Source organism: Tenebrio molitor, chromosome 9 (assembly GCF_963966145.1).
Source record: "Tenebrio molitor chromosome 9, icTenMoli1.1, whole genome shotgun sequence".
NCBI lineage: Eukaryota > Metazoa > Arthropoda > Insecta > Coleoptera > Tenebrionidae > Tenebrio > Tenebrio molitor.
The window spans coordinates 18,740,612-18,852,739 of record NC_091054.1 but is presented as its reverse complement, the minus strand read 5'-3'; the positions used below and the strand labels follow the sequence as shown (position 1 = coordinate 18,852,739).

Sequence of the window (112,128 nt, the reverse complement as noted above, 5' to 3'; positions counted from 1 at the left end):
GGCAGCGCTGTTGCTGTCAAAGAAATATATTTAAGTTTTCTAACATCTAATTGAGAAATTTGACAATTGCCAAATACCGCAACAAGGAAAGAAGCGTTGCCCAACTGAACCATGATGGTCATTGATGGCTAATTCGTGTTTTTTTTATGCAGGGTGTATTTGAAATACCTACGTGTGTTAAAATCAACTAGTGAAAGAACTCGCCAATTTATGAAACTTTTCTCTATAACATTTTGCAAAATTCGCAAAAGTATTCTAAAAATGTTTGCCCTCCAATTTTTACTAAACGAGTTGTTTTGTGTGATTAACTAGGCTCAATTTTTTGTAACCATGAATGAAAATTTTAATTTTAATTATTTAATTTTTTCTATAACAATGTAACTTTTTGACAAGGCTCCGTTTCTATAACAACAGAACATTTTCGTCCTTACCCACAGGCGGCTATACACTTTAATGACTAATTTGTTCCAAATTTTAAATCAATTTGTAATGCTTTTTCGTAAAAATGTTATAGAGAAAAGTTTAATGAATTAACGAGTTCTTTCTCTGGTTAAAATTAACACACACGTATTTCAGATACACCCTGTCTATTGCACCGTACAATTGGCTTTCAATATGAGTTTAAAAAGTTCCAAATATTTTTCTTTCTTCACGACTATTAAAGAATGAATGTATCTTGTTGGATATTCAAGGAAAGTATGATATCAATTCCACACCCAGTGATAGAAAATATCGAGCGATCAAATTCATTTGTAATTTGTTTCTTAAACAAAAAGCACAGCTTAAAACACAGGCTAGATCTGGGCATATCAATCGAAAAGACCTACGGATTCAAATCCATGAATGACTCGATTACAAATTAATTTGATCGCTCTTTACTAAAACCCACGGCTGTCGGCCAATCCATCCCTCGTATTTACATTCTATCGCGTTTGTAAATAATAGGTCACGCTTCGCGTAGCAACCAATAAACGAGGTACAATTTTAATTGTCAAATATTAAAAGTCAAATTAAATTCAATTTTCAAAGATTGTTTTTTCTTGGTATACTCGTGGAGAAAGTATTGTCTTCAACACGCGTATAATGGCTAATCGGACGCTTCCACCACTCGCCTACGACTCATGTTGGAATTTTCTTCCTCTTGAATAATAGCCATTAGAGATGAGCGATATTTCACTACCGGTGATTTTATCACCGTGACTCGGAAATCACGAGTAACCACCGTGATCAAATATTCGAAGTAACCGTGATTAGTGATTTCACTACATATTTTCTTAAATTCTTAAATCGCTGGTTATTATGCAGTTACTTGCTTGTCGTTACCCGACACACAACAAAATAGAAATTGTAACTTTAGCATTTTCCTATTTTTCCTTACAGAATTATGTAACCTGAAATGTTATTACCATCTGGCACTATTACAAAACAAAAGCTATCTTACTGAAAGGTAGCAATTTCTGCCAAGCTAAATCTGGAGTGATAACGTACCTGTTCTGTTCATGATAAGCCGGAGTGTAATAATACATTAATATTTATCTTTTAAATTATAGTTTATAAACTGCTTAAAATAACTGCAACTAAAGTAACTGCATCAAATGTGTGTATTGAGTGATTTAGCGATAACGATTTCCTGTAAAAATTAGTCGTGATCAGTGATCACGGTAACTGTTTGAAATCACGGTGACTGAGAAATCACGGTCACCAGGAACGACGTTCTTGAAAAATCACCGGATCGCTCATCTCTAATAGCCATCATTATACGCTCGTTGAAGAATCTATCTACTATTCTATCTTACTACCTTCTGAATGTCAGAGCTGATATTTTCGCATTTACCTAACAATTTTTAAAATTTATTTTATATCGGGCGATTTTTGCCTACTTATGACCTAGTTTTTAGGGCGTAATTCAGTATAGGTATTATAGCCCAGGGCTGTAAAAGTTTTTGCCGCCCTTGTTTATGCCGTTACTACAGTAATAACAATAACTGGCTTATTCCACCTTCCTCATTTTTGTGTCGTTATTTTAAAATTGAATCTACCTAAATTATTATAAAATTCAAAACTTCGACCGGACATAAAAATGTTTATGTTTCACTGAATCATTATTTGTTTTTTATACCTTGACAACGAGATATATTAAGTAGACTATAATGCCCTAGGGCGTATAAATCATAATGCCCGCTTATTACGCCCGCTCAAACAAGTCGTCATAGATATGAGCCACCGCAAACTAGGAAATTTTGCAAAATCAAGCTCACAATTTATAATTTTTTTAAATGTTCACAAATTCAAATGCAGTGAAACATAAAACGTTGTATGCACCACGGGCATGACTCGATGTTTATGCTCTCGGGCACCTTAAAAACTCTCGGGCCGGGCGGCCCTCGACCTTTTAAACTGGTTGCCCTCGAACATAAACATCTTCATAATGTCCTTGATACATAAATAACTATTACATATTTTATTTGCCTTTTTATTTTGTGAGAAATATACCTACATTTTCTTATTATTTTTACTTGAATAGATATTTTTTATTATAGTTTACTGTATTGTAAATTTGTAAAGGGATTATTTTTTGTTAGTAAAAGATTATTTTATTTATATTATGTATGTACAGTCTATGGACAAATAAAACATTTACAAATTTGCATCGTTTAGGTAATTACGGCTTTATCACAAATAAGTTGTAGTGACCCAGTTTAAAATTTAAATTTAAATTTCCGGTACCGCCACAACAGCGCGCCAAATGTGAAGGTACTAGCGGCTAGACTAGGAACTGCGAGCGGAAATATAGCGGGGGGTTGAAGCTCTCTCGCGCGGATGGTTGAAGGGGGGTAGTTCACTTTTGTTTAGTTTTTCGAAACGAACACACCTTGCGAAGAGCGATCCAAGTTTCTCAAATTTGTAAGTTAAATCCGAACCAATTACACTACCGTCCCGAGTAGATATTTTGTGTCCACGTGAAGAATCCGGCAGTTTCTTTTTTTATCCACACGGGTAATTGTTTATCTCACGTTCGTTGTCCGTTGTTTTTTTGTTTTTGGGACCAGGACCACGTGGTAAGGGTATGTTGTAGATTTCATTTTGTTGCATGCTGTTTCTTTAGAAGCGCCCATTTGTTAATTTTAAGTGTTATCTTTCTCCCGGGAGGTTCTTTTTTAGCGATCTGGTAATTTCGAAAATACGGAGCCGTCGTCCGAACCGCGTGCGCCCATTTTGTTTTTGTTCTTCACTAACATTTTCTAACGGCACTCGACCCGCCATTTTCTTTTGTTTAACATTACCAGCGATTATTGTATTCGCGATTTATGTTGTTTACTGCCATTTGTGCCATTTAAAGTGGTTCTATTTTATCGTTATTTAACTTCACGTTTTGTTCTTTTTATTTCCTCATTGTTGAATGTTGCGCTTTGTTGTGTTGAATTTTCGCATCGTTTAATGTTACGCGTTGTTCGATAGAATTAAACGCTGGTTATTCCTTCGTGCTGTTGCTAGATTTCGGAAAAGTTAAAGTAAAATGTTGTAAGTGCGCTCTGTGGAAGCTAGGTGACAATCAGGAAGTCGTGGGGTTGTTTAGTAAATTTCTGTGGAAGCTACGGTTATTTAGAGCCGTTAGCGAGGACGGACCTTAGTCTTTGCGGGAGCGGCGTCGGGATGTTTTCGTGAAGCTTCCGTCGACGGTTATAGGGACTTTGGGGTTTTGTCCGGAAACGGTTGGTTGGGGACGGCGGACCTAGGTCTTTGCGGCTGCGGTCTAGGAATGCTACTCGTACGACCCCGAAACGCTCTGTCACTCTTGCTGGGTCGGTGAAATAGTCCGACGTTCATTAATACCCCGAATATCTATAAACGTCGCTTGATTTCAAGATGATTCAGATGATTCTTCTGAGTCCCCTCGCGGCCGAAAGTTTGTTACCTCCAGCTCTAAGCTCCCGTTGGCGTACCTTGACCGCGTAGTTCCGAGTTAAACATTGTTTTTGTCATTAATCGAATTGTAAAATATGAGTAATACCTGGGATACGGTTTTTGAAGAGGGTTTTTTATCCGTCCCTGTTTGTAATAACTGCCTTATAATTTGTTTACTTGTTTTGCAAGCTTTAAACTGTCATTTTGTCTGTCATGTGCCCGTTTTTCTGTTATTTTAAATATTGTTGCATTCATCTTGTCGTTTATCTTTGTGATGTACTCAACTAGTTAATTTCTTGTACTTCGTTAACCTTAATTTCTGTCTTTTGTATTCGTTTCAATTTCTTTTTCATCAAAGTTATTACAGGCATTTTTAATAAAAGGTATTTTGCGTCCCTCACATGTGTGTTTTATTTGCGGCACTCTTCCAACTGGAACCCTCACCGTTTGCATTCCGAACCTTTTCCGCCAAAAGAAAATCACAACGTAGGGTTCCTCCGATTCGATGACGATCACGACCACATTATTTTGTTACCGTTTTGCGCAGGTTCAAATATTTGGCGGAAGAAGTAATGTATTCAAATCATTACAAAGTTAACTTTGGTATGACATATTATATAGACACTGACAAATTTATTGATAATTCAATGGTCTGATTTAGGTACATAGATTAAATTTTAAGTGTCCCAGTTATATTTGTCCACCGACCGTACGTACCTTGTGTTTCAGGGTTTATTAATTTTTATATAAATTTTGTTTTTTCCAGAATTAAAAAGAGCTAGAAGATGAATTACATATTTTTACTGTTAGATACACTATTTATATATACCGGGTGAGATGAGTTTTATCGTCAGTGCGAAAACACCACTTCTAATCAATTTAAAATTCTCAAAAAATTCAGGAATGATTGTGTATAACTCTAGAACAGTCTGTAAAAATTTCAAAATTTTTAATAAAACAGGTAAAGATTTTGTTTTAATTCAATAACTGCTACATTAATTTACATAATTTTTCACTGAGAGTCCTTTCAAACATTCAGGAAAAATTTGGTGTCATTGAAATCATGAAAAAATCACCGGTTTTTGAAATAAATGGAATTTGATATTAAAGCCTAAAATTTAACTATGATTTATTATTAAATTGGGCGGTCAGTTCCAGAAAAGAAGTTGCCGTAGGTTATTTATGATACCCTTTAGGGACTTAAGAATTACTAGAAAAGTGGTCAACAGATGTTCCCAACAATGAGATATTCATTTATGACACTGCAGTTGTAAATCTTGGTCATTTTTCGCTCTTAATGTTAAAATCAAAATAATTCAAAAACGAATAATTTTCTTTTGATGCGAATTTCGTAAATGTGTTCTTTGAATTAATTGTGAATTATGAGCGTGTACGAAAAAAAAAATTTTTTTGCTCAAAATCGATTTTTTAAATTTTATGGCTCTGAATTTAGTGATAAGTGAAAATTGATTACACACATTTGAAGTCTTATATCAAGGGAATGTAACCCTAAAGTTTCTTAATTTTTACTAATTTTTTAATAGGGTTAATCATGCTGACGATAAAACTCATCTCACCCGGTACTTATGTATATTTATATCTGATCCAAAAGTCGGTATCTATTGTAAAATTACATTATAAAAAAATAGATATGAATTTTTGAATAAAAACACATCGCTCTTTAACCAAAACAACTCTACACGTGGGTTTAAATACTGTCACAGCTGACAGCCAACGGCGGCATTCTACACCTGTCCGCTACGACTTTTTCAAATAGGTCTGCCGAAAGCACTCTTTAACCCGTATAATTGTCCGTTTACTCTAAGGTTATATTGGGGCCGTAAAAGTAGTTACCTCCAAATAAGCTGCCCCTTTGTGTGGGTTTCAGAAGCCACGCGCCCCTGCAATAAATCAAATTTTAAAAGCTGTTGGGTGGATGTACAAGGTCCGGTTTAAGGGAGAATGTTTAGTTTTATTATTTTCTGAACCGAAGTATATGGTACCCTGGTTAATTCACTGGTCTCCTTAATAGGATTAGAACACTCCCTTGTGACTAGACCCTCATAGCCTATTTTTCAACATAATTTCTAAAAACGAAAATTTATAAATTGGAATTCATATTTCCAGAAATTTGCCTCAGTCCCACTCTGAACGAAACAACCAGCCGGGTTTACCTGCTGTTTACAATCACAAAATGTTTTCTATTGTAGACAAATCAACTTTTACACAATGGGATAATTCGACGGCCCCAATATAACCTTAGAGTAAACGGACAATTATAACTAAGCACTGAAATAGGTACGTATACCAGGTTAAAAACTGGGTTAAAATTTAACCGCGGTTGGTAAACCCAAAAGTTAACCCTGTATTGAAATACTGGGCCTAACTGTTGTAGCCTCCTTCAATTCTTATATCTACTACTCTTCCAGAAGAAAATTTCGAGTAGCAGTCCGTTGAGATATTTTTTTCACCACTCCGCTAGTCGAGATCCTAGAATAATAAAAACTATAAAAGAAGTAAAAGTCTAAAATAAAATATGTCTAATTAAATAAATAATAACCCATAGGTACAGAAAATTTAAGTTATTGTACCACTTGGTACTTTTGATAATTTTTGTATACCCAGTGATAGGAAAAAATGAAAAAAGATTTATCAGATTTTGTTTGTGTTTATTCCGTTTTTGATATAGGTTTTTTTCTAGAATAGTTATCGTGTATTATGTGTAGGTATGGACTATGGGCTATGTAGGGTAAACAAATCCATTTGTTTATCTTTAATCGGCACATAATTGAATATGTTTGTTTTTAGCAAAGGGTGCTTACAGATATGTATTTGCTTCGAGAATAGGAATCGTTAGTTATTCTATTTTTAATGTAAAACATTGCAAAGAAAGAAAAAAAGAAAGATTCTTTGCTTCTAAATTTTAGGTTAGCTGTCAACATCCTCTAATTAATTTACACTTTAAAAAAGCACAACAATTGACGGTTTCCAAGGCCTTCCCAACCCGGGATTTCATTTGAACGCGCGACATATTTTTTATCTGTTTATTTATCTCGCAGGTATACCTACCTGGTAATGTTAAATTGCTTTGTTTTTGAATCACTCCTCATTATAAATAAAGTCAAAGTTTTATTGTTATTATTTTTTTTACGTTAACTAACGTGTAGGAAGTGGGAGTGACACATAAAAGCGACAACTAAGAATGTAACATTTGTAACGCCCACAGATGCTAAACTTACCATCACTGGTGTAGTGTTCAGGGTCAAAATGTTCGTCTTGAAATCCGATTGGCGAGTGGTCAAAAGTATCTGACGTAGATTCATTAGTATGAGAGAAATAGCGCCTTAAAAAATATGTTAAAGAAGTAGTCGCAGAAAAACCGTCATATCTCAAAATCTATAAACGTTAGACATATCGGGCGTTAAAATGAAATCCTGGGCTGGGAAGGCGCTGTAACCCGTCAGTTGTATTGCTTTTTTAAAGTGTAAATTGACAGTTGTAATTATAGCATGTTGACAGCTAAAAACAGAATAATTAACGATTCCTATTCTGGAAGCAAATATCTAAGAACACCCTTTGCAGAAAACAAACATGTTAATCATGTGCCGATTAAACATAAAAAAATGTCATTCATGTCAAACGGCGGGAAATTCAAACTTTACACTGTTCCAAATGGTTTACTTTTTTCAATGCCTACTCAGCCCAAGTTTTCATTTGAACGCATGATATATTTACCATTCAGGACTTTATTACAGACATGATCTCTACATTTCTCTCATCGTTTTCGTCTAAAACTGACGGTTTAACTGCGACGCGCGTTTAAAGTGGAAAAAAGGAAAACAGGGTCACCTCATTTGAATGAATGAAAAACTTTTTTTTTTAGTTGTTGCCATGCCACACGGGCACCTTGTCAAATCGATTTTTTTTTTCATTGTTTTCAAGATCTAAACAGCAAAAATATTAAGCACAACTTAGCTACGTTTATGATAATCTTTTTTAGTTTTAGTTAGAAGATAAAGATTAAAATATTCCTCTTCTACAAATGTATTGCAGTAACACGAAAAATAAAATCCCTTCTATAGATTTTGTTCTCTTTATAAATCTTTTCAGTACTAACTACTATGTGCTTTATTTGCCCTACGGGCTTTCGAATTCCTGATTACAATATAATTACATTTACAATTACAATATCAACATAAAAACAATTCCAAAAAATACAATTAACCTAACTTTTTTTTTCTTTTCCCCACCCCTCTCCTTCGCTATCCTTTCTCTCCTCTTCCATACCTCTTTCATCCATCCTATCTCTCTTCCGTCTTCGCTCAGTATTTCTCGCCGCTCCTTTCCCTCCCTCTCTCTCATTTCGTCACAGATGATAGTCAACTTTGTTTTTTCAAATAGCTTGGTAAACTCCGTCCAGCGAGAGATTGGGAGAGTTTAAATTGTAGGCTTGTAACCCAACACTACAAAATCCACTAGAATACAATACAAAAAAATTTAATAAAATAAATTATTGTGGTGGTACCTTTGAAATAATTTCGCGGGCATTGTAATCCTACGCCAATTTATGCTGTCACGGCAAATTGTCAAATTTCAGCTGTTGTCGTTGCCGCTGTCATTTTGAATAGTCAACACCGTGTGTGGTTTATTTGCTCTTTCGTCTTCAAGTGAGATATTTTGTTGTGTTTAAAACTTCTTAATTATCTGGGATAAGTTAGTTTGTTGGTTTGTATTGACTAAGTTCTGTATTGTTAACCTCCGAGTAATGTGTGTTTTGTTGCTTAACTATTTTTTTTATGGTGTTTAAACTTTCTAAGTTTTTAAAATTAGTTAGTTTGTTGTTTTAGTTTGTTTCTGTTCTATAAGTTCCCTATTGTTTACCTTCGAGTGCCTTTTTTAAGTGACATTTCTATTTATAAACATGAATCCCTTTAGTGATATCACGAACAATATCTAGACTGATGCAAAGGTATGAAGATAATATTTTTAATTTAATTATATTGCTTTAAAACTGCAACCCGAAGCTATTTGACTGTAGCTGGCAACCCAGCAGCCCCGAAGATGATGCAAGTGCTTATTAATTTTTCATAAATGAAAAACTTACAACTGAAAGTCCACTGGAGGTTGCTTTTCATACATTTATAACACAAAATAGTATTATACCTATCATAATTTTATTGACATCATCATTGATTAGGTCAGATTAGTCAAGGGTTAAAAGTATTTTTCTTAAAGGTCACTGCAAGATGCTTAGGAGTTAGCAAAAACACAGTGTCAAAGTGTAACGGTGGTCCAACTAAAACATCATCAAGAAAGTTGACGAGGCAGCGTCCCAGAAGAGTTACAGCAGACTTGCATTGCAATATTAAGCAAGAAGTTCATCTTTTACTCAATGATATGGTGCAGAGCAGTAAGACAAGGGTTGTGTACTGTAAAGCTATTTTTTTTTCAATGAAATATTTCTTTTTTAAATTTTCAGCCTTATACCGCCACAAGCTTTTCTGATGTTTATTCAATAAGTAAAGTTAATATTCTAAAATATATTTTAATAAGACAAATTGAATTCGGACTGGCGCATAATAGTCTCAGGATTTAATTCAAATTAACCTTGACGATCTCGTTGTCCATTTTTGTTTTATGTTTATATTACCTACGTATTATGTCTTAAGGATACTCGAGCAGCACTGTCCATAATTTTGTGTAAGTCAGAAATTTAATTTGAAATTAACCAGTTACTGCAGGTGAAAACAAGTACGTATTTGATTTTATTTATTTGAAAAATTAAATACAGGCGTCCTTCAACCCAAGGAATTGTTTTATTTTAACTACTAGCCCCCTGAGAAGTTCCCCATATTTTGCTTCACGAACTGATCTTCCGCTATTTTGAACACAACAATTTCGTAGACATTTCACGACCAGCAAAATTAAGTCGTTTGATTTCGCATTGATATAAAATTGATATGTATATAAACGATCTTGTTGGTTGAGGTTTTACTTTTAAATATTCTTGACGCAAGTAGTTATCAAGAGTAGGTAGGTACACGTCTTCGTGTAAAATACTGCAACTGTAATATTTTCATTCATTTTATCTCTTATGCGTTAAGGTAATTCATTAATTAGAGCATAATTTCAGGGCACAAAATGTTACTGCTTGAATGATATATTTCAAATGTTACGCGCGCTAGGTACTACTTTCTCTGCGTAGAATTTAGTGATTTTTATGTCAACCAATCTCTCACTGGACAAACTTTATATATTTTTATTCCCATTTTGAAAGAGATTATTTTTCTGAAACTAATGATATGCCACATGTTAGAATGCAGTTTTTGTTTTATTTAAATCAAGCCATAAATAACGGAGATGGCTTGCGGCGTTTTTAGGACGCACTCGTATATTGATTACGTACGGTCAGCAAATAATGATAATGCAACACTAAACAGGCAAATACATAATTTAAAATCAATAATATAAAATTTAAATGTTTTTAAGTCACCACTCTTGTTGCAAGTTGCTTAAAACGCTTCCTGCGAATTAATTCTTTTTAATAAACTTTTTCTGTTTATTTGTACCTACTGAAAACTTTAACTTATTATGAATAATGAAATTACCAAGAAGAAGAAAAATCATGTTTAATAGGAATAATTCAAAAAATATCTTCTTAGTGTACTCTTCATAAATCGTTAAAGTTATCTCATTCTGCGGAAAATATTCTAGTTAAAAGTTTAAGTTGGCAATATAATTCCGTCTAAAGAACTCGACTCAATTTTAGATTTCAATTTTTAATAAACTTCCCAACAACATTTTCGACAGCAGGAGCGCTGTCAATACTTTTTAAATTAAATCTACCTACTGGAGATAAATCAATTTACCAGTTCTGTCCTGTGATGGAATATCGAATCTAGAATTCAAATAATCAATAGTTTACGATTCATTTTCGGCCATATTGATTCAGATAAACTTGAGGAATCAACGATGCCACAAATGTTAAACTAAAAGAATTCAAATAATTTACCTTTCGTTGCGATTCAAACTTTAACAATAATCTTACACAGTTAAAAGTTTCCCTCTAAGATTCCAATGACTAGCTCAACTAAAAGTCGCCAATTTAGTTCTTGGCAAAGTCGTTGCAGAATGAACTGGCAATGAAAGTCAAAACTTAAGTCAGATAAAGTGCAATTTGAAAAATATCACATTTTATCAATAAAATCGTTAGTTACAAATTACGAAATATAAAGATAATTGGAACAAAATAATTTTTACTTTCTCTTTTATCCCCTAAATTGCAGTACCTATACCATCAATGTTAATAAAATTAGAAATGAAGCCGTAATGAAATGAATAACGCTCCAGTTACTTCTGTTGGAGTTAAAGCTGTTTTGCAAAATAATTAAAGGAAATGGAACAATCATTATTGCAGCTTGAAGAACTAATGCGATGTCGTGAGATAAAATATTTAGATCCAAACAAAAAACGATAAATCGAAACGAGGAGTAAAACGTATCTATTGTAATAAAAAATTAAGGATTGTTTAATACGGTGCGATCAATTAAAAAATAAATCGAGTCGGCATGTTACCTATGGCAACGCATGCTATAGCATAGGCTCCAAAGCAAACTCGATTTATTTTTTAAATTATCGCTCGGTAGTATATTATGCACCGAGGGAGTGAAGTGGATGATTTTTACCCGAGGTGCAATTTGTAGCCCGAGGGCGTAGCCCGAGGGTTCTACAAAGCACTGAGGGTAAAAATCATTCACTCCCGAGGTTCATATACGAGTACTATTTTTTGCACGACTCGCCGATTTTAATAGAAAAAATCCGAAAATTTGTAAATTATCAAGCTAAATTGAAGTGTCTTGTTGACAGTTAAAAATAATTTTTAACCTTTCGGCTTTTTTCAATTAAAATTTTTGAATCGTGCAAATAATAGTATCTGCACCTCGGGAATGCATGATTGTTACCGTCGTTGCTTTGTAGAACCCTCGGGCTTCGCCTTCGGGCTACAAACTGCACCTCGAGTGAAAAAAAAATTAATTCGAAATAAATATGTACCATAAAAGGTTGAATAGGCTATGGTTTTTTGCCCAAGGGGAAAAAAGATGACTAAAAGCTTGAGTTGGCTGCGGTTTTTTGTCCAAGGGGAAAAAAGAACCACTTTACTCCATACAATCAGGGAGTAAAGTTGCTCATTATATACAGGTCGTGCAAAAAATCGTAATAATGACTATTTATTCTATTTTAGTCAATAATCGTCTTTATACGCCCCCAAATGAGGGCATAAATTGGCTTTTATGGCACAGATTTGTCAAAAATCTGCCAAGCAACGGTTGATTTAATTATTCAAACAATGGTATCAAACATTATCTTATTAAAGAAAATCATACATTATATACACAGTAACCCTAACAACATGAAAATAGCTAACTAAATTTGCATGGACACAACTTTTAGTTGATTTCCTTTAAGGATTACAAAATATTTCTTTTAATCTTTTAGACATTATAAAATAGAATAAAACGTTGTATGTACCACGGGCATAATTGTCGATTATGGCCCTCGGGAATTTAAAAGCCCTCGTTCCTCGGGCTTTAAACATTCCTTCGTGCCATAATCTCCTGATTATGCCCTTAATACATAAATAACTATTAATTCATCTATCACTTAATGTTCATCAACCAATGAAACAAACTTAATTGTAGTGATTTCCATGGTTACAAAAGAATTGCAGCGGATATTGTACTAGTAATAATATCATCTTGTTTATTTTATACATTTTCTCCATTATCAGATAATAATTATAAAATGCACAATTATGTGTAGTTCCAACGTATAAAATTCAAGAGGTATGATTTATTATAAAGTAACGTTTAAGACCACAAATTGTCTACGTCCATGCATTGAACGCTTATTTGCATAGAATTCCGACATGACCGATAATTTGCAACGCCTGCTGTGATTTGTTTGCTTTTTGATCACTTTCTACCGAGTGACTATAAATGATTGAAGGATAATAGTGGATTGGCAACACTGATGCAGTTGGTAGTGCAAGTCTTCTCGTGCATCATCTGTCAATCATTTCTATTTAGGTTAGGTTAAGTCACAAAGTACAGTTGCGGAATTAAAATTTCGGCCACTATTTTTCTGTCACTTCAACAAAATCTCTGTAAAGCACTTTCTACTGTCATCATGACTAACATTAAATCATCGCTTTGATATGTTGCCTACCCGTCATTATGCCACAAATGATAATTTTTGAATGCCAAAAAGCAAGGCGGTCTCTATTTTAACAGGCCAGGCCACTGGCTGTGTTGCCAAATTTCTTAGTGGGCCATTCCATAGCATCCTGAGTTTCAAAAATATGGGCACTTCCATAGAAAGTCGGTTAATTCAAAAACCATTTTGACAAGACAATTAATTGTGCAATTAATTTCAGTAGGTAATTGAAAAAATAAACATGCCACACAAATGTTGCGTACACAATTGCAAGTCAAATTATGCTTCAAGCAAGTCTTCCTGCGTTAGCGTTTTCAAATTCCCATCGAAGAAGATTAGAATGCAAGAATGGATGCGGATTTTGGAACTAAAAAACTGGCGTGTGAGGTCTTTGTTGCTCGTTCCATTAGGTCTAAAATCCATTTTAAATTATAAACCTGTATTGGTGGTAGGGTCCATACACCCGAGTGGGTAGCTTTTGCAGTTCTTGTTTATTTTTAACAATTCATACTGCACCTTTATTTGTCTTTAATGGTCTGTGTGTACGACTTTAGAAAAAAATCTTGTCCTGAGTTGTACAGTGTACAGGTGGCATGCGTTGGAATTCGCACTGGAGCTAATGCAATGACGGTGAACTAAAAGCATTTCTATCTTCATTTTGAATAGGATACTTGTTCAGAGTACAGGACTCTATGAAATTTTACTAACAATTGCTATCTTATAAAAGAGGATACACATAATTACCTTGACTTGGACACCTGATATACTTTGACTGAAGTAAAATTGCAATACGAGACTTAGAAAAATCTTTTAATAATTGACTGACAGCTGACAATGACAAAATAGTGAGTGACAGTGAGTGATCACAAAACTTCAAAACTAGTACTATTGCGGGCAAAAAAAGTGGGACATCAACGTCATTGTCTTGACTTTTTATGTGAAATAACCCTTACCTGATTCTAACCCTACTTTGAATTGATTGACGTTGTCATTAAGTATTGTAGGTTGTAGGGAATGATTGTAAGTAAGCACGTAGTGAATATTTATTTAATGCAAAGTTCCAATCAAAATCTACCTTTATCAAAAGAAGAGGGCATTTGGAAAAGGAAAATAGGAGTATAAAATAAATTTTTAAACTGTCAGCTGGAATAGTGTCAAAAAAAATGACAATAAAGCTTGCACTACATCGAATTTTTCAAAACTGACAGAAATTTGATGTCCCACTTTTTTTGCCCGCAATAGTACCTAACTTTTTTTAGAGGTTGGCGAAGCAACGTTGTCAGACGTTAGTGGGCCATTCCACAGACCACTTTCTGAAGTCAGTATCACGGCCTGTTAAAATAGAGACCGCTTTGCAAAAAGACAAAAACATGACAAGAGTAAAAAATAAGGTTATTAACGTAAAGGTTGTTTTAGAGTTTATATCATGACATTGACAATAGTGCCCGAAATTTTAATTCCGCAACTGTACATTGTCGATTTAGATTTTTTTGACGTTTGTTTCAATTTTAAAAATTACAACTAAATATTTCAAATGTGTTACCAACATAACAAAATAATTGTCAATCATTTATAGTCACTCGGTATAACCAGATAGCTGAGCTTGACATTATCTTGAACCTCAATAAAGAAGCACATTTAGGGTTAGAATCCGCTCTTTATAGCTACTGATAACTCGTATCTATACATATTAGATTTCATTTAATGGAAACTAAATATTTGCTTTATTTTATTTGTTCACATACAATGTTGAATCCAAAATTCAAATAATAAATTAATTAGAGTTTTGCGGCAATTTTGGTACAATATTGAATCTAGAATAATTTAAATAATAAATTAGTTTACGATTTTTTTAGCGTCTGTGATAACGATCTAAATAAAGATACAATGTATAAGCTTGAGGAACTAGTGATGCAACAAATTAAATTATTAAAATGAAACAATTCAAAGAATTTATCTTTCGTTGCGATTTCAACTTTAACGATAATCTTGCAAAGTAACGTTTTTGCTTTAAACGCCATAAAATTCCAAGGATTCTCTCAACTAAAAGTCGGCGATTTCATTTTGGTAAAGTTGTTGCTGAATGACCAATGAAAAGACCAATGGAATTTAAAACCTAGATCAACTGAAATGCATTTGGAAAATATCATATTTTATCGACAAAATTGTTCAGAATCAAATTTCAAGTTTCATTTTCTCTTTTATTCTCTAAATTGCAGATTACCGTAAATAAATGTTAATAAAACTATATGAACATTATTTGTGTCAACGACAGTGACGCTTCAGTTACTTCTGTGGAAATTAAAAATATTTTTCAAAACAAATATCACCTGCGGATAATTCTGTGAAAGTTTTTAATACACCAATAAAAAGCTGTTTGTACAGAGTATTCCGATATTTGAATATAGGTATGTGCTTATTCACAATGGACATAAGCTTGACATAAGGCATAAGAAATTCATGATACATGCAGTGGATATACGATTCATTTTTACGTAACTTATGAGAAGTGACCTCAGTGAACATTATTGTTGTGTACAAAAAGGCATGAAGAATCATATTCGAGTTATATGGATACATAAATTATTTTCCAATTGCCCAAATTTACAAATTATTCTTATGTATCTCTTATGTATTTCTTATGTCTTATGTCCATTGTGAATAAGCACTTAGATTCATTTTTCATTATGTCCCTGCTACATTTGTATAGATGAAATGATGCTGTAGAATTTCATGTTTTTCACTTATTCCTAAAGCTTCAAATAATACCAACAATAAAAGAAAACAGAACAAACATTATTGCAGCCGGTATCACTAATCGGATTGCTCTGACAATACAATTTTCTATCGGAAACAAAATATTCTGCAATAAATCGAAACGAGAAATCAAATCTGTTTGAATGAACTGTCAGGTATTGTAATGACGCAAACAAAATGTTTTGTTATTTATAAAACTTGTGAAAATAATAATGGCAGTCTCGTCAACCTGGGCAATTACTCTTGCACAATTGCTTGAAACAATCCTGAATTACGGGTTATGGTGTGCCAAAGGAACGACAATGTTATTGCTTAATTCCACTTTTATTGAGGGTTTAGTAACCCACAAGTATAGTATAAAATTATATGGCAAATCGATAGAAAAAGAAAGAATCATATTTCATATAAAACGGATTCAATAAAATTACATATTACACCGTAAACATATTTTTCTTTATACCATACTGTTATTAGGATTTATCAGTACTCAATGCTTGATTGATATGACACCTATAACAGACTAGGCCGTTATTCAAAATTATCAGACCGAGGCCGTTATTTTTGCTGCCGTTGCTACGGTTACGGCACAAATGACAACTAAATTTAATTTTTGAAATAAAGAGAAATGTCAGTCTTACAAATAAATCGGTTGATTATAAAATCTCGGCTCCGCCTCGATTTTACAATATCTCAACCTCATCTGTTATATAACCCATATCGGCCTAATACCGTTATATACTATTTCATGCCGCCGGCCGTTATCGACGGTTTTGCATGATTCAAAATCCGCCGGGAACGTAAAATTCCCGGCCTAGTACTTACAAAAGTGACCTTGCTAGAGAATGGGCAGGCAGCATTGAACGGACTCCGTTTTGGCGCAGTGACGCGAGGGTCGCGGGTTCGATTCCACTTGTGAAACAAATTTTTTACTTTTTAAAAATGATTTAAATTTGTCGGCATGAAAAATTTTTTGGATTACACGTCCAGAAAATGTTTTGCGAGTGCTCGTGTTGCTTCGCCTCGGCTAAACCGCCTCGGCTACGCAATATCACTCACACTCGCAAAATATCATTTTCTGGACTTGTGATCCAAATAACTATTTCAGGCTGAAAACAGTTTCAGACAGGTTTGCACCATTTTTTGAAATAATTTTTATTAAGTACAGTACAACTTCTCTAGTCCGGACAGATATCGGCCACCGGCCGTCCGGATTGAAGGGTTTTCCGGATTAGCGAAGTGTTTTTTTTAATCTAATTTATAACGAAAAAACTAATACTTTTATTAGGAAAGATAAAATTATACAGAAAACAGGATGATGAGAGTAAATTTTATGTTCTCTTAAAAAAATCATCAATTTTTTTCTGAGTAGCTGCTTGCAAATATTTCTTCTGGGCGTTTTCTTCGACCTTTTTCATCAACAGTATATCTTGTAAGGGTAGTAGATTTTCTCCGGACCATTTTATATATATGTATACCCAAAATGCTTTAATCGCGTCACAGTGTTTTATCCTAAAAACTTCCCCATTTTGACTCTCTTCATCATCATGTTCGTCCTCTTCTTCTTTTTGATTTTTTTCTACAGCTACACGAAGTGTCTTATTTTGTCTTTATTTTTCTTTATATCAGCCATAGTAGATGTAGAAACACTAAACTTTTCACTCACTCGTCTAATGCTTAACCTTTTTTCAAGAGCCTTTAATAACTTACACTTATCAGTTTTGTAATTGTTTTATGGTATGTATCGTTTTGTTGGAGCCATGATATAAGATGTATGTATCAATGCAGGCAAGAAAATACTTAGTGCATTCGGAAATCAACACTCGTTTAGATTTCCAGAAGGCATTCTGAGAGAATTCTTGGAGAATTAAATATAAAACGGTATCAAGCTTTCCACAGAGTCTCCAAATTACAAAATAAAACAAATAGCAAACACCTAAAAAACGATTGCTCCATATTTTGTCCGAACTGTAGAGGTAAAAAATCAGAAGTGTCCGAAACGTGGGAGCGTCCGAACTATTGGAGTGTCCGATCTAGAGTGTGTCCGAATTATCGAAGTTGTACTGTACATCTGATTCTGGAATCTTACAAAAAATTTATTACATGATGTTTTTAAAACATTATCATTTAAAAAAATGCTCAATAAGAAACGATACATACATTTACATTTTATTTTACTTTCTACTTCAAATTTCAATAATTATTTTTTCGTTGAGGATTCTTCTTAACTCCTAATCAGTTTTTTGAAAAGCAGAAGATGGAAAGTAAGAAAAATAATAAAAACATTATTGGTTAGCATACAGGATAATTCCGAGGAATTAAAAATGCAACCCACAATACATTTGCAAAGCAAACCTGGATATTTTTTACAAATGTATTGTGGGTTGCATTTTCAATTCCGAAGAACACATACAATCATCCCACTAGACGGAGGATCTGTGATTGACTCAGATATGAACAAATTCCTTTAAAAAATGGAAACAAAGAAAATGTTATCGCTATGATGTTGATTGAAGTTTTACAGCAACAACGAGGAAGAAATCGATAAAGAACAAAAAATGTTGCTGTTGTGACATTGATATCAACGATTATTATCAGTTTTTGCGTCATTTAAAATTAATACTTGTGCAACATGTTAATTACCCACTCGTGTCAGCAGCAAGGTAATAAATGCAATTCTTTAAATTAAAAAAACCTACTCAATTTTTTTCTCTCCATTCTCGAAATCGTAAATGAACATCACTTTTTTAAGAAAATCGCTTGAACAAGTCGTTTTTATTTCACAAAATGCCATCCTATGACGTGTAATTTGTTTAAATAACGTCATTGGTTTTTGCGCAATAATGTCATCACCAATTATTCAAATAATAACCACTATTTTTTTCTTCTTTTTCTGATAGACCTTCCTACTACGTAAATGATGAATGAAAAAAAATTGGCACCTTACATAACATCTTTTTTGAGAAAATGACAAATTCTACTTCAAGAATTTAATAAATAAAGACAGGCATGTGTAACATCACTGAATAAAGAAAAAAAATACTCTTTTCACAAATACATATTACATTTGATCCCCCGTGCCATTAAAAAAAAATCAAGTAAGCCGAATATCTCGAAAACAATTGAAGGCGTTAAATTTAAAAAAAAGACAGACGATAGATTTAGAACTGTGTGCCGAATTTCAGCGAGTTCCGATAAACCGTTTTCAAGAGGCTTGCTTTCACCTTTCTAGTTTCCTTAACTTTCAAAACTTTCGGTCAATACATAATTTTCACAATGTCATTGAGGCGCCATTGCATCCAATTATTAACATGAACTATTTATAAATCAACTGGGTTATGTGGAACTAACAAAGGACTACTTCCAACAAGATTCAGCCACTGCTCATACAATAACAACACGCGAAAAAATGTCACGTTTTATAGTCACTTGGTTTAACTTCCACTCATCAATTGCTCGGCGTTGTTTTCATTTTTGCTTTCTTTTACTCATTTTAAGAATATTTTGTTATCAATTAGTAGTGTAGTAGAAATATACTACAGTAATCCAAATTGTTTGTGGTTGCTTTTAAATATGAAACAAATTTGTTCAGTTGAACAAATATGGATGAAAAGTTGTTCAATCAATAGGCCGTTTAAAAGTTGACGGTGAAGCTTCGCTTCCGATGCAAGTGACATCTCATTTAAAATCAACCACTTTATCTTGTTAATCCGCTGACCTAGAACTAATTTCATAAATTGCTCTTTCAATCGCAGTTGTTACAAACAAAAGATTTGTATAATTTGCGCCACTCTAAAGATATTGTCAAAGTCAAATCTTATCTGGTCAGAACCCAGTAAAAATATTGTGAAAAAAATTTTTGTAACGTCACCAATAATTACTAATTTCAATTTTCTTTGAAGTTCCCGTATCAGTAATTTAGCACAACTACCAGGAAGTTAAAACACTTGATTTTTTTTTACTTCCAAAGTTCCTTTCCAATCAAGGAAGCCAGAAAAATTTTCCAATTTTATAATTTTAACGAATTTTCTATACAAGTGAAAGATTGATGTTGCGAATATGACGTGGCCAGAAACATCCCACGCTTATTTTGTTATTCTGTTCGATATTGTTGACAGTGGCTAACAATATGCTGGAGATTACCCTCAAATGCGAAGCAAAGATTTATTTGCCTTTTCACGTGCAAACAAAATTCATTGAAAAGCCTGATACTATCTACAAAAGTGTATAAGTTGTCTGAAATTATTATCAAGAATTGATAAAGCTTTATAAAAGATATCGAATTTTTTTTTAACACAAATAGGAAGAATCTTAATATTTCCAAAAATAATGTCCTATTTGCGGAAGATGAATCTTATAGAAACATAAAAACAACAGAAATATCTGTTGCTTTGAATGAAAACCAACAAAATTTAGAAAAACAGGATTAATTGGCAAAATGTATTATTATAAAGATGATTATGAAGCATCGGAGAAAATATAATTCAATACATCTTTCGTTAATAACTATACAGGCTGTCTCAGCTAAGATTTTCGAGCCTAATAACTCAGTTATTTTCCAGTGGATTTTTGTGAAATTTAAAATGCAGATATTTTAGACGGTGAAGAATAAAATCCCATGTCACCCAAGTCTTAAAAACGTAATTTTTACATGCCTTTTTAAAATGATCGTCAATAAAAAATGCTGTAGGGAAAAACTCGTCCTTGAAAGACGTCTGGTTTGCAAGAAAAAAACCAAAAAACTGTGTTAAACGTGGTTGCAAATGCAAAAACGTAGACGCGTATGAAACAAACGCGCAATTTTGTAGAATTTTGGTCATCCGTTTTCGCAGAAGCGCAGGTGACATATTTGACGTTTATCTTGCTAACCTTACAAACACTTACAAAGTTAAAGACAACATTTGGACGTAATTTATTATACAGGATGCTTTAATTCTTCCATAAATGACTAAAACACGATCGGGATCGGGATATTTTCGCAAGGTTATTTAGTTCACGTACGCTTCCTGTGTCTTCAAATAAATTGACGACTCTCTTAACCTTACATTTTGTAAAGCCTACATTTGGATAGTGTTCCACGAGAAAACGAACTGTGTCATTGAAGTTCTTACAATACTCTCCACAGGCAATTTTTTTTTCCTTTTTCAACAATATTGAAATTTCTGCCACTGTAGTCTATTTTTAGAGTAAAGTTCATTCACGTTGGATTTTCCTCGTCAAAGTCAAATTATTTAATTTTTTGGCAGTGTGACTTTTACTTCAATAATATAATATGTTAGCTGTGTATGTCGCCAATACGGGCTGATAAATCTGTAACTTTATTTCACACGTCAAACTAACATTCAAAATTAAAAACGTCAAATCGCTCTAACACGATAATGTGAAAATTACTTGAAAAGGAGGTGCAGGTTTGCAACATGACAACAATTTGACAGGGAAAATCCAACGTGAATGAACTTTATTTTCAATAAATTTTCCCAATTTGACGTTTCTAATAAAGCGCGCCCAATTTTGACAGACTTTAAAGGGTGTACAAAATGTTGCTTGGCAATTAATCATCAATTGTTTCAAAAGGTAACTGCTCAAATACCTTCAAATTTTACATTAAATTTTAAACGACAAAATCTAATCTTTTCGTTGAATCAGACAAGTGGTTTACTTAATTGTTTGTGTAGACCCCTATTTTTAATGTTTAACAATCTAATAATAATCGCGCATAATTTTCGATAAAGGAAACATGTGTTAAAATTACATTTTTTAACTTGAGGTAATTTTATTATCACTAATTGAACTTTCACGGTGTAAAATATATGCATTTTAAATTTCATAAAAATCCGTTTGCAAATAACCGAGATATTAGGCTTGAAAGTCTTAGCTAAGACACCCTGTATAAATCGAGTTTTAACCCAAAATCCCACGCTTTTTTAAATGGACGTCATTTCGCATTTTCAAGGACATAAAATGCATTCACGTTGTTTTGACATAATGGGAGGCCACGGAAATTTTGCATATAATTTGACAGTAAAGCTGTCTGTTGAAGTACAGTAAAAACGTTTTAGATGTGGATTGTCAAACTCGAGGCCGCTGAAAACTTATTATTGAACTTGAAGAAATCTGTCATAACGTTCCGGCAATAGGTGATGTTTTTCTAAGTTTGAGGTTATAAATAGCATCAATGATTAGTGCATTGTTGTCAGTTTGCTAGATTGTAATAGAAGAATAACTGAGACATCGCAACATGTTATGCTAATTTTGAAAGGTCCACATGTCAAGCACTTTAGTTAAGAAAATCAAACAGTGTGTCCAACGTTAAAAAATAAATCATGGCCTTCCATTATGCCAAAACAACGTGAACGGTGTTTATGAATAATATCTGGTTGCATATCCACCCAATTATATGGGGTGTTCATTAAAATTTCCCCCCAAAAAACTCTGATAAAACTAAAACTAGTTTTTGAACATCACCATCTATTATTATTCATTTTATCATCTACCACCAACCCCCACCCGATCAATGAACACCAAAGCAACATTTACCCACCCCCAACACATTCACGTTCGTGCATTCACGTTTCACCATCCAATAAAACAACCCTTGCTGCTTTAATAATTTAATTTGCTGCATTGTACAGTCTCGTCGGCGCAATCATGGATCTCGACCTGTTGGAAACGTTTTTCAAACTTGGAAATTTTCTTTGTGTGACGCCACCCACCTCTAACTGTAAAAAAACGAGTGAAAGTTCGAGGCGCAAGATGTGGGCATCGATTCTGATTGTGCTGTACACCACAGGAAATATTTATTCTATCATGTGTAAAAACTGGTATCGACATTACAGTTTCGTTATCATGATCATACATCTCTTCTCTAATGGAACCCTCTACATCTTCAATCTCTACGTAATTGTTTGTTTCACGTTTTGGAAGAGAGACAAATGGAACAAGTTGATTTTGAGTTTGCAGAGCACAGCTGAAATAATTCAAATGGACAATGACGAGACATCAAAAAGGCGATATTACAGGAATCTTCTCTTTTGTCATTTGGTCTACATTGCCTTCACCTCCTACATTATCTACTTCTGGTACCAACAGCTTTCTCTTGATTATTTCAAGCAACATACAGTGCGACAAGTCGAAAACTACATCCAATTTTTCTACAGTTGCTTCCTGTGTACTATTCTACAGATGCTCCTTAACAGATACCGCTTCATACATCTGCAGCTAAAAAAATTCTTGGGTCAAGACCTTTTAAAAAGAGTGGGCTTGGCGATGCTCTTTCAGAAGAAAAGCGTCGACATATTTAACAGTCTGCTAGGGTGGCCAATCGCGTTGATGATTGTCCACACTGTATTCCAATCACTGTCCCACCTCAGCTTCCTACTATATAACATGAAAGGAATTGAAACACTCGTAACCATTTTACTAATGTTACTTTTAACTCTGGTTGGTACTACTGCTTTGCCATTTCATCTAAAAATATTTTTTTCTTGCAGGTCCCCAATATCATTCTGATTTTGATGTGTGGTAAGGTTCTGGAAGAAAGAAGAAAAATTGTGTCACTTACTTACCAGTTGAGGTGGAGTTTTGAGAGGAAGAAACAACAGTTGGAAGACTTTGTCGAGTTAATAAGAAAAAACGCACCAAAATTCACAGCAGCAAATTTTTTTCTTATTGACAACTCCACAGTACTTAGCATTTTGGAAACAATTATTTCATTCGTCATAGTGATGGCGCAGTTTCACAACTGAAATGAAAAAATCATAAGGATCTTATCTCTCTAAATAAAAAATGTTGCGTTTGGTGCAATGATTTGTTTTAAAAAAGTGCTTAAATAATAGTTTCATATTTTATTCTTAAATGTGTGAATTCACTATTGCACGTCAAAATAAATAAATATAAAAATAGGTCTATAATCCAATAACTGCTATCTACAAGACACCACAGTCTTTCGTTTTTAGACTGCAAATTACTTACCTTTGACATTTTCACCACTTTATTGAATTCTTTGTCTTCCAGGACAACCCGAGATTTGTAAAAGCTCCGAGAGCAGGAGAATAAAAGAATCATGAGTTGTCCTTCATCAGTTAGCAATTAAAATCCTGAGGCGAAGATCTCATTGTAAAGCTGATCCAGAAATATATCACCTCGTCTCAGACAATTTATTTTTTTCCAATGATTGAAACTTTCTGAGAGTGTATTCAAACTGGCTGGAAAAATCCCATCTGACTGAGATAAAAACGATCTCCTAGTCGCAAGACACGTGTGGCAAAAAATGCAGACGACAACATAGAAAAAATTCAATTCCTCCAATATCCTTGTAATTTAATAGACTGGACGAATAATTTTCATTCGGTCGTGATGCTGGCAGATTTTTTTATTGTCAAGGCAAAGTTAATAAACTCGGAGTGTCACAACAAATTTAATAAAATTTAACACATCAATATTTGATATCGGAGGGACAAGTTTTTAACGGGCGACCTATCCAGTTTCAGGTAATTAACGCCAATGGGAATTAATTTCGCTGAAATTAATTTCTCTAGTTCGGGGAGAGGGTTATTATTAAATTGGTCGTCTCTTTCATATCGAGTTTCAATGTATTTTTAGTTACAATTTGTGTTAACACTGACATATCAAAGAAAAAATAAACAAAAGTAAAGATCAGGAGTTTCTTTTTATTTGAGAATTCATGTTCTTTAATTCAAAAATATAATTACTTAATATAAAAATAGAGAATGTTACATTGCACTTAAACTTTATTTACATTTAATTCAACTCATCAAACAACCCAAATTTCTAGACAGTTCCTCGCAGTAGTTCTTCCTCCAGGATTAAAATTAAAGCGCTTTTCTTCCTTCGCTTTACTACAAAAAACAGTGTTTGGATTTAATCTGGCTCGTCAAACAGCGCGGCTCATTGCTTGTTTCATTGCACATTCACCATTTTTGCAAGTCATAATTTTTTTTAATTACCATCAGAATTGCTGTTTTCGATTCTGTTGATTTATTCCTTTGTATCTTCCCTGTCGCCTTAAATAATCATTTTTTTATATTTCTCTTTTATATAACTCTAAATAGTCGTTTAAAAATTAATCCTTTCAGCCTACAATTTAATATATGTATTATCTTCAGAAGCTTCTGATACTCTTAAACTTCATAAAAATCTTCGTTGCTTAGAGTTCAACCACATCTTCAAGGTCTACTTCTAATTCTACTGCTGCGCCATCTAAATGATACTTACAATAGCTTCAGTTTTAAAGAACTTTAGGGGCTTTTCAAATTATAAACAACTGTGGATATAACATTTTCCAAGCGCCTTGAAGTTTTTACCTCGTTTTGTTTTGATTCTATCTATTGTCCAGAATTTTTTATAACTTCTTTTCTTGACAGCAGAGTAGAGATAATTTGGTTGAAAGTTCGTGGGTTCTTGAATAATAAACGAACATACATTTTAATTTAAATCTATCTTCGGTAGCTGTGATAACAAATAAAAATATGTCTTTAGCAATTATACCAATGTAGTCATTTCTAGTGAAAAAATATCGTGGATTTTCCACCACTTTTGTAATACATATTTATCGTTTTTGCAGCTAATTCAAGAGATAAGATCATGCAGTTTTTGCATTCGGTTCGTTACAACTAAGTTTATTGTTAATACCGTTTTCAAATTTGATTTCGTGCAAAAATGACCCAGATAGTCTTATTTATACAGGGTGTTTTAGAAATTGAGGCGTTCCTTTTAACATGTGATAGTATACATTGTTCTAAAGAGTTTTAGCCAAAATTACCTTAGTAAAATGTGTACGGCAATGAAGATACAATAAGCTAATTTTTTGAAACTGTTTAAACCGGTCCTGCTCAAATTTGCGCTGATTTATTAGAAATTAGAATTAACAAAAAAAATTAAATGAGCATGGATGTTAATCAAAAATACTGTCAGAGTTGTCATCCAATTAGTCGAAATGGCTTATCATTACGAAAATAATGAGCTCACAGATATATGCGCAATGTTATCAGAATACAGCCGCGGCATCCACCAGACAGTACGCAAAGCGATTTCCGGAAAGACACCATCCTGGGCCACGTCAGTTATTAAATCTAGTACAGCGGGAAATAGACAGGACCGGACTCAAAATTTTAGAAAACAATAAAAATATACAATCAATATTATCTCCGTTAATACAAACATTTTACTAAGAAGATTTAGGCTAAAATTCTTAAAAATAATGTATAGTACCTCGTGTTACAAGGAACACATCAACTTCGAAAACACCTGTATAAAGCAAATATCCCGGCGCATCCACCATTTTTGCAAAATATTACATTTGTAATTGTTTTAACTAATTCAAGAAAGAGTTATGCGGGTTTTTTTTTTGTATTCGACTCTTCACAGTTAGCTCTATAAAACACAATTTTTAGATTTGATTTAGCACCAGCAAAAAACGAGATTTCGTTGTTTTGATGTAAAAACACTTTGCCAGTTTCATCGCTTTTGAAAAATTCATATTTGCAGATCATTAAACTAATGCTAATGAGTGAAGCAGTTTTTGGCATTCTATTCGTAACAATTAAATTTACAACACACAGTTTTTAGACTTGATCTAATTCAGAACTAATGTTTAATTTTATTCGACTTGTCACGGTCAAGGGTATAAAACACACAATTAATTCTGTAAAACGTAGTTTTCAGATTTGATCTAGCCCAATAAATAACATATTGTTATAGTCTATTGAAAAAAAATCCTGGCACCTCCACCATTTTTGCAGAATTAATACTAACTAACTTGTAACTAGTTAGTTTCCTCAACTGATGCTAAAGCTAGACCCGCACAGTTTTTTGCATTCCATTCGTCACGACCAACTCTATAAAACGCAGTTTTTATGTTTGATCTAGATCTAAAAATGACAGAGTTGGCGTTATTTATGTAGAGCAAATATCCTAACGCCTCTAATTCTAATCTTAGAGATAGAGTTGGAAATTTTTTGAACTCGATTCAATACAATTTGATCTATGAAACCCACTTGACAGATTCGATTTAGCGCAAGCAACAACTAAGATTTCGTCATTTAAATGCAAAAATGTTCGGGAATTGTACCAGTTTTGTGAAATATTCAGTTGTAATACCACGAGTAGTTAATGTTATGCCGATTATTTTTGTGGTGGTGTTACGAATGTCAACGGCGCTGGGATATGAATTTGACGAATGCGTTAGCACGAGCCGAATTCGAAAGCCCCGTTGACATGAGTAACACCACCGCAAAAATTATCTGCATAACATTGACTACGAGTCGTATTTGGGGAACTATTTAGGCCCAGTATTTCAGTGCAGGGTTAACTTTTGGGTTTGCAAAACGCGGTTAAATTTTAACCCAATTATTAACCTTGTATGCGTATTTCAGTGCTTAGTTATGGGTTAAAGTATTTAACCAACTTAAAGTTGGCAGTGCTTTCGGCAGACATATTCGAAAAGCTCGTAGCCAGTCGTAGCGGACAGGTGTAGAATGCTGCCGTTTGCTGTCAGCTGTGACAGTATTTAACCCACGTGTAGAGTTGTTTTGGTTAAAGAGTGAGGTGTTTTTATTCAAAAATACATACCTATTTTTTTATAATGGAATTTTACAACAGATACCGACTTTTGGATCAGATATGTATATTAAAAAACAAGAAAATAATTATAAATATTAATGTAACAATAAAAAAAAAATAATCTTTTAGCTCTTTTTAATTCGGGGAAAATCAGAATTTATATAAAAATTTATGAAACACAAGGTACGGGTATACTATTAAATAAAATAATCTTTTATTAACAAAAAATAATTCCTTTACAATACTGTAAACTATAATAAAAAAATATCTATTCAAGTAAAAATAAATAATACCTATTGTAAGATCAAATTAAATTGAATTTCACAATTAACATTTTAATGTAAATACAATGCTTATATCAAACTCTAATTTTTGGATCTTCGACGACTGTCCATTTTCAAACTTTCATTTGGCGCCCCTTCAAAATGCGAAATAGCCGTTATAAGTGCTAATTTAATATTAAACTTGTCAAAACAGAAAAATAAATAATTCTGCACCGCACTTTTGGCACGAGTAATGCGCATGTCTAACCGAGAAAAAGCAGGTTAACCCACCCCTATCCCCTGGGTTAACTTTCCAGTTAAATTTAACCTTGATTAGAACCAACCCGACACCGAAATACCCCTAACCAGGTAATTTAATAGTTAACCATTTTTATTTGGTTTAACCCACGACTGAAATACCGGGCCTTAATGAATCAAATTACTAGTACAATAGTCGCTGATATTTGTACTAGTCCAAAAAAATCCTGGCACCTCCACCATTTTTTCAGAATTGTTATTTGCAGTTTCTTCAACTGATGCTAAAGACAGACTCTCAAAGTTCTTTGCATTCTATTTGTCACAAATAACTTCATAAAACGTAGTCTTTAGATTTGATCTAACTTTAAAAATGACGAGGATGTCGTTATTTACATAAGGTAAATATCCTGGCGCCTCCACCATTTTCAAAACATTTTATTTGGCATTTTCTCCATTCATCCCGGAAATAAAGTTACACAGTTTTCTTGCGTTCGATTCGTCAGAGCTAAATCTATAAAACAGTGGTTTTAAATTTGGTCTGGCATAAATAACAAAAAAGATTGTAATGTTATTGTAGCACAAAAATATCCTGGGACTTATAACGGGTCGTTTTTTTTTAATTTGGCGTCGAAGTAGGCGTTGAACTGTCGATTGTGAACGCACTATACAGGTTACGGATCACGGATCAGCTGTTTAAATCTTACGCTTTTACAGGAATGGTGCACTCTCAATCGACTCTCCACTTAGGCTATATTCTTCCAAAATGTGGATGTTTATAGTTTTTTTCGGCCTCCGTCTAGAAACACTGATGTTTCATTCGTCTAAATCGTCTGGAAACTAGCATTTCCCTGCCTAATGCCGGCTCGGCTGGCGCCTCTGCTCCACAAACCGTGCTTGCACTTGTAAAATAGCATTTTCTGGCCTTGTGATACAAATAGGTACGAGTAACTATTTTCAACTTCTGCTAGAGATACAGGGTTATTCTAAATGATTGTAGTTATTGTAGTTGAAGTAGGCCATGCCCATGTTATTACATTTTTGCCGCTTTCATGTGAACTGTAGGTTTCGTCATTTTTTAGGTGAAAAGTGCGGTGATGAGATTTTTATTAATTTTTGTTAAATTAATGATTGAACCCAGAAATATTGAGTTGTTTTGGACCCAGTTTAACTCCCGTGTGTGAATGGTGTGTATTCACTTATTCACATCATTTTTATGTTTTTTTTTTTATGTGGAGCGGCAACCATAAATTTTACATTCAGTTTTCACGCCTACTTCGACTACAATCATTTAGAATAACCCTGTATAATGCGGTATTGCATTCGCTTCTTCACATTTATATCTATCAAACGCAGTTTTTAAAGATCCGGTTTACAAATTAATAATAAATAATATCGTTATTTTCAGACAAAATAAAAAAAAAAATTGAAACGTTGCGATTTCCTTGGCTCTTCCTCAATGTAACTTTTTCCCTTATTTGGTGTATTGTTGGTTGCCGCCTTCCCTCAGGTGATATTTTTGGGGAAAAATACGAAACGAAAATAATGAGAAAAGAACTAGATATTTATTGATCCTACGATTCCTACGTTGTGTTTAATTCACAGCTTAATTTAATTAGGTTTTACGAGAGCGTGGAACAAATGAGTACGCATTGCATTCAAATCTTTGTTAAATGTCTGCACACATTTCCGTCGCGTAGCGTAGTGTAGCGTGGTATCGCGTGGCGTGGAGCAAGTGGGTTCCCGGCATAATTCCGGGAAGTACAGTGGCGAAATTACTGGTAGGCTTAGCATGCCATTAAACGGTGGTGGCGAATTTACCTGTATCTTAATCTCCTAATAATGCTTGGTGGCGAAATTACCAACACCGAGGGCACAGATGGTTATGGGAAAAGAAAGATTGCAATAAATTACTACTCGTTCGACAATTTGGAAAGTCCAGTTAAAATCAGGGGATAATTGAATTAATGAATTTGATGTTAACAGGTTTCAAATTGAGAGAACCACCAAATTAATGTTCACTAGGTTAATTATCTTTTTTTTAGCATTCTCAAATTTTTGTCAAATGTGAAATTAAAGGGCGAGAATTGCAAATTAGAAATAAAGCGTTTATCGTAGATTAATTCCCGCATAATGTACATCAAACGTGCATCCTCCTAATCTGTCTTCTGTCAAAAGCGGATAAAATTTCATATTACTCCTGTCAGATTTTCAAATTGTTTTTAATAACTGTAAGTATTATAAATATATTAAAGTTTGTATTCTGGAATTAATCTTGCCAAAAATAACGCGACCTAATTTGGTCTTGTTATTTTACCTTTGAAAATAACTAAAATCGTTTGCACTTGTAGTTAGAAAAGTAACAAAGCAAAGTAGAAAAGGAGTAGGTAGAAAATACCGAAAAAAAAGTAAAAAAAGGTAGGTAGCGGCAACGCCCGGTATAAGTATTTTTACCCCTAATAGAAAAATTGACTAAAATCATGAATCACACCATCAAGGAAACAGATCTTAAAGCACCCCATCCGGTAATTTATGGTGGGTGTTAAATAACCCGTCAAATATTTGGTGGACCCAACGGGCAAAAATTACCGATTTCTTACCTGTAAGTGGATTGTAAACTGTTTCTTTGCTGGTGTGATTTATGATTTTAGTCAATATTTCTATGAGGGGTAAAAATACTATACTGGGTGCCGCCAAATTCGCGGAAGAATTTAGCAGTACGTTGTTAACTAGTCATTAAAATATCACGTAAAAATGTTTAAAAAAACAGAGAGTGTCGTAAAGACGCACGATAGAAGTGAAACTTTTGTATTACAGGGAAACATTGTAATTATTCATCAATCACTTTTAAATAGCATATTCACAACAAAATTGTATATTTTAATGAAGAAAATAAATTATAAACAACGATAACACTAAACAATATCGAAATCCGTAACTCATTGTTCATTTTTAAGCCTCCAAATTAAAAGAGAGGACATTATCGATAAATGCCGTGAGTGTGACAAAGACAGTATACACAATTTTAAGAGATGTTGGTATCGTGTCATACAGATTAACTTACATTTAAGTGAGATGCTGAGCTGGAAATATTGGCGCAACCGTTGTGCGAGACACTGCACGCACTCGACCCGACAGTGTTTACCCCCACCACTTTTCGTCACACAAAAAGATTGGCGATCAGAATTTCAAAACCCTCCCATAAAAAGTTTCACTTCAAAAATCAATCTTCTTCTTTGTAGAAGATATGGACCTATTTGTTACACTAAATGTGGCAACATTTATAGTATATTAAAATTAAAGTATAAGTGGATATTAAGGTCTTTAAAACACGCGCGATTTTTCGAGCACGACGGCGCAGCCACGAATACTTTACGCAATTTTTTTTTATTGGTACACTTTGAAATCAAATCAAATATTACAAAAAATGGAAATAAGAACGTGAATACATTAGTGATGTGACATGAATATACCTTTTGTTGTCATGGAAAATGAAAAAACCAAAATTAATTTCCAATCTGTCACTTAATCTCAACTATATTATTCACATTCATTTAAAAGATTAAGGTTGTTCAGGTTATTGAATATTTGATTAAAGCTTTTGAAACGTTTGTTAGTAGTATTTTATTTGACGTTACAAGGTACTCCTGTCAGATCAATCATTAATAAGTTAATACATATTTAGACTTCACGTTTCTCCGGTCCTCTCAGGTTGTTGATTATGCCATGGAAATTTTAAGAAACGTGCGTTTTTGAAAGTTCGATTTAAACACGCTCAGCCGTGTTTTAAATGAGCAAAATAGGTTACCAATAAAATCCTGTGATCCTAATAGTCTGGAAATATTTAATTTTTGTTGTATCCGTGGAAATAAGAAAGAAAAATCAAAGTCATGTTGTCATACGTTATTTGAAGTAAAACCGACCTAAAGTCACTTCTTGGAAATGCTGGAAATAATGAAGTAAATAATTGCAAACTCGATCACAATCATTCAGAATTATTATGCGACTGGCTAGTTAAAGACAGATAGTAAATTTTTTTTTAATATTTGAAATAAACGAGATCGGTCATTGTTCACTATAACTACTTCTGGAATGTTCCCGTTTTTTCTGGCTAGACAGCCTCAGGGCGTCCTCCTACATCGTTTCCCACCACTCAAACCTTGTGCAAATGAAAATTTTCCTTACCCTTTAGTTATACTAAGACTTGGCGCGACCTTGACGCGACCTTGAAACACAACAAGAGAGAAAAAAAGGCATTTGCACAAGGTTTGAATGGTGGGACACGATCTAGGAGGACGCCCTGAGGCTGTCTAGCTAGAAAAAACGCGAAAATTCCAGAAGTAGTTAAAGTGAACAATTACCACGAGATCAAAGCTGTGCCTTTTGAGCCCCCATACCTTCAAATCTATTAGGTATAAAAATGTTTAATTATTTTTCTCATTATTTTCTAACATGAGTTGTCATCGCCTAAATCTGGTTTTATTATTTGGTACTATTACGATCATAAAATTTTGGACATCAAACTTCTGTCACATTAAAAAAATTACTCTAAATCATGCTTTATTGAAACTGTCACATGAAAGATGAAATTGTTGTCAATTTGACACCGGTTTAAAATACGGAGTGATCAAGAATGACTGAGTCGGTTGGTAACAATGAAATTTGGCAAATTTAAAATTTACCAACGAAGGTTAATTTTTGTAATAGTATAAACATAACCTGCATTACCAAGAATGTTTTTAATGTCATCTCAAGTGAAAAAATCCGGTCAGTGCGTGGTCAGTGCCAATTACTAGATAAAAATCACCAGTATTTTCAATTGTTTCATTGCCAACAGACTCAGTCATTGTTGATCACGCTGTATAATCTTTTTAATATGCGAGTACATTTGGGTATTTGTTTTATATTTTTTATTAATTAAAACCTCGTTCTATTCCATTTCTATGATTTTTACAACTTTTTGAATATTTTCTCGGTAAATCTGACATTCACATTTTCAAAATTGACACAATCAAAATTGAGGTTATTAATACATAAGGGTCGTTTTAGAATGTATGACAGCACAATGACATTAGTGTCCAAAATTTTTTGATCGCAATAGTACTACACCACTGCAAAAACCGACGTTTTTTAAAACCGTTCACCGCACACACTTCAGATTTGCTCGAATTGACAAGCCTATCGAACAAGTTCGACGGACATAATCAGGGTAAACCTGATAATTTTCCTCATTTTTGTTCGCGAGCAAAACCGACGGTTTTCCAGTCACACACTTCAGATTTGCATCGTTTTTGTTCGAACAAAACCGTCGAACAAACACGCAGTCTGTGGGGCCCTTCTCCCAAATAAATTTGCCGTTTTGGCATAAAACTTTTATAGCAGTGACAGGTCTTCAGCGCTTCCAAACCGGTTCTTCAAACCGCAGAGTCTTATGTGAAGTGTTCCACGTTGTTTATCTACGATCGAAATTTCTTCGGGAATATAAGAAACCTTACCATTCTAGAATTGTAAACAAACAGCCATCATCATCGTGGAGAAAAGTGAAATTGTAAGTTGGCTAAAAAAATGAATGTGCCTCACGACCCCACCCCACTTTTTTAAGAACAGATCTTCTTGAATTAAGCAAAAATTACAAAACAGCAAAGGAGTATATTATTGACCCCCATATCATTGTCAATTTAACCCAATTGAGGTGATTTGGGGTATATCAAAAACTATTATAATAGGAATATAGGCAGGGCTCCCGCAAGTACGTGTTCAAAGAGTGCGGTGCACGCGGGCGGCATCTCCAAGGGGCGGCAAATAGCCTTTTGGCGACGCTGTGCGTGTTTCACATTTTAAAACTTGCATGCACATAAAACTAAAATTTTAATAATTTATTGCGCATAAGATAGTTACATATTTACGAAATGAGTGCGAGAATAGTTATTTATGCAACAAGTGAGTAAAGTAATACTTTTTTACGAGAAGGAAAATTTGCCGCACGAACGCAGCGAGTGCGCAAATCCGCCGAGTAAAAAAGATACTTTACTAACGAGTTGCATACTACGGTTTTACTCGCGTTTTAAATTGGCCCACTCATGCCAAAAAAATCCCAATTTACATACGAACTCGTTAAAAAAACTACTACTTATGAATGAAAAATTTTATAATTGCGTTAAAAAATGACACGTTACACATTTTTTAACCTAAATGCAAAAATGAACCGCTATGGCACTTTTTTTAACGCTTCTTGGCAGATTCAAAAATCACATATTTTATGAACGCAAACGAATGAAAAAACTTGCACTTTTTTTGGCGGACGTTATTATATTATAAGTGATAGAAATGCATCATTATACGCGAGTGAGAATTTTCACCGACGAGTGCGCTTGCGCACGAGTGGGACACTTCTCACGAGTTTCATAATGGCATTTCGATCACATGTGATATACGACGTTTTATCTTACAGGTGCAACTATCCAAAAAATGAAGTTTCATTCAATTAAAATATTCACCTATAAAAATATAATAGTATGCTTGTATATACCATTCACGATGTTTTGGCATAAGGGGAGGCTATGATTTCATTTTTTAACGTTGGATACATGTTTGATTTCTGTCATCTCTGCTGTCACTAAAGTGCCTGACATGCAGACCTATCAAAATGAACGTAACATGTTGCCGAATTTACCGTAATCATAATTAAGCGACTTTAAGACGTATTGATGGTGTTTGTATTAGACTGCAGAACATATTTTCAGTAAGTTACAATGAAGTCAAGTTTTTTTTGTGTATAAATTGAATCGTAGGTGAGTACAAGAAAAAAATGTAACACGGATAGTGAAGGAAGAAACAACGACCCAATTGAAATGGCACAGGGGTTTTGTAAGACCTATTATAACTTCGCGACAGAGTTGTGAATTTATGGCTTGAGTCTATTTTGAAATGTACTCCTGAAATTTGCCAATATTTTTGTAGATATTGTGAAGAACTTATTTCGGAAGATTGGGCAAAATTAATGTGAAATCTTTCATTTGAAAACGTTTTTCCTTTAATAATTTCATTAGGAGAATCTGACTCGGAATTTGATTGGGATTTTAAAGCAGGTAATGATGATTCAGAATTTTCTAATGAAATTATGGAAGTTGAATAGTTTTGTTCTTTTTTGTCATAGACGATGGGTGTGTAAATATTTTGCAGAAAGATTCGAATAAAGTAAGGCTTAATAAGTAGGTACAAGATTTTATACCATCTAGTTCTAGGAATGTTTTGGTTAAAATGAAAAATTCATTGAGAAGTTACTAACTGGTTCGTTAAGACACTGTATAGGTGGGTTATCTAAGTGGTGCATAAATTAACAGGAGCCACTTCGTCTTTCGGTCCCGGTCCCTACTATTCTGTAGTTTGTTCAAGTCAGTTTCCTGTTTTGTTAAATTGGATTAAAAATGTGTGAGTATTGTTATATTGCAAACTAGTAAAACTGACAACAATGCACTAGACAATGACGCAGTTTATAACCTCAAACTTAGAAAAACATAACCTAATTCAACAGACATCTTTACTGCCAACTTAAATGCACTTTTTCCATGGCCTCCCCTTATGCCAAAACATCGTGAATGGCATATATGTATATGTATCAGTTTTCGCAGTTACCAATGATTGTCATAGTTATGAAATAAACAATGTCGTTGTTTTTTTCACAATTTGTAAAACGTTATTATAAAAATGGATGTTTTACCGGAAAATATCCAATTAGACGTGGAAGTTGCCGTTTCCAGTTTGCTTCCGGTAAAGTCGAAACATATATACGAAAAAGAGTATAATCTGTTGTTGAAAAGGTAAGTTATGTAGTACCTATCTACCTTATGTATTAATACATGTGGTATTTTATAAATACATAGGCACGAAAATAAAAGTCGTCATCTCTTTGGGCGCAGTATTCAATGCTGAAAGCTGCGCTAAATGTGCATGAGAATGTGGACATAGGGAAGTACAACAAATTAACCGCCTTTTTGAAACAACAACATGTTGGTTACGAAGCAAAAAAATCATTGATTTTCTCAAGGGATGAAATCGACAAGTTCCTTCTTAACGCGCCCGATGACACGTTTTTATTAATCAAAGTACGTATACATTTGACGTATGTCAACGAGGTATTAAATTTTAGCATAATTTGTTTAGCTTGTGGCTGTTGTCGCAATTGCTGGTGGCTGTAGATGCGATGAATTAGTAAAAATGTGTATCACTGACATAGAAGACAAAGGCGATCTCCTCCTGATCCATATTCCTTTCACAAAGACCCATAAGAAAAGGTCTTTCACAATGTTGTCTACTGGATTTGGAATTAATCCTATTAATTTATATCCCAAATATATTAATTTGCGCCCAAAGAAATTGAGTACAATGAGACTAATTCTTTGTTATCGAAGTGGAAAATGTACGGTGCAACCCGTTGGCATTAACAGTTTCGGAAAGATGCTAGAATTGATAGCAACATTTTTGAAGTTAGAGAACTCCAAAATGAATACCGGACACGCATTTCGTAGATCGGCTGCTACTTTGTTGTCTGACTGTGGTGCCGATGTGAGAACTCTGAAGCGTTTCGGTGGCTGGAAGAGTGACACTGTCGTTGAGGGATATGTGGAGGATTCTCTACAAAATAAAATTGGTATTGCGAAAAAAATTCTTGGAAATGAGAGTAGCAGTTCTACAAGTATAGTAAACCATGAAATCACGATTGTGGAACAGAACAAGGAAGCAGGATTCAATGCTGATAAATAGTATATTGTTATATAAGTGAGGAAAGGGATGCATTGCTAAACGAGAATGACAATTGGATCACGAGCGATAGCGAGTTGATCTAATCATTCAAGTTTAGCAATGGACCTTTCCTCACGTATATAACATACTATTTTTTCCAACGTCAAGAGCTTTCGGTTTATCTTGCATAGGATTATCAATTTATTATTTTATACAAATCAACATACAAGTAAAATTTGAAAATCACGTTTCCATGCTCACAGTAAACAATAAAATTTAATTAATGAATGTCAAGTCGTGTTTTTACCAAAACTTGAAAATCAATCAGAATTTACTAAACAAATAGTGATGGAAGTAGAAGATAGTGTTGTAAATTTACCAAATACAGAAATTAAAGAAGCAGCGAACTAGGTATCTTTGGAGTTATTACCTATAAAATCTCGAGCACGCTACGGAAAGGAATACAATGCGTTACTGAGATGGAGACAAGTAGCAAGAAGCGCTAGTTTGGCTTCAACGTCAAGCTCTGTAACGACACGTTATTTAGAAAAAAAAAACAGGAACATTTGGAGTTTTAATTCGTGTAAAAAATTGTACATTTAATTTCTATAATACTGATAAAAAAAGTTAAGTATCTTTGTAAGTGCTAATTGTTAATAAAGAATTCTTACAAATGTATATTTGAACGTTATTTTAAAGAAAGTATGTACATACCTAAATGGGGATCAAATTTTTGTTTTACTTTCCCCACTAGTGAGGGAAGTGATTTACTTTCCTCACATGTGATGCAAACGCCTACTTTCATCTCTAAATTGAGTGATGGAAATGTCATTTTCAGACTTGACGTTGGAAAAAAAATCTACTTCAACAACACGAACTGTACTATTAATGTTACCATTAATAAGATTTAGAGATTTTGTAATTGTTTAAAGTGTTCAACTAGTTTGTAAAAAATTTGAATAAATAATATTCTGTAACAAAATAGTATTTTCAATACAAAATTACAAATTTTAATTAAAACTGACAGCTGTCAAATTTACTCACTTGTGAGTACTTTATCTCACTTGTGAATAATATTTGATTTCTATCACCGAAAACCAATGGTCTAAGGTAGCTCAAAAACTCAACCTGTAAGATAAAAATACTTTCAAACCGACTTATTTGCGGGACACGGTAGCAAGATGATTCTCGGTGATTTTTTTTTGTGTACCTTTGGAAAAAAAGATTGTCGTTGAAAATATCGGGGCAGCCCAAACCGATAATAAATTTATTCCAAGTGACAAAAGGGGTAAAAAGGCACGATAAAAGAAAATTTAAAACATAAAAATAGCAGAACATATTTTTTTTTTACATATTTTACATCATTTAAGAGACTCGCAATTTTGTAGATAAACTTATATTTTCATTGTGATTTTAACTATAATTTCAGGCATGGCTTAAAAATTTCCTATTATGAAGCATCCCCCCCCCCCCTGACCTCTTTCGCCAAAGGGCGCCAAATTATGAACTCGCACGCGGGCGTCTTTTGACCTCGGGGGGGCCCTGAATATAGGTGTTAATGATTATTCTGATGAAGCTGTGAAAGCCATATGGGACGAAGCATTGCACCAGAAACTTGGGAAAAATCATTCCGTCATGTAGAGGATGCAATCAAAAAGTGGTGGTGGGAGCGCAAAATACTTTTTGACGATGTTGCACCACTAGTAATTCATTTAGAGGCAGATGATTCTTTATGAGATGATTTCAGTGATCTGTTGAGTGACGAATAATGTAAAAATAATTCTTTTATTCTACAGGTAGGGAGGTAGGGATTTGCAATTTTTTTAGGTTATGTAAATTTGGTTACCTATTATCTTGTTAAATTTGTCATCACAACCACAGTTGTTTTTTTAAGTCTTTTGTGTACATATTTTTATTCCATACCTTTTTTTTTAACGAATTTGTGCAGAGTAAAGCACCATCATAGAAGATTGCTCATGTATGCGTATGATGACGTTGCCTCTAGATCTTGACACAAGAAAAAACACAAGCCAAGAGTATAGGTACTTTAGAAAGTATAAATAGGGAAAGAACAAAAATGGAGCCACTTTACAACGAGTCGTATGCTTAATTTATTAACGTTAATAAAATTTTAAGTAACATTATAATTTTTACTCGAGTAATAACCGTTAACATCCAACATGTCGAGCAACTGCGTCAAGTGTGGCTGGTAGCCGCTCCTCGCTATTTTCCGCCCTATCTTAAATAAATACAAAACAAACTCCTCGAAGTTGAGGAAGATACTCTCCAACTTGGTAAAATTGGGATGAACGTAAGTCCCATTTTCACACTTCCAACTCCTCGACCTCAAGTGGTCGTAGAACTTCAAAATGACCACGAATATTTTCTGAATGACTTTCCTCAACGGTGTCGACTTCTGATTGAGAAGGCACCTGAAAAATACAATCAGAAACGTGTCCAAAAAAACACCTTCTTCCACTCACAAAAATAGAATGTGTTTAATGTAGGTCGTGTGGGTCTGGTAGAGAGCGTCCAGATTGGTCACCGTCGACAGATTCCTCTCGAATATCTCCCAGCTCGACTGCAACACTTCACCAACGATGTAGTTCTGGAGCGTTTGGATGAAGTGCAACATGACGTGCCGACACTGGTGGAGTCTCCTGTAGTGAGGTGACATCATCAAGTAGATTTCCTTCTTTCCGGACAGTTTGGCCAAAATCTTCAATTCCTGTTACAAAACCAATCGTAACACTTCTCGCACCTCCCAAAACTCTACTCACCAAAAATATTTTTTTCAACACCCACGAGATCCGATTCAGCTTGAGAAGATACTTGAAGACTTCGTCATACTTGGCTATGGTGTCCACCGGCAGCAGAATATTCAAAGGCCATTTCACTTTGTAAGTGAGCGACAAACAATCCAGAACATCTGGATCGCCCAGATGGAACCTCTTGGGCAAACTGTTGATTTTGAACGACAGCGAACTGGAGTTCTCTTGGAATCGACTCGACATCTGCAACGCCCCAAACACCAGATTCTGCAGGGTGCGACAGTTGATCAGTTCGATCGGGAAGTGGACGTCGTAGAGCTTCTCGAAGAGGTTTTCCGTGATGTTGCGCCCGAACTCTCCGTCCTGAAGGAAAAAGTAATCCCTCAAGCTGTTCAGGTGTCGGAAGCAGTGCAAGTCGTCGACGAAGTAGCTCAGTAGCTCGTTGTCGACCAGTTTTGTCTGAGTGGCGAGAGGAATTGAGACGCTCTCGTGCAGGAACAGCTTCAAGCAGTTGGTGCTCAATCCGGACGCTTCTTCTCGTGTCACCCTCTTCGAGAAGACTTTCTTCTGGAGGTTGCTTTCGGAAAAATTGCGCTTGATTGGGATGTACGTCGACTCTGGGACTCCATCGAAGACGAACCCTTCGTCGGTGATTTGCGTCTCACCCGTCGTGGGAATACTCTCGAAGTCCCCTTTCTCCACGCTCAGGACCAGCCTGCTAGTCGTGGACTCGCTCATGGGCGTCGAATCGACACTCATCGGGATAGGCGGATCAATTTTTACAAAATCCAAAGACAGACTGGTCGACTTCTTCACTTTCTTCTCGCTTTCGTCGCTGTTGGCGAAATTTTTGTTGACGAAATTTACGTTGTCCAGCTTGGGCTGCCAATCGCTCGTCCCCAGAACCAGATTCCTGTTGATCTCGCACTGGGTCAGACTCTTCTTGATCCTCGGCTTGATCTCGATTCCGAATTCTGAACTCAACACTTTCAGTTTATTTCTTTGGGCGTCGGTCATTTTGTGATTGTCCAAAATCGTCGCTGGCTTCTTGATGATCGGGACCGTTATTATCATTCCCATTTCCTCCGAAAGGACCTTCTCCTTGATCTGTCGCGCCATCGCGAACGTTTCCAGTGTCGGATTCGACGCGGTTTCTTCGATTTTGTTGGCGTTGATTATGTCGAGGGACTTGGAAGAGTGAATCGGCTTCGGATCCGGTTCTGGTTCCGGATCGACGAATTTCTCTTCGGATTCTTCTTCTTTGACGTGGTCGTCCACGGAATAGAAAGAGTCTTCCGAAGAGTTCGATTCCAGAGGGTTAGATTGGTCCACGCAGCAGTTCTTCAGTTTGGCGATGTGGTTCTCGATGTTTCTTCGCCGCTGGTCCGATATTTCGTACAGTTTATTGTAATAGTCGATCAACTCGTTACTACAACACCTACATTAAAGCATCTATTCACCAAAAAATAAGACACTTACGCTTCTTTTTCGATCAGCTTATCTCGAGCATTTTCTACAGATAAATTAAATTGAATCAGTTTTATCTCGGTTTCTATTTCTGACGCTATTCGAGACTGTTTCAGCTGCAGAGCGGAATCGTATTGTTCTTTTAGAGCAGTTATTTCGTCCAACTTCTTTTCTTTTTCTTCTTCCAAAGCCTTTTTCCTTTCAACTGAAATGGACACGTTCGACATGTTGACACATTCATAATTTTCTTTAAAATTTAATTTATACAACAAAAATAAATATAACATACTATTCAATAAATTATTAATTATTACAGCAACAAAATGGTTCTAAATATCATCATTGGGGAATTCCCGGTGTAAAAAGAAAAAACAATTCTTTTCATTCTTTTAATGTGCGGTGCGTGGCAGAAATACATTTTAGAATTTATTTAATGTTAAAAAACACAAAAATTCGCTAAATAAATAACAAACAACAATATAGAATATAGCCTAAGGGAGTCCGTCTCGGCTCAGGAACGCGAGGGTCGCGGGTTCGATTCCGACCCAGGGCGAAAAAAAAAAAAAAGGCTATATTCTGTCTCGTGATTCGGAAGTCACGTTAAGCCATTGGTCCCGGTCTATTGAGTTGGTCATCATGCCCCTCATAGATTTGTAAACCAGTCCTAGACTGTGTAACAAATTTTTGGAGTAATTTATTTATGTAGATATCTAGTTGTCCGTGACAGCGATTGCCAGGTGTATGTTTGTGGTCATGACGACAGTTGCCAAGGAGTTGTTGACAGTTTTGTGATTTTGTAAAAATTGAATAAAAGATTTTCGAAAAACAATTTCTCTACTAACTAATATCGCTAAAGATAATAATTCAAGATACATTTCGTGTAATAAGTATGTAATTACGGAACTAGGACGTTAGCATTGTGAGAATAGAATATGACATTTTAAGAACCTAAAAATGGCGTCGTTGTAATCAGTTATTTTTACTTTCAGCACAGTCATACCGAGAGGAACAGAGAAAAAGAAAGAACGCTGAAAGAACCAGCAGTGAGACGAAAACCAGTTTGTGATTTGCGATACATAAACAACAAATCTTTTTTCAGTCTCAAATCGGCGTTGTACCACTGAGAGGCCCATATAGATTCGGAAATGGAAACGCCCTGTAAAATAAGTCAGTGTGGAAATTTCTTTTGCGGTCGTAACTTACAGCATCAATCAATTGCTGTCCTCCAAGGGAAGCAAGAAACAAAAGCATGATCCAACCGAGAACGTGTATCAAAGCACCGATCCTATTATCTCCCTGCAAGATGACATCAAGAGAAAAAGTACTTAATTGTTATTTTTATGTAGTTACGTCAACAAATTGTTTCTCCAAACACCCGCATATCGCGGCCGTGATGAAGACGTGTGCAAACATGCAGTTAGAAAAGCAGTCATCTAGTCTGGTAGACAAACTGACAAGAAATTGTATAAATCCTGTCGTTGTCGATGATGATTTAAACTTACTCTAGTATGTCTAGATGATATAAAATGCACGTTTTCAATTTGTTCCTAGACACCTGATAATTCTCGTCTTCGAAGCACTGTCCAATCATGATATTCAAATGATCGATTCTCAGTATTATGTGATGGATCATTTCCAAAGCGTTAAAAGAAATCATTAAAGCCAGCTTCATTAATATCTGCGTGGAAACGAAGATATAAAGAAAAACCAAATGAAAAACTGGGAAATAATCAATCTTGAAAGGAAACCAAGTAGGGGAGAGTAGGCCGCAATTTTCATTTAAACCTTCTTCTCGATTGATTCGTTCGCAATCGGACTTTTGGAGTAGTCTGATCGAATTATAAACGACTATCCCTGCAACGGCATAGGAAAAACAAAATTTTGACCAAAACGACAACTTGTTTTCGATTTGTTCAAAACCAGGAGGTTTGCCAAATGTTGCGAAACTGGACAAGTCGCGAAGAAGAAGAGCTATTTTCGGTTGATTTTTCACGTAAATAAAAGTCATGTAATAAATACCGCAGAAAGCGATAATGAAACCACAATCTTCACTCAAATGTGTGCCGAGATCACCTGCAAATTATGTCATTTACAAGACAGAACTACTTCCGTACGGTTACATTACTCCTCAGTGACATGACAAGGTGCATAAAAACTGAAGCAACCCACATACTTGTTATCACGATAAAGAGTAACACTCTGATGTAGTAGCGCTTTCCAGGATTTAATTCTTCGTCCTCGTCGGGCCATATCAAACTATACCGTAGAATTCTTAATGTTGTACGACATATTTTGATCTGGTTAAACTCCATATTTGACTAACTAGACAACGGTATTAACCGCTTTTATATTTACGAATGTGTCCTATTTTCATTTGTAATTGGTGCTACATATTTTATTTGCCAACATTCTAATAAAATATGTAATTATAAAAATTTCATTGTGTGTTCCAGGTTTTTACCGTATTGTACCTTCCGAACAGACTGAAACGCTAGAATATGAATATGAATGTGAAAAAATAAAACATTCTAGTAGGTGTGGCCGATAACGTTTTGTTAAAAAATTATTTTCTCCAATTCAATATTTATATTCGTGTAGGCATGTTATTACAAAATTAATTCAGCTTCCACCGGTCGCTCTAGTAACTGACACGTAACATTAAAAGAGAAAAGAAAGCTTTTTTATCTCAAGTTAAATATCAATTTTATTACTACAGGGTCAATATAAATGATTGTCCCATCGCAGTGGGCGTTGGTGACGTAGTGGAATGTGCAGCAAGCCTGATAACATGAGTGAGACTAGTATCGCCGATAGGTGGCGCTACCGGCGGTAGTGGAAATCTGTCTACTAGTTTGTCTTACGTTGCGAGGCTGGCGGCACATCCAAAATTTGTGTGAGTTTTCAACTGCGATGGGACAATCATTAATAATGACCCTGTACGTATTTTCAAAATACACTATTTTAATACACACTTCAATTTTTTTCTTTGGATTTTGCGAAATCATTAATTCCGAAAATACTTAATTACCAATTTTCCTTAAATAAAAAAAAAGTGTCTATAAAAGAACAAATATCAAGAGTCCTGTGGAATTGTGCGGCTCTATAATATGTTTGTGTCGAACTATGTCGAGCCGTTGAAGCCGTCAAATTAGATGTCAAATGCCAAATTATGAAATCTTAGCGTCAGTTGTGAGTTCGGCGTTTTAGTTGTTTTGCTTGTGATTTTCCTTCCAACAGTCTTCATCAAGACTAAAACGTTTTCCCGCATAAGTGTGAACTGTGAATACCAAAAACAAGTTACGAAGACGCGAAGGTAAGACATTTATTTTCGTACGCTTACAGTAAGTAATAAGCAATTTTTTCAGTAAACCGCAATGGTTTTATATGTCGTATCACCGAAATAATACCCTGCACAATGGAGGGTGAATTTATTCAGTAGATGCTTGCAAGGAAGAATTTTTCGCAAAATTTCCACATGACAACGTCGTGGAGACAAAATTTAATTGCACACAGAAGGATTGGGGATAGATATGTGGCATCTGGAAGGGTTGAAAAAAGTAAAAGTGTGGGAAGATAGCCAGTGAATGAAGAAATTGTTGAAGATTTACGACGACGCCAACGAATGGAACAAAGCCCAAAAAAATACCTCAGGAATTTATCACTTCAGGTTGATGTACTATCGCTGGCGAAAAAAAAAACTCGTACAGTCAAAATTTTAGAATTGTAAATTAAAGTTTACAACGCCAAACAATAATGTCAGTGTCAAAGTCAATGCGAAAAAATGGGTTTAACTGAAATGAAAAGGTACAGTTTTCTTGCCCAAACAAAAAATTAAACCTATGCATACAAAACCTTTATTAAAAAAGCGATGTTTACACAACTCAAATTTTTAATTTTTGGATCTGTCGTTCTGTCATCGATGTACAGTTGGGGACGTGGAATTTCAGGTATCATTTTCTGTCAAATTGCGATGTAAATCCCTCTTTATTGTCAACGTGACATTCAAAAGTCAAATTTTGAAATGTATTTTCTGTTCACGTCAATCGCATGTCAATCAAAATCGTCGCAAACGGTAAAATTGAGGTTAATAATGTAAAGCCTATTTTACATTTTTTGACAGTATTTTGACAGTAATGCCCATCCGTGTCTCTAACTGTACGAGTTTTTTTTTTTGGCCAGCGATAGTACCACCCTCCACTTGTCAGAAAATTTAGTATTTGAAAATGTTTTAGAACGACGACAGAACCGGCATGATCCTACGTACCCATTACTTTTGTGATTTTAATTGCTTATATTGTTATTAAATCATGCTTTGTTGAGAGAGGTATTTTTCTGTCAGAACTTGACGTTAAAAGCTATCTTCTGTGTTTTATGTGTATTATGATAATGGGATCGAGGTAGCTTTATAAACCGTATTTTGGGTTGCATTTTTACCTGGTCAGGCTCGTCATCTTTTACGTGAATAATCCTGTATACCACTTTTCACGTTATGTATCTCGGGAAACGAACACGAAATAGCTATTTACAATCGAGTGTGGGAAGTTACATTTTGCAGCGCGAAGTTTAATTTGAAACACGACGAGCAGCGGAATGTTTCATAAACTGAGCGTTGCAAGTTGCAAAATGTTTCACACACAAGGTATGTACATACAATGCATTTTGGCCGACGTTTTTTAATTTAAAATGTTAAAAACAATTACTACTTTTCGAATTTTAATGGAACGCACCCAAGAATTGTCAAATGTAAGGTAGAACCGACAGATGGCGCTGCTATTTTCATTTCTTTTAGATTTTATTTTCTAAAACTAATTAAATTCAAAATGTATACATATTGTTCTCCTGAAACTCGTCTTCATTAATTTAAAATTGTGTATTTCTTCTACGTTTCTAAAGTTTAAAAACAAGGATTATTTACTTTGCCGCATAGTACAATTGATTGCAAAAAAAACGGGAAACGAAATTTTTCCTAATGTAAATTTGGTTTTGTCCATTTGTCAATTAATTGTCTACTTGACAATACCTGTCAAATAATTCTTAAAAACGTCATTGAATTTTGATCACAATTCTAACCTATATCCCGTAACAAGGTTTCACACTACGAAAAAATTGTAAAAATGTGTCAATTTTATTCTGACAGTTCCCGGTTTTTTTGCAACCAACTGTATGTGGGAAAATTCACCATCGCACAGTCGCTGTAAAAACAAAGTTTCATGTGCGTATTTGCAGTTTCCATCACAGAAGGCCAAAAAGAGTATTTTTGGCATCCTCAACTCTAAATGACATGTTTACACATTTTGAACAGCTAGGGTATCTTAATTTTTAGACACTAACCAAACTATCTGTCATTTTACCGCACGAAGTGTGTAAACTAACATGAAAATTGTGGTGTAAATCGTAAGCATGTCAGTTATCGGTATAATAGATACTTTCTGCCATTTCATTAATCAAATGTCAGTCTTTGACAGGTTGTACAAAATTATTGATTACAACAAATTTCAAAATTTAGAAAACGAGTAATGAATGGGTCGTCGGCCAAAAAGATTAATACATTACTAATGACTAATGAGGCAGGCATTTTACATCGCTCGGTTTTTGTTAAAACACTCCTGCTGCGCGGTCGTGTTTCAATCTAAAAACCTCGCGCTGTGATGTAAATACGAGGGTGGATTAGCCGACAGCCGTGGGTTTTATTATTTTCTATCAATGGGTCACTGGGTGTCATTCTTTCGTTGAATAACCAACAAGAATGCATTCATTTTTTAATAGTCGTGGAGAAAATATTTCCCAATGAATAACTGTCAAAAAAATACAATTCCAAAATTGAAGTTTACGAGTAGTGAAATGTCAACAATAATAACAATTCTACTCGTCAAAAGTCAAATTTTCACTTTAATAAAAAATTCTACTACCAGTTTCAATTAAAATGCATTCACGTTGTTTTGGCATAATGCGAGGCAATGGACATTTTGCATTTAACTTGGTAGTAAAACTGTCTGTTAAATTAAGTTATGTTTTTCTAAGTTTGCGGTTATAAATAGCGTCAATGTCTAGTTCATTGTTGTCGGTTTTACTAGTTTGCAATAGAAGAATACTTGGGGGTCATTCACGAAACCCGGTACGGCTAGATAAGACATTGCAAATTCAAAACCATCACAACTGATATTGTTGAAGCATTGCATCTATTTGACGTTTCGTTAACCATTTGCAAGTTCAAATTATCTGAGTGTCGTGAATCTACCCCTTAGACATCGCGGGAAATTCAGCAACAAGTTATGTTAATTTAGATAGGTCCGCATGTCAGGCAGTTTAGTGTCGAAAATCAAACAGTGTGTCCAACGTTAAAAAATTAAATCATGGGCTTCCATTATGCCAAAACGCGAACGGTGTTTAAAAATAATATCACAGTATTTATGTAGGTAAGTACATACAAGTTTCTAAGAGATTCATATTTAAAATCTGCATGAGCATCATTTCTACAACATATCGAATTATTTACGCTTTTGTGCACATCCACCAATTAGCGTCGTCTGAAGTTTTCAAACTAGGCCAAGGAAAATCAGCTTTTCTCTCGGTTTAGACGTAAACAGACAAAAACCATTGTGTCAAAAAATAAATAAAAACACTAACTACTCACGTTCGAGTCTCTTCAACGTAGCAGCTCGTTTTTTCGCGATTAAATTCATGAAAATCGGATCTTGCTCCTTGCTCCTCCTTACTATTTGCTCGAGATTAATCCTGGGTCCACACTCGGACAAAATCTCCAGATAGTAACTCGTCGCGTTTTGTTCCAACAACGACAACTGCTCCGCCGTCAGGCAACAAGAAATGATCAGAGGTTTTTTCCCCATCAAGTACGAACACAACTTGCTCTGACGAACCAAAGAACAAGTAAATAAAAAAATTAGAGTGACAACTTCATCTCGGGGACTAACCGACTGCACGCATAACCTGAGCAGATTCATCGTCTTCCCACAATTCAAAATGTCCATCCGCAAGTCAGCTAAGAAATCTGGAACGATATCCTTGCGCAGAGTGTAGCTCCTCGTCCAGTACGTCCTTCCCCTGGTAGATATGTACTTGAAATTCGGCTGGATAAAGAACTCTTCGTAGGGATCGTTGACGGTACCTTCCAGGAGCCACTGCTGCAAAAATCTGCTGAAATAAACTTGACAGCAAGGAAAGAGGATGGCGTAGAGCACTAGCAAAATATTTCTGTCGGTGAGATTCAGCACGGTTTGGTAGAGGTAGTTCAAAAGTTGGACACCGTGAGGCATCCTTTCCGACTGCGAGTATGGACCCAGTTTGCAGATTTCGGTCAGCGTGGTCAAATGGTTGCGTAGCTGATTGGTACGTTCGTGGAGCTTCAGTAGACCTACGTCGTCTGGAAGGCTTATGATGGCTGTTCGGTAAAACTCCAAGTAGCGTTGTATGCTCTGACACAGCTCCTAAAATGAGTGTTGTAGTCAAATGGAGACAAATTGTGGAGTGAAATTACCGCGAAAATGTAACCTTCTTGTTTGTACTCTCCCGAATAGGGACTGGGGGTTGAAATTTCGTGTAGAGCTTTGTAACACGCCCCACAGAAAATGAATTCGTCGCAGTAGGTTTTCAAAAGGTGTGGCGTCAATCCCTTGACTGTCATGTTAGGTAATAGAAAAAAGTCTCCGCTTTCGTTATAACTGAACGAGTACGAGGCCATGCCCACTAAAAATCATCATAACATAGAAGAAGTCCTACCACGTTAAAAAATAAAACAAAATAAAACTATAGTCGGTGCGGCGACCCAATGGAATAATAAACTGACGTGATTTTGGGGGGATGGTTTCCTGTTGTTTAAAGGGCTCGTTTTAAAAAGTATGGTGCAGCTCAATGCACGCAGCCGAAATTTTCATCCATTCTTAAAGTACTGCTCGTCAAATCTTAGATGGCCGCTAAGGATGCGCAGAAGAGGGAGTGCGATGCAAGATGTGGAACCAAGATGCCACAAGGTGAAGCGGTAAAGTGGGGTATAATTCTGAAAAGTACACTCAGATACAGAAATCGACTTGTTCTAACTCCGCGTTGTCGACAAGATTTTAATAATAATAATAATAATAATAATAATAATAATAATAATAATAATAATAATTTTTATTCGTACACCACCCAATAGGTATCGCACACGTCAAACATATACAAGAACAAAATATGTACAACAAAATAGCAAAACACAGTACACGATGCTTCAACAACATAACCCACAATAAAAGTAGGTCAAACCAATCCAATTATATCTATTTTAATTTAATGTATCAATCGTGTCCCTCAGAAAATCCTCGAAATTGTAGTAGGCTTTCTTTAGAAGAAATTTTTTAATGTTTATTTTAAAATTGTCTACACTAGCATTCCTGACCACCTCTGGCAATTTGTTGTAAAACTTAATACCATAGAACAAGACTCCAGTTTGAGACTTATTAAGTCTAAGTTCTTTTAAACATAGATTTGATTTTTTTCGGGTTCCATAAGTATGAATCTCACGATGAGAAGTGTATTCATCCAGGTGAGTTTTAACATAAATTAAACAGACCAATATATAAAGTGATGGTAAGGTAAGTATGTTTAATGATGTAAAATAAACTTTGCAGTCGTCAGTATAGCCTAAACCTGCTAAGATGCGTATCGCTTTTCTCTGCAAGCCAAATAGCCGATGGCGAATAGTAGTGTGTCCCCATACTAAGAGGCCATATACTAGGTGTGATTCGCAAATTCCGAAATAGATACTTCTCAGATATTCAGGAGAAAGTTGATTTTTGAGATTTCTTAGGAGAAAGATATTTTTACTTACTTTTTCTGCAACTGAATCTCCATGTATACTCCAACAAAGCTTAGGGTCAATATGAAGACCCAGGAAGTTTGCTGAGGTTTGAAAATTTTCTGGCGTCTCAGTTTTTCGTAGAGAGAATAACATGTTTTGTGTTTTGTGCACATTAAGGCACAGTTTGTTAGCCTGAAACCATTCCAAGGCTTCATTTAAGGCTGACTCATGAATTATTGGTATCGACTCGTAGGTCGTTACTTTATTTTTAACAGTTGTATCGTCTGCGTATAACCCACTTGACGATTTCCGAGATAGTGGTAAGTCGTTTATAAATATAATGAAAAGTAATGGACCCAGTATTGACCCTTGCGGAACCCCTTGATTAATTGGTAAGCAATTTGATGTTTTGTTTTTAAACTTTACGACTTGGCTTCGATCTGCTAAATATGACTTCAGCATTTTACAGCTATTTGGGTGTAGGTTATACGATGGGAGTTTCTTTGCTAAAATACTGTGAGAAACACAGTCGAATGCCTTGGAGAGGTCAAGGAAAGAAACAAGAGCCATATCACCGCTCTCAAAGCATGAAGTTACAAAGCTATAAAGATTTAACACAGCATCCACTGTTGACTTTTTTTTTCTAAAACCAAATTGATATTTTGATATTAAATTGTTTGATTCTAAGTACTCTGAGAGCTGCATAGACAGTACTTTTTCCAGAAGTTTCGAAAATATCGGTAAGAGCGCAATGGGTCTAAAGTTTGACGGGTTGTTTTTATCTCCTTTTTTATAGATAGGTATCACTTTCGCTCTTTTCAAGCACTCTGGAAAAGTACTATCACGAATACATAGATTAACTAGCTTAGTTAATGGGGAGATTATTACATTTTTGATGGTTTTAATTAGATTAACATTAAGATCGTAGATGTCGTTGCAATTACTATTTTTTAGACCGTCAATTAAATCCCTTACAATCACACATGACACCTCTCTAAATTGAAAATTAGTCGAATTTGGTGGATTCAGTTGCTCCCTGATAAAACTCATAGGATTTTTAGTGTTAGCATTAGAATTAGAATAGCAGGAGGTAGTCTGAGAAGCAATGCTCGTAAAAAAAGTATTAAAAGAATTAGATGTTATGTCACAGGTTTCATCACAAGTGTTTGAATATGTATTTCGATTTTGATTTACTATATTCCACATTGCTTTTGTTTTATTTTTGGCTGTTTCAATGCTTTTCTTATTGTAGTTCATTTTTTTGAGCTTGATTTTTTCTCTATATAATTTACGAAAACTATTTCTTGCTTCTCTTGAGTGATCAGATTTAGAGGCTTTATATACAACATCTAAAGACTGCAAAGTCTTCCTCATAGATTTTAATTCATGGTCAAACCATTTAATTTTGTTCACTTTATAGCAGTTGTTGGTTTTTACTACTACTTCGGGAAAATTTATACAAGCATGATGGCTTATTAGATCAATGAAAGAAGAAAATTTAGTATTTGCATCACAAGACTCATCTATGAAACTCCAGTTTATGTTACTTAATGAGTTATAAAATAAAAATTTACCAATGTTGGTAATAGGTTTAAAATTCTGGAGTCCAGTCGAGTGGTTAAGTTTAGATTTGGGTAGTTTTAATTGAAGCTTAATGGCCAGGTGGTCAGATAAATGCGTATCGAATTGATTTACTGAACAACACGATGAGTGAAGATTTGTGAAGATGTTATCAAGACATGTTTCGTTTCTAGTTGGGAAATTAACAATACAGTGCAAACCGTGAGTATACATAAAGTCACATAAACGCTTTTTATAAGGATCCTCCTGATTGAACTTTACGTTGAAATCACCAGATATTAAGACATAATTTTGCAAAGTATCAATATAAGCCAGTAAATTTGACAAGCAGTCTAGGAATATTGAGAAATCTCCCGAAGGAGGTCTATATATATTAATGAAAAAGGTATCTAGATATGTTATCTTGATTGCTGCTATCTCACAGTGGTTCTCCACTGACATCTGTTCAAGTAAAAGTAATGTTTCACAGTTCACATCAGTTTTCGACATAATTATAGAACCACCATGTTTTGAAGTTTTCCTAGAGAAAAACGACTTTGTACAGAAATTTCCGATTCTTAAGTCACTTGCTTCGTAGGAGCTTAACCAGTGTTCACTGATAGCGACTAGAGAGTAATAATTATTGTTGGACAATATCAGTTCCAGTTCGCTCAGTTTAGCTCTCATAGACTGAATGTTGAGAACTAAAACATAGAGATCAGTTAGTTCGCAACTAATAGTTTGTTGTTTAGGGCAACTAAGATTTGTGAGATGTGATGCACATCCTCCGTCATTTTTATTTACGATTACTTTATCAACGGGTCTAAAATTGTCCCGAATTGTTGCGTCGAAAAAACCTGAACTGTTTGATGACCACTCCCTCAGGCCAGTTGCTGGGAGTGTAAAATAGAGTGAGTAAATCCTTATCATACTGAGTGCTTACTTTAAACGAGGAATTGGAACCTTTAGACTGAAGCTTTTCAACTTCAAATGCTAGTTGAGGCCATTTTTTGTGCAGGTGGCTATTCACTTGGTCGATTGTGGTGTCAGATTTACATCTACTGATGTGAAGCCAAATTTTCCGTTCGGGAGCGCTAAAGCCAGGGTCCTCTGTAGTAGAGTCGACCGAATTTTGTGCGTTATCGGTTCCTTTTATCTGAAGGTCTGTTCGCTGTCGCTTCTTTACCTGTGGAGTCTTGGCCTTCTCAGTTTTTTTACTGTGTTTTTGCTGCCCGTTTTCCGATTTATTGGGATTTTCCTTCCAACTTTCGGCCTTTCCTGGTAGGTCGGATTGTTGTTTTATAATTTCTATTTGGCTATTTTTTGTATTAGCCTTATCCACATTTGTTATCACGGTTGATACCGACGAGTCCGATTTCTTCTTTTCTTCTTTGTCGCCGACATTTTCATTTTCAGACATGGTCACTTTTCCAGGACAACCACAAGTATTACACAAAAATTGACTTCTAGTTCCCTCGCTGGTCAATAGTTTCACAAGTTCCCTGTTGGAGTCAGTCAGATTTTTTACTTGAGTTTCAAGTTCACTTATTTTATGTGTTACTTCACGTGTTTTTTCACTCAATAGATTCTCGATAAAGTGTTCAAGATCTCTATTTACCGTGTTAGATCGCGTAATATTCACCATATTTACTATGTTTTTCAAATTTACAAACTTATTGTAGGAGCAGCCGCGTACACGTCTTGAACGTACACGGTTTGAAACGGTCTTTTCATCCTGTAGCTGTAATCTGTACTGACGTATTGCGAGTCTTCAACGCATTTGTGATCTGCAATTTTTATTACCTAAATAATAATAAATAGGTACCTTTCCCACTAAATTTCCGACGGCGTTGTATGTAATTTTTACATTTCCCCTTTTTAGAAAATGACACCCATAAAGTTGCTCTTATTGTTAATACACGTTGTACATTTTGATAATTACGTCTCCTTAAATTTCAAAATCATAAAGCACTGTAAATTTTATTGAAGTACCTGTCCTTGCTATTTTGTCGGTGGACGAGTCGATTGGACCGTCCGCTTAAATTACAATTACAAACAGATGTTCGTTATTCGCAGCGCTTCAGCCACTTTTACATAATGCCGTAAACAATTTCCCAGAATTCGAATACGGTAAGATGAGGCACAAAGAATTATTCATTATTTCAATAAACTGTTATGTATTGCGAAATCAAAGCCATTATTCCATATAATTCATAATGTCAAATATGACATGATTAATAATCGTTTAAATTTAAAACATGTTTCACTGTGCTTTTAAAAGCCATGGTTTGGAGTGTACCAGTGTTTCCACTGCTGCGACGCTCGAACAAGTGACGTCCCCACTCCTACCGTTACCATTGCGCATCCGAATCTCAGCGGCCATCTAATATTTGACGAGCAGTACATAGTAAGATTTAAATTTCCCGCACTAAACTCAAATTTGGCGAGGCAGTGTAAATCAGGCTTTTCATGATGTCGCTACAAACTATCACGTGAACACCTCGTGACTACTCCACTAGTTCGCCGCCCCAACTATAGAATTTAAAAAATTCTGACTGGTGTAGGGCACGTCTTAATGCTTAAAGTAATAAATATTACAAAAGAATGGAAATCATTTTAGGGGTTGAATAGCATTTCATTTTCTAGATCATAAAGAACAGGAGTGCTAAAGAAATTAAATCACTTGATAGCGATGAAAGTGTTTGTTGAGCTTAGGCAACACATATTACACACATCATTTTTGATGATTTGCGATTTTACCCTCAGCCGAAATTTTATGGTTCTTGTAAGTAAAAATTAATTCTATAATCTCAATCTGAGCTCTTTAAATTTCAATTCTTGTGACTTAACATAAATGTTAAATTTTTCATCAAACTTCAGAGTAGAATTACTCCAAGTGTCAAACTGACACTAAACTTACCTAATAAATACTTGACATCTTTCACAAACTCACTAACTGTCTTGACTTGGGGCTTAAGGGGAGCACTGATGTGCCCTTGCAAGCACGAACAGTAAACTGATGGTAAATTTTCAACCCATAACTGTGACTGCTCCCCCAACTCTGACAAAAAAGGTTTCTCTTTGTCAGGTTCTGGGTGACCAAAATCCTCCCAATTTTTCCTATCACTGAATACTTTTTTCGAGGCAACATCCCACATATCTGGTGAAGACCATGCATCATCAAATTCCAGCGAAACACTTGTTGAATAGTCACTCTTCGTTGCTGATGGCATTTTATATAAACTTTTGAGAGATTGGGGCAACTCCAGTTCCTAAAAAATCATTTTAAAAATCAGTCAATTGTTGGTATTACCCACTTACCATAGAATCATCATTTTCAACTGGCACATTCCTTAAACACATCAAAAACTGAATAATATCATCACCATAATGTTCATGCACTTGTTCACCATACTCCTTCAGTTCTAATCCATGTTCAACTAGGCCATACTTTGTGGCAAGTGTAAACTGCCATGCTAATAAATTACAAAAAGCGTCAGGTGCTTTCAAGTCTTTAAAATCTGTAAAAATGTGTTAAAAGGGGTTGACAATGAGACAATCAATTTACTTGTACTGGAATTATTTGTTCTCTTCTTTAACAATATTTCGTACGCTGTTGACCGCAATTTCCGAATTTTACTCTGATCGTTGGAAAATTTCTCACACAAATTTGTTATCAGATTGTAAACGCTATCGTCCAAATTTTCGTCCATTATTTTTAAATTTACTGAAACAGGCGAGCTGCGATGACAGCTGTCAATAAACAAAATTGATTTCGCTACCAACACATCGACGCGACTTGTTACTAAATCGAAAGATATTATTGCGTTTTGCTTGTTGAAATGTCGCGCTAAAATTGATATTGTACAATTTTTGCGTAAACAATTAGTTTATGATTATTTGCGTGTACGCAAAGCGCGTAACTAGTGGTAAAAAATAATTAATTTGATGAGCGAAAATATGTTGGCGGTACTGAACTACTGATTCTGTTGTTATTTCGCAGTTGACAACTTTGACGTTTAACTTTAAATAATACCGGATTTAACAATAATTTTCTATTCTTGTGTTGTGTTGTGGCATTACGCCGATGCAAAATTAGACGTTTTCAAAATCCCAATGGCTGTAACTGTATAGTTGAAGTGCTGTCAAGATCTCTGCTTATCTCGATTATGAAATCACGTTTCTGTTGAAGGATGGAATCCGATCGAATTTTAGTGGCTGCTGGTCTAACAGCAGCCGCAGTTGTTGGAGCTTTTGTGTTTTGGGGCCCGGCGACGACCTCGGGGAGCGGTCGCGGCCGCTTAGCTGGACTGGTCAATCTGGGAAAGACTTGCTTCCTCAATGCGGTGCTACACGCTTTAGCGGCTTGCCCCCAGTTCATTGCCTGGCTCGAGAAGGACAGATTTGTTAAAGAGACAAGCTTGCGGGGGACTCTCACCACCGTCCTGTCAGGTAACAGTCCAATCTTGTCGGATCAAACTGACGGAACATTTTTAGTCGTTAATGGCACTAATAAATCAGTCAAAGAAACTTACGCTCCCGCTGCAGTCATTAACGCTTTAAAGCGGCTCGGTTGGGTGATCCCGGCCGGAGAACAGGACGCTCACGAGTTACTTAACGTGCTTCTAACAACTTTAGATGAAGAGACTCACAAAATTAGCCGAAAAGTTGTGTTTCGCCATTTCTCAACTCGTAACTAACTGTTGTTTTGTAGGCGGGCTGCTTGTCTGACGCTTTGGGCATGAACGAATTAGAAGCCGCTGAACCGGAAGAGGACGTATCTGAATTTAATACTCTAGGAAGTGTGATGTCTTTGAACGAGTTGTGCCGACCGAGCAGTCTGAACTGGAGGGGGACCGCGATCAGGCGGAATCGATGGATCTCTAGGTCTTGTCGCGCTTTGCAGATGTCAGGACCACCGCAACAGCCGGTCTCGCATCCCTTCACGGGGACGTTGACGAGTCAGTTGAGGTGTACCGAATGCGGCCACAAAGTAATTGCACAATGTGCTGTTGAGAATTATTTATCATTGGAAGTTTTCAGTCGAGCGTTCGGTACGATAAGTTTGAGAGCTTGTCTCTAGCGTTGCCCAGTGGAGCAGGGGATTTAGGCTGGGGGCGGCACAAACTACACCAATTGTTGACGAATTTTGTCACGCCTGAAGTAGTACCTGATGTACAGTGCGAAGGCTGCAATAGTGGGCGGGACCCGGCTATGCCGTCGATTTTATCCAAACAAATTAAAATACTTAATTTTGGAAAGGTGAGTTTTGTTGTTTAAAAAGTGTTGGGCCTTACGTTGGACGATTCTTTTATCATTCCATTTCTGGTATACATAACCTCATAATAAAATGGCGGTGGTGACGTCACCAGAAGCCATGTTATATTTTATTGGGTGATTCAAAATGATTGTGGATAAATATGGCAACTATGTACGAAAATGTATGTGGCAACCATGTAGGTAGGATAGAGTTGACATTTCTTTGACAGTTCATAGTCGCCCAATTTTGAAAATTGTCAACTCAATGTGCAATGGTATAAAAAAAAATCAAATGCACGCCTATGAAATGTCATATAAATGTCAACTCTACCCCACCCACACAGTTCCCACATAAATTTTCGTACATAGTTGCCATATTTATCCACAATTATTTTGAATCACCCAATACATCTGTCGCCTGTGCCTCATTCAGACAATAGATAATTAATTATAAACTTAAAAAAAAACATTTTGAGAATTCATTTGTTTTATTTATGCAATAGTAGATTATGCACCGACGGTGTGAAGTGCATGATTTTTACCCGAGATGCAGTTTGTAGCTAGAGGGTTCAACAAACTGAGGGTAAAAATCATTCACTCCTGAGGTTCATATGCCATTTTTTGCATGACCCAACGATTTTAATTGAAAAAAGCCGAAAATTTGTAAATTATTTTTAACTGTCAGGTTAAGTTTAAGTGTTATGTTGACAGTTAAAAATAATTTTTAACCTTTCGGCTTTTTTCAATTACAATTTTTGGGTCGTGCAAAAAATAGCATCTGCACCTCGAAAGTGCATGATTGTTACCGTCGGTGCTTTGTAGGACCCTCGGGTTTTGGCTTCGGGCTACAAACTGCATCTCGAGTAAAAAAAAAATTAATATGAAATAAATATGTATCATAAAAGGTTGAATTAGTTATGCTTTTTTTCCCAAGGGAAAAAAAGTTGACTAAAAGCTTGAGTTGGCTATGTTTTTTTGTCCAAGGGGAAAAAAGAGCCACTTTACTCCATACAATCAGGGAGTAAAGTTGCTCATTATATAGAGGTCGTGCAAAATAGGAGTTTATTTAACGAGTTTGAGTGTAAATTGGGCCTTTTTTGGCATGAGTGGGCCCACGAGTTTTTTGTTCGACGAACCCCTTAAAGGCTCCAAATCGCTTAAAATCTTTAAAATTAGCTTGACGTTTCGTTTTGACAAGTTGTGACATTTATCAAAATCCGTTCACACAAGAGAAAATTCTCAAATTCTGACAGTGTCGAACAAAAAATAATTTTTATTATCATATTAATGAAAAAATCAATGATTTTTATGAATTATAATTATAAATAAAAATTTGCAACACGAAGCGTGCGTAAAATTGACATTTAAGTGAAGTCCAGCACACTATCAACAAATTTTAGTTTATGAAATAAGGATAAATTTAATTTTGATGCAACATATTTTCCTTTTTTTTCGGAAAATTTGTTATCAAAGGGTATAGTTTTTTAATGCCGTTACAATCAGAAAAAAAAACCTAACAGAATCAATAATAGTATATTATACACCAAGGTGGAGAAGTTAATGATTATAGCCAGAGCGCTAAGATTAGATCCCGAGGCGCGCCGAGTGATGAAGGCGCGAAGGCTATAAGGGACTTGTTTACACTCTACCGTGGTTTATACACTATTTTTTTTCACTACTAGAAACTCTTTCTGATAATAATTATTAACAACATTATTTTGTGTGCAACCGTACGCGAAATGAGCACTTCGCATACCGAGAACAGGCTGCGAAATTCAATTTCGCAGCCGTTGTCTTGACGACGCGACGGCCGTAAAAGTAAGCATGTGGGGTTCAATATAATCGGTGTTTATTTCTAGCAAACTAACTAAATATAAGTCACAAAAAGTAAACAGTGTATCTAGGAGAGAGGTTAGAGGAGCTGAGTCCCTCCGAAAGCAAAGTTCTTGTAAATGCTGGCTGGGTGTCGATCTTTTGTAGGCGTTAGTTGGCGTTCTCTCGATGGTGTGGTGTCGGAGGGAACGGTTGACTAATGGGGCCTGTGAGGAAGGACAGATGATGCAACTTATCATAATATAAATAAATAAATTCCAGTAAGTAAGCTAATACAACGTTTTCCGACACCGTTTTCACACTCTTCTTTTTACACCAGTTTCCAAACGTCTAAAATCACTGTAACGATTTTTCAGGTTTCAAATGCGACACTGCACAATTTATAATATTCTTTAAATCTGGATGAGTAGGTTCACGGAACTGAAACATCGTAATTTTCTTCCGACATTTCTACAAATTTTTTCAAAAAGAATTGTTTTATTTATGTCGTTTCTATAGCGATGTGGCGACATGTGAGCCGACTTTATTTTTATTGACAGCGAAAGAAATTTTACGTGTTCATTTTATAATTACAAATTTTCGGTTGCACACAAAATGTTGTGTACGGCATGGCTGCGAAATCCTTTGACGACCTTGAGATTGTCTTGCCTCGGCCTAAACGGTCTCGGCGACAATGTTTCTCTCGGTACGTCAAAGATCGATTTCGCATCCTTGATATAAAGTAACTATTGTGGGATGCGACGGATCCGAGTTGTCATTTCTAAACATTTGCTATGAAAATCGTCTACGTTTAATAATGAAAAATTTTAACCAGTAGGAGAGAAATTCTACTTCTGGGTTCGGTTCAGGAGTAAATAATGACGCCTTCTCAGACTAGTAGTGGAAAAAAAAGGTATAGGCTACCATTTGAAAAATAAAAGTTCCCCATTGCCCATAAATGGGTAGGTGGTATAAAAATTATATGCTCACTCAGGTTTGTAGTGTTTTTAGAGCCATTTCGTTTCCTGTATAATTTTTTTCATTTGGATCATCAATAGCAAAGTTATAGCGTGAACCGTTTTTTTAAGACAGCCTGTATAACTCGTGACAATTTTTTAATGACGTTTCTTGTTTTGTCTCTTGGAAAAGAATAAAAAGTTAATGTCTAATACTGCTTCAGTTTGTTTCTGGTCGTTAATTATACTCAAGGACCAGGTTGGTAGAACTGACTAATTTGTATAGTAGGTTGCCTCATTGAAAATTGGGGGGCGGGGGGAAAAAGTAACTCGTGACGGAAAATCAACCCAGAAATTTTGAATGTTCGAATAGAACCCAAGGTTTATAAGCTCCGTGGGATTTATTAGGTGGTTTTTTGGGTTTTATTCTAGTGAGGGAACACCTAATGCGTGATCGTCAGACTCTGTCGTAAAAGTTTAGTGCATAATGACGTAACGAGTAACTTTAGCGGGGGAAAAAATTCAAACTAAAGTTCATTCACGTTGGATTTTCCCTGTCAAATTGTTGTCATGTTGCAAACCTGCACCTCTTTTGCTAGTAATTTCCACATTATGGTGTTAGAGCGATTTGACGTCTTTAATTTTGAATCTTAGTTTGACATGTGAATAAAGTCACAGATTTTTTCATAAAATTCTATTCCTATCCTATGCCCGGTTAATTTTACCATGGCGGAAAGAAAAAAGAAGGTTTATTAACAGCTAATTTGAAAATTGCGTTAATTAAATGTGGCCAAGAACTGAAAAATACCTATCTCGACCTCTACAGTCTACGCATGACATGGTTACTTTATTAGCCCGTATTGGCGACATACACAACTAAAATATTATTGAAGTAAATATCACACTACCAAAAAATTAAATAATTTGATCTTGATGAGGAAAATCCAACGTGAATGAACTTTATGTAGTCAAATGGCAACGAGGCAACCTACTAAACAAAATAGTTAATTCTACCAACCTTGCTCAGTGGTATTCAGTTTTCAAAAGCGATGATCTTTGTTTAATGCTCAAGAAGGAACTTGACCGTTGTGTTTTTAAGTACCCAGCATGACCAAATGGAGTGGTCGCATTGGACGAAATGCTGAGGAACTACAGAACCTCAACGGACCACAAGAATTGGTTCGTTATTCCCGAAATTCGTAAACAAATGACCGATATTGAGATTTTTTAAAACGAATTAAATGCCGTTGTATAAAATAAAAAATGTTGTATACACTTTGACCGCGAAATCTTTTAACATCCTCGAGATTGTCCTGTCTCGGCTGCAAGCGGCCCCAGCGACAATTTTTCTCTCGGTAGGTTAAAGAATGATTTCCCAGCCTTGATATACAAGTAACTATTATTATTTGTTTTAAAAACGTTCATTACTATCGGGCCTTCAAATAAATATATATTTAGATTAGGCGTAGGCGACATTCTAATTCTGTTACATTGTAAAGTAATTTTTGTAGGTGACCAATTATTCTCCAGAGTTACACAGGTTACATTGTAAGGTTTTTCCCAATTTCATATTGTCATATTCCGAGGATGGGGAAAAGGGAGAATGCACTACAAAAATTAAAAATATTTTCTAACCTAATTTTATTTCGTTAAAATGTCAGACGTTTCTTGTGTCATTTTCTACGCTGGAAAAATGTTGCAAACAATTGAATTTCCATAGGTTGCTCTAAATATAAATTTATTTGAAGGCCCGTTATTATAGTCGATCTTCATATTTCGAGGTTCACTATAAGTCGAAGTTTCTGCGTTATCCATAAAAAGTACCTTCCCTAACTAATTTCCTTATGCTTATTGTTAGATATATCACTGTCATTGGAACAGTCGTTACAACAAAATTTTAATAATCACTGTCGAATTTTGTCGACAATCGGTTTACCTCATCTGCTTGTTTCTTAATGCATGTTAAAAGACTTCCAAGTATGACGGAGAGATAAAAATAGAAAACAATAACTTCATAAAAGAAAATTACTGGATTTTTTTTTGCTGTTATGGACGATTGCACATGTATTTTCAAATATTTCGGCTGAGATATGAATGGAAAGTATTTGTCAGAAGTCGAGAGTGTTTTCGGAAGTTACTTGAGTCGGAAGGCCAATTAAGACTAGATTATAACTTGATTGGCACAACTTAATTAGTCCAAAGTGTTTCGAGGTAATGCGTCTCTAATGTTAAGTGTCTAAATTACCAAAAGTTTGCCAACTAGGAATGTGGAACCTCTCAAGATAATTTAATACCCCCTCATGCGAACACACGTGTTTTTGTACTACAGCGGACACGTAAAATCTTTCAACAAGTAGATTCAAATTTGGTTTTTTTTTCAGCTCCCCGTATGCCTCTGCATACATATATCCCGCAACACTTGGCAACCGGGAGGTATATCAAAGCGTCAAGACTACGTCCAGTTCCCGATGAGGTTGTCTTTAGCAGCTTACACCTTCATCCAGGCCCACTATCAGAGGAAATTGACGAACTCAGTGTACACCAGCACCAGCGAGGGAGGGAGTCCGCTGTCGAGCAGCATGCCCATGAGTTGGGGTGTGGGGAATTTGTCAGAGATGGCCAACGAGTTCCGGAATGTATACCAGTTGGCGGCGGTGGTTGTGCATACAGGGGATGCCCATTCGGGCCACTTCATCACTTACAGGAGAGGACACCACAACACAAAGTAAAGATAATTTTTAATGTGGTCAAGAAATGACTAGAGACCATTTCATCTAAGAAGTACATGATGACTCATCGAAATCTGACCGTACGACGCTAGTCAGCTGATGATCAGTGCCGTAGAAACATTCGATTAGCTGAGGAGTCACTATAGTTCAATTAATTTATATGATATAATCAATAATTGAACAATGAATACCATAGAACGATACACAGCGAAAGGAATAACAAAAACAAACCACTTTTTGAACGCTAACGGGGTTAAGTTAGAAATAACAACGAGCGCATGGATTCCACGTGGTTGATAGGTCTGTACGCCGCTGGACTCAAACCTCCCCTAAAAATTTGAACATGGACTCGTCTGACGACAACGCGTTCGTGCGCATTATGTACTTCTTAGATGAAATGGTCTCTACTGCAGTCTTTAAGTCTCTGCGGTGTTCTTGTACATCTTGTCGGCACGAAAAATGTAATTTTGGTATTTGCAGGTGGTACTACACTTCGGACGTGGAAATTCGCGAAGTGATGGTGGACGAAGTGCTTCAGAGTACCGCTTACATGCTTTTTTACGAGAAGACTTCCAACATGAGTGCATTTTAGTCGACTTATTGTGATTTCTGCATTTATTAAGCTTACTCTAGGTTTATTATGTTCCTACTATTGACAAGATTAATACATTGTTGTGCCATTTTATAATTTTATTTTGTTAATAAACTCGAATCGCGAGGTCCACCCCCTATCACTTGACGCGCCTTGAGAAATGTCAAATTTAACCAAACGTGCACAAAATTCACCTGTCATTTCTAGTATCTAATCGAACGTCCAATAAGTGTGTTGAGTTTGACTCATTGTTACTTATGAAGATTGTAAAGTTTATTTAAATTGTACTTTGTATCAATAAAGTTACATTGACAGTTTGACATATATAGCTTTAGACAGCTCCGACCAGCGGACTTAGCTGGTGCAGCTTCATCTGGACCACAAGGTCGAACAAATAGTCGTAACACTCGGTCATAGTCTTCGCTTGTTGCCAAGTGTCTCCCCAGACGTACACCTAGAAGAACGACCCTGTGTAATTATCTTCGGTTAAATAGATGGCGCTAGAGTCGCGTAAATGCCAACTAGCCAGAATCACGTGCTTAAGTGCCCACTAGCGCCACCTACTCTGCGTACAACTCACCCCGTGTCTGCGAACCAGAACTGCACAAGTTTCAGGATAGTCTTCAAGAGTTTGTGCAAGTCTGTCTTTCAAGTCCTCCTCGAATGGGGTATTTTCGATGATGGGGACCACCAGAGTGTCGTCGTACCTGAGATAACCCCCAGACTTCTGTTTTCTGATACCTTTGATCATCTCCAGGTGTGAACACTTGAAGACCCTGCCTGGAAAGAGTAAAGTGGCCATGACTGCAGCTTTGGAATGTGTGTGAATGACTGCCCCCGCGTTTCTCGCCGTGTAGGCGCACATGAACAGCGGGGTGCACTGGCTTTTCTTCAATTTCTTCTCTTCTGGTGGCAATTCGAGATCCTCCCCTTTGATGTTTTGGACGAAAAGGTCCTCCGGTTCGAGGCGCTCTTTCTGGACGCCGGAAGGGGCGATATAGATTTCATCGCCGAGCTTGATGCTAATGCCGCCCCCTGGAATGTGCGTCTGTTGTCGGATCGATTGATTGGACTGGGGGGATGAATACCTGTCCCGGTGACCCACCCTAAGTGGTAGAATTGGCGGCACAATTCCGGAATTAAATTCCTTGGATGTTCTTTCGGGAACGACGACATCTTACTCGAGTACGACTCGGCGTGTTTGTTATTCTGTCGTCTAATCTGAATGTCTTTAAGGTCAAAGTGGCGGTATAACCTCAAAGGACAGGGCCTGATTAGATAATTTGTGGGAGCGCGTGGGGACGTTATTGTTGTTGTATGATGAGAAATGCGAGTTTGACCTGGACAAATGGCAGGAAATATGGAAAGGTCGCGCACGATCGTGGCAATAAGGCCGTAATCCTTTTATACAATGGGAAATGTGTACGGCTGGGTTTGACCGGGAGTTATTGTGTGCCTTTATGGAGGAAATGGAAAAATAAGGAGGTATTGTAACTGGAGGGATAATCTTTATAAATGCGTTTACTGACTGGTCGGGCCGTCAGACGAAGAATGATTCGTCTGTTGCATGTGTGATCTACTCTTGAATTCTTTAATTAAATCATCACAACTAAGGAATCAGAAGGATAACAAACTCAAACTGGTTTTAAGTTAACACATGTTTAGGACTTCCACGAATAATCCAATAATATCATAAATAAATAAATCAAGATAGATAATAAATTAGTTGCACTTCATTATCATTTTTTTCCTAAAAATGCAACTACACTTCGCAGCAAAATTAAGGGATAATGCTATTATTTTCAAATAAACTTAAATTTTCTCTGTGAATCCATGTAAGTGTAATTAAATACGTTTTTTATGCATACTGTTGTTATTTCAGACCAAATTTAACTTAAAAAGAATCAAATTTCATAAAAATTATTAATCTTTTAAAATTTCAACGAGTATCAATCTTGTGTTTTCGAAGAAAACGTGTCAAAAACTTAGAAACGTCATGAACAACAACAGAGAACATCGTCATTTATCTGAAATCGGGGTCGTTAAATTAGTGACTCTTCTCCAAGAAGGTCATTCCCAACAAGAAGTTACCCGAAGATTAGGTGTGAGCCAGTCTGTAGTAAGCAGAGCTTGGCGGAGGTATAGGGAAACTGGTATCTACCACAGACGACAAGGACAGGGTAGAAAAAGGAAAACAACGTATGCAGAAGACCGTTTATTGAGAATTAGTGCAAAAAGAAAGCGGTTTTGCACCGCAAGGGAATTAAAAAATGACCTTCAGCTCGCCACTGGTACCACAGTCAGTACAGACACCATTAGGAGAAGACTCAGTGAAGCTGAACTCAAACCGTACCGACCTGCTACTGGGCCAGTTTTAACCGCAGCTCACAGAAGAGCCCGCTTACAGTTTGCCCACAGACATGCCGATTGGCAAATTGACGATTGGAGACACGTTTTGTTCACGGATGAGTCCAGGTTCTGCCTTTCCACTAATGATCGTCGTAGAAGAGTTTGGAGGAGGCCAGGTGAACGATTTGTTCAATGTGCCATACAAGAAGTGGAACGGTTTGGTGGTGGATCAGTTATGGTTTGGGGTGGAATCACTTTTGAGGATCGTACCAACTTGGTGGTTGTAAACAGAGGTTCAATGACTGCAGTAAGATATAGGGATGACATAATAGTCCCTGTTGTTGAACCATTTGGAGCCATACATGGACCGGGATTTGTCTTTATGCATGATAATGCTCGGCCGCACATTGCGAATGTTGTGCGACAGGAACTTGTTGCGGCTAATATCAGTGTTTTGGAGTGGCCACCACGGAGTCCTGATCTTAATCCAATTGAGCATCTCTGGGACAACCTTGACAGAAAGTCCTCCTCGCACGTTGCACGAGCTATCCATTAGGCTGCAAGAAGTTTGGACAGCAATTCATCAAGAGGAGGTTGCTGCACTAATTCAAAGTATGCCTTCAAGAATTGCAGATTGTATAAGAGCAAGAGGTGGGCACACTCGTTATTAACACTGGAGTTACTCAATATTTATTACTTACTTTCTTTTTCTAATTGTTAAAATGTTGAAATAAGTATATGTAGTTGTAAGTTTAATAAACAGTTCCAAATTCCATAAAATGATGTTTAGTGACAATGCCAGTAAATATAATTCATTATTCTCATGAAATTTTCAAACGTGATTATATTTTCTTTAATATCCCTTAATTTTGCTGCGAAGTGTATTATCACGAGGTGTGGTAACACTAAGAGTGAAATCATTTGTAAAAATAAGTACAGAGATCAGTTTTTATCAATTTTTATTTTACAACGTTATGATATGAGACATTTAAATTCTTAAAATCGAATTCATTTACCAATTTGGATTACATTCTAAATCAATTGTGGGAAATAGTACCTACTTACCTATTTAATGTATTTTAGATAAAGATTCGTTGTTTTCCGCTCGATTTCTATCAATAAAATAAGATGTGTGATGTGAAATATGAATTAAGAATCTCCATACAATCTTCGAAGTGTTATGAAGCTGGTCGGAAAAGACACAAGAGTTCGACGGTATTTTGAAACAAGGAAAATACCTTCGACATTTTTTGAATCCTTGTTTGATTTTATTAAATCTTAATTTGTTACATTGTTGAGGTTATGTTTGGAACGTCAAAGCCAGTGTGTATGAATCAAATTCCAACATACGTTTATTTAAAAAGAATCTTTGCGTGTTATTCATGATCTAAGATCTACTACCTACATTTTGGTTGATGTGGCAGTCAACCAAAATGTATTGATCGTAATAAACGTTAATAAACACTACTTATCAGGTAATGACATGTTTGAAGAGAAATTATAAGTGGTATTAAGGTATTATTAGCATCATCACCCTCTTTAAAATTACCATCTGGCATACTTACATATTTTCCACGTAACTGTATGAAACGCTACAGGACTGCCTTTTACTAAAGTACCTATTTAGTTCAAAACGAAAACTCTTCTTCTTTGTAACAACGTACGCTTAAACCATTTTGAATAATGGTTCTGGAAATTGTAATTTGTTTAGAGGAAATAACAAAAACATTATTTTTAGATACCTAGAATATTGTTGCCAGTCCATTTGGGGGTAGTCTCTTAGCTTAAATAATGCCAACATCGAGACTCTTTAAAAATACATGTTACAACATACCAAAATGGTGTTATTATGATTATCTTCCTCAACTTTATCACGTGTCCAACAAAGAAATTAATGAAAATGGTTGTCGTTGCAGCGGCACTAATGATGACTTATTATGAGAGGTTTCAGATAGCTGCCATTTACGTGGTCATTGTATAACATTTTTTCATATTAAAGAAAATTCTGCTCTTGAAGTAAAATACTGTACCGACATAAACACAAAAATTCTCTTTCTTGATTTTTGCAAACAAAAATTCAATATAAAAAATTAAAATTAGCTCTTAAGCGTTTTTTAGGTGTATCTCACACGTGAGTGTCGAGTGACAACTCAGGAGAAATATCTGCCACCCCTTTAGGTATGAAAGGCAACTTGCAACAATTATCTTTCTTGAGACAACGTCATTAGCACAGAAGCTTAAAAAAATCGTGTCTCGAAGTCTTGACACCTTCCAAGAGTTTGCTACAATAACAATTATAAGTTGTTAAACTTGGGCAGAGTCTTAGCACTCACGAACTCCTACCATAATGACAGACAGGAATTTAGGCTCGACCTGATACAATCCAATAAGGAAACGCCAACATGGTGTGAATTATTGCCGTATAAAGTTATAGGTATAATCGCATCCTATACAATCAATCAATCTACAACTTCAAACATATTACGAAAAATGTACCAACTTTGCGACTACAAAATAACTAGAAACTTACGTAGGTACCCAGTAAAAAATATATTGAAGGATTTCCACAACAGTTATTAATAATTATTAATAATTCGGAGTTGTTACATTTTAATGAATCCTTTAAATGTATTATTCAATGTTTGACGCTAAGGCCTTGGCATTTACGTTGTACTTTCTTATATTTAAACCTGCTGTGGTGGTAAACAAAAATCTATTATTGTTCTTTCTTCAAGAATTAATTTTGACGTTGATCTTTCAGCATTTCCAGCAAAAAATTCATGAACGAAAGCACGTACTAATTAATGAACAGAAAATAATCTGCTTTCGAACAGGCTTGACGTAAGCTTGTGAGGGCGGCTCTTTGTGCTCTACCTCGAGGCTCAGTTCGGTAGAAAAACAATTTTATCAGATTTCAAATATGTTACTGTTTATAAATGACCAGTGGCTAATAAAAGCAACTGGTTAAAGACCCTAAGTAATGAAGCATGTTCAGAGAATAATTTAATTTTTTTCTAAAAATCTATTTTTCCACATTCATTATTATTGCAATTCTCAGCATAAATTTATAATCATTAGCAAACGGAGAAAGATCTTTTTTAAGGTGTTGAGGTCAAAAAAATCAAAAACTTTTTGCAAATCTGTGCAACCACGAAAGAAGATTTCAAGGAAATTGAAACAAAAGTTGGAGGTTGTCGCTTATAACGTCTTAGTAATTGTTCCAACTCAAACAAACTGAAAACGGGTGGGCTAAAAAAAATCATTTTTGGTTGGTTTGCTCAAGAGTTAAAAAGGTTTTCATGGAGTCTGAGATAGGATATATCTAGCAATAAGAAGTCTGTGGATTTTGGTTTTGAAGGATACAATATTATAAATTTCCTCAACCCAAAAAGTAGACAACGTCATCGATTTGAAATACGATGCATAATGCATCAGGAGAATATTACTGCACCTCCTAATACACAATATAAATCACGCACATATTGGTTGAAGTTTTTGCTAAGATTTAGTAACAAAATAATCTGTTGGACACATTTCGATTGTGCACTTTCAAAACCAATAACTTAGAAATTCTAAGACTGATGAATAATTTATCGAGTTGAAACAGTTATTTCCCCGACAAATTCAAATGAACCAATAATGCATCGAAAAAGACAGAGTGACATAGTAAAATAGACCAGAAGAGCACTTGTAGTGGCAAATCCTATTCATCACAAAGATGGGCACGCACTTTCTAGATGTCAGGTTGGAATTCACGACGGAATCGATAAGTCTTCACGCCGAAACGTGAACAATTAAGCAAAGTTGCGGCTTGAAGCCATCGGACGTTTGTTGCCATTTAAAAAGCAGGTGTTTGAGGGAAACGAGCTAAATGAGGTATAAGCAGCGCTCGGTGGTCTAGATAACGCTTCAAAGGACACGATATTGAAAAACTGTCACAAAGTTAAGAAATTCTCTGATATGCTCCGGTAATTGAAGCGAGGCTCTCATCAGCTCCGATTCCGCATTATACTGAGAGATTTTTTTTTCAAATAATTGCAGACGGGAAGTAATTTATTTCGGGAAGACGAGGCCTGGAAGGAAAATGTACAGAGCGCGGTTAAAAAATTTTGAGTGGAGTGAGGCGCAGAAATGAGTAATGCTGCAAACCAAATGGAATAAAGCGTGAGCGTGAAAACTTTTTGGGATGCAGGAAAATTATGACAAAGGAAGTATCGAGACTTGCGATATTTTTATTTATAACCTATGAAGTGCATTTTATGTTTGACACTTAAAAATTTACAATTTAAAAAAATCAAGAATGTGCTTTGCTAGTAACCCAGGAAACAAAACAGACAGTCGAAACTTGATAAATAAATAACGCCATTGCTGTACCGATTGTTGCGTAGAATTTTTTCGTAATATTGTGTTAAAAAGACCTGAGTGGAGTCCTCAAATTGTAATTCTTGTTTTTGAAGTCAATTATGAAACTCACAAAAAAGTCGAAGGTGCGACCATTCAAAATACTAGGAGCTTCAAGGTTTACGTGTGGAAGCAGTTTCGTGGAAAGGTGATTATACAGGGTGATTTACATAACTTTCCGACCCTAACGAAATTTAAATATAGCCAGTAATACGTTTTTCATTCATAACTTGATCCAAAAACATGAATTACATAGTTATTTTAAAGTTTTGTATGGTTTGGACATCCCTCACAAAAGTCTTAAGTAATTTTTGTAATTTGCCTCCATTTTGATTCTCTAATAGATATATTAACGAACGCGACGTCATCATCTGGGATGTCCTTATAGCCATTATTTCACGGAACATTTTACGAAAATTTTTAGGTTGGCATAGCTTGATCCGTCATGCGTGTCAGTTTAAATTACAAAATGTGCAAAGAATTATTTATCAGGATTTATCAGGCAACAAATTCGCGACCGTATTTTTGGCAATTTCACGTATTTCAGCGGGCGTACATGAAAGATTATCTTCCATATTCGTGTTTTGTGACAGAATTTGGATGAAACAAAAGGCGACTTTGAAGACTTGATCAAATTTTCACTTTTAAAATTAAGACATTACCAACCGCCACAAAAATCCCTAAATCGAGGAAAGTAAACATTTTTGTTTAAAACCGGCTTAAAAAGGGCAAATTACAAAAAATAGTATAAAAATCCCGTTTCATAAGACCTTGAAGCACTCATTCTTTAAAATAACTCGTGGCTACGCCACTCGTTTTTTAATCTTGAATTCGTACTTCAAGACTGCTCTTATGAAACTTGTCTTTTAATATACTATTAAAAAATTTAAAAATGGCAGTAATCGATAATATTTCTTTTTATTTAAGAAACTGACTCATCACATATCAATATCATATCGATCCTTTCGTCATTGGAGCACATTTTAATTAACAAAAATTATTTCAGAATTATACAAAAAGGAACTGTCAAGTGATTGTGAATAATGCCAGGAGTGTCCAGATTTCATAGTAAATAAAGGTATCAAGTTGTCAATGAATGACGTATTACTGGCTGCATTTAACTTTCGTTAGGGTCGGAAAGTTATGTGAATCAGTCTGTATATCATTTTATTAAAAAAATAGTAATGAACAGTTCTGAATCAAATAAATGTCATATTTTGTACTGGTACCAACACGGTATGAAAAATAACTATCTAGGGTTTTTTATTTTAAAAACTAAACCAAGCAAATGGTGGTTTTTGTTTTTGAAAGAATTGCAACCTGTGTTCAAAACATTTTTGATCCAGTGCCCTGGTGCTTGATTTTGTTTCCGTTAACGTATGGCGTAGCTTCATCAGCTGTCAAATATTTTGTGAAACAGGAAGTGTAGCACGAAAGAGTCGAAGTGGAGTAGGTATTTCAGAAACAGTTGAAACAGTTCGGGGAAATAATACCTAGTGATCAAAAAGAACACAAATCAAGAGTGCTGCCTCATCTTTTGTTTTCTCAAAAAGTTCTCAAATATTCGTACGAATATGTATACTTGCTATGCACAGTGGTTTTATTGGTTACCTACCTCTCGAAAAATCTATTAAAAATTAAGTAATTATCAATAATTAATGCTTTATCTTCTATTGAAAAACTCACTTTACCCCTTATTGTGGGATAATTGCTTACAATTAGAGGACGTCTGTAGACTTTGCCGAAATTGAAAAATTGTTTTCTAGGTTAATAACAGCACATCGGTTGAGGTTTAGTTGACATTTCAGCGAAAAATCTGTTTACCAGTGGCGTCGCGGTTTGGCAATAAAGCTGGTAAATTATCCATTCTTAATTCTTAGGAATGTAAAATGTTGCTCTCGTTTATTTTATATATTTTCTCCTTTATCAGATAATAATAATAAAATGCACAATTATAATTCCAACGTGTAAAATTCATAAGGTATGATTTATTACAAAGTAGCGTTTGATACCACAAATTGTCTACGCCCATGCATTGAACGCTTATTTGCATAGAATTCCGCTACGACATGACCGATAATTTGCAACGCCTGCTCTGATTTGTTTTCTTTTTGATCACATTGTATAAAATGAACTGAGAACTTCAATTTGTCATTTATCACTACAAACGAAGGAGTGATCAAAATGAAATTCTGCATTTGAAGGATTTAGCAACTACGAAATATTATGACTTCTATGAACTTACAAGTTTAAAATATTTTATTAACAACAAAGTCAAAATGCGGAGGCGAGACGCCGGTAATTATGTTGATAAGCACTGCACTATTACTTGATAGTAATATCCGTAATAGTGTATGTACTCCGGCAAAATTGCCGTGCCGCCGGGTGGAGGTGGGATACGAAATGTATTAATTTGTCCAAAGGTGGGCTTCAATGAAGAATTCGTAGTATTCTAGATAATTTATTTAATCCTTAAATCAGATCGTGTTGTTGTGAAATTGATTTTCCTTTAAGATTACCTACGTTGAACACGTCAAGATCAAAGTATATGAATCAAGCTCGAAGAGATGTAATAATGTTAGCAGCAGATTTTATGAGAAAACTTTTAAATCGCACGTTACTTTAACGATGAATCAATAATCTCTTTGTAATATATGATGAAAAATTGTTCTTTTGTATAGAGATTGCCGTTGAAAAACAGATTCAGATCTCTTGGGACCGTCGATATAAAAAATCTAACAAGTCCAATAAGAAAGTTTAAATTGGTGAATTTATTTTAATTTATATTATATGTATTTTTGGTTCGACCCTGTCAGAATTTGAGAATTTTCTCCTGTGTGAACGGATTTTGATAAATGCCACCACTTGTCAAAAGGAAACGTCAAGCTACTTTTAAAGATTTTAAGCGACTTGGAGCCTTTAAGGGTCTCGTCGAACAAAAAAACATTGTATTCAACTCGTTCGTGTGTCAATTGGGCTTTTTTGGCACGAGTGGGCCAGTTTAAAACGCGAGTGAAACCAGGACCCAATTTACACAAGAACTCGTCAAATAAACTACATACTATTATTGGATTTATTTCATTTACTATATTTATTTCAAAATTACTGATATGGCAATAACTTTTTTTGGATTTTTAAATAGTAGTTTATTTAACGAGTTCGTGTGTAAATTGGGCTCTTTATGGCATGAGTGGCCCACGAGTATACACAGTCGTTTTTTGGTTGCCTACCTCTAGAAAAATCTATTATTAATTAACTATTAATAAATAATTAATGTTTTATTTTCAATGAGAAAACTCATTTTACCACTTATTCTGGGATAATTTTTGCTCAAAATTACAGGAAACGTCCGTAAAATTTGCCGACGGTTAACATCAACACCCTTGCTTTAAAACTGACGTTTCTTTGATATTTCACCGAAAAATCTGTTTACCACTGACGTCGCTTTAGGAAATAAAACTAGTAAATTACTCATTCTTACGAATGTAAAATGTTGCTCTTGTTTATTTTATAAATGTTTTCCATTTTTCCATTATCTGATAATTATAATAAAATGCACAATTATAATTCCAACGTCTAAAATTCATTTACTATGAAGTAGGGTTTGAGACAACAAATTGTCTATGCCCATGCATTGAATGCTTATTTGCATAGGATTCCGCTACGACATGATCGATAATTTGCAACGCCTGCTCTGATTTGTTTTCTTTTTGATCAGTTTGTTTTTTTATTGAACTTTGTTGATTTTTCTTCTTTGTTATCAAAATCTAAATTTAGATAAGATTCAGTATTTGAAATCAGAGCTTCAATTCAGAATATCCACACAAAATTATTTTTCTTCTCCATATTTTAATTTTTTTTTTAATACGAAAAAATGTTCCACATTGATCAACCAGATGATTATTCTTTTCTTAATTTAAATGTTATCTAATTTTCTGTTAAAAAATTATACAGTAATGAACTATATTACTGTACTCAAAATCGTACAGTAATACTGTCACTTTACAGCATAGCAACCATTACCACTACTGTACGATTTTGAGTAATTTTCAACTTTATTACGAACAAATTTTAATATTCTTAAAATGCGAAAAAATTGTAGATTAGTAGTTTATTTGACGAGTTTGTGTGTAAATTGGGCCTTTTTGGCACATGTGGGCCATTTTAAAACGCGAGTGAAACGAGGCCCACGAGTGCCAAAAAAGGCCCAATTTACACACGAACGAGTTGAATACAACGTTTTTTGGTTCGACGATTCCCTTAAAAGCTCCAAATCGTTTAAAATCTTTAAAATTAGCTTGACGTTTCGTTTTGACAAGTTGTGACATTTATCAAAATCCGTTCACATAGGCAAAAATTCTCAAATTCTGACAGTGTCGAACCAAAAAAGTATATTATGCTCCTCGTCAGAAAAGTGATTTTACTGGACTCGTATGTCATTTAACTTGCCATACTCGTCTAGTAAACTTCCATTTTTCTGAACTCGTAACGTATCTACTATTGTTACAAAATGTCCAACAAAAAAATTTCGACAATCGCAAAAAATATTTCCATGAGAAGATCTTGTTTTAGAAATCTGGAGATGGAGCAAAATATTTATTTTATTATGTGCTTCTAAAAATAATTAAAATCAAGCAATACTACGAAGTAAATCCGGTGTTTTTTGACGCAATCCGCGAACTTCAAGATCCAGTCGTACCGAAAGTTTACCAATTACCTATAATTGTCAAAAAAATGTTTACTTTCTAGAGCTGTTAAGTACTTGACCATCACGCATTTTCTCCGCGAACCGAAAAATGTTCTCCGTTCCAGTTTTCTGGACCAGCCGCGAAGAAATTGGATTGCGATTGTGAATTTACATCGAGTCCAGAGGGCCCCGCCCCGAACGAAGAATCTAGGCATAAAATCGTGATAACTGTACCGTAAATTGCTCTGCTCCGTTTCCGATTAGTTTTTTGTCCACGTTTAGGTGAATTACGACACAATCGTCCGAATACGCAATTGTCCAGAATTCATTACCACGAGGAAGTCATCACCTCGAGTTTCACCCGTCGGCCGCACTAATCGATTGTTTTCAACAATTAGCGACCGATTAGGCGATTCGTTAGAACGTCTTCGAGGAAATCAAAACGCTACAAGCTTTGCACAAGATAAGAATTTTTGAGGAAACGGCGCAGCGCGCATGTCCCCGGAATAAAGTTGTTGGTATATAACAAAAAATTGCCGCGTTTCGGCCAGTACTCTGCGAATTTTTGCTAGACTCGGTCCACCATCATGTAACAATTTCGGAAAAAAATGTCAACAGTCGAGGGGAATGGCACCGGAGCGAGGAACACCACCGCACTGGACGAGTTCTATTTTTTCGAGGTGAGTCGAGTCTTTGATGTGGCTTAGCACTTACTTCGAGTAATGGACCAATTAGAGCCTCTTTGTTCGCGGCCAATTCGATTCGCGATGGGCGCTTTTCTTAATCGTCGGACATTACGCACTGGTCGCGCTGTACACGCGATCACAGCTGACGTCAGTCGGTCTCTTTGTGGTATTCGAGTGGATTATTTATTGGCCCGCGATCCTCTAAATATTATTCGATCGTAAAAATACATAATTTTCGCTAATTATCGGAGAGAGCGACAAGCGATTGTTTACTTTTGGCCGGGAACGTGGAAAACGACCTCGCGAACACGATACCCACAATAATATTTATTTAATTGTTTAATAAAAAAAATAAACTCAGTCTTTATGTTGCCGATCGGTGGAATTCGAGCGTTGGTCGGATCCCGAGAGATAAATTAATTTTTTACAAATTTAAAAAAATTCATTCTTTGCACTACTCTCGCATTTAATTGAATTCTTTTCCGGTAATTTTCGCTTAATGAGGGGATTTCACACGGTTCGGAAAAATCTTGTTCCGACAACTGTTAGTTCACGTAAAAAAGTCAATTTACAATTTCAAGACGGATTGGGAGGCTGAAAATGTGCTCGCCAGACATTATTCAATTAGTACAAATTACTGCAAATCAACGGGGACCACATCGTTAGATTTGTTGTAAGAAACGTTACCTTCACTTGCGACATCTCTAATCGATCTGTGGAGTCAGCGGGCAGCGATTATTCCAATTAGATTCTACGGAATGGTAGATTGGTTTATGGTCAAGTTGTAGAAAAAATTTAAGTAACAAGGTGGGATGCGAGTATTGTGCGTTCTTGTGCGATGCAGTTGCAGTCTCATAAATTATAAGGTTTAAATATAGAGGAGCAATGGACAGTGTACAACCTTAAACAAATAATCTATCGATAACTTATTGTTTCCTACGTCTGTGATCATTTGTTTCATTCTGATCATTGATCAATAAATGAATGATTTATGGTCAAGACATTTTCGTCAAGTTTTCTGGATCTTCTCAGAAACTGAAAAATTATTTTGACATCTTGAGTACAGAATTGGAGTTTTTAATGAAGAAACTGTCAAAAAAGTATTCTTTTGTACTACTTTTATTTATTGTTACAAGAGATTCTTCCCTCGGTTTCACCAGTAGTGGCTTTAAATTTTTCGTCAAATATGTAATCTATATCTTGTAGATATAGACATGGAGATAGCAACAAATATATTTTTAGTTGTCTTTCCCTGAATCTAAAACAAAAGAACTGACGTCATTAATGCGAATTGACTCATATATATTCACATGATGTTCAGTTGGAATCCAATATACACAAATTAGAAAAAATATTGACAACTTTAGAAAACGCGACACGGATAAAAATGTATTTATACGAGTGTGGCTCAATAAAGTTTCGTTTTTCTAACAACTGATGAAACAGTGGAACGATTAATAAACTACGTCTGTTATAAAGACGAAATATCAAAAATAGAGTGAAGACGCAGCAGAAAATGTTGCGGAAAAAGTTTTTTGAAATCTTGGTTGTATATTATGCTAAATTTTCAAAATATTGCATGTTGCCAAAATTAAATGAACGTCTTCATGAACTTCGTTTTTAATTTGTTAACAATTCAATTTGTGACATTTTTAAAAACGTTGTTTTTCAAAAAACTTACGTCACATTATTTTCAGTGGGACAGTAGGAATTTTTATGTTAGATGAATAAATAAAAATAATTAAAAATATGAAAATAATTTTTTATACAACTGACATTAAAAGTGACGTTTTTAGTGGAAGCTAATTTGATTAAAAATTACTCTTTATAACTTACCGTGTTAAAAGAATTTTGTAATTTGCCTCCATTTTGATTCTCTAATAGACATATTAACGAAGGCGACGTCATCATCTGGGATGTCCTTATAGCCATTATTTCACGGAACATTTTACGAAAATTTTTAGGTTGGCAAAGCTTGATCCGTCATCCGTGTCAGTTTAAATTACAAAATGTGCAAAGAATTATTTATCAGGATTTATCAGGCAACAAATTCGCGACCGTATTTTTGGCAATTTCACGTATTTCAGCGGGCGTACTATCGCGGCCAAAATACTTTGGTCGTCAATGTGACATAAATGACATTCAATTGTAAAGCAAACTTTAAGATGTTTAACCTTATTTTTTACTACTGTCAAAATTATTTTAATCTATCAGTGTCATACGGGTGGGGTAAATCCCAGCTGCGGAGGCAGGGTTCAAAAGCAAAAGGTCAACATGGTCGCGATTTAGACAACCTTCAGAAGCAAGTAAGACGATTCTATATTTATCAAAAACTGAAGGTGCCATATTTTTGACAAGAATAATTTGAAATTGTCATGTATATTGACATTAATACTTGATTTACATTTGAAGTGTCAAAAAGTGACGACCAAAGTATTTTGGCCGCGATAGTACATGAAAAATTATTTTCCATATTCGTGTTTTGTGACAGAATTTGGATAAAACAAAAGGCGACTTTGAGGACTTGATCAAATTTTCACTTTTAAAATTAAGACATTACCAACCGCCACAAAAATCCCTAAATCGAGGAAAGTAAACATTTTTGTTTAAAAACGACTTAAAAAGGGCAAATTACAAAAAATAGTATAAAAAAAACTCGTTTCATAAGACCTTGAAGCACTCATTCTTTAAAATAACTCGTGGCTACGCCACTCGTTTTTTAATCCTGTATTCGTGCTTCAAGACTGGTCTTATGAAACTTGTCTTTTAATATACTATTTTAACACTAGTAAAAAAAAAACTTTTAACACTAGTTATTTTTTATTTATTTATAAATGTTAAAGTGGCTCTATTTGCCGCTTTTTCAATATGTGCGAGAAATCTGTCGTCGATATCGGCATCGTTAACGTCGTTTTCTTTGCATTCCATGTTTACGAATGCAATAATGTGGAATTGAAAGTGTTTTACAAAACGTAATGAAAACTTTTTGGACGTTTCTAATAAACAAATGTCAATACAAGACTAGCTACCTGATTTTTGCCGCAGAAATTAAAATAAACATCAAAAATACGACTGCGTTTTTTAATGCAATGCAAACCAGTTGTATAAAAAATAGATGTATGATGGACGTGTTAAAAGTGATTTTATTTTGTTCGTGGGGTTGATCAACTCGCTGCGCTCGTTTCCCAATCTACCCCACTTACAAAATAAAATCTCACTTTTAACACTTACATCATAAATAACTATTTTAGAGAACAGGAATAGAAAAAGGATTTAAATGACGATGTACCTAAAATAAAGTTTTAAAACATTTCATACTTAATATTAAACACCTACACAGGTGTCCTCGAAATGCATGTCAAAAAAAAATCCGTAGTTGGTGACGATGAATAGAAGTCAAATACAAAAATGTTTTCTAGTAAAAGTCTTTTTGTTTTTGAGATATAAAGCATTGAAAATTTGGCTCAAAATTTCCAGTATGTTTTTTCTTTTTTTATATTACTTCAACTCTGTAGCGTACTGGAAATTTCGAGCAAATTTTCAATGCTTTATCCCAAAAACAAAAAGACTTACTAGAAAAATATTTTGTAATTAACTTCTATTCATCGTCACCAACTACCGATTTTTTTTGACATGTATTTCGAGAACACTCTGTATATTAGTTTTTTAATCGTGTAATTTTTGAAAGTTGTGCAGATACTTTAACCTGAGGTAGTAGGCGTTAAAAAGAAGACAAATATCCCAACTTGTCTTTACAAATGTTACTGGTTTACAAAAGAATCGAAGGAATCAGTTTGTTGCGGGAACCGCTGAAAAATTTCAAATTTGGTAGGCAATTTTGACGTACGACCAACCTAAAAAAGTCAAGTTTTTATGTGATTCGAGGTTATATTTGATTTTTATCGTTTAAGTTTGTGTTTCTTATGAATTTTTGATAACATTTGTAAAGTGATGATAAAATAATGCCTGTAACTTATTCGGAAAACAACAAAGTAAAAAGACTGTAATTGATTGATTGATTAAAAGCATAAAATAAAACATGAAAGTTAAATCGTCTGGTTTTACTGCCTGAACTTCTTGGATGTAAGCCTTGCTTCTTTAGGGTGCGCCAAACTACAAACTGAAAACCTCCCAGTTGATTTGTAACACGCCGGGTACCTACTTGTTCGTGGCTGGTTTCGTGAAGAATTTTTCCTTCTGCAACTAAAATGCGATCTTCTCGTTGGCGGCCAAGATCGCGCTTATTCATTTTGAAAGCCCGAAATCGCGAAGATGCTGCACAACGTTTACAAAGGTTCATTCATTGGGTATTATCCTTTGAGGAAACCTTTCACAGTATATTTGCCGTGCTAGCTTTGAATGTCCATCACCCTGTACCTATTTGTAACTTTTTGTTTCGTATATATATTTTTTTAAATTTATGTATTTATTTACAAATTACAATAAGAGACCTCCTTACAAGTGAAATTATTTTAACTCTTAATCTGTTCAATAAAAATTACGAATTACAAAATATGTAATTGTGTTTATTAATACTGGGTGCCCCAAATTCGCGGAACAACTTAGCAAAATATCAGGTAAAATTGTTTAAAAAAATCAGTCTTCTTTTTTGTCGAAGATATGGACCTATTCGTTACACTAAATGTGGCAACATTTAAAAACTTTCTAACAAGTGTTCAATTGAAATGTTCATCAAGTTAGCTTTGACTTTATTTTTTAAAAGACAACAACATCGTAAATTAAGTTGGTTAGACAAAGATAGCGACAAAGATCAAAGGCAATTTGATGAACTTTTCAACTGAACACGTATTATGTATCCCATGCAAATATTTCATTTTTGTTGTATCCATGGAAATGAGAGAGAAAAATCAAAGCCATGTTGCCGTACGTTTTTTGAGGTAAAACGGACATAAAATTACTATTTGGAAATGCTGGAAATAATGAAGAAAATAATTGCAAACCTGGTTAGAATTGTTTAGAATTATTATGCCACTGGCTAGTAAAAGATAAATAGTCAAAATCTTTTTTAATGTTTAAAATGAATGAGATCAAAACTGCACCTTTTGAACCTCCATATCTTCAAATCTAAGATTATTTTCTAACATGAGTTGACATTGCCCCTTTGAGCTGTTCCGCGAATTTTTTTCAATCCAATGTTGCTTTAACGGTGAATCAATGATCTTTTTCTAATAGATGTTGAAAAATTACTCTTTTGTTTAGAGTTCTCTATTGAAAAACTTATGGGGAAAACAGATTGAGATTTCTTGTGAAAGTCAATAAAAAACTTTAAGAATAAGAATGTTTACTTTGGTGAATGTGTGTCTAGAAAAAAATTAATTTATCCAACACCTGTTTATTATGAAGTCATAATAATGTCGATTTTGAATATATTATGAGGTCTATAAAACACTAGGGGACTTATGAAACTGTTACTAATTAAATAAAACTGTTTTTATAATTAAACAGTTTAGAAAGAATTGAACAGTTTATTGAACATCAAAAAAATTTAATACATAAAATTAGAATCAAAATTAGAACAACTCTTTTTTTTTGGCGTTAAAGAAATAACCCAACAGCAGTTATTGAAATCATTTAATTCCTTGTAATAAGCATCTCCGGATTTCTTCGGTAGCAAACTCGATGTGATTTCTTCAACATCTATCGAATTTTTTTCAGAAAGAGAATGTTTTCTTTCCATTTCGATCAATATTACGAGTGCAGAAGCAGTTTTTTGCAAAATTTTTCTCAAATAATAAACCACATGGCAACCAGTTCATAGACTACCAGCATTTAACGATATAAAATTTTTGGGTTTTGATGATGTATTAAGAAATGTAATAGAAGGAGGTGTTGAATAAAACTATGTATTACACTCGTGCCTTAACAGCAAATAAGTCGCTTGTATAATAAATTGCTATTAAACATCAATTTTACTACAAACTCTTTAAAACTAATTATGTATTTCCAAATTACTGATAATTTAGAATTTTTAATTTTTGAAAAAAAAAAAAAATTACGCACTGTTTGCATCGTCTGAACAATCAAAAGTTCAGTTTAATCAAGAATAACATGCATAAATGATATTTTGTTATAGATCAACAACTTTATATTAATAACATAATTACATAACATTTTTGTTTTATAATACAAAAATTTCCGATAATATTGCGGAATCTGGAAAAGTGCCCCGAATGCTTGCAGCGTTTCCACGTTGAATGGCAAGGGAAATCTTCTCGAAAAGGAATTTCTTTGATTTTGAATCGCCTGATTCCGCGATAAGACGGTTTCCGATGACATTAATGAAATCGATGGCTTCTTTGCACCAAGGGCCTAAGGTTTCAAATGCTAAACCTTTAAACACGTAGTTTGACGAAATGATTGAACTATATAATAGTAGATTATTTTATTGATTTTTTTTTTACCTCAAAATTCAATCTGATAAAATCTAAAAAAAAGGTTTGAAGAATAAAAATTGGAAAAAGCTTTAGATGTAGTCAAAATTGGCCCACGTTTAACCATATTGTCTATGCAAAGTATCATGTTTCAACATCTGATAGGTACAGAAGAAAAAAAAATTAAACAACATTTGGAAAAAATATTTCATTATAAATTTATAACTAATCTTTCTCATCGTGCTCTCCGTTTTGCATCATTTCAAAAAGCAGCAACATGGGTACATTATGTTTTATTATGAATTTATGTTTTAATCAGATTAAATTAGTAGGTAAAAAGCGTTCAAAAAATCAGTGATCAAGTGTAACTCCATTAGCTGCCGAACCATAGACACCAAACGTCATTTATTCAGCGAACAAGCAGCGATGTGAATGATGACTTTTCGAAAAAAACAGTTCTTTTTGGAAATAACCAACGATAGTTTCCCCAGTTTTCATAAAACGACACGATTCTTTATATTTTAATGATTTAGTTAATATTAAACTGATGACCAAAGTGAGGTTATGTACCTGAAAAAAATGTCAAAGAACAGCATCTAAAAAGCCACAATTTGACCACAATATTTTTTAAACGCTCGTTATAAGTTACAAAAGAGATAAAACTAAGAGGTAAAATAAAAAAATTGTAGTAGTAAGCACAAGAGTGAAACGTAAAAAGCTAGAGTAAATACAGGCTGTTTGATGAAAAACGCCTCAACCCATAACTTTTTTATTTATTACCCGATTTCAATGAACAAAAAAGTCAAAGATATGGTTTTTAAAGCGCTACAAAAGAGCCATAAAATGTATTTTTTTTGGCGTTATCTTCAATAACTAACGGTAGTCAACTTTTTTTTTTAATGGACACGTAGTTTTTTAGGCTTGGTCTGGTAAGGTTTTTTTTTCTGAATCTAATGATGTATTGAAAGTTATCATTTGATTCATAGCTAACTGAAAAAAAAATAAAACATTTTTTTGTGGTTCAGCTTATTATAACAATCGGAATACAAAGTACGATAAATGTCATCTAAATGTCAGCTTAGAAATTTTCATCTGCTTTTTTAAACTTTTTTTACTTAAGAATAAAATAACATTGTCAGTCATGCAGGATAGCAGTCATTTGACTATTATTTTATGTTCGAGTGTAATAAAAATCGTAATTCGTCAAAAACAAAAAGTTAATAGAAAAAATAATAATAATAATTGTTACTATTCATGTTTTCTAAGAAAGAAATAATAAAACTCTTCAAGATTGCACCTGGAAATTTTCAAACTCACACTTGACATTTGTTGCTATTTGTATTCCAATTGTTTTTCACAGCACACTTGAAAATTTCATAATAAGCTGAACCACAATTAAAAGTTGTTTCATTTTTTTTTCAGTCAGCTATGGACCAAACGATAACTTTTAATACATCATTAGATTCAGAAAAAAAAAATTATCAGACTGAGCCTAAAAAACTACATGTGTCCATTAAAAAAAAAAAGTTGACTATCGTTAGCTACTGAAAATAACGCCAAAAAAAAATATTTTATGACTGCTTCGTAGCGCATGAAAAACCATATCTTTGGTTTTTTTGTTCATTGAAATGGGATAATAAATAAAAAAGTTATGGGTTGAGGCGTTTTTTATCAAACAGCCTGTATACTGTTCGACAAACCGTCCAGTTTTTAAGAAAATTCAGATTGTTTTGATTTGAACCGAGACTGTACATATTGGTTCTCACTTTCCTGAAATATCAACACACTCACTGTTTCATTTTATTTGCATTTATATATGGAAAATACATATTACATTCTCCCAATTTAGATTTGGATGTTAATATACCTTGACGCGGTAACTTCACACAATTCAAATCTAAATCATAAATTATACGCCGGTTTACCGTTTCGACGTTAATAAGTATAACTTTCATATATTAGTAATCTAGTGATGCAATAAAGATTATGCAGTTTATCGCAAAATAGATTTGATTCTATAATAAAAATTGCGACAACATAAACACAGGACCATATTTAGAATTTGAAAAATAAGCAAGCGTTACGTTAACAATCACTTGATATCTTAGTGTAAATAAATGGAATAAACAACGCTCTAGGTACTCTTGATAAAATTGGTTAGAGGCACATGGTTTAGGGACTTTTAGGGAAGTTGTTTGTTTTGCGTACACTCAATTAAAAATTCAATTCAATCTTTCGGATGTTAACCGGATCATCGTTGATTATTGCCGTGGTTATATTGTTAACGTAGAATCAAAAAAAATTATTCGTGACACCTCAACCGAATGTGATTAGCAATATTAGCATCGATTCAACTCTACGGTTGGCAGCTCTGGACACACATCAGATTTGTTTCAAATTCTCATCCAAAGCGCTGTCAAGAGTCGTTTAAAGACATACTTTTCACCCTGCTACACCATCTTTACTATTATTAATTTCATTTCGATTTCAAACATAGATGGACGCCGCATACCGGAACGGAAATAATTTCAAAATATTTGGAGAAAAAAACGGAATGTGAAAGTACAGGAAAGCAGTTTAACTATTTAATTGCTTGCAAGAGAGATTCGCTCTTAAATATTCATAATTCAAAATTAAACAACTAATCTCTGTTAAACCAACCCTTTTACATTAAAGATGGAGAGTTGATAAAGGTTCAGTTAATTTTTTCAAATATAGTTAGTAACTCTCTCCCTGGTCCTTCACATAAAACTTTAACATTTGCTCTTAATGTAAGTGTTTTTCCTGTAGTTTTCTCACATTTTAAAAATTATTATGTATTATCTTACTCGTAGCTCTTATCACACGAGGAAAGTTTGCATTCATTGATGTAATAAACATTTTACTGTGGCAATAGTCGCTACTCCTCTAGAGTAAAATAACTAAAACTAAAATAATAACGACAGTTATCACGTGACTACCGGTGCATCTCAAATTGGACATTTTTTCTGCTAAAATGGGGTTTGCAACTATCGGAAAAGTCCAAGAAAAAGTGGGTTCTGATGAGATTTTATGCCCACGTGGAAAACAAATTTTGCAAAAGAAGCTCCCCCTTACTTCAATATTTCCAAAATTGGTTCAAAATAGTTCTTGGAGTAAAATTTATTGCGAGTTTAGGATGTTTAAAGCTCAGATTTGTTCTCTTCTACATTTTCTTCGATCAACTTGAAATTCAATTATGGCATTTTGAATTTTTGCTAAAATAGATAGATGCCACAGATTTCCGCGGGAATTTTTCCGTGATAGTAAAGATAAAGGGCTAACTCCCATATCACTTTCAGATCACGTAATTCATGCTTCAAAAACAGTTCCAGGTAATCTAATTCAATTTCTCTTGCTTGCTCTCTTCTACATTTTCTATTCGATCAATTTGAAATTTAATTTAGTCATTATGATTTCTTGCTAAAGTAGATATACAGGTGTCCCAGAACTCGCTCCCCAGAGAAAAAGGAGAAATCTCCAAAAAAGGACAAATAAATAATCCCAAAGAAAAATGTTTCTAGCTTGAACCAATCAAAATCAAAGCGTCTTAAGCCATCCAGGTGTATTTCTTGTAATTGTTGTAATTAATGTATTAAAATAAAATAATTCTTTTCTTGTCGAATTTTGTTCTGAATCACGAAATTTTTAGCTTTGCTGTTATATCTCGCATAGCCTTCGAGGGCAATTGTTAAATGAAAAGGTTAGCTAATTCGGGGGTTTCACAGAGCTCCATTATTGATCCTCTATTATTCAAATTTGGAGTCTTTTGCCTGATTATTCGGTAGAATGTAATACAGGAGCATAATTCCGAAAATTAATTTTCATCACGTGCACATATTTCGAGAAAAAAACTTAATACGTATGTAAGAGAATCTTTTATAAACTGGAAGAACGTCCTTGATTGAGCCCAACAATTTTGAATATTTTAAGCGCACCTGTGAGACAAAATGTCGAATCCTGGATTATGCGAATGGAATGGAAACACTTTATGAATGGAAAAAAGGGGGCAAATAAAAATTTGACGATAGAGGTAGGTTCGGTATCGAATAAAAACTTCAATGGAAAAAAATCCGAAACCATCAAACATCTCGCTGAAGCTTTTGAAATTTTGTTTGGCTTTTGACGTAGTTTATTGATTTTGCATGTTTTCCCCGAGTCAAACGTCCCGTTTGACCAAATATTTAATTTATTCAAAGAAGGAATATGAATATAAAACGGCATCACGGGAGAGACGCACAAATAGAATCTAAAATCAGAACCGTGGCACTATTTTTATCCCGCGCAAAAATGCTTCACAAATCAACGGTCGATTGTGCGAATTTTTATGTGGTGTCGAAGGAGCAAAAGCAAACACGGTCGCCGGATTATTATGTTTCCTGGAAATATTTCATTAAATTGGTTCGCTAATAAACGACTACTTATCGTATTTCTCATTATCTGGTGTTAATTAAGACTGCTAGACCAGCGAGAGGGAATAAAATCGTCGCCGGCTTATCCGGGATCGCCGTTTCGTCCGATTATTTTCCATCTCTTCGGCGCTCGTTTAGTTATTCGGTAATGATAAAGACGTGACTGAATTCAGACGAGTCTGTTGTGTTTTTTCAGGTGAATAATGGCGCGACTCAATCTGAATGTTATTGCGAGACGAGTCCTGTTTATTTAATCGAAAAAGATTATGAAATCAGAACTACTCGAGACTGGATGGGGCAAAAAATATGAGGGAGGCGGGGAAAATGACGGTTCGCACAATGGAAAAATCAATTTATTTATTTTGATCAAAATAATTTATGAAGAATTTATCTTCGCAAGGAATATAATAATGGGGACCCAGCTTTCCACTCCTCATTTAAATCCAATTTCAATGCAAAATTTAATCTCGCACGACTCTGTAAAAATACTTTTTGAGAAAATCTTGTAAAACGGTAGTAAAGCAAGTTAACGCTAAAAAAAGAAATTCCGAATTTTTATTTCTTCCCAAAATCGAATTTCAACTTTCTTGTTTAATTTTTTTTGCTCGTTCGTTAGAAAAGAAATCATTGGAGTTTTAAAATGCGAAGAATCTTCCGATCCGAGCATAATTTAATTTTTTGTTTAGAACGAACGTTGCCGCAAGTCAATTCGCCAGTCGAATGCTCATCATTAGCTTGATTTGCGGTTTGATTCGCTAAATTATCTATAATTTTTTTATCACTTTGAAGCTAATTATTGGTGTATTTGAAACACGTGGCAATCGTTTTCGAGGCTTTTGATCCTAGCCTCGTTATAAATACATTAGGCACGTGACGGCGAATTTTAAAAAATTCGGTTTGGATTATTGCTAGAGGTCAGTGGCGGCTCGCCATGACTCATCATCTTTTTGTTCAGAGAAAATTCGAGTTTGTAGGTTAGATACAAAATCTACATAAAATTAAACTACGAAATTTATTTTGTTTCAAAAACCGAAACAAAATGATATTTGGGAAAATTTGTAGAGCAAAATGCTAAATTTATTAGTTTTGCGATGGTCCAAATGAGTACGTTGAATAGTGTATTGTGTAAATTTTGAAATGTTACCAATGCTACCAAACATAAGTTTGTTGTTTTTTTTTTCGTGTCTTGCGTAGTAGTAAACTATTCCCAGTGATCTATTGGACGCAGAGCACTAAGAGCCACCTCAAAATATAGGTATAAAGAAATGACCGTTATATTCAGTCGACACGAGAAGAAAACCCTTTGTACGCCAAAATTTAGGGTGGGGAATTTCCGCGGGAATTTTTCCGTAATAGTAAAGATAAAGAGATCACTTTAAAATCACGTAATTCATGCTTCAAAAACAGTTCCAGCGGATGCAATTTAATTTCTACAAAATTGCCCATTTGTTTGACAGTTCTTGGGCAATACAATTTCCCTTTGGCCACATCACACCACATTTTTTCATTGCTTGGACCATACTCGATTCGTGTGTTCGATCATTTTATTTAATAATTGTTCCAACGGTACCACCCGAAAGAACCTAGGCTAGCATCACGGCTCAAGACAAATTAATTTCCATTTCTCACGCTATTTTTTCACAAATTCTTCCAACATCAAAACACATGGCCGCGTAGCTCCAGGGGTCGAAAACCTTCCAATTCATTTTAAATTTATCAATTTGTGTTCTCGGTAATTTTCTTTTAATTAATAAGTGACATATTTTTCTCATCTGTTCTTAATGATTTAATGCCTGTTTAATACATATAACACTAATGAAACCTTTCGCTTCGTCATTATTTTGACTCATGGTAAATTTTTTTATCGCAATAGTCTAGTTTTGACTACGCATAATAAAACAAGAACAAGCGAAACTTTTAATTAATTAGAGGTATTTTCATATTTGGTGGCGGAAACAAAAGACTGACAAATGTCACAAAAATGTATTGTCAGTGTCAAATTTTCATAAACGCCGTAAAAAGGAATGTCTAGGTAAATTTAAATTTTCACTAAATAGAAAAAAAAAAAAATTTTTAAGGAAACCAATTTTTGTCAGTGGTTCAAAAGGAAAAGTTATTCTCATATAATCAAACGTATTACAAATTTTGTCTCTAGTTCGACAATGAATAACTTTCTTATTGCCAATTTGCTGCATTTCTGTCGAAATCACGAACGTCTTTGAGAAATTTGACACTGACAATACAAATTTGTGACATTTCTCAGTCTTTTGTTTCCGCCATCAAATATGAAAATACATATCTCTATAATCAATTAATAAAATTTCAAGTAGATACATTTTGACTTCGCAAATAAATACACATCAATTATTATTTATACTTCTGCAGAACCACAACATTAATTCTCATTACATTAAGCTTAATAACTGTTATCGAGCAATTTAGTAATTTCTTTGAACTGTCATTGTCACTTGTTAATTGTTACCTCAGACAAAATTCTTGCAATTATGTTGTCAAAACTGGATGTTTGCTCATAACGACAATTTACAGACAAAAATCAAACCTGACTACTGCTGCAAAAAATAATTCCATCTCAGCTAACACTAAAGAAGTCGCGACGATCTTTTAATTAAAGGCGCAAATTAATTAAACGACGTCACTTTCTACTGCACTTGACAGTGTCAAGAACGAGTGAAAATCTTCAGCAAATCTTTTTATTGAAATCGGTCTTTAGGTACACCACTGGCTCGCTTCGCCCAGCCACCACTTCATATTTCTTTCTTTGGAACAAGATTTACAGCGAAAGCAACATGAAGACACCAAGTTTTAACAAGTCGCACTCTTGATTAATTCCGACACTAACTGCTGGCACTTAATAATCGCCTAAAACTCTATCGTATTTAATCCCCTGTATATTTTAATGTCTCGTTGTTTTCGCTAACATTTCACAATCTGTCCAAACACGATTTGACAAAAATGGAAACGAGAACGTTTAGTAGTTTAAATTATTTTGTTAAGATCAATAAATTCAGGTTCAAAGTCGGCATCAAAAATAAATCGTTTTGTGTGGGTAAAGTATTTCAGTTACCTAACAAATATTATCGAGTTTATGAGTTAGACAAACAAAATTAATAACGAGTCACAGTTGAAATTAGATGCAAGCTTTGACAGAAAATAAATGATGTCGATCAAGTACGATGGAAAAGAAGATAAATATGTGATTAATAATTTCGATGGGTTAGTTGAAGCAAGAAACAAAAATTATTACTTGTTGTTTGTACTAAAGCGTGTAATGGTCGCTTTGAATCGTGTGTGGAGTTTAAAAGAACACGAAAAATCAATTTATTGAATAACAATTTGAAGGTGTTGATCGAGATAGGGTGTAAGTTCCTGCAGATGAACCTTCCGGAGGTGTAGAAGTCTGAAAGATGTATCTTTTTTTATTTTGTTGTAGTTCAAGAAGTGGGTTAACGTGTTGTACTGATTGTATACGTGAAAAGCAGATTTTTTGTCTCAATGTATAATAAATAAATTAAAAAAAAAATAAGATACGGTGAAGAAATATGAGCATCAATTTCTTCAGACAACGTTTTTAGATGTAATTTACATTCTATTGTCACTCTGAAATGTATAACTGAAAAGATCTTGAGTGACTAGGAAGATAATTTTCACTTTAACAGAGTATACAGGTGTCCCAAAATTCGGATAAAATTAGGATAACTCAACGGTATGCTGTTAGATGCTAGGAGATTATGAGAAAAAAAAAATTTAATCCACATCCTTTAGAAGCTTTAAGTTTCATCTTTGACTATTGAAAATGATTTTTGATGACTATTTTTATAACCTAATGGAACAACAATTTTGAGTGATAAATTACTGTGCTATTTGCTGCGTTTTCAAGAAGTTACTTTGTGTTGATTTCAGCTGAAAAAACATCGCATCTGAATTCGTAGTACGTAAAGGACTCAAAATCAAAATTGTTTACAATGTAACGGGCCTTCAAATAAATTAGAATTAGAGCAACCTATGGAAATTCGATTGTTTGCAACGTTTTTCCAGCGTAGAAAATGACACAAGAAACGTCTGACATTTTAACGAAATAAAATTAGGTTAGAAAATATTTTTAATTTTTGTAGTCCATTCTCCCTATTCCCCCTCCACGGATTATGACAATATGAAATTGGGAAAAAGCTTACTATGTAACCTGTGTAACTCCGGAGAATAATTGGTTACCTACAAAAATTACTTTACACTGTTAACAGAGTTAGAATGTCGCCTACGCCTACTCTAAATATATATTTATTTGAAGGCCCGATACAATGTTATACTGTGATTGCCAAAGAAAACTTGCTCAGATATCGTCCTGTTAATTGAAGATTTAGCTTAGTTTTCCTTGCCTTTTGCATTTGAAGTTCATCCTTATTAAGTTATTATACTCGTAGTAGTAGGACGCCATATTTGGAACTCATTATAAAATAAGCCGATTGCCTCTTACAATGGTTTATGGCTTGTCGGTAAAGATCTCGTAAATACTACCTGATTTCGGTCGCATTGGCATGCTCCGAACGTTTGTAGCTTGATGATCCGTACTCGAAATTTTGTAATGTGTACCAATCATTTTAATTCTTTCGATAACAAATTAACTACTGGATTTTCCGGGCCCTTCTAGATCTAGGTTGTTACCTAGGATCACTAATTACCCCCAAATAATGGTGAAAATAGGTATAACATTTTAAGAGAGAATACTTTTAACTGTGGCAGCAAGCAGTAAGCATCTATATAAAGCATATTATTCAAAAATGTTTGTCTTTTTACATTGTGTCTAGTTATTTACATTGTGTTTTTTATTATCAAAAATGACATTTATGATTTATTTCGCAAAAATTGCAGAGCACAAATGCGTTGAAGACCCCCAGTATGAAATGTTCAAATACGGCCCATTTCTGAACCTTCAATAATTTGAGTAATTTATGACGGCCGACAGCAAAGGGTTGTCCCAATCGTTCCAACCCTCATAAAAGTATTAGTACCTTATAAAAACCTGTATAAGTCGTTCCAAATATCGTTTCCGACTACTATAATCGTATTTGTTATTTTTATTCTTTTTTCTATAGTTCTGAGAATGTGGACATGCAACTGGTGCTTGAAAATTGCCTTCGTTACACAGAGATCAGCTAGTACAAAATTTTGAAGATTTTCTCTGATTTTTGTGTTTCATTTATGTGTTTAAGTGCTTTGATGCATCTGTGTTATTACTGACAATACAATTAACATTAAGAAAATAATTTTGCTTGACTGTTCTCTCTTATTTCACGAATATAACATATAAAAACGTCAATATTTTCGAGAATAAAAGAGATGGAATTTTTTTCTTATTTATCAATTTCTCTTCATAGTCGTATAAAAAGTATAATATTCTGCTCACGCCTGCGGCTCGTGACACAAAATCATCCTCACGAGTACTAGCCATCATTATCCGCTCATTGAATAATAGGTATATCTACTATTATTTAATTTCGATTCTTGAAAAAGGTTTGGGTCTAGTTCAAAACAATCTACCAGACTGGAAATATTCTCAGAAGAATTTATAATTTCTAACCATGTACAATATTTTTTACAAATACCTAATTTTCGCTCATTTCATCAAGAAACCAATTTCACTATCTAGCTTCCAATGCGGATTTTGTTTACCACATTGGATAGATAACATATCAAAAATAGAAAATTATATTCGACAATAGACTGTCTTGTGCAACTCATATAACAATCTACTATTATGAACGCAAGTGAATGAAAAAACCTGTGCATTTACTAACGGACGCCAAAAAATTTTTGTGTGCAACTCGTTAGCAAAGTATCTTTTTTTTTACTCGGCGGATTTGCGCACTCGCTTAGCTCTTGCGGCAAATTTTCCTTCTCGTAAAAAAAGTATTACTTTCCTCACTTGTTAACATAAATAACAGTGAAAAATTAAGGTAATGCATGAAGTACATAATATTTTTGTTTTACAATACAAACATTTCCGATAATAATGCGGAATCTGGAAAAGTGCCCCGAATGCTTGCAGCGTTTCCACTTTGAATGGCAAGGGAAATCCTCTCGAAAAGGAACGTCGGTTTCCGATGACATGGATCAAATCGATGTCTTCTTTGCACCAAGGGCCTAAGGTTTCAAAGGCTAAACCTTTAAAAATGTAATTTGACGAAATAATTGAACTATTAGTTAATGATTAATTAATAAATAACTATTAATCCAATTTAGAAACGTTTTATAAACTGCAAAAATCCTCTTTGCTGGGAACTAGTGGAAATAATGATATCCAAAATTATTATCTTTATAGTGATCTCTCTATGGAAGTCACATCGTGTTCGTTTTGTTGCAAATTTTTGGATAGTTACCCGATATTCAGATCAATACCCACCCAAAGAGGAATACTCTGCTGCTGTAATAATCACAATCGCATTTTTTTCTCCACAAATTCCATAACAACCAAATAAACATTGTTTTTAAAAGTGCATCAAAGTATTTGCCTGTGGTTTTCTATTTTTTGAATATTTACCAACCCCGTTCCGCCGTGAAAAGTGTGATTTATGATGATCTTGCAGACCGAACAGTTCACCCTGCTATGGATCCTGCTGATAGTAATAGTCGCCGGAAACGTAGGCGTCTTATGCACACTCCACTGTGGCAGATCCAGAAAAAGTCGAATGAATTATTTCATAACTCATCTCGCGTTCGCAGGTTGGAAAATGCGCCAATCCGATAAACATCCCGATTAATTTTCCACTTTGTAGATCTATGTGTGGGTCTGATTAACGTTTTGACAGACATCGTGTGGAAGATAACCGTGGCGTGGTACGCCGGCAACGTAGCCTGCAAAGTGATCCGCTTCTGGACGGTGGGCCACCCCCAAAATCGCCATCCCCGATTCACATTTCTCTATTTCAGGGAGTCGTGACGTACGCCTCCACCTACGTGTTGGTGGCTCTGAGCATAGACCGCTACGACGCCATCCGCCACCCGATGAAGTTCTCGGGGAGTTGTAAGTACAGCTGCCGTCTCTGTTTTTCCTTATCTTCGATGTGTACTTTCAAGGCAACCCTTAGATTCGAGTGTAATGTGTTAATGTTTTTCCAGGGAAACGTGCGAAATGTCTAATATCGACCGCGTGGTTCTTCAGCGTACTGTTTTCGGTACCGATGTTGGTTCTGTACGAGGAGAACACGATTAAGAACAAAGTGCAGTGTTGGATCGAGCTGAAAGAGCCGTGGAAGTGGCAGCTGTACATGACGTTGGTGTCGGTAACCCTTTTTTTCATTCCAGCGGCCATTATTGCCACCTGTTATGCAGTCATTATTGTTACCATTTGGTCCAAGAACGCCAAAGGTTTTATCAAAAATCCAAAGACGACCAACGGGTCGGACAACTCGAGGAGGGCCAGTTCTAGGGGTTTGATACCCAGGGCCAAGGTTAAGACGGTCAAGATCACGTTCGTCATAGTGAGCGGTCAGTACCAAAGATACAAACAAGTGAAACATTTGGGCTTTTACTGAATTTGACACAAAAATATTTATTTTAGTTAATTCAAACAAACTTAGAGTACTACATATCTTGGTTTCAGTACCATTTACGAATCATTCTGACAGAAACCTATAGATTGATTTTAACACATGAACTCTAAGAAGTATTTTGTTTAAATTATTTGTTTTATTCAGATTTTTGAAGGAAGAATTTATACTACTACCTTGGTTGTTAAAATAATTTCTATGAAATATTTCATTTCATTGGAAAAGGAACTAGGAGGAGGTACTCTCTTGGTTCTAGTCTATTTTTTTTTGCCAAGAACCCGTACCTATTGAATTTAGTGAAACCTTTTGAAAGTAGTATCTAAAAAAAAACTTCTTTCCAGTTTTCATCATCTGTTGGAGCCCTTACATCATTTTTGATTTGCTGCAAGTTTTTGAGCAAATACCAAGCACGCAGACCAACATGGCCATAGCCACATTCGTACAAAGTTTGGCTCCACTGAACTCGGCAGCTAACCCAGTCATCTACTTCCTGTTTTCTACGCATTTCTGCCGAACACTGTGGTCAGTATGGTGTAAAAAATTCTTTGTAATAACTATTTATTATACAAGTGTCTTATAAGGTAAATAAGTCACGAGTGTAATACATAGTTTTATCCAACACCTCCTTCTGTAACAGTTCTTATTCTTTTTGGTGTGCAATAAACTGTTTAATTATGGGTTCATAAGTCCACTGAATTATAAAAACAGTTTAATTATGGGTTCATAAGCCCACTAGTGTTTTATAGACCTCATAATATATTCAAAATCGGCATTATTATGACTTCATAATAAACAGGTGTTGGATAAAATATTAAATGCATGCCACAGGAATCGCGTCTAATATGTTTATATTTTTTTAAAAAATATCGTTGCACAATCACTCACACTGTGTACGTACGTAAAATCCTTCGGATTAACGATGATTAATGTGCTGCACTCGAGGAAAATCAAAAACTATTTGTTATCGTTGTTTGCTCTTTAAAAAATATTTGCACTTAAGCGATAACATCGGACAAATGAATTTACATTAAACCTATTTCATTATATTTATTAACAACACATGACTTGTTAAAATATTTGCCGAAGAGTTTGGGTTTTATTATTTTTAATTAACTCGATTGTTTTCCCAACTTACTTCCATTAGACCTGTTTGTTCGGATTTTATTTATTATTTAAGCCATTAAAACACGAACCATTTTTCAATGTCAATGCCAGGCACACCCTTACGCTCCATTAACAGAAATTTTCTCCAGGAAAAACAAAAAAATATATATATAGAGTACAAATCATTTTTTCAACTGAGATTTAGACCTCGCGAAATATTTGGAAAGCTTTTTCTTTTTTTTTAAATAATGAAAATGTAAAATATTTTGCTCAGTTTATTACGACTTTAATGTACTTATACCTATATACTTCTATTTGACAATAGTTATTTGTATCACAAGGCTAGAAAATCTCATTTTGCTAGTGCGAGTACGGTTTGTGGGCAGAGGCGTCAACCGAGGCGCCACAAGTGGCAGCACTCGCAAAACATTGTCTAGCCGTGTAATACACAAAACTTTTTCGACCGACGATTTATTTAAAGCAAAATATAATAATTTTTGTTAAAATATTACCCGATAAGGAATTTATTTTTCTTCCATTCGCAACATAAAAGATCCAAGAAGCGACTGTGACACCACAAAAGTCAATCAATTCTTCAAAGATTCAAAACCGTCGTCGTCCTCTCTGTTATTCCTAACCTGTCGCCAGTTGTCCATTAGGGTTGTCAACCTGGTGGCCGTCTGCCCGTAAGTCTGATGATCCCCTCGGCCTCTACTGATTCGACTTCTGCTGTACACAACGTACAGCTTGCGATGATGGATACAAATTTACCCAACATCAATATTTCACACTTAAAAATTGTACAAAAATTCCAAATAACATTGACACTCAGTGCCACTAACCTAAAATCTTTCATTAAGAATTCCTGTTTCGATTTCTTGCCAAGGCACGCATATGCCATTTTCAAGACGCTTTAGATGAAATCAGTATTTTCTAGACGGAGGCCGAAAAAGATTTGATAATACATACTCTCTTGGTTTCAATAAAAAAAAACTTTTTCTATTCCAAATTTCAAATATTCTCACATGCACGTTAACCAAAAAATTTTGTTTTCTATTTTAAAGCAACAACAACTGTGAAGAATCTAATTTAATTTTTATTACTTGTACATATTTACATAAGGTAAATATTTACTAGAAATTTGTACGAGAAGATTCCCCTTCGAACGATCAAAAGTGCCTACGTATTTAAACATAAGTAAATTTTAATTTTGCCGTAGTTTACCACAATTTTAATGTATTTACATTTGATGAAATAATATTTGTAAATTATGTAAGAAAGAACTTACGGTAAGACTGTCAAACTACTGTTGTGATTCCAGGTCAAAGAATTTTTCTCAACACTTTAGCAAAACTTAATTGTAGTTGTGTATTCACCTTTGATCAAATGATTTATTGTCTTATTTAAAAAAACTTTTTGAAAAATCAGTAGAGTTGTTGGATTCTCTCATGGGCTGTGACCTTGGAAATATCTGCGCGAAAGCGGAGCGATAAAGCAGTGAAAAATCTGTAAATGAAAACTGAAAACGTTGTCTACTTTACATGCAAATAGACAAGAGAGAGAGATGACACTAACGTAACGAATGACAATGTTTTCCGGTCAGTTTGTAGCGCCCGATATTCGTCGTTTGCGCAGATATGACTCATAGCCCACGAGAAAATCCAAGACCTCTACTACCCTACTGGCTCTATATCTTGACATTTTTATGTTTTAATAATCATTTTTAAATTATTCAATTTAGTGAGATTCCTTTGAAAAAGTGCTTGATAATATTACCTTGCCAATTTTAAAATCCTTTGCGATTCTAATGTTTGCCTTTCATAAAATAATTTTTTGAATTAACTTATTTAAATTAAAAGTTTGAAGAAATAGCTCACGGTATAGTCCAATTTTTACTCTTTTGAGGTGACGTCAGGATTTCCTTCCTCGCTTTCTCTTTATTGAAACGACAGAAACAGAAAAAAACAATAAAAAAGGCACGTTTATTTATTGATGGTCACTTTGAGGTTATTTTATGCTCCTGTCAATTTGACAATTTTTAATTTCTTTCACTTATTACATTGATTACAAACATAACCTTTCGAAGCAATTGTCAACAAATTTGACACATTTATAGTGATTTATGATCAATTCAAATTTGTTTCTGATCCTAGCTCAAACATACGTAAAGCTACTAGATAATGACGTCATCGCAAAAGGGTAAAAATTGGACTATACTACTATGGCGAGCATGGAATTTCGGGCAGCAATTTACATGTCATTTAAAAAAACCCAATGTAGTCTAAGCTTTATTGTCATAAATGTCATAATAATTAATTTTGACGGAACTTCAAAATAAACTGACACAATTATGCACAATTATTTTACATTTTAGTTATTGAGTTCCAAAGTTTAATAAAAAAGACGGTTTAGTTCTCAGAAAATCACATCTAAGCAATTGCAGCTTTTCAGAATTGATGAATGCAATTTGCAAAATGATATGAGACAATAGTTGATATTAAAATGAGGTTATTAATACGTCTAGCACCTAAAGCCTATTTCACATTTTATATCAGTCAAATTTCAAGTCTGCCCGAAATTCCGTGCTCCCAATAGTACATTCAAAAGTGATAATTATTATAATTTTCAGGTTAATTAAAAAAAAAATGTTTTTTCTATTTTAAAGGATGGACTCTTAACAATTTTATTTTATTACCTGTACATATTTTAATACAGTAAATATTTACTAGAAATATATACGAAAAGATTTTTCTTCGAAACGATCAAAAGTGCCTACGTAGATCTCATTTAAATATAAGCATATTTTAATAAACTGAAACTTGTTCCACAAACATCTAAAGCTTCTTAAAATAAATTGTTGCTAAATATATTAACGGCGTAGTTATAAAAAATATTTTTTGGAGGCCAGAAGAATATTTTGCAAGTGCTTGTCAAATCAAATCTCCAAAAATGCAATATACGAATAAGTGTAGTTCGCAGTTTCGGTAAATTTTTTTAATAAATTTTTGATTTTATTTATATGAAAATTATGGCATTAAAAGACAAACAGTTTCTACAGACCAAGACATGTGCCAACTGGGGACAGAATAAAATATATAAAACCGCAAAAAATAAACTGGTGGAAACAAACAACGGCCAAGTTTTTGTTTGAGCTGTCAGCGACATCAACACCAACTACGATTGGGTCTCGTGTCACAAAATACCATTAATAAAATTGCTAGATAGTGTCAGCAGAGTGGTAGTTACTTTGTCAATTTGGCGTAATTAATTAAATGCAAATTTTGAACAGTCGCACTTAATACCAGTTCGTTTGCAGAAAGTGAGAACTGAGATTTGGTACCGAAAAAGTAATAAAAACTCCGAGATAAACACGCTTTGATTCAAATTAAGTCTGACTGGCATCACTAACAAGAATACAAATTAGAGAGCGGGACGGAGCTGGAAAATAAGTCGAATCTTCCCTTTGAAAGTAAAACATCTAATCTGTCCCAGAGACAGCGCCATTAAGAACAAAATAAAAATGGGACTCGGCAAATTTGTAATAAATGTGTTTGCGAACTGTCAAACAGTTTCCAACTGGGCCCAACTAAATTGAAATAATATTGATCGAGTTCGGGCCTCCATTTTAAATGAAATTAATTCTGAACTAGGTTGACTTATTTTGGGCTCGAGCGACACAAGCTGATAAAACTATAAACCCCACGAACGTCACTGTCACAAGTTGTTTAAAAGTGTGGGCGCGGGGGTGGCAGACGAACAAATTATTTTTCCGATAAGATCTCTGCCTACATCCGTTGTAATCATTTTGGAGGTACACCTACCGGTTTGTTTTCTACGGCTTCGACTTAATTACATTTTGTATTCCTTTCGGGAAGAAAGCAAAGACTGGTGAATGAATTTCTAAAAATACAAACGACCCGAACGGCCCCGAAAATAATCATAATTTAATCGGGATGAATCTAGAGAACAGGATCGATACGTCGAACTCGACTATTTGTTACGGGGCCTTCAACAAGTTTCAATTAATTTAAAGTGGAGATTTGGGGAAAAGTTTACGGCGCTAGTGAACATTATGTTGTCGGGGGTTGACGTTGATCGACGGGGGAGGCAGGATTGAGTAGCGGAACGGTTTTGGAAGACTTTTTGAACAACACTCGAACAAAGGAAAGAAATTGTTTCGTATTAGAACATATTGCATTGCATTATAATCTGGCTAGATTAAGGAAGTTTGGATGGGTCGCGTCTCCGAGGGAAATTCTCGTGTAAATAAACTTTTCTCCTGTGATTTTCTTGTTTTATAAGTTTGTTGCTGGACGGAAAAGTGCGTTCGATAAGGGTTAGCAAAAAAATGGTGGCGGATTTTTCATCCGTCTGTTGGCTAACAAAGTAATAACTCAAATAAAAAAAAATCAGTCAAAACATTTTTTTCTTACAATTCGGACAAGATAAAGCTTACGAGCGTCGAATGGACAACGTTGTTGAAATTAATCGTCGAAAATGCTTGGAAAATTCAATAAAATAATCGATTTAAAAAATAATATCTCTGTATGTTTGTACAGAGTGTCTACAAATGAATGTGGGATCCTCGTAGGCGTTGAAAGTTTGCCAACTCTTTCATCAGAAATCGAATAATGTTAGTATGATCTACGATATGCAACCTCCCAGAACGGAAGAATATGACTGAGTACAAAAAATTGCAGAAATCAGAAGAAACCAGATCATGAATTTTTGGCACGGGAAAAAAAGGGGAGAAATAAATGGTGTAGTTTGGCAGAGCAAAAAACTCGTCTAGAATTTGTTCTCATTAAATATTAGTAACGATAAGCCCGAGTATCGGTTAACTGTCGGGTCAGTGATAAAAATGAAGATAATACTAAAAAGTATAAATAGCAGAAACTTAAGTTTGAGGAGTAAAAGAGAAAAATATTTAGTAAAAGGAATTTTACTCGTATGATGTCTATTAAAATATTAAAAGAAAAATTACGTGGAATCGTGTAAAAAGTGAACGTATAAAAATAAATGATGAAATGTTAAAGAAAATAGTGCTTTCAAAGGAATCATCATTACTTGAGAGAAATATTCGGAATGATAAATAAATCCGGCCTCGATGCCGTGCTGTTTTTATAATAACTTCAATACTTCACAGATACATTACTAGCTTTAGCATTATTTGTAAATCGTTTATGTGTGCATATTTAGAGAATAACGATCGTCTAAAAACACGATTTCAATATTATTTGGACCTTTTTCATAACTAAAGAGCAATTTCAAGCACTGAATTTCGATTCGGAAATGTTTTACCCCGCCAAATCAGAAAAATCATTGTAAGAAAGAACGTTCCGAATCGAAATTGTGAGATTTAAATTCCTGTTTACTTTGTTAATGAAAATATCCCAATTACTACTTATAGTGGAAACGCTGCAAGCATTCGGGGCACTTTCCAGATTCCGCATTATTATCGGAAATTTTTGCATTGTAAATTAAAAATGTTATGTAATTATGTTTATTAAATTTAATTCCTTTTTCTTATAATATATTATGTTATGAGGAGCAAAAATGAAGTTTTATGTGCTGCGGCTGGTAGATTGGCTGCCGAACGCAGTGAGGCAGACAAACCAGCCAAAGCACATAAAACCATTTTTGCTCCGAATAACATACAGGGTATTAGTAAATGGTTGTGAATAAATTTCAGGGCGAATTCCTTACGAAAAATGTGGCTTAAAATCTAAATAAAGTTTTTCCTTAAAATGAGTAGTTTTCTCAAAAAAAGAAAATGTAGTCCACTGTTGGAGAATTTCTCTAATTAGTTCATTTGTCTGCCTAAAATCGCATTAGTTTTGAATTTTTTTTTTTTTATTGAAGTTTCAACTTTAATTTTTTTCTTGAAACCATTATTTCGCAGTATGTATTTCAAAAAAAAAACGGATATACCAGAATACATTTGTTTTTATTTTTTTATTTTTTTGAGAAAACTACTCATTTTAACGAAAAACTTTATTTAGGTTTTAAGCCACATTTTTCATAAGGAATTCACCCCGAAATTTATTCCCAACCATTTACTAACACCCTGTATACTATTTTATCTTCAAACGCAATAAAACCATAAGATAAAATGGTACCTAATTTAATACCATATATGTACAAATCTTATTCAATTATGAATTGAATTTTTTTGGAAAAGAAGTTAAAAAAATATGGTGTGGTGAGAACCTCCAGATAAAGTGAAAAAAGTTATTATTCTTCAAAAAGGAAACATAGAAACATTAAAATACAGGGTTATTATAAATTACTGTCCCATCGCAGTTGGCACTGAAAACCATACAAATGTTGGATGTGCCGCAGCCTCGTAACATGAGACAGACTAGTAGACAGATTTCTGGCGGTAAAAACTACTAGTCTAACTTATGTTATGAGTAGGCTTCGGCGGAAAATAGTTGGCGCTGCCCACCAGTCCACTCCAGCGTCGCACCGCTATCTTTTTCGCTGCAAGCGTAAACCGTGGATCGAACGCGCTGCACTGGATCGTTATGGTGGGAGGTATTCTGCGATGGGACAATCATTTATAATAACCCTGTCTATCAAAAATAATATTGGACCTAATATAGAACCTTCAGGATTTCACGAACAACGAAACAATCAGCTGACGAATTACCATTTGACATTATTTTATATACATATATGTACCACCAGTTAAATACGAAACAATCATAAAATTCTGCTTAGAAAGAGAATTGTAAAAGTTATACACAAGTAAAATTTTTACCAAAATCCAAAAACGAAGCTGCATCATGTAAAAGCCGTATTTTGAAAACGATTTGACCACAAAAGATAAAATGTCATAATTGATTAACTTGAAAAGAAATGAAAGAAAAATAATTATTTCCTTTATTGATCGTTTTTCAAAATTTTTAGATTATATTGTGAGCACTTGACATAGACCCGGAATCATTGAATGTCTGCTTTTTTGAAAACAGGTAAACATGTTATTCTAACAATTAAGAAAGACAAAGTAAACAGCTCTGTTGTGACTCTAACCAAAATGATTTTTGCCAATCCCATTTTTCTCATTTTTCAAACTGCAACTAACGAATTATTTACAAAGTGTACGTTTTTCATAATGGCTGTTAGATTCAGTCCGTAGAGATTTGCACAAAAATGTACAATTCCAGCCTTTGCATTTTAACATTTTCCAGGTCCTTGCCACCATTTCGATGGTTATTCAAGAAGAAGAAGAGAAGAAACGGAGACTCCACGACGAATACGCAGAGCAGCTCTCTATCAGAATTCTTAACCAATACTCATAAAAGAAGAATCGAGAAAACTTCCACAACCATCAATGCCCATGCAGTATTAATCCATTAAAGAAGAGAATTTATTTATGATGAAATGAATGTATTTATTTTGTATTTCAGCTTCAAATTATATTATATCTAATTGTAATAATAATAATAATGAAACCAAACTGTCCATTCTCATTTTCACACCGTCGTACTGAACTGAGTCAAGATCACCATCAAAGTGACCAAAGACCCCAACATCTAAAAATATCAATTTAAAAAATATATTTTCAACGTGTTTGGAAACTACCGAAAAGAACTGCTTCAAGTCCAGCACGTAGAGTCCCATCGCGGTGAAAACCACGTTGTGGTGGATCAGCTTGAGTGAACACTTGTCGATTCTGTTCTGGTTAAATTTACACATTTTCCTGCTCAATTTCGAGTACCAGACCGCCTTGAAACGGTTGGACTCGCGCTGGGTGCTCTGGCAAGACCACATGATGGCAAAAAGGAGGCTTTCTTGAATGATGGTGTGGCTCAAGGCCAGCGCGATCAAGAATCGCGGGCAGCTGTCGCAAGGCCACAGGATGACCAAGTGGTAGATCTCGTAGATGGTCCAAACGAAATAAATCAAAATGGTGAGTAACAACTGACGTCCGAACAGCTTGTTGATCTTCTTGCAGACGAAGACCAAGTCCAAGTAAATGTAGAAAATCGAAACCAAATGGTCTGACGAGAGGAGGAGCTCGCTCAATTTGCGAAAGTTGTCTCGGATTATCTTCAAAAAACTGATACAGATGCAGGAGCTTATGAAGATCATGAACTTTGACAAGGTGTAGCCGAAGGTGAGGACAACAGCTTCGTCAACTTTGTAGCAAACGAAATACACGATGAACAAGTAAAGAAAAGAGCAAAAGATTAGAATCAACTGTACGAGAATCGTATAATTTCCTGGATCGTCGGTGCGTTTGTTCAAATTAACTTCGATGCTGGAAAGGGTCATTATCAACTTGGCATATTTGGTCCTGTTCAAAAAACCTACAATCTGCACCTCGAGTATTGCAATAACGAGAGGAAAACTGCAAAAGACAAAGACCATGTTCTTAAGACTCATGTTACTTTCCAACGTGTCGTAACAATTCTTCACGATGCAAGCCACGATAATCGAGTCCAGGAGGACCACCCTTGCGAAATAATACTTCTTTCTTAGCTTGAAAACCGGTTTGTTCTTCGAAGTGTCCATATTTAGGGGAAACAAACATATCCAATGGCTGATTTTCACAAGAATCTTCATGTTTGTTACGTTTGCCATAACGGTGCGACCCGAATCACCGAACTTCATTCAATAACGTGTTTGAACAAGTTCATTTATTATTAAGACGCAAATTGTTTGTTTACTCCAGTGTTCGACATTTAAATGATATGAGGATAATAAATATTGTTGCTTTTGATATGTGAGTGGTCTGTAAAGATTTTATCGCTTAAGGAAGCCAAAGTCGAACAACGAAAAATCAATTCAAACAAAAAACCCACAACCACGAATTCTTCAGTCGAGTTCGAAACGTGGTTCATCTCATTTTGCATTTGCATTTTTTTAGGCACCTTTAATAAAAAAAGTAATTTTACGTACAGTCGATGGACAAATAAAACTGGGACAAAAATGACAATCACATAAGTCAAAATTTACAAATTTGCATCGTTTAATTACGGCTTTATCACAAATAGGTTAACTTTGGTAACTTTGGACAAATATATTGACAATTCACTGGTCTGATTTACATAGATTAAATTTTAAGTGTCCCAGTTTTATTTGTCCACCAACCGTACTCCCAAGGGGAGGAAAAGTAACTTTTTTGACGTACTTTTTTGTACACACTTTATCGAACGCTAACCGTGGCGCCGTCTGTTGGGCTGTTTAGTAAGTTAACAACGAAACCAACAAAACCGAGTAAATTGACTGAAAACAAATGAATATTTGACAGTTAAATTTAACCAAAGTATTTTATTTTCCCAAAAAGTGTTGTATCGTTTATTTCTGGTGCTAATTTAGTGCATAATAAGAAAATGAACGTTCACATAATCGATAGCAAAAGCGAAAGTGATGAAAAATGTCTAATACAACAGCGAAAGTGATCAATAAATGTCGAATACGCCACCGGACATCACAGATGGTAATTGCAATAATTGTTCTGTCACCATAAATTCAATGCCTCGGCTAGAAAACCCAGATTCATCCGAAAAGATGCACTTTTTGGCCTTGATACACAAATAACTATTTTTAAAACTAACAAAATGTCGTCAGTCCGCGATGATATTTTTTTTATTCACATCGACAACACGATTGGAATAAACGCGGTTAAGAAGCGGAAACATTAATTACGACATTTTAACATTTAGCGCAGCCAAGGATAACTGATCATTTTTGTTGCTCCTTATCGCGTAAATTACGGCTGAAGAAGAGTTTTCTAGAAAAAATTCGTTCAGTTCAACACTTAAAAGACGATAATTCATTCGAGCACGCCTTAGTTTTGCGTCGAGATTAATGTTCCCTTAAAAAATAATTTAGATAAAAAATGAATTCGGTATTCTTGTTACGTTCCTGCGAAAACTAGAGTTGGAGTTGGCGTCGCAAGCGAACGTACGACTCAGGTATCATCTCTTAAGACAAGACGTAAACTGATTAGAACTTAAAAGCAACTCAGAAGTTAACAGTAGACGTGTTTAGGCTTCTCTGTCGAAGTAAAAAACAGTTGTATTTTAAGCGAATTAACCTCTCACATTTTACGACAGCAACTAACACGAAACTGGGGTTTTAGAGGTATTGTTTTTCTTTCAATCTCTTTCGCAACCAGCTATAATGGAGAGTTTTTAACAGGATACACCGGATAAGGTGTCTCAACAACACAAGCTACTAAAGTTACCGACAATCTACACAACGCCAACGTAAATCTAAATTAATTGTGCACATACAGGACATCCGTTGTTAACACTGATGCTGTAGTAAAAAATTGTGGAATTTGGTGCATTCCAAAAACTTCACGTTTAATGTTGATGCAAGATGCAGAGTAAAATGTGAAGGATTGTTTATTGTCAGGGTAAATGCACCTCAACATATTGTTATGTTTATGAGATTAAAATTTATTGTGACTGCTTGGGCTAGTTATTGGCCACTATTGTTGTTTGATGCGGATGTGTATTTTTGTAGACTCGGCTCAACTGAAAATGTCACAGTATTCAGAGAAAAGAAGAGTTGAAAATAAAACTGTGGAGCCAACAAGGTAAGAAATTCAATACACAAGTCTACGCATACAGCACGTTCAAACATATAAAACATACATAATGTAAGGAAAGTGGTTAAATATTCAAGACCTTACCGACGTATCTCAATATTTTCTGGAAGGTGATGGAACATTGTTATCAAAATGGAAATGATCAGCGAATGAAGATTTTCAAAATGTGCAAAGTTGTTTAAGTGGTTGATGAAGAGTTCAATCCAAGAACATTTTCATCTCAAAAATAATTCAAGAACTGAAAGAAGGAAACTTTCAGCTTCAAATAGATAGACTGTCTTGAAAAAAAGTCTTATATTGTAAATGGAACGGCGTGGTTATGGGTCTGAACACGAAGAATCTTCTAGTTTTATGGAAATTTAGTAGGAAAGTCTAGATGACTCAAAAAATTATGGTCGATAGAAAAATCATGCACCACAAAGAAAAATTTTGTTATTTATGGATAACGTGTTCGCACATCGACGAATATAAAATGGAAATACAAGGACTTCTTAAGCAATCACTTGAAGACAAATATTTCAGTAAGATCGACAACCAGAATATTGAAATTAATTGTCACGATAGATGGAATAATAATAATAATAATAATAATAATAATTGTTTATTCGTGTTAATATACAAAATAGTATTTACACATGTCCCAAAACGAAAGAAAAATTAATTACATAAAGAATAGTAATGAGAGAAGAAAAAAATAAATAAATAAATAAATAAACAAAAAAGAACAAATAAAACAAATTTGACTATTTCAAATCATTAGATGAATTATTTAAAAATTCATCAAAAGAGTAAATTATTTTATTTAATAAGTAAGTTTTTATATGCTTTAAAAATTGGTTTGGAGGTAAATTTTTATGAGAGTCCGGAAGTGAGTTGAAAAATTTAATGCAATAATAGTGGATTCCATCTTGTGATTTAGTTAAACGTAGAGATATATGATCAATGTCTTGAGACCTAGTACTGTATTGATGATAAGATGATAGTTTGGGGTATAGTTTCGGATTTTTAATAATATATTCCAAACATCTATATATAAATATGGCGGGAAGAGTCAAGATTTTCAATTTAGCAAAATGTTGCCGACAATCGTCTCTAAAACCAAGGTTGGCAATAACCCTAACAGCCCTTCTTTGCAACCGGAAAATTCTGTACAGAGTACCTGAGTGACCCCAGATTAAAATACCGTATTCAATATGGCAATGCACTAATGCAAAATATGCTAGTCTAAGACTTTGGAGAGGAAGATTGTTAGCTAGATTACGTAATAGATATATATTTCTAGATATTTTAGAAGCCATTTGTTCACCGTGTGCATTCCAGGTTAACTGCACATCGACATATATTCCTAAATATTTTGTTTGTTCTGAGTATTCTACTCCTCCAACAAATTGTTTTAAAGTAAACATCATATGTACAGTTTTATCTTTGTTTAAATTTAGTCGATTTGCCAGGAACCATTCTTCGGTTAATGAAATACTATAATTTTTTTTAAGTAAAAGATTCTCCATGGATATTTCCGCATTGCTCACAGTAGTGTCATCGGCAAACAATGTAATATCAGCACACGAAACATAAGAAGATAGATCGTTAATATAAATTAAAAACAAAATCGGGCCAAGGATAGAACCTTGTGGCACTCCATAAACAATGCGTGAAAAATCAGATAATACTTCGTTTATTCTAACACACTGACTGCGGTCACTCAAATATGATAAAATTAATCGTGTACTCGACGGATGAAAATTATACGTATAGAGTTTCCTCAATAGGATGTCATGTGATACACAATCGAAAGCCTTGCTCAAGTCCAGGAAAGATGTTGAATAATATTCTTTGCGTTCAAAACAGTCTATTATTTTCTCTACCAAATTTGTAACTGCTTTTACGGGGGAAGATCCTGTACGAAAACCAAATTGCTGAGGAGACAATAAATTGTTATCATGCAAAAAATTTAAAATTTGTTCAAATAATAATTTTTCAAAAATTTTTGATATAGCGGGCAAGAGAGAAATAGGTCTATAGTTATTCATATCAGCTGGATTTCCTTTTTTATGCAGTGGAATGGCAACGGCCTTTTTTAAGCAATTAGGAAAAATATTTTCTTTAATGCAGTAATTACATAATTTAGTAAGAGGTGGAATTAGAATATTTTTAACACATTTTATAATCGGTACAGAAAGACCATAAATATCTTTTGAATGAGTATTACGTAACTTGGTGATTGCATCCCGTACTTGAACTTCCGATACCCCTTTAAAACAAAAAATATTATTTGTACTATTCTCATTAGTCATAATAGAAATCGGATCTCTGCTTCCACTGGGTAATGAATTAATTATATTTTCAGCAACTCTCGAAAAAAAATTATTAAAATCATTGGGATTTATCTCACAATTGTTGTGTTTGTTCTTTGATGTTCGATTATTGTTGATAAGGTTCCATAGGACTCTGGGATTGTTTTTATTATCAGAAATAAACTTGGCATTTGCTTCAATTTTAGCATCTCTAATAGCAAGATGGTAACGCTTCTTATAATCTGTTAGAAGTGATTTCAATTCCGGAGTCCTATGTAAATTGTAAGCGTCACATATAAGACCTAGTGTATTACGCATCTTATCTAGTACAGGTGTAAACCACTTCACAGAAGTGTTAGATCTGGAACCAGTTTTACAGAAAATTTGTTTTTGTGGGAAAGCTAAATTGTAATAGTACATAATAGTGTTCATAAACATTTGAAACCTAACATTGAGATCAAAAGATAAATCTACAAAATTCCAGTTTACATTTTCTAAGAATTTAAAGAACATAAATTTACCCTCATCAGACAAAGGTCTAACAATTTTTACTTTAGACTTTCTCGTGATAAAATGATTGGTACGTAAATTAACTGATATTCCTAAATGGTCTGATATGTGAAAATTTACTGGAGTAACGTCTATGTCTTCAGTAATTATATTAGAAAATACATTGTCAATTGCGGATAACCCTCTAGTAGGGAATTTAACATGCGAATATAGACCATAACTTTGAAGTAAATCAGAGAACGATTGTGCATATTTGTTGTTAGTATTAAAGTGCATGTTAAAATCCCCTCCAATTATTAGATTTTTATTTTTATAATCGATTTTACCCAAAAGCTTGTGCATAGTTTCAATAAACATGTTAAAGTCACCCAGAGGTGACCTATACACCGTAATGATGTACACATCTAATGAAGGAATAAATGTCCCTACTAATTCACAGTCTATTTCTATGGATAAAGTTTTAACAGTAGGAAGAGGTATACATTCAAAACTGGAGTTAACAAACTGTATTACTCCTCCATGGATATGATTTTTTCGAGCAAAGTATTCAGCTACTGAATAACTACCTACTGTAAAACAACTCGCCTCAGACTCGACCAGCCAGTGTTCTTCGAAACATAAAATATCAAATTTATTAGTTTCTAATACAACCTTCTAATACAACCTTCTAATATAATCTGCATGTGTTTAGTTTGGCCATTCTATGGAGGTTTAGGTGTTTGGATTGCTATTTTGTCAATGGTTGTTCCCTCGCTATATTCATTGTCATCATCATCACCCAGCCGTTTGCGTCCACTGCTCGACATAGGTCTCCCATAATCGTTTCCATTCTTCTCGATATTGTGCAGCAGTGATCCAATTTTCGCCCATTTTTTTTTACTAGCAGTATTAAGCTAGTGTGACACAATAGTAAATTTCACAGAAAATTCTGTAAAAATGACAAAGACAGACTATGATCCTGATCGTTCATTGGTCCTGATCGAGGGTCTCTCTCATTTTCTAACAAATTTTCTACAAAATTTAGCATCGTGTCAAACTAGCTTTACATATAACATATAAGTGTAAATTAGTTATTTACGAACCGAGTGCGAGAAGGCATTTTTCGCACATGACCGCATTATTTGAAGCATAAGCGACAAAGGAGCGAGTGTTTCATTTGCGCAAATGTGCCGAATACGTCTTCGCGCATCGAGGCTTGTACAATATTTTTTGAAACGAACATTAACATTTATAAATTATTTCCAATTTAGTGAATAGGTGGCGCTTGCCCAAGTGTCAATCGAATTAATAGCGACTTATTTTCATTCTTTCGAAATTTTCAACATCCAAATTGGAGAAATGACGTTTTGTAAAGCATCAGATTTTATTATTATTAAGTCAAATTATTTTCAGAATGCTCAAAAAGGCCAATGCTTTTTGGATGATTTTGAAGCACAAGTGCGCGAAATCTACGTTCGCGGTTAACTGTTGCGTTTGCGAAATGTCATTTTGAAGTTAGTGAGTTCAAAATAGTATATTGGGATATAAGGTTAGTAAGTGCATTATAACAGAATCGAGAAAGACTTCGTGTAGATTTTTCAACTTCCGAGATTCTGTTATGGCACTTAGGTACTAATCGTATATCCCACATTTTTCGCACAATCGCTTGTACGAATTGAATTGACTTTGAAGTAATTTTTTGACAGGAATATTTTGAAGACATTAATGTCATTAATGACTTACCTCAGTAGGTATCGGTGTCGTTATTTACTTACAGCATTAGGGTTGTTAAGTTCAACTTTCAGATTGTGTCAACAACAATTATAAGTAGCTATAATAACACGATTGCGTGGAATAGTAATTTACAATATAAGTAACGTTATTAGGCATTTTACATTACGAGAGAATTGTTTGAAAAAACGAAGGACGCACGACCGAATTTTGTTTTTAATTCTCGAATAATGTAGAAAGCCGATAACGTTACGTGTATCGTAACACGTTTTATTTTATCCTATAAATTATGAAAACTCTTCAAAAAAAAAGGAAATGACACTGTTCGTAACAGAGAAACATAAATCTAGCGTAGCTCTGCTGGTATCCAAGTGACTTGTTTACATTTTTGCTTGAGAAAAAAAAGTCGTGTCAAATCCACATTCATCCACAGTCAAATTTTACTGTCAATTTCATTCGTATGTGTTATTTGTTTTACAAAACGTTTTCGAAAATGACTCATTTAACAGAAAGACAACGTATAGAAATTTTCATTTTGATTGGATGCGATAGATAAAACGGAAACAGGGGGAATTTCTTCATAAACTTGCTTATTGTCAACAAGCTGGAGGATGGCAATTCGAACATTTAATTCCATAATTTTAAGTACTTAGTAACACAGTTTTTGACTTGTTTTTGTTCGTTATAAAATTTATTTTTTCCGACTTTATTAATTTTTTTCTCAAAAATTTCCTTATGTAAGATAACAAAATTTTTATACTGGCATTTAGACAATTAAAAGGGCTATCAGAATCAAGAAAAAAAATAGGGGGTTTCTATTTAAAAAAAACTATCGATGACATCATAACTCGAAAACAAATGACTGCTTGGAATTTTATTTTAAACTTTACTATCCCACCTCCACCCGGCGGCACGGCAATTTTGCCGGAGTACCTACATACACTATTACGGATAATACTATCAAGTAATAGTGCAGTGCTTATCAACATAATTACCGGCGTCTCGCCTCCACATTTTGACTTTTTTGTGTTTTATGTTCTGTGTCAATGTTAAGGAATTTCCTCACGATGTGACATGAGTATAATAATATACCTTTTTGAATTTCAACCACCAATGTGTTCTCTAAGTCCAAAATTTTTAAATTTTTAAAAAGAGATTGCGGTACTATTCCTGTTGCTGAAATTATAAATGGTAAAATTGAAATTTTTTCTAAACACCAAAGATTTCTCATAGCAACGGAGAGTTCTAAATATTTATTAATTTTTGTATTATATGTCTGTGTTATATTGTGTGAATTTGGAACAGCTATATCTAAAAGATATGCTTGCTTTTGTTGTTTATTTAAAATAATAATGTCTGGTCTGTTATGCTGAATGTGAATGTCAGTTAAAACTGTGCGATCAAAATATAATTTGTAATTGTCATTTTCTAAACAACTTTCTGGTTTATAAATATAATGTGGTTGTGTATCCTTTAATAAATTGAATTTAACTGCTAAATTCATGTGTATAATTTTTGCGAATATATCATGACGTTTTTTATATTCGCTTTGAGCCAAAACGGTGCAAGAAGAAATGATGTGTTCAATGGTTTCCCCTTCAGTTCCGCAAATCCTACATTTATCAATGATCGATTGTAAACCGCATATGAGTTTTTTATAATTTCTTGTATTTATAACACGATCTTGTATTGCAAATATAAAACCCTCAGTCTCAGGATGAATATTTGATTTTTTAAGCCATGCATGAGAAGCTTGAATATTAATTTCTGGCTGTTCTAGCTCTTTAAAATATCTCCCATGTAAAGACTTTTGTTTTATATTTGCTATAGTGTCAGATATATTTGGCTCAACAATATCTGAAATTACATTATCACTTAAATTTAAAGGTGTGTAACCTTTATCCGCTGAAACCAAAGCATTAAAAAAAGTGTTATCACGAGCTCTATTGAGAAAATAATTTTTAGTGAAGCAATTTGATTGTGTTGTAGAATTTCTAGATTTGAAAAACCCCTACCACCATTTTCGCGTGGTAAATTAAATCTTTCAATAGCAGATTTGGGGTGATGTTTACAAAATTTTGTAAAGAGAACTCTAGTTTGAATATTTATATTCTGTAAATTAGTTTTGGACCATTTTATAACACCAAAAGAATAGGTCAACAATGGAACAGCATATGTATTAATATATACATATTTTATATTAAAATATGTATTTTTAAACTATAAACTAAAATTGACCTGTCCAAAGATTTTTTTGAAAATAATTTTGTTTAATTTTTAATGAATTTATTCCATACTTTTGCCGCTCACTGTATGCTAGTCTTATTCAGAAGTTGGTAAAGAATAAGGAGTAGTAAAGGTTGAAGAAAAGAAAGAGTTTTTCAATGACGCTAATGAACTGGATGTAAAGAAGTAAGAAAATCAAAGATGATGTGCAATCTCGTTACAACGGTTATTCTGACAGGGAAGGGACCCGTATTTTTTGTCTCTGGTCTGTTCTGAAATATTTAGCGAGTGGAAAAGCAATAAACTATTGACATCAGACTGACGGAATTCACGATCTTTACATAATACTCGACTGTGGTAAAGTTGCATATGAAATTATAAAGCTCATGTGGGGGAGTTGATTAAGTTCCAACGACATGATAAATTTACCATACGGAATCCAGTACAATTGCATCAACCTCTAGCTGCGAAAAGTGAAGACGAAGTTGATTTTGAAGTCATTTTCAACTTTCTGATAGATCAAGGCTACTTGACTTATCCCGAAGGAGGAGCTC

At 34.6% G+C, this 112,128-nt stretch overlaps 6 protein-coding genes and 1 long non-coding RNA gene across 7 annotated transcripts; 3 read left to right on the top strand and 4 right to left on the bottom strand.

The window, feature by feature from the left end:
* Nucleotides 1-38,797: 38,797 nt before the first annotated feature.
* On the bottom strand, nucleotides 38,798-55,076 carry Grip163 (gamma-tubulin complex component 6). The gene is made up of 10 exons (XM_069057366.1): nucleotides 54,874-55,076; nucleotides 54,627-54,826; nucleotides 54,226-54,577; nucleotides 48,447-48,655; nucleotides 47,884-48,396; nucleotides 47,586-47,820; nucleotides 40,964-41,156; nucleotides 39,494-40,913; nucleotides 39,197-39,441; nucleotides 38,798-39,145 (listed from the first exon to the last, which is right to left on the bottom strand). The coding sequence occupies exons 1-10, from the start codon at nucleotides 55,016-55,018 to the stop codon at nucleotides 38,845-38,847; spliced, it is 3,813 nt and encodes a 1,270-aa protein (XP_068913467.1). The 5' UTR covers nucleotides 55,019-55,076; the 3' UTR covers nucleotides 38,798-38,844.
* On the top strand, nucleotides 41,750-42,503 carry LOC138137840 (uncharacterized). Its single transcript, XR_011161891.1, has 3 exons — nucleotides 41,750-41,838; nucleotides 41,941-41,994; nucleotides 42,051-42,503. It is a non-coding gene; the product is annotated as an uncharacterized lncRNA (long non-coding RNA).
* Nucleotides 41,821-47,552, bottom strand: LOC138137835 (odorant receptor 4-like). The gene is made up of 6 exons (XM_069057412.1): nucleotides 43,077-47,552; nucleotides 42,454-43,024; nucleotides 42,302-42,401; nucleotides 42,155-42,247; nucleotides 41,952-42,107; nucleotides 41,821-41,899 (listed from the first exon to the last, which is right to left on the bottom strand). Exons 1-6 carry the CDS (start codon nucleotides 43,261-43,263, stop codon nucleotides 41,855-41,857), a joined length of 1,152 nt encoding a protein of 383 aa, XP_068913513.1. The 5' UTR covers nucleotides 43,264-47,552; the 3' UTR covers nucleotides 41,821-41,854.
* Usp30 (ubiquitin specific protease 30) lies at nucleotides 54,074-62,749 on the top strand. The gene is made up of 7 exons (XM_069057388.1): nucleotides 54,074-54,090; nucleotides 55,498-55,757; nucleotides 55,803-55,972; nucleotides 56,020-56,298; nucleotides 56,349-56,567; nucleotides 61,714-62,057; nucleotides 62,542-62,749. The coding sequence occupies exons 2-7, from the start codon at nucleotides 55,499-55,501 to the stop codon at nucleotides 62,651-62,653; spliced, it is 1,383 nt and encodes a 460-aa protein (XP_068913489.1). The 5' UTR covers nucleotides 54,074-54,090; nucleotide 55,498; the 3' UTR covers nucleotides 62,654-62,749.
* A 172-nt stretch (nucleotides 62,750-62,921) lies between these two features.
* LOC138137830 (methylthioribulose-1-phosphate dehydratase) lies at nucleotides 62,922-63,920 on the bottom strand. The gene is made up of 3 exons (XM_069057405.1): nucleotides 63,742-63,920; nucleotides 63,234-63,688; nucleotides 62,922-63,107 (listed from the first exon to the last, which is right to left on the bottom strand). The coding sequence occupies exons 1-3, from the start codon at nucleotides 63,827-63,829 to the stop codon at nucleotides 62,985-62,987; spliced, it is 666 nt and encodes a 221-aa protein (XP_068913506.1). The 5' UTR covers nucleotides 63,830-63,920; the 3' UTR covers nucleotides 62,922-62,984.
* Nucleotides 63,921-74,563: 10,643 nt separating this feature from the next.
* On the top strand, nucleotides 74,564-101,729 carry CCAP-R (Crustacean cardioactive peptide receptor). The gene is made up of 7 exons (XM_069058382.1): nucleotides 74,564-74,770; nucleotides 92,201-92,336; nucleotides 92,390-92,493; nucleotides 92,544-92,637; nucleotides 92,733-93,101; nucleotides 93,505-93,685; nucleotides 101,461-101,729. The coding sequence occupies exons 1-7, from the start codon at nucleotides 74,699-74,701 to the stop codon at nucleotides 101,627-101,629; spliced, it is 1,125 nt and encodes a 374-aa protein (XP_068914483.1). The 5' UTR covers nucleotides 74,564-74,698; the 3' UTR covers nucleotides 101,630-101,729.
* LOC138138444 (uncharacterized) lies at nucleotides 101,661-103,164 on the bottom strand. The gene is made up of 2 exons (XM_069058383.1): nucleotides 101,855-103,164; nucleotides 101,661-101,805 (listed from the first exon to the last, which is right to left on the bottom strand). The coding sequence occupies exons 1-2, from the start codon at nucleotides 102,884-102,886 to the stop codon at nucleotides 101,746-101,748; spliced, it is 1,092 nt and encodes a 363-aa protein (XP_068914484.1). The 5' UTR covers nucleotides 102,887-103,164; the 3' UTR covers nucleotides 101,661-101,745.
* Nucleotides 103,165-112,128: the final 8,964 nt, after the last annotated feature.

Bases quoted from the DNA above. Each gene is read 5' to 3' on its own strand.
- Usp30 (XM_069057388.1), top strand. From the start codon at position 55,499: ATGGAATCCGATCGAATTTTAGTGGCTGCTGGTCTAACAGCAGCCGCA. The intron at 55,758-55,802 runs GTAACAGTCCAA...GAACATTTTTAG, and splicing joins TCTCACCACCGTCCTGTCAG to TCGTTAATGGCACTAATAAA. The intron at 56,299-56,348 runs GTAATTGCACAA...GGAAGTTTTCAG, and splicing joins GTACCGAATGCGGCCACAAA to TCGAGCGTTCGGTACGATAA.
- LOC138137835 (XM_069057412.1), bottom strand. From the start codon at position 43,263: ATGGAGTTTAACCAGATCAAAATATGTCGTACAACATTAAGAATTCTA. The intron at 43,025-43,076 runs GTAATGTAACCG...CATAATTTGCAG, and splicing joins CCTTGTCATGTCACTGAGGA to GTGATCTCGGCACACATTTG. The intron at 42,248-42,301 runs GTAACTACATAA...GTCATCTTGCAG, and splicing joins TGGAGAAACAATTTGTTGAC to GGAGATAATAGGATCGGTGC.
- LOC138137830 (XM_069057405.1), bottom strand. From the start codon at position 63,829: ATGTCGTCGTTCCCGAAAGAACATCCAAGGAATTTAATTCCGGAATTG. The intron at 63,689-63,741 runs GTATTCATCCCC...CGCACATTCCAG, and splicing joins AGGGTGGGTCACCGGGACAG to GGGGCGGCATTAGCATCAAG. The intron at 63,108-63,233 runs GTGAGTTGTACG...TCGTTCTTCTAG, and splicing joins TTCTGGTTCGCAGACACGGG to GTGTACGTCTGGGGAGACAC.
- Grip163 (XM_069057366.1), bottom strand. From the start codon at position 55,018: ATGGACGAAAATTTGGACGATAGCGTTTACAATCTGATAACAAATTTG. The intron at 54,827-54,873 runs GTAAATTGATTG...ACATTTTTACAG, and splicing joins AACAAATAATTCCAGTACAA to ATTTTAAAGACTTGAAAGCA. The intron at 48,656-54,225 runs GTAAGTTTAGTG...GATGATTTTTAG, and splicing joins AGATGTCAAGTATTTATTAG to TGGGCATGGCCTCGTACTCG.
- LOC138138444 (XM_069058383.1), bottom strand. From the start codon at position 102,886: ATGAAGTTCGGTGATTCGGGTCGCACCGTTATGGCAAACGTAACAAAC. The intron at 101,806-101,854 runs GTAGTTTCCAAA...TGATATTTTTAG, and splicing joins ACTTGAAGCAGTTCTTTTCG to ATGTTGGGGTCTTTGGTCAC.
- CCAP-R (XM_069058382.1), top strand. From the start codon at position 74,699: ATGTCAACAGTCGAGGGGAATGGCACCGGAGCGAGGAACACCACCGCA. The intron at 74,771-92,200 runs GTGAGTCGAGTC...ATGATCTTGCAG, and splicing joins ACGAGTTCTATTTTTTCGAG to ACCGAACAGTTCACCCTGCT. The intron at 93,686-101,460 runs GTCAGTATGGTG...AACATTTTCCAG, and splicing joins CATTTCTGCCGAACACTGTG to GTCCTTGCCACCATTTCGAT.